General features: G+C 48.7%; 2 protein-coding genes across 3 annotated transcripts; both read right to left on the bottom strand.

The window, feature by feature from the left end:
• Nucleotides 1–63031: 63031 nt before the first annotated feature.
• On the bottom strand, nt 63032–71112 carry WNT16 (Wnt family member 16). The gene is made up of 3 exons (XM_078611612.1): nt 70892–71112; nt 64650–64921; nt 63032–63499 (listed from the first exon to the last, which is right to left on the bottom strand). Exons 1-3 carry the CDS (start codon nt 71109–71111, stop codon nt 63032–63034), a joined length of 960 nt encoding a protein of 319 aa, XP_078467738.1. The 5' UTR covers nt 71112.
• Nucleotides 71113–75275: 4163 nt separating this feature from the next.
• Nucleotides 75276–121551, bottom strand: LOC144730957 (smoothelin-like). 2 transcript variants are annotated; one of them, XM_078611845.1, is made up of 11 exons: nt 120436–121551; nt 104468–104608; nt 101623–101698; nt 98363–98539; nt 96448–96510; nt 96229–96301; nt 90054–90230; nt 88883–89048; nt 85506–85657; nt 82444–82607; nt 75276–81151 (listed from the first exon to the last, which is right to left on the bottom strand). In XM_078611845.1, exons 1-10 carry the CDS (start codon nt 120892–120894, stop codon nt 82448–82450), a joined length of 1644 nt encoding a protein of 547 aa, XP_078467971.1. In that variant the 5' UTR covers nt 120895–121551; the 3' UTR covers nt 75276–81151; nt 82444–82447. The 2 variants fall into 2 exon arrangements, with proteins under 2 accessions (XP_078467971.1, XP_078467970.1); XM_078611844.1 differs by having other exon boundaries at nt 75276–82607.
• Nucleotides 121552–121896: the final 345 nt, after the last annotated feature.

The raw sequence follows: 121896 nt of genomic DNA on the forward strand, positions 1-121896 counted from the left end.
TGAGACCCCCAACTCCGGCTCTACTCGTGACTCCGCAATCATCTGGCTCAACCGCCTAAATGAAACATCACAGATGTTGATCGACACCGACATCAGCTGCCATTCGAAGACGAAGATGTTGGGTTTCTCTGATTATTAGCGAATGCTGTCAGGTCATTCATTGTAAGTGGAATGATCTCGGTGTTCACTCGTGGGCTGTCAAGTACGGGGCGTTTGTTTTTTCAGTGTTAACTTTGAAAAGTAGGTTGTGGTTTATTACAGAGCTGCACTTTTAATTAATGTCTTTTATGTCAAGCCATAAGTGAGTCATGCTCTTGACTAAGACGACTGAAGTCGTTATAAACTATAAATAAACAGCTTCATTTGTACATCTGTCTGCCGGTCACAGCATGTATTTCAATCGTCGCCATCATACATACGACTACCAGTGTGGGTTGATAGTGACTGTCATCAATTGGACGCTTGTGATTATTTTAAGTTCTGTATCGCTATCAAACGCATTTGAAATTATATTCTGGCTTCTTGGATTATGCTGAAGGTGTTCGCTGTCGTTTCAAGTGAAACGTCGCGTTTGTAATTTTACGCAATTTGTTTACAATAATTGGTGTTTGTCTCTGAAGTGTGATCCTTAAATATGTTATTGTTATTTTATTAATGTTAGGTGTTCAGACACACTTAGAACTAGATCCGATCATAAGTTGTATTTATACTGGAGGAATCTGATGAGCTATAAAGCTCCTTCTCACAGATGTCCAGTCGGGGCCGGTAAGAACATTACAACAACAAACAAAACAATAACACGATATTCTAGATTTGAAGTTTTCGTGACTGCAAGGATTCATACTATTTGTTTTTTTCGGTAAAATCACGTTGGTAAAATTTATAATAAATCAAATAAAATAGAATGAAAACAACTAAAATAAAATTAAATCAAATCACGACGTTTCGGGCGCAACACAACCTGAAGAAGGACGCTTGTGTTGCGCCCGAAACGTCGTGATTTGATTTAATTTCATTTTAGTTGTCTTCATTCTATTTTATTTCATTTATTTTACTTTTTTACCTACGTGACTTTACCGAAAAAAAAATTCAATAATACGATAGTAACGCAAAGTACGCAAATTAAACTAAACCATCCCCATCCTACCAGGCAAAGCCCACTGAGGTATTAACTTGTTTTTCAGAAGCGACCTGGACACAAATGATAGCTCAACAAAGTAGCCTTATCACTTGGACATTTATAGCACCAAAATAATTTAGATAATGTCATTGCCTGTTTCTAAATGTGGAGGGGAAAACCCGGAGGACCCGGATAAAAAATAAACATCCACGCGACCACGGGGAGAGAGAGAGAGAGAGACACGCAAACTCCAAAGACACTTTGTCTGTGCTGCTCTCCCCGCTGCCTGGGTGTAAATCGGGCTCGGGGTTTTTTGGGCCCAATCCCGGCCCCAGCTGGCTCAATGAAAATCGTCAACAAACCAACTCGGCTGAACCAACTATGATCGGGGAGTCGTCGTCGTCGTCTTTCGAAGCGCGCGCACCGCGTGGCCGTTGAATTTGTTTGGCTCAGTCGGGTGGTGGAGGGTTTCTTAACGTCACAAACTTAGGCCAGGTCATCGCGTGGCCTAACCGCAAAACAAAATAGACATTTTCTTGGTTCTTTCGGTAAAGTCACGTAGAAGGGAAATAATAAAATAATAAAAATAAAACATAATAAAATAATTCTCACGACGTTTCGGCCACAACGCAAGCAGCCGTCCTCAGGTGAAGAACGTGACTTTACCGAAAGAACCAAGAAGATGAATCCCTGCAGTCACGAAAGCTTTAAATCGAAATTTAAAATAGACATTACGAATCAGGATTAACGATGTCGGGTTGAAATTACGGAAGGGGTGGGGGAGAGTCAGATCAGGAGCAAATCAACAAAGTGGGGAACGGTAAAATAATATAATATTATTTCCCTTCTACCTGATTTTACCGAAAGAACCAAGAAGATGAATTCCTGCAGTCACGAAAGCTTTAAATCGAAATTTGAGGAGCGGTAGTGTAGCGGTTAGGGTGCTGTGCTTCGAACCTGGCGACCCGGGTTCCATTCCTGCTCACGCCCAACACCAGTGACGATTATTTGGACCGGTTATGGGTCTCCCCTGGGTCGACTCAGTCTCAAATGAGTACCTGGTGTGGTGTATGATTATCGCCACTGGAGAGACAAAGGCGACCGGGCGTGGTGCTGGCCACCCACCCCCACGTGTGCCGTGTCGGCCTTCATAGGTGCTTTTCGCTCAGAGCACTTGGCCCCAACAGTTTGTTACAGGATACACGGGGGGGGGGGATATTCATTTTCGGGGGCGGGGGATAGTCAGATTAGGAGCGAATCAACAAAGTGGGACCAAGAGATGGGAGCCGTCTTGACAGGCAAGGTGATTTTTCTGATGGAACGAGGCATCACGTACGGTGTGGCGTTTTATTGGAGCCGAGGGGGTTATTCTTATAATACACACAAGATTCCCTTCATCAATTTGCACATTCCGTTAAACAGTGAGTCACCTTAACAAGCTTGACACTATTGTTGGCGGTTATATTTTAATTAGCAACAGCAGCCACACCAATTATCGGTTGCATACACACACACATCCTTGCAATGGCACGCAAGCTTAGTCCGGCGCGTGCGATCGCAGTCCATCGCATACGAGGAAACATCAGACTGCGGCCTTCTTTTCACGTTGACTTGCGTGGCCATGAGAGAGAGCTCAAGTCATAGTAGTAGGTTTTTAGCCTTTTAAACTGGTACAAAACTGACACCTTTATACAAGGCATCATGTTTGCAATAACCACAACACAAGTAGTCAAAAATGCAAACAAAAAGAAGCAACTCTGATAATGATAATAATATGCACTGTCCTTGAAGTTGATTGGTCCACACCCGAGACGGCTTTCTTTAGAGCCTAGTCCCCATTGGTGTTGGACCAGATGACACCTTCTGGCTCTAAATAAAGCCGTCTCGGGTGTGGACCAATCAACTTCAAGAACAGTGCATATTATTATCATTATCAGAGTTGTTTTCTTTTTGTTTGCATTTTTGACTGCTTGTGTTGTGGTTATTGCAAACATAATTTAGGAGCTTTCGTGACTGCAGGAATTATTCTTTGGTTCTTTTCGGTTAAGTCACGTCTAAAAATAAAATAATAAATTAAAATAACATATTACGACGTTTCGATTGCAACACAAGCAATCATCATCAGGTATAAAAGAAATAGCAACAAAAAATCTAACTAGAAAACTATAGACAGACATACAAGTAGACAGACATCACAACGGCACACAGAGAGAGGACACACATCGGCACAAAGAGAGGGGTTGTCTCTATGACGGTCCCTTAAATATAGAGAGGGGGGGCGAGAACGGAGAGGGAGGGGGCAGAGAGAATTAGCATATCAATGAGTGTACGCCAACGTACTGCTGCTGCTGCAAGTAAGATGACAATGTGGAACGCGCACGCGTTCCACATTGTCAATTTTGCGTGCGCGTTCCACATTGTCATCTTACTTGCAGCAGCAGCAGTACGTTGGCGTACACTCATTGATATGCTAATTCTCTCTGCCCCCTCCCTCTCTCCGTTCTCGCCCCCCCTCTCTATATTTAAGGGACCGTCATAGAGACAACCCCTCTCTTTGTGCCGATGTGTGTCCTCTCTCTGTGTGCCGTTGTGATGTCTGTCTACTTGTATGTCTGTCTATAGTTTTCTAGTTAGATTTTTTGTTGCTATTTCTTTTATACCTGATGATGATTGCTTGTGTTGCAATCGAAACGTCGTAATATGTTATTTTAATTTATTATTTTATTTTTAGACGTGACTTAACCGAAAAGAACCAAAGAATATTGCAAACATGATGCCTTGTATAAAGGTGTCAGTTTTGTACCAGTTTGAAAGGGTAAAAACCTACTACTATATTTTGCCACTGGTAAAAGAGGTCTCATAGAGCTCAAGTCGTGCTCTGTTTTTGGATCGAAGTTTTGCTGTCGCACGGGGCCCCTCCAAGAAAACGTCAAGCGGCCAGCGGCAAAAACGTGGAACAGATAAAATACTGCATTTGCGTTGCTTTCGTTGAGTGAGGTTTGACGAACTTGCGAAACGAGACAATGGGTGGTATTTCGAGAGTGCGATGGGGAACACCTGCGGAAAGAGAGGCGTGGTGAGTGAGTGAGTGAATTAGTGAGTGTGTGGGTAATTGAGTTCGGTGCGTTTCATGTTAGTCAGTTGTCCGGCTATTTTACAAGGGAGATCCGCGGTGTTGCGTAAGAACAGCGGCGGCAGCAGCAAAATGAACATCGCAGAGGACGAGTGCAGCAGGGCCCTGAATTAATATTGCGCGACTAACAAACGAGGCATTTGACGGTCTCAAACAAAGCAGAACGCGAATCGAAAGAATGACCGTGCAAACATAATTTGAGAGCAAGGCGCGTCACGAAAAAGGTTAGGTGCATGTGAAAGTAAGCTGTATATTTTAGTCTAATTGTTGTGACCTGCAGTGCGTTATTGAGTGGGTGCGTGCGTGTGTTGGTATGACCTGCAGTGTGGCGACTGATTTGGTGAGTGAGTGCGTTATTGAGTGGCTGCGTGGGTGTGTTGGTATGACCTGCAGTGTGGCGACTGAATTGGCGAGTGAGTGCGTTATTGAGTGGCTGCGTGGGTGTGTTGGTATGACCTGCAGTGTGGCGACTGAATTGGTGAGTGAGTGCGTTATTGAGTGGGTGCGTGCGTGTGTTGGTATGACCTGCAGTGTGGCGACTGAATTGGGTGAGTGAGTGCGTTATTGAGTGGGTGCGTGTGTGTGTTGGTATGACCTGCAGTGTGGCGACTGATTTGGGTGAGTGAGTGCATTATTGAGTGGGTGCGTGGGTGTGTTGGTATGACCTGCAGTGTGGCGACTGATTTGGTGAGTGAGTGCGTTATTGAGTGGCTACGTGGGTGTGTTGGTATCACCTGCAGTGTGGTGACTGATTTGGTGAGTGAGTGCGTTATTGAGTGGCTACGTGGGTGTGTTGCTATGACCTGCAGTGTGGCGATTAAACACCGTCTGAATGAGACGAATCGGACCTTAGCGTGGCTGGAGGGAATCAATAAGTTCAGTTCCTGGGAACAGTATCTAGTCTCGTGCTCGTCGAGTAAATCGAACTGATAATTATCGGTATAGATTTCGATCAATTGCACTAAGCTGATAACCCAGCTCTAAATGCAAGTTCCGTTTGGGTCAAGAGCCTCTTTTCATCGATGCACCGATGCAGTCCTAATGAGCAGTGAACACACGTTTAACGCGTCATCACCTCTGCATCTGCGCGTGGCACATTGCGAAACATCTCAGAGAGGAGATGTTTTTCGCCTGTGTGTGGGTGTAACGCTAATTAATTTTGGAAGCACAATGAGTGAAACGGCTGCTGTGAATGTCATGGATGTGCGTGTGCCTGTTATAGGCTGTGTGGGGAGCGGTAGTGTAGCGGTTAGTGTGCTGCGCTATGAACCCAGCGGCCCGAGTTCGATTCCCGCTCACGGCCAACACCAGTGGCGATTGTCTGAACCGGTCATGGGCCTCCTCTAAGTCGACTCAGCCTCAAATGAGTACCTGATGCGGTGTGTAAACATCGCCTACTCGGGAGACAAAGGCGGCCGGGCGTGGTGCTGGCCCACACACCCTCTCGTGTGCCATGCCGGCCGTCATAAGTGCTCGCTCACAGCACTTGCCCCAACAGTCTGTTCAAGCTATACGAGGGGGATCTTTGTCTTTGTTATCGTTTGCACAACCATCATCCATTCTCTTTCAAATCGAAACATATTCCTTCGTGCAAATAAAATAAACCATCATCATCATCAGCCACAGTTTATCCCGCTGTAGAACGAAGGCCCTCCCCAAAAGCGGTCGATCCTTCCCTCGTGTTTGCTTCCACCAACCCCCAACGATCCATCCGGACTCTCGCACGTGACTTCCCATCTGCTCCGTGTCCCCTGGACCCGGCGGACGGGGATCCTCGCACCGCGCGCTGAGCTTCCCCTCCATACTCTTTGGTTCTCTCGGTAAAGTCACGTAGGTGGAAAAATAAAACGAAACAAAAATAATATCTTATTGGTTCTTTCGGTTAAGTCACGTAGAAGGAAAATAATAAAATAATAAAAATAAAACATATTGAAATAATAATTCTCACGACGTTTCGGCCACAACGTCGTGAGAATTATTATTTTATTACTTTTTTATTTTTATTATTTTATTATTTCCCTTCTACGTGACTTTATCGAAAGAACCAAGAAGATGAATCCCTGCAGTCACGAAAGCTTTAAATCGAAAAATAATACATCGCGACGTTTCGATCGCAACACAAAGCGGTCGTCCTGAGCCGTGAAACTGCTCGATTATTTTTTTCGCTCGAAGACGACCGCTTGTGTTGCGATCCAAACGTCGCGATACGTTATTTTTATTTTGTTTTATTTTTCTACTTACGCGACTTTACCGATAGAACCAACGAGCACAGATTCCTGCAGTCACGAAAGCTTCAAATCAAAGATGTAACTTCCCCTCCTTTGTGTGCTGCCGTCTTGCTCCGCTCCCATCCGTCGCGGGAGCGCACACCGAGCTGATGGCATCGCTCCATCTCGCTGCCACTCCGTCGCCGCTCTCGACCACCGCACCCTGCACACTCCTGTACCGCACCCTGCACATTCATACCTCAGTGGGCTTTGTCTGATGTGATGGAGATGGTTTAGGGTTGTATTTGTCTGTGTTTGAGTGATTTTATTACCTTGCTTTGCGCTTTGCACCGCTATCGTGTTTGTGCATTCTTTGTCGTGGTAACCTCCTTACCCGCCCCGACTGGACATCCGTGTGAAGCAGAGCTTCACAGCTCATCGGATTCCTCCGTTATAAGCACACACTTGTGAAGCTACGAGCCGCTAGTCCGAGCGCGCGCGAACCGTTTACAAGCAACAGTGGCGAGCAAAGTTCCCCGGCCCGCTGCCTCTAATTGACGCTAAAATTGTCAAGGCGTCAGTCGAATCAAAGCGGCGGCGACGCTTTTTTTGCCGCATTGCCGCCGTGTGATCTGGAGTCTCCCATCCTGCCTAACCCCCCCCCTCCGTGAAGCAATCCGATCACTCACCGTGACGGCGAAGGAGCTCGGCTTAGCTTCACCTGCGCGGACATCACATCGACGTTAATTGGACGAGCCTGCCTGTCTCTGCAGCTGCTCTGGACGGCGCTGTCTCTGGCTGCCGCTCGCAAACGTGACAGTGGTGGCTACGGTGCTGTTGGTTGCTGCTGCTGCCGCTGCTGCTGCCGCTGCTGCTGCTGCTGTTGCGCTCGTGGCGGTCGTTGTTCCGTCGCTTACGGCCCGAGAAAATCATTGTCGGTGGACACTTCTCACGACAGAGGCCCACTCAATTTGGGTCGAGACGAGGCCCTCCGGCAGAAGTCGCAGGTTTGCCGGCATCGTGAACACGTGCGATGCCTCTTCCAAGCCCTCTAGCAGGGGGGGGCGGTGTAGGGGGGACTCAACTCCCCCCCCCCCCCACTCCGCCCCCATGTCTATATTCTTCATAGCGCGATAATGACTGTGTTCCACACGTTGCAATGACTGCCCACACACCGACTGATCTGTCACGATTTTCTTTTAATTTGCAAGCTGCAAGTGATGATGATGGTGACGACGACGATGATGAGGATATACAAAAGTTCCAAAGAAATATTTCGAGCTCAAAATGCGCTGCTCATCTCCAGTTTGCAGCCCTAAAACACTGCTGGAAATTCCACATTCCTATGGCGGAGTGGCGGGGGGCGGGGAGACGAGGCTTTCCATAAGACAATCACCGTTGATTTCAACTAACATTGGCAATTATTTCACGTGCTCTGGACGAATAATTGGCTGATTTAACACCCAAACAGGAGTTTAACTTGTTAGTGGGGGGGTGGACATGAATGCGCGAATCAGTACCATTAAGTGGAGAGTGTGAGCCCCCACACGAGAGACAGAGGGAGCTCTAGACCGCCCCACGAGAGGGCATTTGGCCCACTCGTTCACGCTGGCCAGACGTCTCGCAAGAGACGAGAGTAACCCCCCACACTTCACCCAATCACGCACGACTGTGATCGCGTAACTTTACCGCGCCCGTAATTACTGCTGAGTGGACAGAGGCGGGGAGAGTTGGAGAGGAGGGGGGGGCAATTTAAGAAACTGCCGCGCCAAGAGATCGAATCAAACTGTCGACCTCTTGATTGCAAGTCCAGTGTACTAACCATTGCACCACTGTGGCAGCATACACGTGCTGCAAGCGTGTGTGCGTGTGTGTATGGGTGAGCGGTGGTGCAGCGGTTAGCGCGCTGCGCTACGATCCCGGCGACCCGAGTTCCCTTCCCGCTCACGGCCAACACCGGTGACGATTATTTAAACCGGTCCTGAGCCTCCCATTGGACCACTCAGCCTTAAATGAGTGCCTGGTGCGATATGTAAACATCGCTACTCGGGAGACAAAGGCGGCCGGGCCGCTGTGTCGTCCATCCACCTCTTCCACGCGCTGTGCCGGCCTTCATAGGTGCTCGCTAATAGCACTTGCCCCAACAGCGTGTTAAGGCTATCCGGGGGATCTTTGTCTTTGTGTGTGTGTGTGTGTATATATACACGTACTTATAGTCACTCACATCCAAAAATACTTCGCCGTCAGTAATTCCCCCCCACCCACCCCCTCCCACCCACCCACCCACCCCCTCCCAGCTTTCCGTCTACGCTACAGGAGAGGTGAAAATTAGAATGTGTTTCCTAATGGCGTTGCGTCTCGACGTTCACCGTCGGCGCGCGGAGCCGTGGAGACGGTGCCTGTTGACACGTGGCAGGCGCGCGCGCAGATCCACGCCGCTAAGCTGCCTCGAAGCGCTGGCGGCGCGCGCGCGAACACATTTCGGATGCGCCGCTCGCAGAGTGCGAACTCGATTTTTTTTATTAAGGGGGATGCGGGTTTTTTGGGGGGGGGGGGTGTGTGTGGGTGGCTGGGTGCAAATTTATGCCCGTCAGCTTTAGGGAGACGCGTGCGTGCGCGTGTGTGTGCCTTCTATACCCTTGATGTTGACATGGAACATCTCTCTGTGTGGGTGTTTGGTTTCCCACCCCCCACCCCGTCCCTATTAAACTAAAGCTCGGAGCTTACTTGCGCACCTTGCACCTAATTCTCGTTTTTTGCTGGTGCCACGAGCTCGCACACGTGTGTTAGTGTCGCTTTTAGACTCAAACATCGAGCTGACTTGCACCAGCACCTGACTTTTTTATACTACATTTGCACTGTTTTTGATTAGCGTGCAGTTTCGATCATGGCGGTTAAATACCTCGTTGGTTAGTCGTGCAATATTCCCTGAGTACCCTGTACTCGTCTGCAATGTTGATCTTTGTTTTACACGCTTTCTTTTAACTCACTCTGTCTGTTGTTGTTGTCGTTGTTGTTGTCGTTGTTGTTGTATCCTCAAATCTTGTAATTCAATTTTAACCCACTTCCCAATGTGGTATCGACCGAAAACATGGTATACTTATGTCATACTGATGACAATACTATATTCTATCATTAATTTTTTTTTTACATAATTTTTAGATGTTATGTTTCGGCTTGGGTCTAATTGTCCACGCTCAACTGACGTTGGCTGTAATTGGCCACGGTCCCCTTACGTTATGGCAAGCCTCGGGGCCACTTCATGGAGTCGTGGAGTTCTGCCATTACTAGTACATTTCATAAACGCGTGTTTAAAAAAAAAAGTTCTTTTAAACATTACTTATTGTCTTTGTTTTGTTGCTGCTGCTGCTACTGCTGTTAATGTGCTGACGCAGCACCACGGATTTCCCGTGCAACATATCTGGGTAACTGGCTCAACGGGACCACCATCCGCGTACACCAACTCCAATCAGCTCTCACGCTCGGCTCGATCTCAGCAAGCCACACGGAGCACCAAAGGAAGTGGGCGACCGTCGAAGATAATGCAAAGCATCACCATGCAAGCATTTCTTATCACCATCTAGCCGTAATCAATCCACTGTTGGATGAAGGCCTCCTCTCCCCCCCCCCTCCACCCAGCAGAAGTCCTCAGCATCTCTCGTGCTTTCCGAGATGTTTACGATCCACCTACCCACCGGCACACGCGAGCTGATTTCACCACTCCATCTCTCGTCGGAGGTGCAGGTTTCACTGGTAACTACATCAACAGGCATCATCGGGCGACACGTCGTGCTCGAATTGTAAATGTTGTGGGTTTACTCTCCAACACACCGGTGGGCTGAAGTAGTAACCAACGGGCGCGTTGTTTACGTGACAAGCCTTACCGGCCGTGTCGGGTGGCGGAGGGTTACGACACATTTATACTTACGCGTTCTGACCCAAGAACCTTTATTATGCGCAGTAGAGAGAAGTTCAAATCGCTACTCGGTGCGAGTTGGTCAAGAGGGGCTCGGGTGCGCCCAGGGAGAGAATGATTTGAGATAAGTTGATTCATATTCTTAGGTTTTTTTCGGTAAAGTCACGTAGGTAAAACAATTTAAATTAATAAAAGTAAAATAAAAATAAAAAATAAATCACGACGTTTCGGAGGCAACACAAGCTTCCGTCTTCGGGTGGAACCGTCACAGCACGATAACTGTATCAAGTAAGATGACTCGCCGAAGACGGGAATTGAACTTAGGTCGCTTTTGTGCGGAGTGCAGCGCGCGATCCGACTGTGACCGCCGCTCCGTCCGCGCGTCATAGGAATGGCGACAGTGGTTAAAGGTGCAGCCCCGGCAATTGCCTGCTCGCGCCGTTGCTTAGCGGAAGGGCTTCCGCTGCGGTGAGTGCAAAAGGCGAAGCCATCTTCGGGGTATTTGGCCTACTTTTCCATGCTCACGTTATAGTTCTTTATATATAGAGGGTGATTAAAAAAAAATGTTCACACTTCTGAGAATTTGCAACAATAGCACCTGGGGACTTTTTGAAGCTATCAACATACATTTTTTCTATCATGGTTTAGTGTATTATCCGTTCTTTCTCCATACGATAGCACCTATATAAGTGTTACAACTAAATTTGTAGCACCCTGTATATAATCTGTGCAGCTGTAAATTGAAGAAGATATACAGCGGAAGTATTGTGTGTTCCCATGAAACGTATTGTCTCAATACGTCACCTTGAAATCCAAGGCACAGGGAATCCTACTATATATCGCGGTTTACGTCACATTTTTTTGCATGTGAAATGCGAGCGTAAATGGGGTTGCTGCTGGTATGGGGGGCGTGTGGGAGGGGCCGCCGTTCACCTCGGCTCCAATGGGAAGCGAGCTGAATGGAGGTGGAGCCAGCAGGGCAGTATGGGAAGGCCGGATCGGACGATCCGGAAGGGGAGGAGTCAGGGTCACGTGGGAGAGAGGATATAGAGGGGAGCCCGGAAGAGATCGGGGTCAGTTGATGGAGTGAAGAAGTGGGACCACGTTGGGTGGCCGCCGCGCCATCAGCCACGTGGCTGATGGTGCTTCGGCACACTGTCGGCCAGCGGTGTGCGGAGCGGGGAGGAACGGAGCGACTGACGGGAGAGCGCGTGCGGGGCAGCACGCGAGAGGGGAGCTAAGGGAGGAGTGTGCGGGGCACGCGAGAGGAGCGTGTGGGGCACGCGAGAGGAGCGTGCGGGGCACGCGAGAGGAGCGTGCGGGGCACGCGAGAGGAGACGCTGGTCCCTTGTCAGGACCAGCGGGGTGTGAGGACGAGTGGAGGAGCTGAGGAGGAAGCGCGTGCGGGGCGCGCGCGAGACGACGCTGGTCCGTGGAGGAGACCAGTGGGGTGCGGAGAAAGAACTTGAATAAAACACCAACGGAGACCAGCAGTGCCTGACGGAGTCTTTTATTACACATGCAACACATACGTTATCTAGTGTTTCGCTGCCAGCATGCTTTGCGTATGCAAGATGTCATCATATGCAAATCATGCTGGCAATCCTGAGAAACGTTGCTCTTTAAGACAACTGCTTGCGTGTCAATTGCGTCTGGTTGCTTGTCCGCATGCGATTGTTTCTGGCTGTTACATCGCCCCTTTCAGCTAAAAGAAAGAGCGAGAGTTAAATTGTGCCTTTGGGAGTGCCAAATGTGCTCTCCCCCACCAACACCACCCCCACCTTTGAAATACAGCTGTGAAAACAAAGAGCTTGATAGTTCATCGGATTCCTCCAGTATAAGTAAATATTCTGAATCTGGCAAAATAACCCCCCGCGACATTTCATAGGAAGGAGATGAGTATCTCGCAATAGCGGAAGAGGAGATGCTTGCACCTAAATGTGGTGCTCTATTTAGTTATTATTATTCCGCAACCGACAAAAACAGGAACTTCTAATAACCTGGGAAGATATTCTTGGTTCTTTCGGTAAAGTCACGTAGAAGGGAAATAATATGATCATAAAATAATACAAAATCAAACAATACAATTATCACGACGTTTCGATTGCAACACAAGAAATCATCATTATTTTATTATTTCCCTTCTACGTGACGTTACCGAAAGAACCAAAAATATGAATCCCTGCAGTCACGAAATCTTTAAATCGAAACCTGGGAAGTCTTTGCCGTTTTCCCATGACATCAGCTAAACCTTCTCAATAGGGAGAGGACGATCCTGAGACAAACGGGACGTGTGTCGGTCAACCCCCCACGGCACCCGAGTTCTGCCTCGTGACCTTCATCCAAGCGAGCCTTTGACACTTCACGTAAGGCGTCAAGGTGCACCTAGCCTGGCACACGCACCGTGGTGACGTTACCGCCACTTAGTGGCGAACGGCGGTTGTTGTTGTTGTGTGGGTGAGTGATTGATCACGCCTCTATAAACTCAAATGACACCGTTGGCACAGGATTTGGGGTGAGTCTTAATTTCCGGAATGTTTTTTGTTTCTATTATCCAGAGAATACCGTAACAATTTAGTTTTAAATGTGTGTGCCCTTGACTCAAGCCCTAAACCTCTACTGGCGACATATTGTTACACTGTGTTTTCGTAATTAAGGCACTTATAAAATATATGCTTCTGAGAATTACCAACATACACGGTACATAACAACATTAGCAGCTGGAAGCATCTTTTCTCACGTCAAATCTGTTGGAATTTCCTTTCCTCGATTTGTAAAGTGGGCGTGTGTGTGTGTGTGCGTGTGTGTGCCGGCCTTCATGGGTGCTACACGCTAACAGCACGTGCCCCAAAAGTCTGTCGAGGTCACATGGGGGATCATGTATTTGCAAGTTTTAACTACCACAAGATAACGAATTATGTTCAAGAACGCCCAGGTTTTTTGCCGAAGTCATTTCGTCTGCTTCCATCGTATGCTGCCACGGTGGTATAATTAACCGTGACTCCGGACTTCCGGTTTGATTCGATCTCCCGCATCGGCAGGTCGCGTGCGGTGCGGTAGAGTGTGGGTACGCCCACCGCTCTCCAACACGTCTGAGTCAACGAGGAAGCGTCGGCCCAATGTCCTTAGCGTGGAAGAGCAGACCAAGAGCTGGGGCTCTTTCGAGGTCCGTCTAGTGGGGGTCTTTCCATAAAGCAGTGGCACAAGCGAGCAATTGCAGGGCTGTACCTTTAGCTGCTATGCTGTAGCTGGGGGCAGGGGAGGTGGTGCAGCGGTGGTGCAGTGATTAGCACGCACACTGCAAAACGAACCTGAATTCGATTCCAGGCATAATAACTCAATTAAAGACGATCCACTGTGAATTAAGCTTGAGTTTGAATTGTAAACCGACCAAAATTATTGACAAAAAAGTGGTTCTGCAAAAAAAATACTTTGGAGACGTTTACATTGAGAAACAGGAGGAAAGAATAGCACGTGGATTAAATAACTGAATGCGAGTTAAAAAGATAATTATGAATGTTAAAGGAAATAAAGTGGGATTGTACAGGACGCGTCGTTTGGAGGGACGATGTCCCACGGTCATAGTGAATAACGATGACGACGATGACGATGATGACGATGATGATGATGATGGAGTGAAACGCACCTTAGGTGGCAGCCACCACCAGATGCTAGTTTGATTTTTACATCCATGTGTGGGAGCGGTGGCGCAGTGGTTAGCGCGCTGCACTACGAACCTGGCAACCCGATGAAATTAAGCGATGGATGTAACAAAGACAAATTTCCCCAGATAGTATTGACAGACTGTTGGGGCAAGTTCTGTTAGCGAGCACCTACGAAGGCCAGCACACCACACGAGGGGGTGGTTGGCCAGCACCACGCCAGGCCGCCTTTGTCTCCCCAGTAGCGATGTTTCAACATCGCACCGGGTACTCATTTGAGGCTGAGTCGACCTAGGGCAGGCCCGGGATCGGTTCAGATAATCGTCACTGGTGTTAGCCGTGAGCGGGAATTGAACCCGGGTGGCCAGGTTCATAGCGCAGCGCGCTAACCGCTACACTAGCGCTCCCCCGACAGACGCACAGAGACGCACACACACGCACGCGCGCGCACAGACACGCACGCGCGCTGTGACCGGCAGTCGGGCGATGCTGGTGCGGCTCTCATCTCGCAGCGCGGTGCCACTTCCTCGATTGATAGTGGCGGCCCTCTTTCGGCTCGCTGCGGCATTAATACCGTGGGGGTGAGAGAGAGAAACTAATGACTGGGGTGGGAGAGAGGGGGGGGTGGTGGTACGTTTCCTTCGTCGCCTATTCTTGGCCGGTGGAACTCGTCGCTGCGCGTGGCACAGAACGTACCGCGACGGTCGATGCGCGCGGCGTTCACGCGGGGCGGTGATCGATACGAGAAAGTCAACTTTGCGTCAAGTTGCGGGAATCCACCCCGGGTGGCCGGGTTCGTAGCGCGGCGCGCTAACTGACGCACGCGCGCGCACAGACACAAAGACAAAGATTAAGTTCCCCCGTATAGCCTGAGCAGACTGTAGGGGCAAGTGCTGTTAGCGAGCACACACAACAACGACAACCGCCATTCGCCATGTTTTATTTTTATTATTGTATTACTTCCCTTCTACGTGACTTTACCGAAAGAACCAAGAAGATGAATCCCTGCAGTCACGAAAGCTTTAAATCGAAAAAGTTGCGAAAGGCCTGAGTTTTCGGGCTGAGCGCGGCATTTATCTGTTTGCAGGAATCGCAGCCCGCATGAGCACACCGAGTGCCTTTGAGTCTCGTTCGGAAACTGATGAGAGGTTTATTCATGGAATGTTCATCGCACGGTTTAGTCGAGTGTGTGTGTGTGTGTGGAACTTCTTTCACACCGTTACGTGTCAACCGTACAACAAACTTAACACGCAAGAAAAACTTCTGAAGAAATTAGTTTTCAATTCAGAAAGATTTAAAAGTGCATAGCTCCAAGTGGCTTCCAAGTGTCGTTGCCGACAACCGGGGAAGCGCTTCTGAAAGCGCCGCGCGATGCGAGTGACCGTCTTTGTTTAGTGGCCAGCTAAAAGCCGCTGCGAGGATGACCGCAGTTCGCTTCATGGTTTATGCTCCTCGACGATATTGGCAGTTTCGCGTGTGGTGGCTCCTCTGTGTGTGAAACGTCTGACCAGTGTGGAAGAGCACGATTACCAGTACCCACCGTTATACTGGTAGCAACGAAGTGGACCAGCCTACAATAGATTATATCGTCCGTCCGTGTAGCAACATCGCCCCCTACTGCAAACACTTGGCATGACCCTACAAAAACCTTTAGACTCAGTGACGCTTTCTTGGCTACACAAGTGTAACATTCCCTTATAATTCTCTCAGATAGCTTTTAATTAAAACCTTTAAATTAATGAGGCTTTCCTGGCTAAACAAGTGCAACATTCCCTTATAATTCCCTGAGATAGCTTTTAATTAAAACTTTTAAATTAAAATTTAACTCACAGCGCCCTAAAGCCTACAGCTAGGCCTAAAGCCTCGAACTACGCCTCAAACTCTCCCTTCGTATCGTACCCCCGCGTGTGTGCAAGGGAGTTAATGTTTAACAATGTTACATTCCCTGATGCTTTTAAATAGAAACATTTAAATTTAAAGCTTTTACATAAATAATAAAAACATTTAAATTAAAAATTAACTCACGGCGGCCTAAAGCCTACAGCTAGGCCTAAAGCCTAGAAGTAGACCTCAAACTCTCTCTTCGTATCGTACCTCCGCGTGTGTGAAAGGGAGTTAATGTTTAACAATGTTACATTCCCTGATGTTTTTAAATAGAAACATTTACATTTAAAGCTTTTACATAAATAATTAAAACATTTAAATTAAAAATTTACTCACAGCGGCCTAACGCCTACAGCTAGGCCTAAAGTCTAGAAATAGGCCTCACACTCTCCCTTCGTATCGTCCGATTCGGTGTAGCAACATCGCCCCCTACTGCAAATACTTGGCAGGACCCTACAAAAACCTTTAGACTCAGTGGGGCTTTCCTGGCTAAACAAGTGTAATAATACATTATGTTTATATTCTTTGGTTATTCGCTCCTACCAGCCCACCCCGCAGGGTCCTGTTCGGGGATCTTTAGAGATCTGTCGAGTCAGGGCCCTTCTGCCAGCAGGCGACGAAGAAGGGCCCTCCTCTATTGGGATGTTTGGAATTGGTGCCACGGTGGCGAGATGTTAACTACCTCGCCTGGTATACAGGAGGCCGTGGATTTGATCCCAACCCTGACGCCTGTTGTATATTTGGAGTTTGCGTGTCTCTCTCTCCCCGTGGTCGCGTAGATTTTCTGGCGGTCCTACGGGGTTTCCCCTCCACATTTAGAAACAACGTGCGTTTAGTGCATTTGGCTGCGATACATTTCCACGTGATAAGCCACTTCGTTGAGCGATCATTTGTGGCCAAGTCGCTTCTAGAAAATAGAGCTACATAGCTCGGTAGGCCTTACCTGGCAAAATAAAAATTAATTGTTTAGTTTATAGTTTTATCCCCCCCCCAACCCCCGTCCATTCCCAAGCGGGTTATACGAGTTTATTCAAACACATCGCATAAACAGATTAAAAATATAAAACGTTGGTAATAAACGTTGTAATTCACATTGTGTCTTTCCTGCTGTCAATCCCCATACATGTCCGCTCTGTGTGTGTGCCTGAATTGTTTATTCAATACAATACTTTTGGGGGAGGAAAAAAAGCATCCCAATAGAGGATCGCATAGCTCGGGCAATTGTTAGTAGCGGCGGTTCTGGCAGCCCTCCCGACCGTCTGTCTTTGAATCATTCTCCCTCTTGCTCTCCGATGGTGAATAAATGCTGTTCGTGTTATGAACTCCAAATTGTTACGCACGCCTTAGTTCCCGCGAGCAAGTAAATGTGACACTCACTTGACCTTTGACTTTCACCCATCAGACAGAAACGGTTGTAACATTATAGACGTTGGGTTATTTTTGTTTTCATTTTCTTCAATGCATGTTTAGCTATCCCCGCGGACCCGTTGGTTTATCCACAGAAAGTAACTGCAGGGCTGTACTTTGTACCGTTTTTTTTAATTGTTATGGAAAAAATGTTATATATGTATACACATATGTGCAGTAGATTTCAAATAAAATAAACATTCTCAATTTTGATTTGAGGCTTTCGCGACTGCAGGAATTCATAACTCTTTGATTCTTTCGGTAAAGTCACGTAGGTATCAAATAAAATAAATCACGACGTTTCGGGTGCAACACATGCGTGTCCGTCATCAGGTGGGAGCGCTTGTGACTTTACCGATAGAAACATTCTCGTGACGCCTTTCCTAATTTCGTTGTCGTCTTTGTTTTTTTTAATCCTTTATATTAAGTTCGCTTGCTTGCTTGCGTGCTTGCTTGCGTGCTTGCTTGCGTGCTTGCTTGCTTGCTTACGACCGTGCAAATCTTTCGGTCGTTTTTTAACCCACTTCCCGTGATCCAATCGAGCTGACATTTTCCACACAGACTCGTTGTGCCAGACAATTTATGTTCGTGAAAAAATTCCCAAAATTTTACACTTTTTAGGCAAAAATTTTTTATTTTACATATATTCAAATAGAACTCATTCATCGCTTTGGCTGAACGTCACAGTATAAGAGCCCAGAGCGTAACCCCTCCACGGGCCGTGGCGGAGTAGCGCAGTTGGTAGCGCCCTCGCTTCCCATGCCAAAGGTCGCGGGATAGATCCCCGCGTCCTCCACAAGCGAATATATTTTAAATCCTTTATATTAAGTTCGCTTGCTTGCTTAGGACCGTGCAAATATTTCGCTCGTTTTTTAACCCACTTCCCGTGATCCAATCGAGCTGACATTTTCCACACAGACTCGTTGTGTGTGACAATTAATTTTCGTGAAATTTTTTTTCCAAAATTTTACACTGTTTAGGGAAAACAAATTAAATATTTAATTACCAATTGCTTAATACTGGCAGACAATCATCTGACCCATAGATTGCAGCCATCTCAAGCCAGAGGACGAGAGGACTCTAGCCGCCACGCATATAAAGGATTTAGATTGAAAAACTTTGTTTTTACGGGTTTACTTGTTAAATCCTTTATATTAAGTTCGCTTGCTTGCGTGCTTGCTTGCGTGCTTGCTTGCTTGCTTACGACCGTGCACATCTTTTGGTCGTTTTTTAACCCACTTCCCGTGATCCAATCGAGCTGACATTTTCCACACAGACTCGTTGTGCGAGACAATTAATGTTCGTGAAAAAAAAATTCCCAAAATTTTGCACTGTTTAGGGAAAACAAATAAAATATTTAATTACCAATTGCTTAATACTGGCGGACAATCATCTGACCCATAGGTGGCAGCCATCTCAAGCCAGAGGACGAGAAGACTCTAGCCGCCACGCATATAAAGGATTTATAGTGAAAAACTTTGTTTTTACGGGTTTACTTGTTTATTTTTTCGGGGCACCGTTAGGAATTGGAGGAAACGTCATTCTTGCCATGCTGCTGCAAAATCAGATTACATCATCGCGCATTTTAGAACCGCATTTCATGGGACGCGTGCAGACTGTTTTTGTTTTGTCCCGCGGAGACGCCGACGTTACGCCTGGGCCCGCGTCCTTTTTCGCAATCGCCTCGCCCGGCTTTTGCGCGCACCCGCGACGGCGTGATATCCCCCCTCCGTCTGCTCGGTAGGAGTTAAGCATGGGTTCGATCACCGGTCCCTGACGGTGCCTGTTGTTGTATATTTGGATTCCGCGTGTTCTCTCTCTCTCTGTGTGTCTCTCCGTGGTGATCGCACGGATATTTCTCCGAGTTCGTCCGCTTTCACTCGACATTTAGAGTCAACACGCGTTGACGATTATTTGGCTGCGACTATACATTCCTCCACGTGATGATGATGATGATAATAATATGATCCACTTCAATACGCTATCACGTGTGGCCAGGTCGTATCTGAAACAGAGCTCACAGGTCAGTGGGCTTTATGTGGTGAAGAAAATGTTTTTAGCTTCGCTTCGCTAGTTGCTGTCGGGCAGTTTTCCATCAGCGCGCGCTACGCGGCGAATTAATTTGCAATTATTCATTACCCGTGCCACCGAAAGCCGGATGGTTTAATTAGGAAGTGCGCGGTGAGATGCATCTATTGTATTGTTTGTGTGTCCTTGCCTGCGAGAGATTCCGCGGGATGCGAATTTGTCGGCGAGTGCGAGATGAGCGCACGCGGTGCGCTGATGCCGATAGGCGCAGTCGATTGGATTGAGAGGCACGTGTTGCTCAATCTCTCGCGTGAAGCCCGACAAGTCCGGGCACCGCCAAGCAACCCGTACAAAGTACACCGCTGTAAGCTGCCTTTGTAGACAAGTGAGCGAGGCGAAATGAGGAGGAGGGAGGGCGGGATTTAGGGAGGGAGGGAGGGAGAAAAAAGAACGTCACTTTGAAAATGTTACGGCATTTGTATTGGGAACATTCGTGACATCCGTATGGTTGCGGTTTGATTCGTCTTCTTGCCGGGGATCCGCTTCTGCTCCCACTGGACGCGATACACTTAACAGAGACTTGTGTAGCGAGCCTGCCGCTCGCTGCCTGCTCGCGAGACGAGCTGGGTAGAAACCGTGCACCCAAAGGTTGGCTCCTTGAAGCGAATGCAGCTGAGTGGTATCGGTCTGTAACGCCTCTAGGCCGATGGACAAAGAGCGTGTGCTTTATTACGATGTGGGGGGGGCACAGAAACGTCGGACAAAATGGTAAAAATGACTCAAATTTTTCAACATTTCGCCGGTTTGCTGAAGAAGAAGAATGAGAATAAGAATAAATTGTGGCCACACACACACACTGCACACACACACACACTGCACACACACACACACTGCACACACACTGCACACACACACTGCACACACACACACACTGCACACACACACACACACACTGACACACACACACACACTGCACACACACACACACACTGCACACACACACACACACACTGCACACACACACTGCACACACACACACACTGCACACACACACACACTGCACACACACACTGCACACACACACACTGCACACACACACACACTGCACACACACACACACTGCACACACACACACTGCACACACACACACACTGCACACACACACACACACTGCACACACACACACACTGCACATACACACACTGCACACACACACACACACTGCACACACACACACTGCACACACACACACACTGTACACACACACTGCACACACACACACTGCACACACACACACACTGCACACACACACAGACACACACACACACTGCACACACACACAGACACTGCACACACACACTGCACACACACACACACACTGCACACACACACACTGCACACACACACACTGCACACACACACACACTGCACACACACTGCACACACACACTGCACACACACACAGACACACACACACTGCACACACACACACACTGCACACACACACTGCACACACACACAGACACACACACACTGCACACACACACACACACTGCACACACACACTGCACACACACACAGACACACACACACTGCACACACACACACTGCACACACACACACACTGCACACACACAGACACACACACACACACTGCACACACACACACACTGCACACACACACACACACACTACACACACACACACTGCACACACACACACACACACTGCACACACACACACTGCACACACACACACTGCACACACACACACACACTGCACACACACACACTGCACACACACACACACTGCACACACACACACACACTGCACACACACACACACTGCACACACACACACTGCACACACACACACACTGCACACACACTGCACACACACACACTGCACACACACACACACTGCACACACACACACTGCACACACACACACTGCACACACACACACACTGCACACACACACACTGCACACACACACACACTGCACACACACACACACTGCACACACACACTGCACACACACACACTGCACACACACACACACTGCACACACACACACACACACACTGCACACACACACACTGCACACACACACTGCACACACACACACACTGCACACACACACACACTGCACACACACACACACTGCACACACACACACTGCACACACACACACACTGCACACACACACACACTGCACACACACACACTGCACACACACACACACACTGCACACACACACACACACTGCACACACACACTGCACACACACACAGACACACACACACACTGCACACACACACACACACACTGCACACACACACACACACTGCACACACACACACACACACACTGCACACACACACACACTGCACACACACACACACACACTGCACACACACTGCACACACACACACTGCACACACACAGACACACACACACACTGCACACACACACACACACTGCACACACACACTGCACACACACACAGACACACACACACACTGCACACACACACACTGCACACACACACACTGCACACACACACACTGCACACACACACACTGCACACACACAGACACACACACACACACACTGCACACACACACACACTACACACACACACACTGCACACACACACACTGCACACACACACACACTGCACACACACACACACACTGCACACACACACACACACTGCACACACACACACACTGCACACACACACACACTGCACACACACACTGCACACACACACACACTGCACACACACACACACTGCACACACACACTGCACACACACACACTGCACACACACACTGCACACACACACACACTGCACACACACACACACTGCACACACACACACACTGCACACACACACAGACACACACACATACACACGTGTGTGGGGAGGGAGGGCACACACACACACGTGTGTGGGGAGGGAGGGCACACACACACACACGTGTATGGGGAGGGAGGGCACACACACGTGTGGCAACTTCATTTGTTTGACTTTTGCCGGATAGTGGAGGGTTATAATTTCACCCAAGAGAAACGAATTATGAATCAAATGCGTGTCGGTGTGCCCCCCCCCCATCCCTCCACCCCCACCCCCCTCTCTCACGCCTCCTCCAGCGAACAATTTTTATGTTCAGCGTCTTCGCCCCCACGGCACTTCATCGTTTTGAACCCGATCCGCCTTCAATAATTGAACAACAACAATTCTTTAATGATCCGTCGGCGTCAACGTCCATTGGACCCGGTGCCGAATTAAAGCGCCGTGCAGGCATTCATCACGGACCTGTAACCATTAGGGGACTACCACGATGCCCCACTATTCCAATGATTATTAATGTGATGAGCTCGCGCCGCCAGACCTTATCTGGGTTAAGCTCACAGATGTCACCGGCAGCTTTAATGAAATGCACCCCCATTAGACAAAGCCGCGCCGTACCGCGGTCATGCGCAGGCAAGGAATTGTATTTTTCATCACCGCGTACACAGCTGATCAATAGCGCTCCTCCTTTTGCATTCATTACGCGCAGTAGCCTCGGAATTCGGAGGTGTAAATCTGGAACGCGTGCGTGCCAATGACCGCGCGCGTTCCCATGTGCGTGAGTTCGCATTCGTTTGTGTGTGTGCGCGTCACCGCTAGGGAGACAAAGGCGACCGGGCGCGGTGCTGGTCTCCCACCCTCTCGTGTGCCGTGCCGGCCTTCATAGGTGCTCGCTAACAGCACTTGCCCCAACAGTCTGTTGAGGCTATATAAGGGCTCTTTGTCTTTGTGTGTCTCGGGACTCGACTCGGCCTCAAATGAGGAGCGTTAGTGTAAAGGTTACCTCGCTTCGCTACGAACCTGGACACCCGCTCACGGCCAACACCAGTGACAATTATCTGAACCAGTTTCGGGCCTCCCCTAGGTCGACTCAGCCTCAAATGAGTACCTGGTGCGATGTGTAAACATCGCCACTGGGGAGACGAAGGCGACCTGGCATGGTGCTGGCTACCCACCCCCTCGTGTGCCGTTCCGGCCTTCATAGGTTCTACTCGCTAACAGCACTTGCCCCAACAGTCTGTTAAGGCTATAGGGGGATCTTTGTCTAGGGACTCGACTCAGCCTCGAAATGAGTACCCGGTGCGATGTGGGACTGCCTTCATGGGTACTCGCTAACAGCACTTTCCCCAAACGACTGTCAACGCTATACGGGATGGGGGGGGATCTTTGCTTTGTCTGTGGAATGGCGTTGCAGCCGTGAGCACGCCGCGCTACAACAAACCACCGGCGGTCTCAGTGTGATTCCTGCCCACGGCTATCATCAGTGGCCGGTGATATCGGGACCAGTTCGGTGGCTTCCCACCTTCGCCAACCCGCCGTGACCGGCAGTGCTGAAGCGTGGGGGTTCTCGCGTTATGAACGCGGTGACCTAATTTGATTCTGGGCCACGGCTGACATCAGGGGGCGCGTGCTATCTGAACCGCTCTCGGGTGCCTCCTCTTTGTCGACTCAACCTGAAATGATTAATTACCTGGAGACGTGTGAACATCAGCACTGGGGTGGGGGGGGGACTACGGCATGCACGGGCGTGGTGCTGGCCACTCATCCTCCCGAGTGCGCCGTGTCAAATCGTGAACGGGTGTTCGTTTAACAGCATTTTTCCCAGCATTCCGTACGGCCGGTCAATCTGCATCTCTCTGTTGTGTACTTGGGAAGACAAAGAAATGCCCTAATCTTTGTGATCAAAAACAAAATGTGACGTCTTCGACGCTAATTACACTTTGGCGAACGCGCGGTGTGCATCGGTTTTGTTGGCAGAGAACGTGCGAGCCGGCACACGAATAACGGCACTTCGTTCTTTATCGTTGCCCGCCCGTAATAATTGGGAGACTTTTCTCCCTTCGCGTTTGCGCGTCGATAGAAATACATCCGCGGCGCGCTGTGCCCGCGGAGGGCTGCAAAGCGACGTGTTTGTTTGTTAGTTTGCTTCATCGAGTGCCGCTGGTCGACTATGCGTAACAATCTGCTCCACCTCCCCCCCCTCCTCCTCCTCCCCGGCTCTTCTCCTCTCTACCCGGCTCTCCTCCTCTTTCTCCTAGCCCGTGGGTAGCCGAGTGTGCACGGAGCAGCATCCTCGTTAGGGAGCCTGGGAACGCCCCCAGCTAAGGGGAGTCCGGAATTGATTCACGCGCCCCACAGCTTCCCGTGCGTGACTTATCGGGAGGATATCTTTGTAACAAAAAATAGAAATTTGGAACCGCGAAGCGTTTCGGAGAAAAGCGTGGCTGGCAATGGTGGGGATAACCCTAATTGGGGGGGTTGGGTTATGGGTGTGGGGCTGGCTTAAGCAGAAATTATTATGGGGGGGGGGGCTTTCGATTTCAGTGAGAGGTCACAGGAGACAGATATGGACAAGATGCAGCAGAATATGTCGTGAGGTGAGACGAGGGAGATGCAGGCGACATAGAGATGAGAAGGATACATTAGTTATTGTGTTAAGAAGCCCCTAACTTTCATACCGTACGTGTATATATCAACATGCTACTGTCAGTGGTGGGGCTAGCCCATTAAGGGCAATAAGCAGACTTTTTTGGGGGGAGTGGGAGGGGGCTGGGCGCTTTAATGTCCCAAGTTGCCAAATCTTCGCGAGCGAGATGACACAAGAGCTAGAGACGAGAGATAGATGCGTTGAGATGTAATGTAGGCAACAGAGTAGCGGTGGAACACGCCAGCGTCGTAGAACGAGAGACGGATTTCGTAATGAGATGAGCAGAGAGAGGGCGCACAAGATAGAGATGAGAGAGATTAATTCGGGGGAAAGGGGGCGGGAGGGTCCTTCATGTTCATCGACGTGTTATGTTTATTAAAAATTTTATTTGAGGCGATGTTTGATGCAACCTCTAATGCGCTTTCGCGAATCCGGAGTAACCTCCTGAGCTATTTGGGGCGCCGCGCCCGCGCGCTTTTGCTTTGTTTCTGCCACTGACAGCGAGACCAGAATTGCTTTCGCAGCTGTTCCTATTTATGGCGCCGTCGTAATTCTCGTTGGGTTAATGCGCCTTGAAAACAAATCAAAACAACAACAACAATTTTGCCGGCCGCTATTTTTTGTTTATTCCGCTGTATGTAAAATCGTTTTTTTTTTTGGTGTTTCTCGCTTGCATGGGAGAGACGGAGAGAGAGAGAATTGCATAATTTAGCACTTGAAATTAAAATTTAATAGACCTTTGCCGGTGTCTCATTAGGTTAATGGCAATGAGCATGTGAGAAGTGTCCACAATTGACGCGCGGAGTAAAATGGTGGGCGCGTGTGGCTATGATATTCTCATGTATTAAACATCAACAGCGACTCGTAATTTATAATCTTTTCAGATACCCAATTTTTCCCCCCTCTCTTACGGCGAATTCTTTTTTTTTGCTCCCACATCCACAGAGACCCCCCCCCCCCGCCCGCCACTCCCTGGAATCGTTCGGCATGACCTCATTCCCTGCCAGCCCTCCCTCCTGTTATTGTGTAATTAGCGGTGAAGAATAAATATGCATTTCATTAACGTCGCGAGATATTCTTTCTTTTTTCTCTCGAAGTGACACGAAATGATAGCGCGTTTTCCGTTTTATTTATTTTCTTACTACTATTATCGTCATTATCCTGCCGTGGCCTGCAAAGGGATTGTATCCCTAATTGGCTCCACGTTGGCGAACACACACGACCCTTTCTGCACAAAACACCCCCACCACCTCATCCCGCCCACACCCCGAAACCCTCGCATCCTCTTCCCCACCATCAATACCTCCCCCACCCCCACACACCACCACCACCACCACCAGGGTCCCTCTCCCCACCCGCTGCCCCTTCTCTTCCCAACCCAAAGACACCGACGGTGTCCGCCGTTGCTCCCTCGTCCTATGCCCAGGGGAAGCAGCAGAAGCGGGAAGGGTTTATAAATGAGCCGTAAGCTTTTGACTCTCGCCCGTTCCTTTTGTGTCAGCAGCTTTCTCCCTGCGCCTGGGCAACAGGGTTAGGGGACACTCGCGGTAATTGAAAGTCAGCTGTGTTTCAGCTGTCACGAGTCCCTTTGCGGAGGGCTCAAAGATTGGGCTTCAAAATATTGTGGCTATTTTTCTATTTTCTTTCTACACCCCCCCCTACCCCCCTTTTTCGCTATTAAGTCAATACCAACTCGGTCTTCAACGCGCTGATGTGTGCCGTAGTTTAGGCTGCTCTATATTACAATGATCTCATCGCCTGGTACTGGGTTGTGCAGTACGGCTATGCGCTGCGTGGAGCTGTTAACTACCTCGCCTGGTATGCAGGAGGTCGTGGGTGTTTCGATCCAGACCCTGACGCCTGCTGTATGTTTGGAGTTCCGCGTGTTCTTCCCGTGGTGGCATGGATTGTTCTCTGGGTCCTCCGGGTTTCCCCCCTCCACACTTAGACTCACCGTGCGTGTAGAGTATTTGGCTGCTATCAATGTCCACGTGACGAGGAGCCACTTCGTTGAAGTGCTTTTCGGATTTTGCCACGTGTTTGTTCAACTTACAGCATCACCGTCATATCGTCACCAGAAGCTCTCGGCACGTGCAGTGAAACGTCGGATATCACGCCGAACAACACGCGGTTATACAACCCGAACACACGGTGGGACAGCCACGGTTATTGCCCAGATCGAGATGTGCCCTGGTACGCCCATGGTAATGAGAGCCCTTTGTGTTTTGATAGCGCGCCCTGCCTCTCACGGTGATCTAAAACTTTGAATTACATAATCTCAACACATTTTAAACGCCCCCCTCCTCAACAACCCACAGTGGCAGCTGCCCCTGTGCAGCAAAATAGAATTTCGCCTGCAAGCGGGCATTACGCTACCGCCAGGGTGCGACGCTTTCGACAGAGTGTTACACAAATTGATTTGTTTTTAAAATCTCTCATCTGTCAAATTTCGTGACCACGACGCCGGAATAACAAAATGCCCTCCTCCGTATCTTCCCCGCGTCCACCCGTGCAGCAGACGGCACGTGGCATGCTACGGTTAACAGACACACACACACGCCACCGGTGATAACCAGGGCGGCCTCGACGGCTTCGAACCGCGAGCCTCTGCCACAAGCGGCGAACGCGGCCGCGGCTTTTCGCGCCGCTTCGCGCGTGATGAGAGCAGGAGGAGGAGGGGAGGAGGAAGAGGGAATTCTAATGCGGGATCTGTACGACTGACTGCCGCTGTCATTACGCCCGCTAAGTTGCCTCGCGATGGCCTCTTCACGAGCCTCATTAAGCCGCGGGCCTCGCCCACACTTGGAAAGGGTTGCCCGGATCCTCGCTCTCGATGGCCGTGAAATCTTAATTAAACTTTGAGCAGCGCATAACGAAGCAGGTGGCTGAGCGTAGTAAAAAAAAAATGTTGCTTCTTAACAACCATAAATTGGGGCAATGCAGCTAAACGGTCATTTATGCGTATTGAATAATATTAATTTGTGATAGAGTTCACGCTCGGGGGAGCGAACCTGTGTGCGTAATGATGATTTTTTTTCAGCATTTCTCAGCGAGCGCTTTTTGTCGAGGGCCTCGCTCCGGGGGTTGCGCCTCCGGCTCCGGGTTTCGCCTCCTGTCACCGAGACAACTGCGATGGCCGCCTTTCATCGCTCGCCCCCACATCCCCTTTGTCGTCGTTGTCGTTGTGAGAGCGTGAGGTTTTCGCAACTGCGGCACTCGTCGTGCTGGTATAATAATAATAGTAGCAGTCATCGCTACTGGGAGCGTGCGCGGGATTCATTCGTTCGCTGTCTCGCAGAGAGGGAGAGGAGGCGGGGAGGAGAGGAACCGCAGAGGAGGCGGGATGAGCGCGGAGCTGCAACCTCCGGTTCTTCCCCCCCCCAACCCCTCCACATTTGGAAAGATGCATTGAGATTTTTTGGGGGGATTACGTCTGGTGCTAGGAATGCCAAATGATAAGGCCACTTTGTCGCGCTATCATTTGTGGGCAGGTCGCATCTGAAATATAAGTTAATACCTTAGTGGGCTTTGCCTGGTAGGATGGGGATGGCTTAGTGTTGTATTTGTTTGTGTTTGTGTGATTTGTTTATCTTTCTTGTACTTTGCACTCCTATCGTGTTTATGTATCGTGTTTGTTGTTGTAACGTCCTTACCCGCCCCGACTGGACATCCGTGAAAAAAATTGCTTTGTAGCTCATCGCATTCTTCCAGTATAAATATATAGTCTGCTTCTGTAGAGGACCCCGCGGTCAAATCCCCTAGACCCCCGCCTCCTCTTCCCTCCCCCCCCCCCACGCTCTGACCTCCACCCCGCGCCTCACCTTTAAGATCTCGCAAGAAAGGCGGCGCTCAGCGCTACGACTGTCAAGGGGGAGAAACGTGCTGTGTGCATCGGAGAGAGATGGCAACATGGGCCCTGGCGCACAGAGACGAAATAACGACGCCTCCTCCTCCTGCTGCTGCTGCCCCCCCGTCCACTTCTCTCTCCACCTCTCTCCTTAGCTCGGCGCCTGGGCCTAGTGCGTCCTACAAAGCCCCGGTGCAGTTGCACCACCCGGCGCACTCGATAGATGTGATCACACGCTCGCTCAACTGCTGCTGTTGTTGTTGTTGTTTTGGGCTGATCCCTCTATGCTCACGCACGGTGTCAGAGGTTGATGTCGCGGGGTTCGCCCGCGTGCTTCGTGGTCACCGCATCGCGCGCGCTGTCAGACGCGCCTCTTTCGGCCGTCTGGAACGCTCTTCCTTCCGATATTAGGAAGCCACCGGAGGCGATGCATTTTTAAGTGATCTAGATTGAAAATTAATTTATTTATAACAGATGTTTGCGTTTAGTTTATTGTCTTCCCCCCCCCGCTCGCACCTCCGATTAGCACTATTGGCTACGTACGGTGCGAAAGAAGTTCAACAAACATACAAAGACAAAATATCCCCCGTATAGCCTTAACAGACTGTTGGGGCAGGTGCTGTTAGCGAGCACCTATGAACGCCGGAACGGCACACGAGGGGGTGGTTCGCCAGCACCACGCCCGGCCGCCTTTGTCTCTCCAGTGGCAATGTTTACACATCGCATCAGGTGCTCATTTTAGGCTGAGTCGACCTAGGAGAGACCCAGAATCGGTTCGGATAATCGTCACCGGTGTTGGCCGCGGGCGGGGATCGAACTCGAGACCCTGATATTCGCCGCGCTGCGCGCTAACCGCAGCACAACCGCTCCACCCAAACATTGCCGGAGTCCGGACGGATTTTTTTTGTTCACGATTTGCGCTCCACCAGGCGGTGACAGCGCGCTGGGCACGGACCCCAACACCAGTCGGAGGTCTGCGCAGCGCAACCGCAAAAACCGAGCGCAGCGGTGTGATCTGGAGGCTCGTGGTTTTTTTTTTAAGTCGAATATATCCCTGGGTTTCCACAATAAGCCCCTTCATTGCACATCGCCCTGGCGCGGCTTAATTATTGAAGTCGGGTGAATGGGGTGGGGGAGGGGGGAGGCGTTATTTTGCGTAGCATATTTTGCACGAGGCCACGACGCTATATAAAGACGGAGTGTTAAATGAGAATAAAGTATCTGGGGTGTTAGATTGACGTCCTCGCACTGGTTCTCGCGAGCAGGCGGAGTTAAATGTTGAACCCAAAATTTGCTTTTGAGACCAACTTAGTCCCGAATGCGTCATCACATCTCGGTTGATGAACAACGATCTGGTAATTAGTAGCATATGGATGGGGGGGGGGGGACAAAAGCAGGTCTTGGAGGTTTGGGTAGTTGAGGTGGCCAGAATAGATGGCATGACAGCAATGGATTCTTGAAATCAATATGTGCGGGAGCTTTGAGTGTTAGATCCGCATGTACATCTCCCGTATGCCGAACACCCTCGGATGGATAATCGCGGGAGGTTAATGAACCAATCGCTGTGCTGCATCTCCGCGTAATCATACGGTGTTGTGTTCAAGCCCATTGTCCTTCTGGAAGTATATACAGGGTGCTTCAAAAAAATGTGAACACTTCCGAGAATTTGCAATAACGCCACAAGAAATGTGCCTCAGGACTCCGGAGACCACCTGGAGAAGATTCCAGGCACTCATTGACAACGATGGCGAACGAGTGGAGACTCTTTGACTTTTTGAAGCTATTAACATACATTTGTTATCATGTTACAAGGTATTATCCGTTCTTTTTCCATTAAAAAAACGATAGTCCCATATATGTGTTAACATGATTGTTGAAAGCGCCCTGTATTAACCAGCAGCAATGCGTTTCAAGAAAACAAACTCTCAAACGGTTTCGATCTCCCGAGTCTCATCAGCAGCATCGATCCTGCCCTGCGACGCCACAAATCCGTCTCACCCGCGCCCATCAACCGATCTCATCTCACGTCCAACTCCTTCTCGGAGGGCGTTCCGGTCACCCGTGCTCTCTCCCTCGGTTGCCGTTCCATCACCAGTCTTGTCCATTGGCCATCAGCCCTTCCACCGACGTGCCCGGCCCTAGGCCACTTGCTTCACGTTAACGGTCAATGTATTTGCGTGCGCGTTGCACTTCGTTCACACCGTACGTAGCCAACCGTGTTAATCGGAGCTGCGGGGGGAGGGGGGGGATAACAAACTAAAGACAAAAAGCAGTTATATATATGAATTAGTTTTTAATTTAGTTGCTTTAAAAGTGCAATGCTCCAGTGGCTTCCGAATATCGGAAGGAAGAGCGTTCCAGACGGCCGCAGAAGCGCATCTGAAAGTGCGCGATGCAGTGACTTTCTTTGTTCATTTTGACACGTTCCTTCCGCTAAATTGAACCGATTGTTAACACTCATCAGGACTGATGAGTCCTAATGAAGAGGACCACAATGCAATTCTGTCTTTTTTTTTTACACAACACGCCAAAAGCCGCACGCTCGTCATACAGTGCACGTTTTCTTGAGCGTGTCGATTTAAACTCTCCGTTTTTGCCGTTCATTCCCCGATCCACGTGCTTCTCCCGTCTGCTCGTGTGATTGCAGGAGCGCGCATCTCTCCACGCACTTTTTGTATAAAAAAAATTATTTTATCGAGCGCGGTCCACGCTTGCGATCCCGTAACCTCGTTGCCGAAAGAGCAGAATCAAGTTCCTTTCTATACACGAGCGGCAGCGTGCTGCGTTTGAATCATTATTATTATCATTATTATCAAATTCATTATTTCTCAAAGGCACTCCATCCAAGTGTTGTTTTGTTCGTCTCTTCATCTCCATTAGTTTGGTCACGATTCAGCTGCCCGCACGAAGCCTCCCCCTTTCAGCGGAGGCGCAATAATCCCGCGACATCATTGAGACAGAAAGCGCATGTGCTCCTTTTGCGAATTAGGTTTGGATTTTTATCACACGGTGACGGAAAATGTCAATAAATGTCAATAAATGTGACGCGCCTTCTCGTAGAGATATTTTGTTTTCCCACCACCACCACCCCATCCCTCACCCACCCACCCACCACCCCACCCACTCACCCACCACCACCACCACCCTCCACCCACCCACCACCACCCCACCCCACCCACCCACCACCACCACCACCCCACCCACCCATCCACCACCACCCCACCCACCCACCACCATCCCACCCACCAACCCACCCACCCACCACCGCCACCCCACCCGCCATCCCCACCTCCCACCCACCTAACCACCACCACCCCACCCACCCACCACCACCACCACTCCACTCTTCACCCACCCACCACCACCCCACCCACCCACCAACCACCACCACTACCCCACCCACCACCACCACCCCACCCCCACCCACCACCACAATCCCCCACCCACCAAACCACCACCACCCCCCCACCCACCCACCCACCACCACCCCACCCCTCACCCACCCACCCACCACTACCTCCCCATCCCCAACCCACCCACCACTCCACCCCCCACCCACCATCACCACCCCCACCCCACCCACCCACCCACCATCACCACCCCCACCCCCACCCACCCACCAGCACCCCACCCACCCACCCACCACCCCCCCCACCCCTCACCCACCCACCACTCCACCAATGTTCCACCTCGCTCCGCGTCAGGGCAAAGAAGAGTCCTCGACGCCTCGTGTGCCGGTGTCCTGACCTTATTAACACATCTTCTTGCACCCTGTAAGGTCACCTCATCAATCTCTGTTTAGCTCTTTAATTTATCCGGACAGAAAAGCGCACGTCGTGTCTCACTCGAAAATATAAATATAAAAAACAACGCGCCGATTGCTGTATTGAACCGCGATATCGAACTTATCGTATTGCGACGCTTTCGGCAAGGGATTTGTAAAAACAAATTAATATAGCGCTTCTTTTTTTTATTTGTAGTCACATGATGCTGCCCTGGTTTTCATGGTTAGCGCAGTAGACTTGCAATCCAGAGTGTTCCCTAAATCCCTTTGCGGCAATGTGAATAGGGTTCACTGCAGGGCAGTCGATCAGCACGTCCGTCGCTTTTCGGTGGGGTGAAGTGTGGGTACTCTACACCTTCTTCCAAGACGCTTGACCAGCGTGGAAGGGCAGACCGAGAGGGGGCTCTCCTGATCTCCCTCTAGTGGAGGGCCCTTCTGCCAGCAGTGACGTAAGCAAAGCAATTGCAGGGCCTGCACCTTTGCCCCGCCCCCCTCCCCAATTTATATTAAAAACACCCGCACACGTGCAACGGATACTTGTGCCGTAAATCCAAAGGGATGAATACGAATGGATACAAATATCACTCAGCGTGCATTCCGTTTGATCCAAAAATAGGGCGTTGTGATCAAAATACATATTCAGCAGCGCTATTCAAATGTATGTCACATTTTCTCTATAGCACCCTTTGAAGTGTTGTTTTGTGAAGTGGTTGTTTTTGCAAAGGCAAAAATAAAGCGACTCCAATCACAAAAGACCTTGGCTTACAAGACCCTTGCCGTCCATCGTGGCCACCCCTCCGTCTATTTCCATATTTCTAGGAGTGGATGCAGTCACCGCAGTGGCAGATCTGTCCTCATTTGTACCCACCGTAATTTTTATCCCTTGTCCCATGTCACACGATCGTATAATGCGGACGCTCTTATGAGCCCCTTGTTACCGGCGTTATTGCATGCTGCCTGCTTAATGTACGGCCACTATCTTTCGTCGTTTTGTCCTCTGTCCCATACTAGGTCCTTGAGCGCCAGCTCCATCCACCCCTCTGTGATCTTCAGCTTTCTTCTTCATTTCACTGTGGCCTCCACCCCCGGCCACAGACACCCCCCGCCCCCCTCTCACTGCTTCCTTCAAGTCGTCAAGTAGAATTGTGTTTAATCTGCCTCTTGGCCTGAGTCCAAATTTCTACAATCTTCCCAGCATTTCCTTTATTCAAGCTTTCATATTTAAGAATGTACTCATCTATTGTCTTTACCTGGATCATCATCATCATTATTATCATCATCACGAGCATCCTTCCTTCCAGAACTTCCTCGCTCAATATTTCCCTTCTGAGAACTGCTTGCAGTAAGTTTCCGCATGGCTTTCACGCAAGCAATGTGTCATTGTTTTTTTTTTCCTATTGTCAACTTTCCCACATTTCCACCGCCATCGGTCTTGGGATGGGGTTGTCCTGAGATCCTTTCGACTAGAGAGCTGACGAAACTTCATTGGAGCTGCCTTGCCCGCTTAAATGAGAATAATGTCTGAGTGTGAGAAATATTCCCAATCCACGTCATTCGCCATGTTCCGTATCGTTCTGGACCGACTCTGGAACTTCGACGTAAAGCACGGGTAGCATCGTGGGTTACCTGTACCAATCACTTCGATTCATCGACTAAAATCAGTTCGAGTACTCACGATGCGCGAATCACATCGTCCTCTTGCGAATCAAGTATTTGTATTTGTTAGTTGGTATGCATCGTATCAAATTGGCTCACAACGACCACTGAAACCACTCAATTTGCTCCGGCCACCACAATGGCAATTTTTGGTATATATATTTATATAAAATAGGTATTCGATATCATCGCTAGAACTGAATCACAAACATTTCGTTGATTCATTGGAGGAGTAAACGGTCACGTGATTATTGTTTAGAGGGACCTTAGCGAGGGTGGCTCAAAGGTCAGGGCAATGAGTTGGCCCCGCTTAGACCCTGGGCTAAAATCCAGGTGGTCACGGGTGATTAACCGGGTCCCACTAATGGCAATTGATGGCCTCAACCCGGTCACCAGTTAGTGCACACCACAACCGTGACACAATGTGGACGCTATTGCTAAATATTTCCTCTGAAATTTATTTAAAACTGGAAAAAAATATCGGTTTCAGTGCCACGTGACAGAAGGGAACGCTGGCTAGTGCATCGCCCCCCCCCCCCCCCCGAGTGCGTGCATCTTAAGAGAAAGTCACTCGAATGGATCTCAGAAGTAGCTCCATGATATCTCTTTCCGCGGACCATCTTCTGACACAGGCAGTGAACCAGTGGTCAGCGAACCTTCCCGAATGGACACGTCGCCTCGACACGTGAAGCCGGTGGCTTCAACATTTCGGTGGCGGCACAATTGGGAGACACGTTTGGTGAGAACAGACGACGGGGAAACATTTGTACCCCACGTCTCCCAAGTTTAGGCAGAGGACTTGTATCCCGCAATGGTCCCTTGGCTGGTCGTAAATAAATTATCAAGCCGATGATTTATGTGCGAACAAAACGCAAGAATGGCCCCGTTTCCCCGTGTGCCTCTTTGACGGCCTGCATACACGTGGTGAGCTTCCTAGCGTGGCGGGTTTGAAATGTAATCCAACGTCGCATTGCGTGGGAAAAGCATATTTGTTTTTTTGCATGTACGTATGTATGTGTGTGTGTGTTGAACGTCTTTTACACCGTACGTAGCCAACCTTGCCAATTGGAGGTGCGAGGGAAGGACAGCATATTAAATAAGAAAGCAGTTCATCTTCTTGGTTCTTTCGGTAAAGTCACGTAGAAGGGAAGTAATAAAATAATAAAAATAAAACATAATAAAATGAAATAATTCTCACGACGTTTCGGCTACAACGCACCTGAAGACGGCTGCTTGCGTTGTAGTCGAAACGTCGTGAGAATTATTTCATTTTATTATGTTTTATTTTTATTATTTTATTACTTCCCTTCTACGTGACTTTACCGAAAGAACCAAGAAGATGAATCCCTGCAGTCACGAAAGCTTTAAATCGAAAAAGAAAGCAGTTGTAAAGAAAGTAGTTTTTAATCCAGATGATTAAAAGTGCGTAGCTCCAGTTGCTTCCTAATATCGGAAGAGCATTCCAGACGGCCACAGAAGCGCATCTAAAAGCGCGCGATGCGGTGACCGTTTTCGTTCAGTTTTGGCAGATTGCTCCCGCTAAACTGAACGATGAGACGTGCGTTAGCGTCACGAGAAATTGAGACTGCAACAGAACCATCTGGGCGGGCGTGCAAAACAGTGATCATATTTTGATTTAAAGCTTTCGTGACTGCAGGGATTCATATTCTTGGTTCTTTCGGTAAAGTCACGTAGAAGGGAAATAATAAAATAATAAAAATATAAAACAATAAAAATTCTCACGACGTTTCGACTCCAACACAAGCAATCATCATCAGGTGTGGATTAGTATTTCCCTTCTACGTGACTTTACCGAAAGAACCAAGAAAACAGTTATCATAGTTTTCGTGACTGCAGGGATTCATCTTCTTGGTTCTTTCGGTAAAGTCACGTGACTTTACCGAAAGAACCAAGAAGAAGAGTTATCATAGTTTCGCCCAACTGTCAAAGCACATTGACACGTATATATAGTCATAGACAACAAAGTACGCGCCGTGTATCGATTGACGTGTGTGATACGCAGCTGTGTTGATATGGTTCGAAGCTCAGCCCTGCAAGTGCTTACTCATGCCACTGCTGGTGGAAGGGCTTCTACTGGACGAGGTTCTAGAAGGTTTTATTTTTGGCCAACTATTCCATGCCGGCCCCTTACGAGGTGGGAGTACACCCCCCCGCCCCCTCCCCCCCCCCCCCCCCCCACACTTTTTTTACCACCCCAACACACACGGAATGCCAATTAACTTAAACCGCGGTATGCACATTGACACCGTTGGGTTGAGAGAGGGGGGGGGGTGTATTTGATGCACCATCGTTGCAATTGCCGCACCCAGGGGGGATAAAATCTAACCGAGCGACCTCTGGATTGGAAGTCCGTGGAGATAAACATTGGTCATCGGCTGTGCGTCCCGTTTTTAATCTTCGTTTGTCGCGCGTCCGCATACATGTGTGTGTATATTTGCTCCTGTATACATGTGCCGTGTAACCTATATATTTTATTCATTGTCAGAAAAGGTTACTCATAACGGGAGCAAATGCAAAAGGCAAATGTTGTAAAAGAGTGTAAATTATGTATGGAATTTTAATGAATAATATCTGTCCTCACTTTGATGAATATGGCCAAAGTGAACCCTGCGTTTGTTGAGGCTCCGACCTGTGTTGCCTGTTGTTGGTTTGCTCTACCTAAACACATTTGACGTAACTCTTTTTCAAGTTAATCACAAATGCAATCTCGTAATCAGTGAATTGTTACATCTCAGAACCGTGAGAAATGCCATTGGCTTTGACGAAGCCCTTCTTCCAGCAGTGGATCGCTCATGGTTGATTATTTCAAATGAATGACAAATGATTTCCACGGAAAAAGTCTCACTCCGAGTCTAAAGACTCATATTTTTTTTTAACAGGAGGGTCCTGTTTGTATGTTGAACTTCTTTCGCACCGTACGTAATCGAAGGTGCCACATCATCGTGACGTGTGGCCATTTCATCGTCGTCCTGAGGGAGACAACTCACTCCACGAACACACAAGAAGACAGCGGCGGCGGCGGTGGTGGTAACCCATCCAATCACGGTAAGTCCTCGCTTAACGCGGTTTCTGAGCAGTCGACGACGGACTACTTTTTTGCGCCGCGCGGCTGAGCGGAACGATACGGTACATAGAGTGATACGGTGACGCGTGCCCTCTTCACCGTTTTTTTTAATTTCCCGCCGTGGGATGACCGCAGGATGATTTAAGTGGCGCAGATGTGATGCAGTAACAGTGGATCCTCGCTTAACGCGGCATTTGCTCCCGCGTTAAACGAGGAATCACTGCGCCGAGTAGACTCAAACAAACCCTCCACCAACCCCCCCCCCCCCCGCTCTCCTCACCTGCTTAGCTTGTGGGATAAGGCGAGAAAGGTAACCTTTTCGGCGCGACTTTGTCGCAGAAAAAAAAACAAGGTCACCCCTGAGACTGCTTGTTCCTTGCAGTTTTGAGGGGCATCATCCCGGAGGGGAGGGGGGGGGGTGGAGAAAACCAAAAACTAAAAGCCTTCGGACACTTGCTTCTGATTTGATAAACGTCTTTATAAATTGTTCGCGCTCATTGTCAGCGCTACATTTCCTCGCCAAATTGCTACGGAACATGCCAGCAGTCAAAAGTCTAATATGCCCCTCCCTCCCCCCACTAGCCCCCCAACCCCCCCGTCTTCACCACCCCTTCCCAGTCGAGAGCTGGCGTCGTCGGTCCAATCTCAGCTTGCGTTTATCGACACTGATGTTCATTTTTCATCCCCCTCCGCTGCCAAAAGGACAAGACAGAATGTAATTACAGCTCCCGTTTGCATAACAAACTACACCGGCAGAGCTGGTACCGTCATTCATCACTGTCATGCCCATTGGCCTCTCACGCTCGGTGCCAATATGTCTCCGTCGATGCGAGCTCAATCATACCTCGCCTCGTTCGGGCCTCTCTTCAGCAGTACAAATAAATATATATTATTATTATTATATAATGTGCGGTTTTTTTCTGTCTCCACTTTCTTTCTATCCCACAATCATATCCATGGCTCATTAGCGAGAGACGAGTAATTGAACTCGTTAGGTTTGTTATTTATTTATTCATGTCAAAGCTGTACAATGTGACAATTCGAATTGGGTAAATATCTCTTGAATCTCCTGTGAACGAAGCAAAAACGTCAAGTTTAAAAAAAGGTTAAGGCACAGCCCTGCAATTTCTTGCCAATGCCATTGGTGGTGAAAGCGCCTTCACTCCAGGAAGCTCTAGAGAGAGAGAGAGAGATAGCCCCTCTACAGGAGAGTTTTGATCTGCCAAGCGTCTGGAAACAAAGTGGGAGCACCCACACTTTACCCCACCACAGGTGACCGACCTGACGATCGACTCGCTGCGGTAAAAAACCCCACCAACCAACGCCGCTGGTTGACAGAGGGCGGGAGGCATTTAAGAAACTCGCCCATCAATTCAACCGCCAGACATCTTCGAGACCGTGGCAGTTTTCACGCATTACCCAAAGCAAATGCGACCTGTCCATTGACTTCGTCCATGGACAATCGACCCGGCGACCACGACACCACTGCAAAGGTGGAGGTCAATTATTATTAGCGGAATTGCTCCACTCCGTCTCACGATATTTTCTCAGGAGGCTCCTACCAGATTTTTGTGGGGGGGGGGGGGGGGGCGTGGGGGGAGGACGATCATTGCGATGTAGATTCCAATTGAGTCTTTTTGGGGGAAATGAAAAAAAATGATAGGCAAGTTTGGACGCGGGCACACAATGGTAAACTCCTGGGAACGTCGCCACGTGATCTTTAACGTCCCCCATAATACCACCGAGTGAAGGAGACAGCACAGAGTCGTCTTGTCATGGTTACTACACACGCTCAGTATTAACCAGTGAGGCCGCCCCCCCCCCCCCCCGGATTCGAACCGTGAATCTGGAATAAGCGGCGAGCTCGCCAACGAAGATGCGAAATTGCGTGGCGGCTAATTTTGTGTTCATCCTCCGCTGACAAAAAAAACGGCGTTAAAGAACAAGCGGTGTGCGGCTAATACTGTGTTCATAACACAGGTGTTTTTGGGGGGGTTAGATCGCGTAATTTACATGTGTGCCGTTAAACTCGTCACCGCCCTACATAGCCAATTAGTAAGGGGTACATCGTGGTGTCGAAAAAAAAGGCAGATGTAAAAAAGTGATCGGTTTTGAATTTTTCAAAGTTTATTTGCTGTGCCGAGGGTGGAGGGCGACAGGGAACCCTCTGCTTACGAATGAGTTAAGTTCCAGAGATCTGTTCATAAGTAGACTTGTTCGTAAGTTAAACTTTTCTCCTGTCGATTCCAAACATGTTGTACAGCATGTGTATTAAACACGGAGAATTGCTTCAGAAGTTGTCTAATCTCCTGTAGATGTAGATTTCGCTGGTTCTTCATGTTCTGTAGATGTAGATGCCACTGGCTCTTCATGTTCTGTAGATGTAGATGCCACTGGCTCTTCATGTTCTGTAGATGCAGATGCCACTGGTTCTTCATGTTCTGTAGATGTAGATGCCACTGGCTCTTCATGTTCTGTAGATGCAGATACCACTGGTTCTTCATGTTCTGTAGATGTAGATGCCACTGGCTCTTCATGTTCTGTAGATGCAGATGCCACTGGTTCTTCATGTTCTGTAGATGTAGATTTCGCTGGTTCTTCATGTTCTGTAGATGTAGATGCCACTGGTTCTTCATGTTCTGTAGATGTAGATGCCACTGGCTCTTCATGTTCTGTAGATGCAGATGCCACTGGTTCTTCATGTTCTGTAGATGTAGATGCCACTGGTTCTTCAGGTTCTGCAGATGTAGATGCCACTATTTCTTCATGTTCTGTAGATGTAGATGCCACTGGCTCTTCATGTTCTGCAGATGTAGATGCCACTGGTTCTTCATGTTTTGCAAATGTAGATGCCACTGGTTCTTCACGTTCTGCAGATGTAGATGCCACTGGTTCTTCATGTTCTGCAGATATAGATGCCACTGGTTCTTCATGTTCTGCAGATGTAGATGCCACTGGTTCTTCATGTTCTGCATATGTAAATGCCACTGGTTCTTCATGTTCTGCAGATGTAGATGCCACTGGTTCTTCATGTTCTGCAGATGTAGATGCCACTGGTTCTTCATGTTCTGCAGATGTAGATGCCACTGGTTCTTCATGTTCTGCAGATGTAGATGCCACTGGTTCTCCATGTTCTGCAGATGTAGATGCCACTGGTTCTTCACGTTCTGCAGATGTAGATGCCACTGGTTCTTCATGTTCTGCAGATGTAGATGCCACTGGTTCTTCATGTTCTGCAGATGTAGATGCCACTGGTTCTTTATGTTCTGCAGATGTAGATGCCACTGGTTCTCCATGTTCTGCAGATGTAGATGCCACTGGTTCTCCATGTTCTGCAGATGTAGATGCCACTGGTTCTTCATGTTCTGCAGATGTAGATGCCACTGATTCTTCACGTTCTTCAAATGTAATTGCCACCACCGCCATCTATTGTGCGGCGGTTGAACTCACGACTCTCGGTCCGAACCGGCAACTGGACATACGCACAAGTTTGTTCGTATCTCTAAAAGTCCATAAGTAGAATGTTCGTAAGTAGAGGAGTCTCCGGACGTTGTTCTTCGTTATATGCCCCTTCGATAGTGCCGCACGCGGTGCATTGAAGAGCCGCATGCGACTCGGGAGACGCCGGACGGGCCACCGCCGGCCTCAAGCGGCTCGGTGAGTGTTGGATTAACCACCGTGGCAACTTGACTCATCTGCGTTGAATTCAGTCCGAGTGCAAAACGCTCCACGCCGGATAAGGGCCGCAGGATTCCAAGCACGCGAGTGCGAGCATCGCACACGTTGCGTGCACTTTCTGTCCTCGTTAAATATTTACTCACCGTAAGCATTGCTGTGGGCATGGCGGTCATTATCGTCATTTTGGCAGTGTGAAGTATAACGTGATTCGGCACATTGCGCATGCGATGCGCCGAATCGATTTGCCCACCCACCCAAACACGCCCCCCCCCCACACACACACCCCGCGATTCAATGAATTGTTTCAATTACATTCAAAAGTCGATTATTTGTTCTCTCTCTCTCTCTTCTAACAGATTGCTTGGCGGTGATGCTGCTGCGTTGGCAGTGGCGCGCAAGCACACGAATTAAACAACGGAGAACACAACGCCACGCGCCCGTCGATCGGAAAACACGTGGCCGTGAAAGAAAAAAAATATACATATATAACGGGGGACCTTTAGCGGTGATGGCCCTTTCCTCGTAGCACGAGAAGATGGGACACGTGCTGTGAAGAAGGACCGTGGGCCCCCAAGGTCACCTATCCTGTGTGTTTTCCCTTTCAAGACGAAGTGATATTGAGGAATACTGTATGATGAGTTTGCCTTCTTATCTTCTTTCTGTCAACGTGATTGTGAAAGTCGCGGCCTCCAGTGGCTGCCGTGGTACAAGAGTGCCCATCACACTGGAGATGCAGTACAAGATCGCCAATTAGGATCGGTTCGATCTCCCAGTGCGGCACGTGAAACAAAGGGTTAAGGTTTCTTAAATTTCCTGCGGGCTTCTGTCCGCACTCTGCAGTAAGAATGAGTTACAGCACAGTCAGTCGATCGGCAGGTCCGTCGTTTGTGGTGGGGTAAAGTGTGGGTACACCCACCTCATCCATCTCGCCTGTCCACCGTGGAAGAGTAGACCAAGAACACCCTCTAGATGAACTCTCCACGGCTCCCTCTAGTGGAGGTCCTTCCGCCAGCAGCGGCGTGAGCGAGCAATTGCAGGGGCTGCACTCATCGCTGACTTTTCGCCCCACGTGCTGCTGGGAGCTACTTCGCACGCACGTGGACCGAAACGTCGGACATCGTGCAGAACAACACACGGTACGGCCGGATAATTAGAGCGGAGAGCTTCGTTTGGTGTTTACTTTTTTTATTAACTGCACAATGACTCTCCGGCGCTTTACGATGAGTGGCAGTTTACGTAATAAATGATTAGCACGACTATTTTAATGTAGGACACAGTAGGGCATAATTTGTAATATTAATGCGGCGTAATAAAAACTAAATAATTTTTTTTCTCCCAGTTAATTCTAAACATAAATTTGTCACTTGTCTTTTGGGAGGACCGTTATAAGGAATTCATGCGCTGCTTTGCAAAATCAACATTTGCTGGGAAATTGCGCAACCCCAAATTACGCTTTTAGTCAAAGTCGGCGAATTAAAGTGGCGCATCCAGGGATTAGCTGCAAAGCATTGGACACTCATTGTTCATCAGCTCCCCTGCAGTCTCCGACTCGCGTTTTCCTCCACCATCTCTGTGCATAGTGCTACGAAGAAGGACCATTGCCCAAAACGTCGACCGTTACAATTTCTTTCTTTTTTTATATCCTTTTAAGGCCGCGGTGTTCTTTGATGTAACCCGTTGGGCTGCGTGTCTGTGTGTGTGTGTGTTCATCTTTCGGGGGTCATCCGGTGCACGCGCGGATTGCGTGACGTCGACATCGCGGTGAGACGGCATCGTGTGCGCGTGCGCGTGCGCGCGCGCGCGTGCGTGCGCGTGCGCATATTTGCGGCGGAGACAATCGGAGAGACGACGTGGAGGTTGAGCCTGGATAGCGCTCGGATGAGCGACAGCCGTGCATGACCCAGCTGCTGTCGGCACGCTTGCGATGGGCGGCAGACGCTTCGATTCTCCTGCTGCCGCGTCTATGCTCCCAGCCTTCAGCAACGCGCACACTAACCGTCGCGGTGAAATATGGTTAAATGACCCCCCCCCCACGCGCCACCATGACCCCCATGGCCTGATGGAGAGGCACTCATTCGGCAGGTGATCAATATAACAAGAACAAACAAACGAACCTCGACCTCACATTAATTATATATATTAAAAAACAGAGAGGGTCACAGTGAACGGTTCAATTTCCAGTCAATTTGTCTTTTTTTTTTTGGGGGGGGGGAAGTGGGGTGGTGTGAGAAATTACGCTGCTACAACATATTACGCGTCATTGTGTTTAGCGTTAACAGTGCGTTTCACGGTGCGCAGATGGTGGCTGTCGCATCGCGTCCTCCCCTCCACAAGCCTCGGGGGAACTCATGTCTTGCATCTGGTTCCAATTAACTACAATATAAAGGACATTTACACCTGTTCCTCAAAGCCCACAAGAGCGATGCAGAAGCCGGTATTTAGACACTGTTTAAAAATAGGTGGCCGAGTCGTTGTTGTTGTAAAAAAAACTGAAGGTGACCCTGGGATAGGGGATGGGTTTGGTTGGGTTGCGTGGCTGGTGATGGTGCTGCTGGTGGTGGTGGTGCTAGTGGTGGTGGTGATGGTGGGGGTGGTGCTGATGGTTGTGGTGAGATCGGGGATGGGTTTGGTTGGGTTGCGTGGCTGGTGGTGGTGCTGGTGGTGGTGGTGATGGTGGTGCTGGTGGTGGTGCTGGTGGTGGTGGTGCAGGTGGTGGTGGTGCTGGTGGTGGTGTTGGTGGTGCTGGTGGTGGTGGTGATGGTGGTGCTGGTGGTGGTGCTGGTGGTGGTGGTGCAGGTGGTGGTGGTGCTGCTGGTGGTGCTGGTGGTGCTGCTGCTGGTGGTGCTGATGCTGGTAGTGGTGCTGCTGGTAGTGGTGGTGGTGCTGGTGGTGGTGGTGCTGGTGGTGGTGGTGCTGGTGGTGGTGGTGCTGGTGGTGGTGCTGGTGGTGGTGCTGGTGGTGCTGGTGGTGGTGCTGGTGGTGCTGGTGGTGGTGCTGGTGGTGGTGGTGGTGCTGGTGGTTCTGCTGGTGGTCGTGCTGGTGGTGGTGCTGGTGGTGGTGGTGGTGCTGGTGGTTCTGCTGGTGGTCGTGCTGGTGGTGGTGCTGGTGGTGGTGGTGGTGCTGGTGGTTCTGCTGGTGGTCGTGCTGGTGGTGCTGGTGGTGGTGCTGGTGGTGGTGGTGCTGGTGGTTCTGCTGGTGGTCGTGCTGGTGGTGCTGGTGGTGGTGCTGGTGGTGGTGCTGGTGGTGGTGGTGCTGGTGGTTCTGCTGGTGGTGCTGGTGGTGCTGGTGGTGGTGCTGGTGGTGGTGGTGCTGGTGGTGGTGGTGCTGGTGGTGGTGCTGGTGGTGGTGGTGGTGTTGGTTCTGCTGGTGGTCGTGCTGGTGGTGGTGGTGGTGCTGGTGGTGGTGCTGGTGGTGGTGCTGGTGGTGATGCTGCTGGTAGTGCATGGTGGGGAGGGGTAGTGCAGCTGTTAGCGCTCCGCACTCCGAAGCTCTGGCGAGCCGAGGAACGTGTTTCGCTCACGGCCATCACCAATTAACGATTCACCTGAAGCGGTCTTGAGCCTCCCCTAGGTCGACTCAGCCTCAAACGAGTAATTCTCGCGGTATTAAAACATCGCCATGGGGGACACAAAGGCGGCCGGGCGTGGTGCTGGCCAACCCCCACTCCCCGCGTGTGCCGTGTCCAGCACATGGCCCAACAGTCTGGTAAGACTTTGTGGGGGGGGGGGTGGGGGGGATATTTGTCTTTGGTGCTGGCGGGGATGGGTGGAATGACATCAGTGCACATGTTTAACATGTTAGCATTCGTGTTGCCGTTTCCCTCCTCGTGTTTCTCGAGACAGCAAAGGGCAAGCTGTTCGCCCGTAATTAATGGAAGCCCGTGCCCGCACGATTTATCACGTGGTAATCCATTTTCCGCAACCCTCCGGGTCTCCCACCACCACCGTGGCCGGCGCGGCGTAAATGGTTTGGCGCGCCGGACTGGCCAGCCGGAGGAGGTTTGAGTCCATCTCTTCGAGGCAGCCGATTGAAACAGCGGTGCTGGTTTCTCAAATTCACCAGTTCCCCACACCCCCGCCCCAACACCCCCCCCCCCCTTCCTTCCTATCCACCATTCACTCACTCAGCAGTTTTCGATGTGCACATCACAGTGAATCGATCGGCGTTGTCGCGTGTGGGTGGGGTAAAGCGTGGGTAGCACCCCCCCCCCACTCCCCCACCCCCACCTTGTTTATTCTATGTAGAAGAGCCGGCACAAATGCCCAATCGTGTCTCGCTCGAGTCACTGGGCCTTCCTGCAGCAGTGGCGCGAGGCGGCAATTGCACGGCCTGCGCTTTTACCTTTTCTTCAACTCAATTCCGTGCAACCTTTTGGGGTCACCGTCTGCCCCCCCCCCACCCCATTTGCATGTCCCACGGCGGTGGAAGCTCGCGTCTAATTGATGTCAATTGGCTTCCAAAAGTCTTCCGCTATTGTGCGATGGGCGCACCACCTGCCTGGCCCGCTTAACAGGCGACTTTGCTTGACAGGGCAAACTCAGAGGAATATAAACAAAGACTCTCGGCCAAGACAAGATTCGGCACATCGCTTGTCAAGCGCGGCGCATCTTTTTCATCGTCAACGTCGTCGCCTTCATCAGCTTGACACGTAGTCGAGCTTTCGCGACCAATTATATTCATCATAACGTTTTTTTTTTTTGGGGGGGGGGGAGGGGTAAGATCGCGTAAATGTTGTGGGTTGGCTTTCATTCTAGATTTAGCTCTCCACAACCGGTGGTGCTGAAGTGGTAACTAATTGACGCGTTCTGTTCACGTGACAACCCTTACTGATCGACCAGTTTCGGGTGGAGGTGGGTGTACGACGCATTTATATTGAAGCGATCTCCAACCCACTAACACTTTATCGCGAAGTCGTCATTGTCGTTGTTGTTGTCGTCGAGTGGAGCAGGAGCGCAGCGGTCGGCACATTGTACCATGGATCCGGCAACCTGAGTTCGACTCCCGGTCACGGCTGGCGTCAGTGGCAAGGGAAGACTGCAGCGGCCCCTTCGCGTCGTGCTGACCTGCGTGGTGAGCGCGGGGTGGAGCAATCCGCACGACGGCAATGCCATTGGGATAACTTTATCCAGCGGCGGATTTCCAAAGGGCTGTAAATCGTGAATCAATCAATAATCGTAAAAAGAAAATCACCAGGAGTCAACGGAAACTTCGTGAGCAAAAGTGACCCCCGGGTCAAACCGTTTCCAAGTTTCCCAGAGAGTCAAAATTCATTTCGCTCTCACTTCCTCGTTTGTTGGTGTCGAGTTTGTTGTCGTGCCCCCGCACCTCCGATTGGCACGGTTGGCAATGTACGGTGCGAAAGAAGCTCAACATAGACTCATACAGAGACCCCATAGACCCACACAGAGACCCCATAGACTCATACAGAGACCTCATAGACCCACACAGAGACCCCATAGACTCACACAGAGACCCATAGACTCACACAGAGAACCATAGACTCACACAGAGTCCCATAGACTCACACAGAGAACCATAGACTCACACAGAGACCCATAGTCTCACACAGAGGGCAATAGACTCACACAGAGAACCATAGACCCACACAGAGACCCCATAAACTCACACAGAGACCCATAGGCTCACACAGAGACCCCATAAACTCACACAGAGACCCATAGACTCACACAGAGACCCCATAGACTCACACAGAGAACCATAGACTCACACAGAGACCCATAGACTCACACAGAGACCCCATAGACCCACACAGAGACCCCATAGACTCACACAGAGACCCATAGACTCACACAGAGAACCATAGATCCACACAGAGACCCCATAGACTCACACAAAGACCCCATAGACTCACACAGAGACCCATAGACTCATACAGAGACCCCATAGACCCACACAGAGACCCCATAGACTCACACAGAGACTCATAGACTCACACAGAGAACCATAGACTCACACATAGTCCCATAGACTCACACAGAGAACCATAGACTCACACAGAGACCCATAGACTCACACAGAGAACTATAGACTCACACAGAGAACCATAGACTCACACAGAGACCCATAGACTTACACAGATAACCCATAGACTTACACAGAGACTCATAGACTCACACAGATAGCCATAGACTCACACAGAGACCCATAGGCTCACACAGAGACCCATAGACTCACACAGAGACCCATAGACTCACACAGAGACCCATAGACTCACACAGAGACCCATAGACTCACTCAGACACCCATAGACTCAAAGACCTATAGACTCACACAGAGACCCATAGGCTCACACAGAGACCCCATAGACTCACACAGAGACCCATAGACTTACACAGATACCCATAGACTCACACAAATAGCCATAGACTCACACGGAGACCCATAGGCTCACACAGAAACCCATAGACTCACACAGGGACCCATAGACTCACACAGAGACCCAAAGACTCACACAGAGACCCATAGACTCACACAAAGACCCATTGACTCACACAGAGACCCCATATACTCACACAGAGACCCATAGACTCACACAGAGACCCATAGACTCACTCAGGGACCCATAGACTCAAAGACCTATAGACTCACACAGAGACCCATAGGCTCACACAGAGACCCCATAGACTCACACAGAGACCCATAGACTTACACAGAGACTCATAGACTCACACAGATAACCATAGACTCACACAGAGACCCATAGACTCACACAGAGACCCATAGACTCACACAGAGACCCATAGACGCACAGAGAACCCATAGACTTACAACGAGACCCATAGACTCACACAGAGACCCATAGACTCACTCAGAGACCCATAGACTCACACAGAGACCCAAAGACTCACACAGAGACCCATAGACTCACACAGAGACCCATAGACTCCCACAGAGACCCATAAACTCACACAGAGACCCATAGACTCACACAGAGACCCATAGACTCACTCAGAGACTCATAGACTCAAAGACCCATAGACTCACACAGAGACCCATTGACTTACACAGAGACTCATAGACTCACACAGATAGCCATAGACTCACACGGAGACCCATCGGCTTACACAGAAACCCATAGACTCACACAGAGACCCATAGACTCACACAGAGGCCCATAGACTCACACAGAGACCCATAGACTCACACAGAGACCCATAGACTCACACAGAGACCCATAGACGCACACAGAGACCCATAGACTCACACAGAGACCCATAGACGCACACAGAGACCCATAGACTCACACAGAAACCCATAGACTCACACAGAGACCCATAGACTCACACAGAGACCCATAGACGCACACAGAGACCCTATAGACTCACACAGAGAACCATAGACTCACACAGAGACCCATAGACTCACACAGAGAACCATAGACTCACACAGAGGTACCCATAGACTTACACAGATAACCCATAGACTCACACAGAGACCCATAGACTCACACAGAGACCCATAGACTCACACAGAGACCCATAGACTCACACAGAGACCCATAGACTCACTTAGAGACCCATAGACTCAAAGACCCATAGACTCACACAGAGACCCATAGGCTCACACAGAGACCCCATAGACTCACACAGAGACCCATAGACTTACACAGAGACTCATAGACTCACACAGATAGCCATAGACTCACACGGATACCCATAGGCTCACACAGAAACCCATAGACTCACACAGAGACCCATAGACTTACACAGAGACCCATAGACTCACACAGAGACCCATAGACTCACACAGAGACCCATAGACTCACTTAGAGACCCATAGACTCAAAGACCCATAGACTCACACAGAGACCCATAGGCTCACACAGAGACCCCATAGACTCACACAGAGACCCATAGACTTACACAGAGACTCATAGACTCACACAGATAGCCATAGACTCACACGGATACCCATAGGCTCACACAGAAACCCATAGACTCACACAGAGACCCATAGACTTACACAGAGACCCATAGACTCACACAGAGACCCATAGACTCACACAGAGACCCATAGACTCACTTAGAGACCCATAGACTCAAAGACCCATAGACTCACACAGAGACCCATAGGCTCACACAGAGACCCCATAGACTCACACAGAGACCCATAGACTTACACAGAGACTCATAGACTCACACAGATAGCCATAGACTCACACGGAGACCCATAGACTCACACAGAGACCCATAGACGCACACAGAGACCCATAGACTCAGTCAGAGACCCATAGACTCACACAGAGACCCCATAGACTCACACAGAGACCCATAGACTTACACAGAGACTCATAGACTCACACAGATAGCCACAGACTCACACGGAGACCCATAGACTCACACAGAGACCCATAGACGCACACAGAGACCCATAGACTCACACAGAGACCCATAGGCTCACACAGAGACCCCATAGACTCACACAGAGACCCATAGACTTACACAGAGACTCATAGACTCACACAGATAGCCACAGACTCACACGGAGACCCGTAGACTCACACAGAGACCCAAAGACGCACACAGAGACCCATAGACTCAGTCAGAGACCCATAGACTCACACAGAGACCCCATAGTTTGTTGTCCTTTCCCCTCACCTCCTATTAGCGCGGTTGGCTACGTACAGTGAGAAAGAAGTTGAGCATGCACACATATCAACGACAGTGCCAATTTATTTCCGCCTAATCCTCTCTCTTAATTTGACAGAGTTTGATTCGGTTTGATCCGTGCGTTGGTGTCTGGCGATTATCGAATCCTGATGGCGTATTTATGGCAAATGTGTCGTGCAATTCACAAGCACGATTCAGAATAAATCTAGGTCGAAATTTATTCATTTTATTTATTTTTAAACCCAAACCCAGACAACGCAAAAACGGATACTTCCCTTTCAAAACTCGCAATAGATTGTCGGAACGACGGGACAATTTGTCACGGATTGTTTGAGCTTCGCCGTGACATTTTGACAGCTTTTGTGTGAATTTCGTTCGATCGTGAAGCACGTCAGTCACGGCCATCAGAACGATCACAAATCCCCCTGTCAGGAAGCGCACGCGAGCGAGATTAACACTCGGCGGGGGGGGGGGGGGAGAATGTCACGCACTTTAGGGAGCGATGCTGATGAAGTGGTCACACTGAAGTTGAAAGTCCGAACCCAACTGGCGGTTTGATTTCGACATTTTTTGTTGAAACAAAAAAAAATCCCGCACCCGAGCTGCTTTGTTTTTGGTAATACTGACATCTAGTGGCCAGGAACGTCTTGCACAGTAAGATGCGTTGAAGGTGAAGCCCAAAGACGTATTTGGGGCCGTCAATAAATGACGTCACGCACCTAGGGGGGAGGGGGGGGGTCAGACATTTGTGACGATGTGTAACGAGGGGGGGGAGATTGAGAAATGTGACGTCACGTAAAAATGCGCGACTTTAAATAAATATAGACAATACGTTCTACTTAATTAAATAGACTTTTTAATAAATGTTTTCTCCTACAACATCAGAGTGCAGCGCTACATTAAATCGCACTACAGTGACAATAGTTTAAAGCGATTTTAAGCATGTTTTCTTTTGGGGGGGGGGGGCAGAGCGTTGTGACGTCATATTTGAGGGGGGGTCTGACTTTTTGTGACGCCGTGTCACGAGGGGGGGGGGGTCAACAATCGTCAAAAATCGCGTGACGTCATTTATGGACAGCCCCTTTCTCACTCCACTGCTTCAGTAAGGGCCTGCACCACAGAAAAAAACATTAAAGACTCCCCCCCACCCCACCTCCGTGTAGAAGATGTTTGGCCTACTCTTCCTCATTGGCCAGACGTCTTGGAATCGATGTGAGCACCTACACACCCACGCTTTACCCCACCGCACGCGGCCTGCCTGTTTGAACGACTGACTGTGGTGTCCTCATTCAGACGCGGGCGAGATGCAAGGCACTCACACCCATTGCCTCAACTGCAGCGCCCCGGGAGATGGAATCGAAGCGGCCGCCTCTGGCTTGCAAGTCCAATAACTAATTACATAGCTGTGGCAGCGTCACGCTGAATCATTGGGAAGGTGGCATGGTCTTCTTGGTTCTTTCGGTAAAGTCACGTAGAAGGTAAATAATAAAATAATAAATTAAAACATAATAAATAATTATCAAGACGCTGTCTTTCCGACAGACCTGTTCTTCACCTGACGACGGCTGCTTGCGTTGTGGCCGAAACGTCGTGAGAATTATTTTATTATGTTTTCTTTTATTATTTTATTATTTCCCTTCTACGTGACTTTACCGAAAGAACCAAGAAGATGAATCCCTGCAGTCACGAAAGCTTTCAATCGAAATTTAAGGTGGCATGGTGTTTTAAATTCTCGATTAATCGGGAATCTCAAGGTCACATTACACACATCGATTGATGTGCGTAAGAATCAAGGGTCTGAGTTTGGAAATGTGTTGGATGCAATGTCTTCGCGTAACCCCCTGCAGCCACTAGAGGCGGCTACATTCACCACGGTATGAGAAGAAAAACATCGAATTGCGACCATGGCTGGGAATTGGCCTGAGGGCCTGTTCAGCCATGACCAGTTCAAGTATCACCGCGCCACTGATGTCAACAGTGGCCCGGAATTCAACTCAGGTGGCCGGGTTCACAGCGTCGTTCTCGTCCCGCCGCTTGTGTTGTGTGACGATCGCTTGTGTTGCGATCGAAAGGTCGTGATCTATTATGATAATTTTTTTCTACCCACGTGACTTTACCGAAAGAACCACAGGGAATGGATTCCTGCAGTCACGAAAGCTTCAAATCAAGTGGGTTGTAGATTGTTACTCGTCGAGTAATCAAATACAATTAGACGCCTTGTGAATCGATCCAATTAACGAAGGCACAATCAACATTCTCAGCTATATTGTGCTGAATTGTTACTATGCTGTTACGATTGTGATGCAAACGACTGAATACGAAATGTGAGCATTATGCTAATTATATTAAAATGCCACATTTTCTCATATCGCTCGGGAGTTTTATTTGAGCTGCATGAGGAGTTATTTTTCGAAACGAACTTCATGCTCCCAACGAAATCTGGTGGCATTAAAATCTCTCCTTTTAACGTCAGAATGTTGTGCTGTCGCATTCTTGTCTCCCAACGCTGGCTTTTCAAATAATTAGTTTCAATTCGGGAGAGTCATAATATCTGCGGGAATTGGTGGATGCATGCTTACGTTTCAAAGTCGGTGGTATTTGGTAGGGGAGCGGTGGCGCAGCAGTTAGCGAACTGCGCAATGAGCCCAGCGACCTGAGTTTCATTCCCCGCGTGTGATATCTGAACCGGTGCTGGGAAATCCGCCCCTCTTCACCGACCGCCACTGACCGGCGTGGTGAAGTATGGTCGGGTAATTACCCCGTGACGAACGCGGTATGCACAGTGAAGCCTCTATCCAACAGGCTTCAAAGCCTGGAAATATTTGCACTTGTTCCTTGTAGCATGGAGAGACGGAGCGATGAAATCGGAGCGTATGCAAGGTGCCGTGTGGGCGGATTGTTCGGTCCCAGGATTAAGATCGCAAGAGATTACGACGCCTAGGAGACACATTCTTCCAGCACTGGATTGATCATGGCTGATCCTGAAAACGATGATGATGATGGTGCTGATGGCTTGCTATTGAAACATAAGCCGTTTTATTTATTTATGAAAATACAGTATTTATAGAAATATACCAAGTTCATTTATATAAGTTGCACCACACAAGTCCGTCATTCTTATTATTCTGTACGTATTTTTTTTTCTCCGCGGTAGATGAAAACAAATGTACTTCTCTGCAATCATTCACTTTGCGACTCGTAGTTTTACAATAATTCACCAATTTACAGTTTGGAGCCACGGATCGCCTGTGGGAAGATGTTCTCTCTCTGAAGGGCTCACTTTGATGTCTTGTTTTTTGATAACGCATTGTATTCCCTTTCTCGCTCTTTCTTTTCTCCTCCCTCCATCACTCAAAGGGGTTCACATGAGATCGCCAGTATAAATTGGTTGCACGGTGGTGGTGGTGGTGGTGTTTCCCTTCCTCTAGCCGCCTCGTTATTGATCAAGTGCTTCTTCCACAGAGGCAACTTCACGGTACACATCTTCAGATTATTTCGTAGGAATCTTTTGGGTTTTTGTTTACACTCTGGCTTTCCACGCCAGTAAACACGGAGCAGTGGTGCCAACGTCCGTCCCAGTGGTACCAACCACATGCCAACGTTGTCTCAACGTTAGATGCCAACGTTGTGCCAATGTTAGATGCCAACGTTGTCTCAACGTTGCATGCCAACGTTGTGCCAATGTTAGATGCCAACGTTGTCTCAACGTTGCATGCCAACGTTGTGCCAATGTTAGATGCCAACGTTGTCTCAACGTTAGATGGCAACGTTGTCCCAACATATTTATATTTTAGCATCTGAGTATTTTGCTTTACGATACGTCGACGCGTGTGCTGAATGGAGGGTGGCTTGAATTCATAAATGTTCATCGTGAATGTTTTGATTTGTGCCGCAATGGACCTGAACTCCAGAGGTCGCTGGTCCGATTCGACCTCCCGGCGGGGCAGCTGAAACAATGGTGCGATTTTATTAAAAGCCTGCCCCCCTCCCCCACCACCACCCCTCGTCCATCCAGCAGTCTAAATAGGCGCACCCCAGCCAATCGGCGGTTCGCGCGTGGTGGGGTAAAGTGTGGGTACCCCCACCCTCTACCCCCCCCCCCGCCCCGGAGAGGCTCTCTAGAGCTCTCTCTACCAGCCAGCATATGGCGTGAACAAGCAATTGCAGGGCTGCGCCTGTATCCTTCACTGTGATTGGTAGGCTGCGGTCGCAAACGCCGTGTGTACAGTCGTCATCGCCGTCCACCTCACGTGACGGTTACCGCTCCGTCTTCGTTGAGCGGCGTGTCGGGGCGCTTCCGTTGACCCGGCTGGGCAGCCCAATCCTCCAGGGGCCAGATCCTCCTCGGACAATCGAGCTGCCCACGGGGAGGGAGGCTGGGGGAGGGGGGGGGTTGTGGGGGGTGCTGGGGGTGGAGGTGCTGGGGAGGCCTTCTTATATTATGCTGGACCGTGTATCCCGAGATGTCTCTTGAGATGTCTCTTCGGGGCATTTTTCTGGTTTTTTTCCTCCACGTTTAGAATCAACGTGCGTTTAGTGTGTTTGGCTGCTGTACACATTTCCACACGACGAGCCCACTTTATTGGGCTCTCATCTGTGGCCAGGTCACTCCTGAAATAGAGCTATGCAGATAGCTCAGTGGGCCTTGTCTGGTAAAATTCAGACACATTCTGACTGCCGCCGGCTTCTCCTCCCCCGCGAGTGATCTCCACTCCTACTTCCCACCCCCCCACACCCGCCCAGTTTCGCGTTCCCAGTCCCTGGCGCCCACGAGGTCCCTCGCTCCCAAACCCCCCCCGCCCTCCTCCGTTCCCCCCCCTCTTTGACTTATATAGCCTCCTGACATCTCTCCCACTTTAGAATAAATTGTCTTGCTGTGGTGTGCACACCTGATGATGATTGCTTGCGTTGTAATCGAAACGTCGTGATTTAATTGTATTTATTTTTAGCTTTTATTTAAAAATTTTTCTTTACCTACGTGACTTTACCGAACGAACCAAGAGTTATGGATCCTTACAGTTACAAAAACTTCAAATCTAGAATGAAATCTCCACTCCGTTACGCACTCTGCCTGTCCCAGCGACGGACGGCGCTGACCGCAAACTGCTCCCAGATCGCCGTGGAAATGCCAGGCTTCTTGAGGTCGACACGCAGCACCCGTCCTTGTATGGGAGCTTCTGTTCAAGCCTCTAGAGTTTACAGTAAAGTACACACGCCGTGAAGCAAGGCTGTGTGTTTAGTGCGTTGTCCTTTCCCCGCACATCCGATTAGCGAGGTTGGCGACGTCGTTCAACATGCATACAGTGCATGTCTAATTGAGGTTGCTGAAAATACTAGGGATGGCATTTCTGAATCCATTAGTATCTGCAACACCGATTATGAAGCCCTCTCTTCTCTGTGTTTATTGAATCGCGCGTGTAAAAATCGATGTATTTGGATGCCGATCCGTTTTAGGCAATGGGTTGATGTGACCCCTACAGCCACTGGAGGCGCTACCATTCACCGCCGTGTAAAAACAAAAAGAATCGACCTCGTATTGAATGCAAATTGTGACCCTGATTTGCCACAATTCATCGAATCTCCATGGTAGCGAATCATTCCATCCCGATTATTGTGCAGGCAGTATTTTCCCCCGCCCCCACTCGCCATTTCAATTTTAAAAGCCGTGAGATTAAAGTAGAGATTTCGACAAGAGATGCGGACGTTATGAGATACAAACATAAACGTAGACACAGTGAGATAAGGGAGCTACATACAACACGACGATGACAGAGATCAATTGAATTATTTAAAGACAATTAGCTCATGCTCATTTACGATTGGAATTCGAGTTTATTCTGTAATCCACCGCAATGTTTTTTTTGTGTCACTTCTTTCTAGATTTGAAGCTTTCGTGACTGCAAGGATTCATATTCTTAGTCTTTTTTCGGTAAAGTCACGTAGATAAAAAATTACAAATTAAATTAATAAAAGTAAAATACAAATAAAATACAAATCACGACGTTTCGGAGGCACGAATCCCACGCCTCATTGGGGCTCCTTGTGGCCCCTTTTCTCCAGCTCGGTTTACGATGCCTCGGGCCACCACTGCCTAGCCCACGACGATGGCATTCGAGCACTTTTGTTGTTGTTGTTGTTGTTGTCCCCCACCACCACGAGCGTTTCACAACCGTTTGACCTCTATCCGTCGAAAACTAACCTCGTGCGAGATCCCTCGTGTACAGGGAGACCGGCACCGTTTCTCGAACTTTCGCGCGAATCGCGCTTTGGGCTAAAACGAGTCGAGTTTCCGCGCGGGCTGGAAACGATCTCGGAGGCGAAGGAACCACCCCCTTTGTTTGTTGTTGTTGTTGCGTTTGAACGAGGCACGCAGTGAATTAGGCTGATCATCGGCGCGCCGCGTGTCACTCACGATCTGGGTCCGCCTTGTCGCACAGACAGGGAGAGGGAGGAGCGTGGAGGGGGGGGCCCTCTGAGACGCCGATCTTGCATTGGAGATGCCCCCCCAACACTGACGCATGCGTCAGCAGCTCTCTCACTCCTATTGATTACCAAAGACAAAGATCCCCCATACAGCCTTGACTGACTGTAGGGGCAAGTGCTGTTAGCGAGCACCTATGAAGGCCGGAGCCGTACACGAGGAGGTGGGTGGCCAGCACCACGCCCGACCGCCTTTGTCTCCCCAGTGGCGATATTAACACACCGCACCAGGTACTCATTTGAGGCTTAGTCGACCTAGGGGAGGTCCAGTACCGATTCAAATATTCGTCACTGGTGTTGGCCGTGAGCGGGAATCGAACCCGGGTCGCCGGATTCATAGCGCAGCGCGATAACCGCTACACTACCGCTCCCCCCCCTCTTGATTACCCCCCATACACACACACACCGCCACCCCCAAACACCGTGTCTGTGGTCAGGTGTGTGGACATGCAACACCGATGACGATTTTCTGAACCGGTCCTGGGCCTCCCCTTAGGTCGACTCAGTCTCAAATGAGTACCTGGTGCGGTGTGTAAACATCGACGCTAGGGAGACAAAGGCGGCCAGGAGTAGTGCTGGCCACTCGTTCGCCGTGCCGACCTTCATAGGTGCTTCCGAAAAGCACTTACCCCCAACAGCTTATGTAGGCTATCCGGGAGGATCTTTGTCTTTGTGTGTGACAGAGTGTGTTAATAAAAGAGAGCACGAAAGGAAAGGTAAAATCTCAATCTGGGGATTTTCATTTTAAAACCACGTTCGTTAAACATGCGTAAGTGTTTACACTTGTTTCCAAAACTCTTACATTCGATTACAATTACAGATAAAATTGAGACAAATAGAGGTTGTATCTTTTGTTAAAGGACCTTAAAACCGTAACACTACTGAAGTATATGATTCCTTCCTAAAATCAATTCCCAAGTATTACCTCCTTCCCGAACACGTGCTACAGGCAAGCACACTTTGTCCGGGGCGATGTGACAAACCAGAGCGCTGTGGGTCGCTCCGAATATCCCGCGGAACTTCCACGAAAAATATCCACACGGTCATCTGCCGATGAACGTGGGATCGCTGGGAACAGAGTTCCACGCCACTTTTGGGGGGGGGGGTGGAGAGGCGACGCCTCTCTTAATCTGCTCCAAAACGTTTACGGATATAAGCACTGGCGATCACGGAATACAAACAAACACGGGTAAACGGTGTGTGGTGTGTGTGTGGGGGGGGGTATTTCGCAGCACCAGCACGTCTCATAAAGGCGACACGAGAAGACAAGAACGCGAGATAAAAGTGTAACAACGTCCGACATGCGTGTTCTATATTTTACTAAGAGCCTTTTATGTCGCACGCGAACGCCGCCTTGAGCACGAACTTCCGACTTCTCCCCGAAACGCGCCTTCCCCTTGAGCCATATCCCCCTTTTCAATAACCCTCCGAGCCCCCCTTTCTAGAACTTTTGCGCACCCCCAATTTCCCTCAGCCAATCCCCGTCCTTCCTTTCGAACCCTTCTTAGCCCTTCCCCTCCGAGTGCACCTTGCGTTCCTCACCTTTTTCAAGTTTGAGTTTCTCTCTAAACCCCCCCCCTCCCCCCGAATCTTTTCGGATCCTCTGTCCCGTGCCAATCCTCTTTTAATGCCTCCCTGCACCCAATCAGAGGCATTGGACAACACTTCCTGATTGCGCGTTTTCCACGCACATCGTGTCATGTAAAGCTGGTCTGTTGCGTCGGTCCTTTTACAAAAAAAAAGTTGTTTTTTAAGTTCGCCCGCGACGCTCAGAATTCCTGGTGCGCCTTTTAACCCACGGACAAAATTCCAGACAACTCGGATGCATTTTACCCGTTCGACTCCGGTTAGCCACAGAAGAAATTGTGGATAATGGGAGTTTTTCTGCGGTTTAATTCGCGTCGGGGTTTGGAGGAGGGTGTCACTGATAGCCGGACTTTCACAGATATTGTAGATAAACGTGATTGGTTCTATGATAATTGTTTTTTTACCCTTCTATCTGGCAACAAAACTGACACCTTTTTACAAGGAGTCATGCTTGCATAGACCACAATACCTGCAGTCATAATGCAAACAAAAAACACAACTCAGTGCACATTATCAGAGTTGTGTTTTTTGTTTGCATTATGACTGCAGGTATTGTGGTATATGCAAGCATGACTCCTTGTAAAAAGGTGTCAGTTTTGTTGCCAGATAGAAGGGTAAAAAACCAATTACCATATTTTTACTGGCAAATGAGGTACCAATGGTGATTGGTTCTAGTTTAGAAGTGTTCGTGACTGCAAGGATCCATATTCTTTTTTATTTTCACTTCATTTATTTTTTTTAAAATTTTCACCTACGTGACTTTATTGAAAGAACCAAAGAGTATATAAACGTGATTGGGTTGTTCTCCCCCCTCCTCCCCCACGATTAGTAATTGCAAGCAATGAGTGTTCGATGCGATGAATGTGCCGTGGTGAACATAGCAGCAAGCGTTGCACCGTCGTTTCATTGCACACAGCACGATTTATGGTTGCGGGTTCACCTCCAAAGAATGCCTTCTGCTAATTTTTATGTAGTGGTGGTATTGACGTGCGCCGACTGTGACAGTGATGGATCACGGGGCGGCGCGGGGTGCGGGGTTGGGCACGCGTTGTGGGCGTGGTGTGGACGCGCGCGCCGGGAGTGACAGATGACGGGGCGGCGCGGAGTGAGTGGTGAGGCACGATGAGATGTGGGAAAAGAGGATCGTAGCCAGCGCCCGGCGATTGGTCGAATAAGTGGGTGCTCGCAGCGACGTCCGCAGGTGGGGTATAAAGGGGGACGCGCGAGAGCACTCGGGGAGAGTTACCCAGTTGAAGACCCGAAGACGGAGCTGAAGACCTAGTAGCTCAGTGGCGTTAGTCGCCGAGTAGCTAAGTGGATGTTGGTCATCCGAGTAGCTCAATGGCGTTAGTCGCCGAGTAGCTAAGTGGATGTTGGTCATCCGAGTAGCTCAGTGGGCGTTAGTCGCCAAGTAGCTAAGTGGGTGTTTGTCACCCGAGTACTAAGTGGATGTTGGTCATCCGAGTAGCTCAGTGGCGTTAGTCGCCGAGTAGCTAAGAGGATGTTGGTCATCCGAGTAGCTCAGTGGGCGTCAGTCGCCAAGTAGCTAAGTGGGTGTTTGTCACCGAGTACTAAGTGGATGTTGGTCATCCGAGTAGCTCAGTGGGCGTTAGTCGCCAAGTAGCTAAGTGGGTGGTTGTCACCCGAGATACAAAGTAGGTGTTAGTCACCTGTAACCAAGTTTGATAAAATAAAGAGTGTGTTACCCGTGAAGTCGTCTCCCGCCGAGTTACTACATTACATTTACACCGGGGTGAAAAATAGCGCCTCTAGTGTCTTAAGGTGGGGTGGAGGGCAAGCGAAACCTATTAGAATTGAACATTTTTAATATAACATTCTTACACTCACAATTCGATGCATGCATCACGAGCTTAGTCGTTCGTATTAATCCATGAAATCACATGTCATTCATCTCACGGCAATTTTGTTTTCGCTTTACATATCTGTATAAATTTAAGAGCTCAATCTTGGCATGTCCTTCCTGGCCTGCAAATGAAAGTGTTCGGGGGCGGGAGGGTGGGGGGGCAGTTGAATATAGACGTTTTAAAACAGTGGGGGCTTTTAGTTTTATATTAGCGTCCTTTTGGGAGAGGTTAAATTACAACGATGTACAATAATGGGACCTCATCAATCTCGCCCTCGTTGGCAAGCTCATGCGGACGCTATCGATTTCCGCCGCCCCCCCCCCACCGCATCTTTCCCGCGCGCCCCGTGTTCGATAAAGTTCGCGGCCGTGGAAACGGACTCCCCTCGATTTGTTACACAAGCAGATTACGGCAATTTACTGGGCGTGACCACTGGCGTTCCTCGCGGAGAGAGGGGTGGCTGGGTGGGCTGGGTGGGTGTCTGCCCCCCCCCCCCGGTGCCCCCAACCCCATGCCCCCCCCCCCTCCTGTCCCACGCCCATTTGATTTGCCACCCCCCACCTGGAATGATTGCTGCTTAGGGCACCAAAGTCATCCCCCATGAAATAGCCGCACGGCGAGTTGCAGCACTGCCCGCTGTTAATGTCACTTCTGGATTGAACACTTTGGAAGTTGGCGGTGCCCTGATAGACGAATGCTTCTGGCTGGTGATTGGTTAGAAGATAAACAGTGGCTTGCTATTTTCTCACGCAATCGGATCTCAACTGGAGTGAATGGAGCTCGCTTTAGCTAACACAGACCTCTATAGTAGCGAATGGGGCTCGCTTTAGATTGCATGTCTACGGGAGTGAATGGAGCTCGCTATAAGCTGATAGACTTCCACGGGAGTGAATGGAGCTCGCTCTAGCTAACACAGACCTCTACGGGGGTGAATGGATCTCGCTTTAGCTTACACAGACCTCTACGGGAGTGAACGAAGCTCGCTCCACGCACTGTGGAGCTTCGTGTGGATCCGAGCCGGCGCTCCAAACGTTGGACACGGTCGGTCGCGCTCGACAAAAACCCGCAGACACAACGCGAATTTGAAAAAAAAAACTAAAAGAAGCAACACACATATGGACTGTACCACCGCGAAAACCCGCGAAGCAGGAGGCCTCTTGTTTTCCTCCGTGTGGGGGGCTGGGTCTGTGTGTCTAGCAGCCCCCCATCCCCTATACTTAGCCAGCGCGCTGTGAGAGTATCGAGAGCGTGCGGTTAACACGGACGGAGCCCTTTGGCACGGCGCGGAAAATGCCATCGCGGTAAACATGGGGCGGGAGATATCCACACCAAAACGGATTAAAACTCTCTTCGCCAGGGGGTCTAATTGCGTAACTGATATCCGTTTAGTCACGGCTCGTGGAACGTATTTCGTCCGCACGCATTCGGTGGGCGCACACGGGATTATCATTATTGTTGTTGTTGTGGTGTGTTGCTGCGTGGGTGTCATTTTTGTTTAAAATAGGAGGGCACTAAATAGCACGTGACTGGGCCGCTTCACGGTGTATTAAAAACGCAAATTGTCGACACAACGCATAATCGTATTACATGCGTCGCGGTGGATTTTGGGGTCCGGGGGGTGGGGGCGAGATTCAATCGCCCGCGTGTTAAACTTAAAACAACACCACACAAAACCATTGGAACCTCATTTGCCAGTAAAACATATGATAATTGGTTTCTTACCCTTCTATCTGGCAACAAAACTGACCCCGAGCTCTCATACTCTGATGGTGCATTGTCTTTGAGTTGTGCGCCTTTTGGCGTCATCTGGTCCAACCCATGTGAGACTAGGCTCTGAGGAAAGCTGTCTCGGGTGTGGACCAATCAACTTCAAGGACAGTGCATACATTATCAGAGTTGTGTTTTTTGTTTGCATTATGACTGCAGGTATTGTGGTCTATGCAAACATGACTCTTTGTAAAAAAAGGTGTCAGTTTTGTTGCCAGATAGGAGGGTAAAAAAACAATTAACAACACCACACAAACTTCGCCTTTTAAGTCCCTTCGCGCGTTAAGTAGCAACGCGGCCGCCGCGTTGTGTGGTTGTTCTTTTTTATTGTGTTCCTTGAAATGTATTCAAACGCTTTGCTGCTAATGGGGCACCAATGGGACAGAGATTAATTGGGGTCCGGACCTCGAAGCAAGGAGGCGCAGAGGGGAGGGGAGGAGCGGGCATAGTCCAGAATTGGTGTCATCAAAGGCAGAAGAATCAAGACGAGGGCAGATGGCGATCGGAGGCAGACGCGTGCTAAGAGCCATTTTTCTTCTTCGTGTGATTCGCCGTCAAGGATGCCAAACATCGCCGTCATCGCCAGCCATTATCTATCCGCTGCTGGATGAGGGCCCTCCCCGAACCGTCGCTGCCACCGTTACATCTCACTCCCCGCACGCGAGGCGATCCCAGCGCTCCGTCTCCGCCCCGATGCAAGCCGCCTCCCTCCTTTGGCTGCCGTTAGGTCGCCAGTCTCGCCTCCTTCCCCAAGGCCATTCTACTTTTGTTGTTATCAATCGACGTATTGGTGTCCTTCCCCCCCCCCCGCACCTCCGGTTAGCATGGTTGGCTACGTATGGTGGTAAAGAAGTTCAACATACATACATACATAGGATGTTGCTGAGCCTGTGTTTGTTCCATGACCCACGTGTTACTATCTCTGTCTCTCAGTCTCCTTTCGAAGCGTGCCGCTCTCTCTCTCTCTCTCTGTGCTTCTTTGTGGAAATTATTTTACTAAACTCGCAAAGATAAATATCGGGCTGGGTCCACGAGCAAATAATGGGATCATCATGTATTGCAATTCACGTTCGTCCTATAAAAACAATTCCGATCAATCGTTTATTCATAGAGCAATTAGTCGATCCAAAATCAACAACATCAACAACAAAAGGTGCATGGAAACCACGGTCACTTTTCGTTCTATTCGTTTGATTAGTAGGGGCAAGTGGTGCGCTTGGGAGGCAAGGGGGTGAGGCGTAAGGTTACCAACCGTCCCGGTTTGGAGCGGGACAGCCCCAGTGGTTTCGCGCGATCAACTCGCGATTCTGGCAGGAGTGGGGGGGGGAGAGGCTTAAGTCAAGTAGTTGAACCGGGGTCTAAGTCGCGAGGACGGGGGCCAATGTTGCAGTGGACGTGGGGTGGGGAGGCCAACATAAGAAACAACGACGCCGTTCCCACGTGCCGGTGGTGCTAGCGATCGAGTGGGTGTGGCTTCGTAAAAGTGGGCGAGGCTAACGGAGGGAGGGAGGGCTGGCGGGGCTGCTCACCGTGTATCCCGGTTGAGCCTCCCAGAGATGTATTTGATAGCGCGAGTAGCTTGGGTGGTTAGAGGTGCAGCTTTGTGTGTTTAGTTTGTTGTCCTTCATCCGCATCTACGATTAGCACGGTTGGCTACGTACGGTGCGAAAGAAGTTCAACATACACGCGAGGGGGGGGGGTGTGTGCGGTGTGGGGGGAGGTGTGCGGGGTGGTAAGGTTGTGGCGGCAGGGCGGGGCGGGTTGGGGGGGGAGCCACGCGGACCCTCCTTCACTTGCACGTCTGAACGTCCGCCAGCGTCTCGCACACCCGGCACCTCACGTAGCAGCACCACATGAACTTGCACTCGCATCGCTCGGCGTGTCGCACCACGTGTGTGTTGTAGCCGCGGCCGCAGCACAGCGAGCCGCAGCCCTCGGGCCCGTCCGAGAACTTATCGCACTCGCGCCCCTTGGTGCCCGCCGTGCCCACCGCGCCGTTGCGCACGCAATAGTCGGGCGAGTCGGCCACGTGCACGAGCTCGTCCTTGTGAGCGGCGTGCTTGCCCCCGTGGAGGTTGCCCCGACGACGCAGCTTTCCCTGCGACTTCTCCACCACGTGCGCGCTCTCCTCGTACTTGTCCTTGAGCAGCTTGCCCACCTTGTCGAAGCTCGCCATGCCCCGCCAGCACGTCTTGACGGCGCACGAACCCGAGACGCCGTGGCAGCGGCAGTGCGTCGTCATCAGCATGGAGGCCGCCTTGGCGATACAAAAAAAAACAAGCGCGCCGCTTAGTCGCGTAACGCGCGTCGTCGTCGTAATCGTATTTTAAATATTTGCGCAGCGCCTCGGTTCGATGCGCTTTTCGTCGTTTCAAAGCGGTACGGGAAAAAAGAGTGATTTTGATGGCAAGCGGCGGTGCAAGGGCCGAGGAGTGAATGACAGCAACAGCGGGCACGTGGGCATCACGAAAGGGCTGTAGGGGAGGGACAGGATGGAGTGGAGGGGCGACGGGAGGGAAGAGGATGGGCAATGGAGAAGAGGTGGTGAGGCTTGAAGAGAGAACGAGGTTAAGGAGGGGAGCTGCTGAACGCACAGGGGGAGTCGCTTCCAGTGGTAGGGTGCGAGGAGAAAGAAATACAGAAAACGGGAATGGGCAGAGGGAGGAGGGACAGTGAGAGACATCGAGAAGATTGGGAACGAAGAGGAGGATGAGGCGGGGGACATGAAGAAATGAGAGAGGCGAGACGAGGAGGGGGGGGGGCATGGAGAGATTTACATACGAGCGTCAGGTTTTTTTTTTTAAAAGACGGCGGTGTAGTGAATGGGAAAGCCGGTGGAGCTGACGGAGAAGAGGCATTGTTGCACTCTCGGCTAGGTGAAGACCCCCCACCTCCCCTCGTCCCTCCGGTGCTGCTACCAACCAATCTGACGGAGCGCACGGTGCGCTCGACTCATCATCCACATGTAGAATCGACATCACGCGTTTAGAGTATTTGTCTGTTGCGATAAATGTCCACGCGATAAGCCACTTTGTCGGGCGACCGCTTGTGACCAGGTCGCTTCTGAAAAAGGGCTACGATGTATAGCTGAGTGGGTCTTACCTGGTCAAATAAAAAGAAAATAGTTTAAAGCTGGCAAGAACTGGAGTCATTGACCTGCCCTTGCACAGATAACTCGAGAGAGACAGTATTATGCAAGCCAGTTTGATGGCCTGTTTGGACATCTGAAAAATAGTTATATCGCTCAGTGGGTAGAATAAAATAACAAAAATAGTTTATTTTTAGCTCGGTCCGCAAGCGGGCATTAATGATCCTGCTGGTAGGGGATGGAGGGGGGAGGTGGGGAGTTGGGGCATCGCTGTGATCTCGCGTGCAAAGAGTGCGGACATCCCGACCGAATCCCTCACCTGCCGGCCCGCCTCCACGTTGTGCAAGTTCATCAGCGCGTTGTGTCCGCCGGCGGCGCTCTCGGCAGCGTCCACGAACTTGCGGCCGAAAGTGAGTCCGTAGCGGATGTCGTCCGAACAGCCGCCCCACTGCCATCCCTCGCTCTGCGAGCCGCCCTTCAGGGAGGCGTCGCACGAGCAGCCCGAGACTTCCCCCGCGCTGCAGCCACGCGTGATCGAGTAGACGAGGCCGGCGCTCGCCACCGCGTAGATGAACGCCGTCTCTCGCGAGCCTGGCCGTTGTAAGGTTGGTGGGGGGGGGGGGTGCGGGGGGGGGGGAGGTGGTCAGAATTAGAATATTTGTTTAGACTGGAGGAAGAATCCGATGAGCTATGAAGCTTTTTTTTCTCGGGGCGGGTTAGCAAGTTACGACAACAAACCATGCAACATTCAATAGGAGTGCAACGTAGAGAAAAAGGTCAGCAAGTCACGCAATCGTTTTATCATAAAAAGACAGATCTGTATATAAGTACAAAATCCATAGGTATATGAATTCCTGCCACTTTTTCAACACTAAATGCAGGCTTTGGGCAAGGTAGCAAAACAACAACAACAACAACGAAAACAACAACAGTCCCAGACCACACCAAGACACCAACACACAGCGGGTCCTCAGTACAATTGCACATTAAAATAATGGAACGATCGATACACGGCGTGTACAAGTTACGGATCACATCGCAATCACACTGTGGCTGTATCCGGCACCAAAGTAATCTGCTGCTTCAGGCCCAGAGGGAGACCACGGGGAGGGCCGAAGCGCTTCAAGCTGGTCGCCGTCGTGGCGCCAACCGGAATCGTGGTCCACATTTTGTGCCAGCTTCGAAAGGATCAACCACAGATTGCTCAATGAGGATTGCACCCCCCCCCCCCCCGCTCAACTGCCTGAATTTGGCAGGACCCGCCTGAAAAATAGACGTGAGAATCAGTGACGATTTCCTGGGCAAACAAGCGGGGCCGCCACGGTGACTCGGAGATGTTAACTACCTCGCCTTGTATACAGGAGGTCGTGGGTTCGGTCCCGACCATGACGTCAGGACTGCTGCGTGACGGTTTTTAATTCACGACCGTCTCGTATTTCTGTCACGTGGGTTGCGGCTGTTGAAAATTTTAGTTTGTTAACGGATTCAACAACATCTTAATTTGTTCACGGATTCAACAAAACTGTTTGTTTGTTAACGGATTCAACAAAATGTTAGTTTGTTAACGGATTCAACAAAAATGTTACTTTGTTAATGGATTCAACAAAATGTAAATTTGTTAACGGATTCAACAAAATGTTCGTTTGTTAACGGATTCAACTAAAATGTTACTTTGTTAGTGGATTTAACAAAATGTTTGTTAACGGATTCAACAAAAAATGTTAGTTTGTTAACGGATTTAACAAAACTGTTAGTTTGTTAACGAATTCAACCAAAACTGTTAGTTTGTTAACGAAGTCAACAAATAATGCCTCTTCTTGTTATTTTGCTTTCCCTATTCTTGCACGCTGGCCAGGTGTCTTGGAAGAGGTGAGAGTACCCACACTTTACCTTGTTAACGCCCTCTACCCCATTTAAACCGCTTGTTGTTATCGCTTCAATGGTCACACTGGGCGATCCAACCGGTCGACCTCTCGATTGCAAGTCCGGCGTTTGGCTCTCGCTAAAATCGGCGCTAATCTCTTTGCCGCGAATTAAATCCAAAAGGCCGCTGAGTTGGCACGGCTGTGTTAGAGTTCAACCTCTCGTGTGCCACGAAGACAGTGGCTGGTGCCAGTGATGTGGCCTACAGGGTGTCGTGCTAAAAATGCTGCGTCGCGTGCATTAGATGGCCTCTTGTCATTGGAACGTTGAATTTATAAAACTAAAATCATTAAATATTCATAGTTTACCAGGTTAAGGCCCAACTAAGCTATGTAGCTCTTTTTCAGAAGCGACCTGGCCACAAATGATAGCTCAACGAAGTGGCTTATCACGTGGAAATGTATTGCAACCAAATACTCCAAACGTACGTTGATTCTAAATGTGGAGGGAAAAAAACTGGAGGAACCAGAGACAATTGCGCGCGACCACAGGGAGAGAGACACGCAAACTCCAAATATGCATGCGTAAAGGTTAGGATCCGACCCACGACCTTCTGCAAACCAGGCGAAGTAGTTAACATCTCGCCACCGTGGCGCCCGCATCAGAGCCGTTCCACAATCGTTCGAGCGGCGGAGAGACACTGTGAATCTTGATGCACTCTCATCTAACACAATGACTGACTCACCCGAACTGCACCCAAACTCGTCCGAGATGCAAGCTAAGCAGGGCCGTGCCTGGTTGGCAGTCTGATGGAAGACTGCTTTTGAATGAGAGGCGTTGTCGGCTTGGGCTGTGTGCAAGGTAAACAGGAGAATGCAATACAGCAGTGGATGTAATCTAATTGTGTGGATGTGTGAGTGTTATCTCCTCTTGTCAAATGGTTGTACCCTGGGAACTCAGGTTTCTTCCTAACACTCAATCAAGGATTCTAGATTTGAAGCTTTCGTGACTGCAAGGATTCATACTCTTAGGTTTTTTTCGGTAAAGTCACGTCGGTAAAAAATAAATATATTATTTCTATTATTTTAATTATTTATTTTAGTTTTTACTTACGTGACTTTACTGAAAAAGCCTAAGAGTGCTCAATCAAGGAATTGGTCCGTCACTATGCAGGACCTTCCCGAAAATAAGCTTGAGACCAAATCTATTTTTCTTACCAAGGGCCCACTAAAGCGACCTGGCCATCATAAGTTATAGCTCAACGAAGTGGACGGCTTCTAATGTGGACATTTATAGCAGCCAAATACTCTTAAGATAACCCTGAAGGTGCCCAACATCGTCTGATCTTAGAAGCTAAGCAGCTCTGCAGCCTGGTTAGTACTCGGATGGGAAAGACTGCACGGAGATGTCAGGCGTGAGTTGACCGGGAGACGGCGGTACAGATTCTTGAATCTATCTGTGCAGAGCCTTTGAGCATGATCCCATCGTATGTATGTATGTTGAACTTCTTCTTGGTTCTTTCGGTAAAGTCACGTAGAAGGGAAATAATAAAATAATAAAAATAAAACATAATAAAATAATTCTCACGACGTTTCGGCCACAACGCAAGCAGCCGTCCTCAGGTGAAGAACAGGTCTGTCGGGGAGACAGCGTCTGAAACGTCGTGAGAATTATTTTATTATGTTTTATTTTTATTATTTTATTATTTCCCTTCTACGTGACTTTACCGAAAAAAACAAGAAGATGAATCCCTGCAGTCACGAAAGCTTTAAATCGAAATATGTTTAACTTATTTCGCACCGTGTACGTAGCCAACAGTGTGGATGGAAGGCACCGTTCAAAGCAGTTTGAAGAGAGCTGCCAGTCTACACGGAACAAAACGTGCTCTCCGTGTTGTTTAATGATCGTCCCACATTCGACTGCGTTCGTCTAGGCCGGGGGACTGGAGAGTTATTATCACGGGACCTTTTTTGCCAGTATCAAAGTATGAAAAATAAGATTCCTTGCGAAAGCTATCTATTTGGTGTTTCAACATCCTAAACCCTGTTTGATTGCCAGAAAGTGTAAAACCTATTTTTATTTTTCATATGGAGAGTTATTAATCGCGCTCCTTGGGAAGCGATGACACTGCTCACTAACTTAAACACGGACTTGTAATTTACAAATACATACATGCCATACGCTAGGCTAGCAGAAAACTACACTGAACCGGAGCTACGGATTATATAGACATAAAATACACGTGGCATATCCCCATTGCACACATAGCATATACACACTAAATACACATCGCATACACTCACTGCATACGTGCAGCATATGCACCCGGCATACAAACATGGCGTAAGACACGGTATCACGAATGGAAAAATTAACCTTCAGGGTATGTTTGGAGACATTCATGAAGAAGACTGTACAGCTGGGCTCAGGATAAATATGAGCAGGACAAAAGTGGATGTTCAGCAAGTTCACGAAACAATTATATATATATCATTGTAGGAGTGGCACAACTGGAGATCGCTCGCTTTCGTCCCATTTCATTTTCGCAGCAACAGTGGCGATCAATCTACACCGACTCTCAAGAGTCACTGAATGCCCCCCCCTCCCCATCTCATTCTTAAAGGCCCCACCTCTTTCTTAAAGCTCCACATCTTTCTTAAAGATCCCACCTCTTTCTTAAGGGCCCCACTTATTTCTTAAATGCTCCACATCTTTCTTAAAGGCCCCACCTTTTTCTCTAAGGCCCCACATCTTTCTTAAAGGCCCCCACCTCTTTCCTAAAGTCCGCCACCTCGTTTGCGTGGCTTTATTGAGTGGCATTGAGCTTTACTCGGCGCTTCAGAGCCACGATCATTTATATCTGTGAAATATTGTACGTGGTACGAATTGTATAATTATTATCATTATTGAAGGCGGGCTAGGGTCAAAACATTTTGACATAAAAAGGCTGCCGAGATTAAGTTTGGGTGCCTTTGGAAAACGAAACTTAACAATGAAAATATGATGCACATGGGTCACAAAAAGTTTTAAACGGCACACTGATATAAATTGTACGTATGTATGTTGAACCTCTTTCACACCGTACGTTGCCAACCGTGATAATCGGAGGTGCTAATTTAAAATAACCACAGGAATATTGCGCTATAAAAGCATAACTTAATCATCTACGGTTATCAAATTGGTCACTGTAGGCATCGAGTGATTAGTTCATGGACAGAAGTTATATTAATTGTGGCTTCGCAAGACTATATATATGGTGGATGTTCACCGCATGGGCAGGCTTTTATCCAGCAGTAGATCGACCATGACCTTTGATAATAATAATAATACTAACGATAATAAATCAAATCAAACTATCTTAAATTACGATTGTTCACATTTCGTGACAGTAAATCAGACTTGAAAAAAAGGTTTCTTGGTGAACGCTTTAAAGGTGAACCGTTCGTGAACGTTAGCGGCTCGTTTTGAGAGAGGATTATATAGACGTGCAGGAGAGAGGCCACGATGGCGATGGTCCAGGTTTCACTTTTAAAATAAAGAGCACAGCAGAAATGAAAAACGGGATTTTAGACTGTTTAAGCCTGTGACTCGTGTGGATTTTTTTTTTAGAAGGCAAGTCACCAAAACCAATCATAGGCATGACGGTCAACATTACAAGCTGGTCAGTTTAACTCGCGACCAATATTATTCATAATCAACGTTTTTGGGTTTAGATCGCGTTATTTATAAATGTGTCGTTACCCTCCACCACCCGGCACGGCCAATCAGTAAAAAAGTGTCACGTTGACAAAAAACAAATAGTTCACTGCTTTAGCCCACCGGTGTGTTGAAGCATGAAACCACAATATTTACAATTTGAGTACGACGTTTCGCTGGTAATTGCATCCAGCATCATCGGGCAATTCGCCAGAATGGTGAGGCTCTCCCGTTCTTATATAAAGCTGGTCACCATTGAACAACGATACATATGATTTCTATATAGGAAACATATCAAACGTATCGGTGTATATGAGGCACAGAATAAGCAGTAGATTAAATAATATTCTATACAGCTCGTTCCATGCTGTAATATACTCTTTTTTGTTAGTGTGTGTTTTTGTGTGTGTGTGTGTGTGTGATACTGCGTTGGCAGTGGTGTGGGGAAGCGGTAAGTGAAACTGTTAGGGCCCTGCGCTACGAAACCGGCGACTCAAGTTTGATTCCAGCTCACGGCCAACACCAGTGACGATTATCTGTACCGGTCCTGGGCTTCCCTTAGGTCGGCTCAGTCACACATGGGTACCTGATGCGGTGTGTAAACATCGCCACTGGGGGGACAAAGGCGGCCGGGCGTGGTGCTGGCCACCCACCCCCTCGTGTGCCGTGCCGGCCTTCATAGGTGCTCACAAACAGCAACTTGCCCCAACAGTCTGTTAAGGCTACACGTGGAATCTTTGCTTTTTGGCAATGTTACACAAGTATGAATAACACAAACTCTAACAAAAAATGTAAATATCATTGTTGTACAAGTAAATAAATAAATAGATAGATAAATAGGTATATTAAAGACGCAATTACCCTAATTCCTGGCAGAGCAATGGAGGAAATAAGAGGACTCCTAGCTTCGAAGATGCGTACGTTTAAACGCGTACGCGACTACGAAAAGTTCGCTCGATAATCAAGCCCCCAGCCCCCCTTCCCCTCCGGACGCGCACTCACCGCGAGTTAGTTCTTGTCCAAACACCGAGTAGTCGCTAGTCGTGGAGCAGTTCCACCGTTCGTGCTTAAACTGACTCTGGCACTCCTGGATGGCCGTACGCGCTCCCCGCTGAATGCTGCCCAGGATGTCAGGCTTCTGCTTGCAAACTTCTATTTGCCGGCTCGGCAGTCCGGGAATTTGCGAGCAGCCCAGCTTCTCTGGAAGTCTGGCCGGTAGCATTCCCAGCCACCTTTAGAAATGAACCAAAAAAAAAGGCAATTACGTCCTTAATCGAAATTAAATATTTCGTAACGCCCGTTAGTGCGATTTACCAATTGTTACGTTTTTGAAGGCGTGTTGTTCATTTTCCACTTTCCCCCGCCAACGAACTGAAACACTTAACGTCCAGCACCCACAGCCGCCTTCGGAAATAAAAAGCAATTACAGCCTCAATCGAAGTTACTGCATAACGCGAGAGAGATTTATGAAGCCATCCCCTTTTCAATGTTTACGATATTTATTAGATTTTTTTTCTCCATTCACCCCTCCCGCCCCCCCCCCCCCCAGAATGTTTGTACTTACATTCTGTCTTCCAGCCACTTTTAGATCATAAAAAGCAATTACAGTCTCAATCGAACGTAAATCCATAAGGCACGTGAGATTCATCGAGCTGTGAATTTGTTACATTTTTTGTTACCCGTCATTGTATCCGTTTTTTTTGTTATTCAATCCCCCCCTATTGCCCCGAAGAAGACGCGAACGCCCGTCGTACTCACATCCAGCTACCACTTGAACAGTGAACCAAAAGCATCGCGATCGCGATGATCGGAACATATCTCCGGTCGATCCCGCAACGTCTCGCCATCTTCGTAAAGATCCTCCGACTCGCCCCTCCGTTCGTCGTTTCAACTTCTCGCTCGAAGAAAAAGAAAAAAGAAAAAAGAAAACCGAACGGTTTGCCCGTATTTTGAAAGTCGGTCGCAAACACAAATTATTATTTGTAACTAATTTTCCTTTCCCCCACGCCGCCGCCCCCACGAAAAGATATAAATCGTGGGGCAACGCGCTCGCTCGCACGAGTTCTGGAAAGTACGTTCAGCGTCGCCCTTCCAATCGGCAACTCCTGCGGCGAGCGGTGCTAGTTTGGACAGTTTTGATGCTCACACACATATATATATAACCTCTTCATTAACTCTGCTGCCGTCCCATCAGGATCTGGGGGAGCCAAATGCCCCGTTCCGCTTGGCTACGTTGTATTTCAAAAAGAAAAAGTGGCGTTTTTTGGAGAGGAAAAAAACAGAGACAAATTAGCGGGCATCAAACGCTTTTCATGATCCTGACAAGCTGTTGATGGATGGCGGTGGCTCCCTCTCAAACGTGCGTGCGTGACTGGTATATGGAAATGGGGCAGCGCCTCGATCCACCTTGTGTACTCGCGAGATCGTGTTTATTGTATGGTGCGGATGTCTGTACACAACAGGGGTCAAAACAATGTCTAGTTTCGCACAGGATCTTGTGTTTCCTGCTGTTAGAAAAGATGTTTTGGGTTTTTTTGTGGTTGTTGTTGTTTTCAAAAAATAAAATGCTGATGTCGTTCACATCACGGGCTATTTTAAATTTGTTTGATAGATATTTAGCCGTTGCGTTAAAAAAAGAAGGTTGTTACAGACTTCAGTATGGTGAAATTTATAAATTGTGTGATTCGGATTCTTTGCGCACTTTGATGGGTAATTTATATAAAATCTAAGAGCTTGTTGAACATCTTATTTTGGAGATGAATCTGGTGGCTCAGTGGTGAGCGCAGTGCACAATGAACCCAATGGCCGTAGCTAACTCCCTAGCCATGGCTAACATGAGAACCGAGTGATATCTGAACCGGTCTTGGAGGGGCACCAACTTCAACAACCCTAATTGACCAGAGTGGTGGAGTATAGTCAAACAATCCCTATGACCAACATGGTATTCATCCTAGATTTGAAGCTTTCGTGACTGCAAGGATTCATACTCTTATGTTTTTTTCGGTAAAGTCACTTAGGTAAAAAATAAAATTGAAATTAATAAAAGTAAAATAAAAATCACGACGTTTCGAAGGCAACACAAGCTTCCGTCTTCAGGTGGAACCGTCACAGCACGGTTGCTGTATCTTGATATCTTGATACAGCAATCGTGCTGTGACGGTTACACCTGAAGACGGAAGCTTGTGTTGCCTCCGAAACGTCGTGATTTTTATTTTACTTTTATTAATTTTAATTTTATTTCTTACCTACGTGACTTTACCGAAAAAACCTAAGGGTATGGTATTCATCCAGCAGTGGATTGAGAAAATGGATATTGATAATTATTTTTTAATTCAGGACAGTCAGCTCTAAGTACAGCACAGCCATTAATTATCCATAATATTTCATGCATTTCTTGCATTTCACTTGCAGAATTAAGTTGATGATGATGGAGTTTACATGATTAATATTGCATATCATTGCTCGAGAACACGTTAAAAGTCTTGAAAAATGCAATGACATGCACTTTCAAATAGATATAGAAAATTTATATTGGAAAAACAATATTCCAGAATGTATTTGTATTGATATATTTGTATTCAAATATCCCACGAATGTAATATGAATTTCACCTGTATCTATCGATTTATTTTGAAACTAAGATGCAAGTTTTTTTTTTATGTAAAATCGCCCCCAACCCCTCCTGTATTCAGTAGCCAACCGTACCGTACGTATCCAGCCACGCTAACCTCCGATTAGCGTGGTTGGCTACGTACGGTGCGAAAGAAGTTCAACATACAAACATTTTAATGGGCTATACCAAAGTGGATGGGCAGGTTGCGTGTAGTGGGGTAAAGGGTGCATAAGCCCATCTCTTCAAAGATGATCTGGCTAGCTCAGAAAAGTCGGCCAAACACCCTCTTACAGCACCTCTCACTGGCGGTTGGCTTTGGAAAGCAATTGCAGGGATGCACCTTGACTGCTGTTACCTAATTTATCATGCCCGTTATTTTTAACCAATCCTCTATGGGCGTCTCGTTCCATTAGATGGCACGCGATTTTTACAACTGCCACTTTTATGCACACACCGCTGTTCATTCGCATCGCTCTCAATGCCCCGTCACTTGATCTGCTGTCGCCCTGCGGGTTTTTTTTTTGGTCTCTGTCCCCACATCTCCTTTCAATCTTTCCCTCCCTCTCTCTCATCTCAGTTGTGTCTCCTATTGGGAGAGGCACTTGAGATTGGGCCGAGACAGACACTGAAATTCAGTGGAGCAGACCAGGCGTGTGTGGGTGGTGGCTTGTGTACCGGTTTCTCCCGCCCCCCCCGCTCCGTTTATAACCCTGGCGGCTTCTCAGCCACGCGAGACATTCTGCATGGACACGCAACCTCTCATAAGCAAACAGTTACAGAATAACTGAACAGGAATTTTCTTGTTTCGGGACACCAAAAGACATTTAACAAACCAGATTACTTTCGGCCACATACCTTCTAATCCATACAGAGGCCACATGTAAGAGGCATGTTTAAGAAAGTGATTTTTTTTAATTTTATTTTTGGAAACTTATGCTGCAGTGTGTGTGGCTTCCACACAAAAACCGCGTGTTATTTTCTACGAATCCAGCCGTACAAATTACGTGATATCCGTGCTTGGTATGATAAGTACGAGGCAGTGCAGAAAGTAGGTTTCTGACCAGCTCCCACTCCGAAGATTGGACCGTGTTGTGCGTTCTTCTGGTACGCCAGCTTCCACCCACACACTCGCAAAATATTGTTAGAAAAAGGTAATTGGACTTAAATTCCAAAGCAGAGCTCTCCTGAAAAGATGTGAAAGAATCGTTCTAAGTTTTCTTTACTCGACGTGTTTTCTAGGAAAGAGGTTCCCTTTGCGTTATGAGAATTCAATATGTAAGTGTGTGGCTTTACATTCCTTCTGAAGGGACCCACGGTATATTCAGACGTTCGAACCGCGTTTAAATCACGTTTTGTATCTGTTGAGTATTTGCTCTTTGACGAGCTGATAATTTTTCAATTTAAGCCGGGTTACCAAATCTTATCAGCGTCGTGACCTCATCAACATGAAGGTGCCGAGCATATCGTCAAAGATTTCAATCTGTGTAGGGTGGAGTGCAATTAGTGCTGTTGTTGGGAAACTGTCTGCCAATATCACGTGTTGTTGGTGGTCAAGGGATGGCAGTACAGCAGTGGAATCTTGAATCCAATCCTGTGGATTTTTGTTTGTTTAGTATTTCTCTCCAAATAAGTGGGTTTTTTTTCCAGACACTCTGCTTTCCTCTTCCACGCAACCAAACTCTCATGAATGGAATTGGCCAAACAGGCCAAAGTGGCAGGACCACCCTGAAAAAAAGGATTGCGACTCAGAGAATAAATCAATTAAAAACTGCGTGTTTAAACAATATATTTTATTTGCTCTTATTCAAGTGACCATAATACAGTAATGCAAATAATACAAAGTGGCATTGTACTATACCTGTGTCGTAAACATATTGAAAATGGAACACACAAAACGCTCTACTGATGTCGCTTTTGCAAACAAGTCGCGCACAAAAGGTCAGTGCTTAAACTCTGCGTGTGTACAATGATGCCGGAAATCATTCACAATGACACATTTGCAGCCCTTCGTCAAGCCACTGATGGCTGAGGGCTCCCCCTCCCCTCCACGCCAGCGTCAGTCTTGGGGGTCATTTGACCATACTTCACCACGCTGGTTTGGAGATGGTTGACGAAGGTGGGGGGGGGGGGTGGCCCAGGACCGGGTCAGATTATGATTCACCCCCACCCCCCCCTTTCAGGATTCTACGAATTGCCACAATTCAGGGTCACGATTCAACTCACGAATCAATTCTCCTGTCCCCATGCGGTGCATATCATTATAATTACTACTGCGCTTGTTTACCGGGGTGAGCATAGAATCCGTAAGAAGTTGTACGGTTTCTGTGCACCGATCACATGAATCAATAAATTGGAAATAACCGATTGTAACACACATGATTTGATCATTGCATGGACGTTGATTTCAGAGGTTGCCGGGAAGCTCTGTGGTCAGAAACACCAAGCCAGTTCTGCGGAGATCAATGGGGTTTTTAATCTGGGTTTCAGCCATCATGACTCAAGCGAGTTCTCAAGTTTAGTGAGCTGATTGTCTCAGTGTGACGATGCACACATTTGACAATTCGCTTCATTTAGCAGCGGTTTGAACGTGTAATTTTTTTGTGTTTGGCTGACATGAGAAGTCACTTGGAAGGGATCTAAGAACGAGTTCTGTGATAGTAATAGGTTTTTACCCTTTCAACTGGTACAAAAACTGACACCTTTATACAAGGTATCATGTTTGCAATAACCAGATGACGCCAAAAGTACGCCTTTTGGCGTCATCTGGTCCAACACCAATGGAGACTAGGCTCTAAGAAAAGCTGTCTCGGGTGTGGACCAATCAACTTCAAGGACAGTGCATATCATTATCATCATCAGAGTTGTTTCTTTTTGTTTGCATTTTGACTGCTTGTGTTGTGGTTATTGCAAACATGATGCTTTGTATAAAGGTGTCAGTTTTTGTACCAGTTGAAAGGGTAAAAACCTATTACTATATTTTGCCACTGGTAAAGGAGGTCTCATAGTGTGAGTTCCGTGATATCACGTTCCACAGGTCGTGCTCTAACACGGGCCACGCACTGCTATGCAAGGGCTCTTCGTGGACATTTCTTCTTCCCCTCCCTCCCTGATACCAACAGCTCAAATTCAATAAAACTTGGAGGGAAATCAACAATTAAGAACACATTTTCATCATCTTCTTGGTTCTTTCGGTAAAGTCACGTAGAAGGGAAATAATAAAATAATAATTAAAAAAAATACATTGTATTTTACTGTTTTAAAATAATAAAAATAAAACAATAAAATACATTGTATTTTATTGTGTTTTATTTTTATTATTTTATTATTTCCCTTCTACGTGACTTTAACTAAAGAACCAAGTCACGAAAGCTTTAAATCGAAACATTTTCATCAGTATATCAATCGTGTTTTTTTTACGAGAATCATCATGCGATTTATTAACCATCGATGTTGTTTTCGTGTTCTTCAATGGCAAAGCTAGACTCTGAAAGAGTGGCACTGGGTAATTCTTTGTGTCATCCCAACCAAATGAAAGTGAGCCGTAGGATGGATGACGCTTAACAGAATTTAAGCACTGACAAACGGTTGTGCCGAGACTGCTTCCGATACGAATCCATTCCATAGGCAGTGAAGAAAGATACGAACTGCTGCATTTAAATATAGTGCAATAACAAAACCTATTACATTTCACACCAGATTCATTCTTTATATGATATCAGCCTACCCCGAACTAAGTAAAAGTCAACATTATTGACCCATAGTCTGGGAGGAACAACTTTTTTTTTTAACAATAAATGTAGCACATTTAATGCCAGCGATCATAAAAAATGTGTTTCATATGAAAATTTTAGATTCGTTTTTCGTCAAATAAAATACTCTTTTACGTGATTATCCGTTAACATTTCCTATGCACGCAGTTATGTTTAATAGAGTGTCTGCCGTTAATTCCGCTGTAATTTTTAAGTAAATAATTACACATTGCATGCATTTTCACACCTAAAAAAAAGGATTATAGCTTTTTGTTTGTGCCAGCAATAAGTCAGTGAAATTATTCCCAGCCCATGACACAAACTTTAGTGTGGAGCTGCTTCTATAATTCTACGATTAAATTTACCCACATTCTGTGCCTGCATAGAATATAACACGTAAAAATATGTTTTTGACGATCCCATGTATGCATTAAAAATTAACTAACCGCTTACCGGCGACCGTATATTTATTATCGCGAGAAAAACGTGAAGAAACACGAAATCATACTTAGAAACATTTACAGCCCTTATCAATCCACTGCTGGATGAAGGCTTCCCCATGTAGTATTAGTCATGGAGGAGGGGGAGGGGGGTGGGGGTGCATGACCATACTTCGCCAAGCTGGTAAGTGCGGGCTAGTGAATGAAAGTGGGAGATTGTCACGTGACCGCGGTTACAAATATCACCCGCCACTGATGTTAGCCGTGGCTGGGAAATCCAACTCGTAAGGTCGTCGGGCTCACAGTGCAGCGTGCTAACCACTGCACTGCTGCTCCCCCATACGTGGCATAGGCTAAGACAAGAATGTCACAATATGCAACGCTCAGTGATTAATTTCAGCCGGTCTGGAACGCTGTTCGGGGAATTATTTTGGCTCCGTATCACCTTATTTCGTCCTCATAGGATTATAGGCTTAATAATATGGGATTGTAATGCATTGTAATGTGTACGTTGTACTCTAGTGGTCGTGTCTTACGCCGATAATTTCTTAAACGCCAAGCCAGCCCTAAGCAGCGTTCCAGAATATGTTTGCGATGCTTCGTGCAAGAGAAGGAGAAAAGAAGCACATCACTATGAAGTTCGCCAGAGAATTATAGAACAACACGAAGGCAATATTATACTGTGCAAAAAATATATATACAAATTTCTAACAAAAAAATAAATCTGAAAACACAACACTGTAGTATAAATTCATTATTGTTCATTAAAAAAGAAAGTGAAAGCGTGAGACGTAAAATTATTTTCACTGTCGAGTATTTAAAAACGCAAACAATGCACCATCACTGGGTCTCCACATTCCACGTCGTTTGGAAGAGCACTATGCAATTATCTATTCCTTTAAACAATTGTGTGGGTAAATTGATAGGATGAATAATACAAAACTCTTCACATCCTTCCAACAAACCTATCCTACTCATGAACACAACAATAGACCGTGTGTGTATATATATATAGTCAGATACATGCATTTAGAACACAGTGACATCAGTTTTAAGTTCAAATAAGATCAGCGTGGTGGATTCCAACCAACAACAGTTGGTAGTGATCAAAAACAAAGTGTAAATCAGAGCTTACGCCATGCCACTACACCCAGGAAACATGCAACGTTGGCAAAGTGGTTGGAATCACAGGACCAACGCTGGCCCAATGTTCCGTGTTTCCTTGGGAAGTGGCCGTTAAACCGTTAAGTTACAATTCGGCTTTCGATAACAGAAAGCCACTCAAGTGAATACATGCTTAATTCAAATGAGCAGAGTTATTTCACCAGATGTTTTTTTTTACTTCATGTGAACCCAGGTAAGTATAATTAATTGTGACGGGAAATAGGCAGCGCCAGTGTTTGTTTTTGTGAAGAGGCAAGGCAAGTGTATCCAAGACACTCACTGTATTCTCCGGAATATGACGCAACTTCTCCACCTTGTATTTTAACCGTTGGCGGTGCGTCTTATAATGCGGAGAATATTTTATTTTTAAAAAGCACACGTTTCCAAAAATAATACACAGAAACATACCGATCTTGATTTGAAGCTTTCGTGACTGCAGGTATCCATACTCTTTGGTTCTTTTGGTAAAGTCACGTAGTTTATTTTTTTCTGTGACTTTACCGAAAGAACCAAAGAGTATAGAAACTTACCTGTTAACCCATACGGTTTACCCATATTCCATACGGCGTACAACCATTTCAATACGGGCAAAACAAAATTGTCTATCTGTTGTGATGGGACTTTGTAGGATGAATGTTGAGATTTATAATGGCACGGTGTAACCAACAAGGTCTGGAATTGGTCTGTAATAAGGATAGGGCACTAATAAAGGGGTCGACAGGTATGCAGAAACGTGCAGAGTACACACTGACTGAGTGTTGTTGTTGTTGTTTTTATTGTTGCACGTGTGTCCGCGATTCGTTTTGAAACCAGTAGCGCTTGTCTCAAACCCTGGGGTTGACCCACCCCCACCCCACCCCCCTGGTCTGTGACGTCACGCGACGTCTACCCCGCAAAGCACCGTGGGTATTTCCAAGATGGCCGCGAGCAGCGTGTTGCCACGAGGCGGCGTTTGTGCGGTGCCACCGCAAGGCGGGAGGGAAATGTTTCGCGCAGCCCAGGCATAAAAGGTTTAGCCCCGTACGGTTTAATGACACTCGTCTCGTCACGCAGCAGTGTGTGTGTTGAGTGGCGCAAGATGTTTAAACATGGAGGAGAAATTGTGGTTTGTTGAACGTGCTCGCTTGTAAGATGGTCGATGACAATGGCTGCGTGTATCTTGTCTCTTCCTAAAGAATTCCACGCTTCGAGTAGTTTGAGAGCATCGCGGAATTTGGGTGGGAGCCAGATGTGTACGCGTGGCAGGGAAATGTTTCCACAACGTGCTGAATAGGTTTTCATTCACTTCAGAGTCGAGCTATGAAGCTCTTTACCACAGATGTTCAGTAAAGTCACAGGTGTCCACTTCGTGAGACGTTGCAAATGTAACATTGGGCCATCCTCGTACACCCTCGCCTCGAGGCAGCAATGCACAAACAAGAATGACACCTTTTTTATTTGATCCAAAGCAGTGGCCCATGAATGGCGAAGCATATGACTCCCTGTAAAGTACAGAATCGACTTTTTTTCAAGATTCTTGTCACGTTTAAGGCCTTGAATGAGTTGGCTCCTCAATAATCTCAGCATAAGTTTCAAAATTCCACTGCGAAAACTTAGATCTGCTGATTCTAATCTTCTCATTCCAAAGACCAGACTTTGTTCTGTGGGAGACTTGATATTTTTTTCAGCCAGGCTCTGCAATTGTGGAATTTTCTCCCTCCCTCAGCCCATTAGTGAATGCGGGTCTGTTACACCTTGTTTTTTAAATTGCGTCTTGATACCCGCCTGTTTTTAAACAACACGCTTTCGCCATAACATAAAGCTGGATGTAAATTCGCTTTGAGGCCTTTGTGCGAATTTTGCTGTAATAAAAAAACCCGAGTTAATATTTCACATTAATAAGAGTAATGATCTGAAACATTGGCGTGTTATTCCGCCAGTGTTATTGACGAATGCGTGGAACCTGCGTCCAATTTAGGGTGCTGCAGTTGTGTGTATACTCTGGGTTTAACGATGCATAAATTCATTAATATTGATGCTGGAGCTCATAAATACATTGATTCCTATGAGCAGGAATATGTTGTAGTTGTGTGTGGTAATGGGCGTGTGCATGACCACCGTAGCAACTGGAAACGCTACCACTTATTGAAGAAGAAGAAAAAAAATAACGAATCGTCTTCCAATTACATCGAGGTCATGGATCGCGACAATTCATTGACTTAACTGCGCCGGAGGAGCGGGTGGGGACGGAGGTGTAACCCTTTTCTCCAGACTTTAAGACGATCCGGAAAGTGAGACGCACCCCAAGTTTCGGGATCTTTCGTAAACGAAACAAAACATCCCCGGAAAATACGTCTCGGGATAGCAAAAAACGTGTTCGAATTGTTATAAAACGACAAAGCAGAAAAAGTGCATCGGTTAATACGGTACATGGTGAGAGGTAATACTGGACACACACCGGATTAAAAGACGCACCCCCAACTTTTGCTCTGCAACGCTTACAAACTGCTGCACATGAATCTGGAGAATACGGTAGTTAATACCTCCATCGCATATCCCCATGGTGGTGCCATTGTCTAATTTGGTCTGCAGAAATCCGTGAAAAATACTATTTTCACCTGGGGTTTAATTAAATTTGGCAGGGCTGATTGTAAAGAATATCAGGCAACCCGGTATTGTTTTCTCAGACTTAATCGCCACCACGCATTATTTTGTTTTTGTAAAACGAGGAAGCTATTTAGCGTCACATTTTTTGCAACAGAAATATCGACGCAAATGGAAAAGAAATACACAACAACGTCGCCGCCGTATTATCCGGATTGTAAGACGCTGGAGCGAATTAGACGCGCCCGCGTTAATAAAGTGATACAAATCCGCTCCTGCACACCGGATTGTGAGACGCGTGAAATTCATGGGAGCCCTGTAGCGTGACCTTCTTTAAAATGGGGGGCGGGTGAGGGTGCTGGCCGAGGGGGGGGGGCTATTCAAAGACTCAGGTGAGCTCGGAGGGTTGGGGTCATTACATTTTTTACTTTAAACAAAATGCTCTAGCTCTCGTCCCGCCAATGGTGTTAAATATTGCAACAAACATTTTTTTTACTTGACTCTTAAAACAATTCTAGAAGAGGGCACTGGGCCCTTTAGCAAGGGTGGGAGGAGGTAGGGGTCTCAGCCCTCTACAGCCCCCCAACCCTTGAATTGAATACTTCCATATGAAGGGCAATTAAGATGTCACATCCGTCAAGGTGTTATGATGACTATAAAGGGTACGAGGCTTGACCAAAACCAATATCCGTATCTTTGTGTCTTCAAAGCCAAGGTCGTCAAATGGCATATTTCTATAACAACTGAGGGCAAATTCAAAGTGTTACAGATCAACAGCTTTTCCTGGCTAAATGCAGTCGTTTGTTTTTGAATTCCGCCGTGTGCTCTCCTTCCAAAGACGTCTTGAAGTTGCAGTGGTTTTATTTTTTGTTCTTCCAAAGATTCGATCTCTCCGCGAAAAAATATATAAATTGTTGTTGATCACGGTCGCTTTATAAGATATACTCAAAACGCCAAGCGGGCCAGGAACCAATAATATAATAATCTGATCACATAAAACCGTACCTAGTCACTGCTGCTGCTGCTGCGCCTTCTCCATCATCCTCTCGAGCCGCCTCAGTTTGTTGTACAGAGACTGTACGTACGTGAAGACGCACTTGGAGTCCGGCTTCTTCCCCATCATTATCATGTCGTCGACGTCGAGGAGGGGGTCGCAGTGGGCCAATTGCCTGAAAGTGACACGCTCGCGTGAGATGCCATCGGGCGGTACACGAAGACTACCTTTGATGTCGGCCCAGGGACTCTGTTGACGCCAGTGAAAACAGTTTTAATATGCAGCTTTGCTTCACACGTGTGGGTTTTTTTTTTACTTTGCAAAGATATATATATATTTTTAAAATCAATCTTTGTTTTCATGCATTTGAAAGTCTACTACCATTTTCTCACTCGACTACTATTTTCTCAAGCCATATTTTTTTTTCCAGACAATAATCTTAGTGATTGCACTGCATAGGTAAGAGGTAAAGGTGTAGCCCTGCAATTTCCTGCCCACGCCAATTCCGGCAGAATAGCCTCCAAATAGAGGGGGCTCAAAGACAGCCCCTCTACAGAGAATACTTGGCCTACTCTTCCACACTGGCCAGATGTCTTTGAAAGAGGTGGGATTTGCCCACACTCGACTCCTCCTGGGTTACCGCAACGGAGCCTTTCGGCGGATATCTCGCTGCCGATGGCAATGCGTTATCGGAGCCCTCCCGTGCACTCCAAATTCACGCGACTGCTCGCGAGGAGGTGCGTGACCCTGCAGCGCACCAAACTCTCCGTGTTTAATTTGCGCACATCCCAAGCGGCGGCGGAATTGGACGCGGTGCGCTACCACCACGCCCGGTAGACCCGCAGAGCTCTTCGTGTGCCTACAGGGAATAGTGTACGAATCTCACTCGGGGGGGGGGGGGGGAGCGTGGGCGGGAACGGCATTGCGATAAGTGTCATTCTGTTTTTGTACCACTGCGTAGATTTGCTCGGTTGTGCCATGTACGCCACGGACGTGTTGTTGATTTTGTCGGGTCGTACCACGTGGTGTTCTGCACGATGTCCGACGTTTCGCGCCGCGTGCTGGGAGTTTCTTCAAGGAACTGAATTTAGCAGCGCAACATTCTCCCTGTATGTTTTTTTTTATAGCATTGCCACCAACACCAGCAGCAGGTAACGCCGTGTAATCGAGGGAGAAGGCGAGCGGTAAAATGTGTTGACTAATAGAAGCTTCCAGCACGTGGAGCGGAACGTCGGACATCGTGGCGAAAACCACGGCAGTACGTACAGCCCAGAAAACACACACACACACTGGAGAGTTATCCTCTCCGCTGTGCTTCTCACTCGGAATAAATGCTCTGGTACATTCGATTCCCATCAGGATTTTTATGGTTTCAAATGTTGATACGTTTTCACGGAAATATATATTTTTCAAGGAATGAGACTGCTTTCATGTGTTTGCATAGAGGATGGCAAACTTTCACGGAGGTTCAACAGCGAAGGTTCTATCATATTTAGAAATCACTGCACACTGCGGCGATGAGAATTTGCATTTTTTAAATAGATCGGTGACAATTGCCAATTTTAACGAGTGTCTCCTTTAGAAACACATTATTAGTTTTTGAAATGTCAGTTTTAATTGAATTTTAATTATAAAAAAAATGTATAACGTGAGGCGTCGCCGCCAATGTCAGGCACGGTGCGATGTGCCAGGCCTCGTTCTGTATTTACAAGGTGCGGTTCGATTTAAGATTATAATTAAATGTTGGAATGGGGTTTTAATTTTTAATTTCTTGTTACTGTGTCTTACCGCACCACCAAGTCACTCTTCAACGCAAACTCTGGTCATCCTCGCAGCGGCGGCTTGTGGCTGGCAATCGAACACAGAAGGCGGTCACCGCATCGCGCGGCGCTTTCAGGTGCGCTTCTGCGGCCGTCTGGAACGCTCTTCCTTCCGATATTAGGAAGCCACTGGAGCTATGCGCCTTTAAATCATCTACATTGAAAACGCATTCCTTTAGAACTTCTTTTTGTTTACTTAGTTTCTTGTCCTTCCCCCACACCTCCAATTAGCATAGTTGGCTATGTCCGATGTGAAATAAGTTCAAGTTACATACACAAGTAGCATTGATAAGTCCTCCCCCCAGCTCACGGTTCCCGGCAATGGCGAAGAGCGTAATGACAACGCGTGCGGAGGAAACTCGGAATGATCCACACAGTTCACGATGGCAGTCGCAAACGTTCCTGCCGTCTTCTGGTTTAGCGATTCGCTAATTCGTTTAGCAGATTGTCCTTCGAGCCAAATATCGAACGCAGGGCGCATTGAATGTGCAGGTGAAGGTGCTGCACCGCATTCTTGAAAATCGCCAATCATCAGTGGTGGAACTTTGAACGTGAAATAAATACTTTGTTAAAACAAAGACTGAATCAATGGCTTGACGATAATTGGCTGCGTACACGAACTATTTTAATTGAGCTACGTCTATTGAGGTGACCGCGTGCTCTGAAGGTCTACGCTGCCTTTACATCAGAGCCTCGAGTTCATGCCCCTGACAGTGGGCAGCGGGCCAAAGCAAAGGCGCAGCCCTGCAATTGCCTACACCACTGCTGGCGGAAGGGCCTCCCCACTAGAGGGAGCTCAAGAGAGCTTCTCTAGAGGGCATCTGACCTCCTCCTCCGCGCCGGCCATGCGTCTGGGAATAACCGGGAGTGCCCACACGCTTCATCCCGCCACACGCGACCTGCCCACTGGCTGCCCACACTCGAGCAGAGTGTAACAATCTATTTTAGCTTTTAATGGGTTTAGTTGTCCTTCACCCGCACCTCCGTTGAGCGTGGTTGACTAAGTACGGTGCAAAAGAAATTCAACATAGATACGTACATGGATTGTTGTCCTTCCCCTGCACCACCGATTAGCACGGTTGGCGTTGTACGGTGTGAAAGAAGTTCTACATATATATAACATACATGGTTTGCTGTCCTTCCCCTCCCACCCCCGCTGCCGCACCTCCAATTACGTGATTGCGTGGCCTGAAAAAAATAAACGTGGCACTCTCCGGGAGGGCGGTCGGGACTGCGGGTCAAAGGTCACTCACTCGGCGCAGGTGAAGGCGAGCTGGAAGTTGTGCCGCGGGTTCTGCGGACTCAGCTTGGAGAAGTCGAACGCCTCCGGGAAGAAACTGTGCACGAGGGCGCAGAACGCCATGCCGTCACACCAGCTGGACGAGAAGTTCTTGATAGTCACGTTCTGTCGGCGGTAAGGAAGTGGGTCATGCGTACTTGTTATTTTTTTGGGGGGGCGAGTTGAACATTTCTCGTAGTCACAGTTAGCAATTAGATTTGAAACTGCGTCCAGCATCCTCGGGTCGTGAAACTAGGATGTCAGAATAACCGTGTCAGCTGACTTGGCTTCTTCAACAGGTATGCATTAACCGTAAGTTAGATATTAACCATTCACAACTTCAAGAATAAAATTTTTATTCAGAATTATCTGGACCAATTAATAGCATCAGTCCTTATAGCCACTCGTTTCACATTTGATCCTATAGAAAGATAGCATTATTTTTATGAAGCAGTAAGTTCACTTGCGGTTTTTTCCGCGGTTGTGCTGTTCAGCTCTGTACAGGCAATCCCTAGGTTATGGAAGGTTTAGGTTTCTGAGAATGATCCGTAACCCGAATTTTCCATATGTCAGAAACTGAGGCGTAAGGCAACCCGCGTTATGCCTCACTCCGCGGTATTCATCCACAACCTCACCACACTGCACTATTTGCGCTTACGTAATTAACGCATACTGATTTTTTGTTTAACATGATTCATGAGACCATTTCCGTAAAATTGGATTTCCGTAAGTCGGGTATTCCATAACCTGGGGACTGCCTGTATATAGAATTGAACCTAAATGAAAAAGCCAATTTATTGTGATGTTTTCTCTACATTCATTGGTGTTCGGGCCAAACACATCCCCTCTCTACAATTGAGAACCCTGTTTAATCAAACAATCCATTGGGAAATCTCATGTATCAATGGCTGCAAGATATTTTCACCGAACTTAATAATAAAATCCCTCGAGTGGCTGACACAGTGTGTGTGGAGATTCCTTCTTCCAGCAGTGGATTGACAAAGGGCTTTGAATTACTACATTTTTCTTTTTTTATTTCACGTGCTTGGGGAAATGCAGAACGTCGTTCTAATGAACCCCAGCAGTTCAAAACTAAAACTACGCTCGCAACTCCATCCGTGGATGCAAACCGATCGTGACACGGCAACGTGTTTTTCTTTACATTTGTAATTAAATGAACCGGTAAACATTGCATTATTTTCGAGGCATGTCCGCGCGATGAGCACTACAAAAATAGAAATGATTACATATTCAATGTTGTTTCATAAAACTAAGTTACGTCCATCACTGCTTTGTTGTTTATTTACACAGATGGGATATGGGGTTTTTAACGTAAATATGTGTTTGCTTGTAAAGTCTTGTGCTTGCTTTATAAAGAAAAACCACGCTCGTATAAATTAGGAGGCAAGGTGGCTTGTTGCTAATGGCTGAAAGAGAAGTATTCTGGGTGGTCTGGCAGTAACATTGTCCCATGTTGATGCCCTTGCTTTGCTATGCTGGGAAAAGATGGCTTAGAAAGGAGACCATTCTTGGAAGGCACTTTTGGCCAACTCGCTTGGCCGGATGGATTCAAATGTTTAAAAAAGTCCACAGTTTCGGAAGCTTAAGCAGCCTTGAGCCTGGTTAGTACTTGGATGGGGTGACCGACTGAAAATACCAGCCTGAGCCGTGATTTGGACCCCAGGAGGTGGGAGTTACAGCAATGGACAACTCTTGAATTAATCTGTGGAGTTTGTTGTTGTATTCGGCATAAGTTGACATCGTCAAAGTTGTGGGAGAAGAGTGGTGGGGTGGGGGGTGGCTGTCACTCATGCACACGGCTCAGGCTGTCAACGTCTCACGGAATACTTTCAGGGTAGATGGTGCGGCCTTGAGAGGCGGCGTACGAATAGTCACCGGTGCCCTCGCGAGACGCGCATCGGACGCGGCGTGCTGTGCCCGGTGTGGAAATATTCGCCGAGTCGCCGGCCCGGGCAGACGGATAGACCGCGCTGAAAACGGAGCCCCCGTCACCGTGGACGATTCCTACTCGAGACTGATTTATACCGAATGCCAAACGAATCTCGGATCCGCGACCACCATGCATCACTGGCGTTATAAGCTGCGGGGGTTGCGTTAAATGCGCTGCGGAAGGACGGTGCGGCGATATTAAATTGTTATCCTGAACTTTTATGCACCCGGGGTCTATTTGCCCCGCCCTGACCGGCATGGTGAAGTATGGTCAAATAACCATCATGACCTATTCAGCATGCAAATGCCACCGTGCAAAGGGCTGTGAATGCTGTAGGTGCCGCATACTGTATGGACGGGAGCGGTGGTGCATTGGTTAGCATACCGCGCACGATGAACCCAGCAATCTGACTTCAAACTCCGGTGATGGCTAATGTCAGTAGCGAGTGATATCCAAAGCGATCTTGTGCCCCCCCTTCAACAAGCCTTGGTGAAGTATGCCCCAAAACAACCCCCATGGCCCACATGGCTTCAGTTGAGGGAGGGGAGCGTTGGGGGGGGGGGGGTGAGGGAGTGGCATGGGGGGGTGAGTTTTCATCCAGCATATGCGTTTGGAGCGGTGGTTCTTAACCTGGAGTGCACGCACCCCCATGGAGTGCGAGACGTGGCTAGACTTTTTTTAGAAGGTAAATAATCGAAAGATAAACTAAGCACGGGCACGTACGTACAACTACTTTGTTTAATCAAACCTGTGTATGTATTAACGTAATGTGTTTTGTTACGATTGGGAACCAAAGGGGTGCAAGGCTGCGGTTAAGGTTAAGAACCACTGGTATAGAGTATTCGGCTGCTGCTGTACATTTCCTACATGATAAGCCACTTCGTTCAGCTATCAGTTGTGACCGTGTCGCTTCTGAAAAGCGCTTTCGAGCTCAGTGGGATTTGGTTTAAAAAAATTGTTTAGTTAATTGATAAAGGACTGTGATTTCGTTCTGCAACAACAACTTTGCTGCTGGCCCTTCAGCCACGGCGACCTTTCGTCAGCAGCTCAAGCAGCACTCCACTTTTTCCGAAAATCTCTCAAAAAAGCATTAGAACATTTCCCGCAACGACTGATTTCAAGAAGAAGAAAGGGGGGGAAAAAAGGGCGCAGACGGTGGGGGGCCGTCAAGTTCAATTCAGAGGGAGGAAAGGAGCTGGAAGGTGGGGTTAGCCGATATATCCTTTCAGCCCCGGGGGAGGTGGGAAGGTGATGGGTGGAGGAGGGTGGGGGGGGGCTTCTCCTAAATCGGCCGCCACAGATCACTGCGGCCGGCTTAACCTCTGGCACTAGGCAAACACACGTCCGCGGTTAGCGCGCAGCGGTTTGGCGTCCGCCGAATGTCGCGGCCGTGTCCTCGCCTCGTATCTGTCGGTCTTTGACCTGACCCAGTCGAGGATGGTCTGTTTGATGGTGGTGGCGTCGGGCAGGGAGGCGCTCGCCGATCGTTGCAGTGGCGCCTTGCCACCGGCCGGGACCCCGCCGCCGCTGTTGACTGCGGCATTCTTCTCCTTTAAGGCCGATTGCCTGGGGACCGAAGAAAAAACACACACGCGCACAGACACGCGCAGACACGCGCACACACAGGCACGAGCGCGCGCGCATGCAGAGACAGGCAGGGAGGGGACGGGGGTGGTGGTAGGGACGGGGTGGTGGGGGGTGAGAAAGAAAAGGTCAAACGAATGGAATAATGCCTTGAAGCGGGCCTTCTCTGGCTTCACGCGCGAAAGCCAAGTCGTGCTTTACGGCTGTATACACAGGCGCCGTTCAGGAGACGCGGCATTCATTTGGAGGGGGGTTTTTTTTGCGCCCATTTAAGGAGCAGAACCAGCTCTGGATTCCGACGCTGTGCCCCCCGCCCCCCCCCCCTGTGTATGCCAGGTTCGGGTACACGTGTAACGTTCCTCGGTTTTTTTTTTCATGCCCCATAATTATTATTTTTCTCTCTCTCTCTCTCTCTCCGTTAACTCAACCAATTAAGGCTATGGTTTCAGGGACGTGGAATCAGGTTAGCTTACGTATATTGGCAGGCTCTCGTTTTGAAAATTAAATACATGCCGGACCTCTTTACAAAGCGTCTGGCCAGCGTGAAAGAGTAGGCATAACATCCTCGAGAAGGGGCTCTCTGAAGTGAAGGCCATTTCGCAAGCAGGGGAGTGAGAAAGCCAACTCAGTGCTCTATTCGATTGTATTTCGCATTTATAAAGCGCCATTTCCAGGGCACTTTAAGATGCAATCCGACGGCGTTCAGTGAGGGAGGTGATGGAATGGACGGAGGGACAGGGGCGCAGGGGATGGAGCTGATGTTGCAGAGGTAGGTAAGGCAGAATACGGTGAGTGAGGGTGTCACCATCACATGCCCCACCTTGCCAGTGCAGCTCCTAAGCTGTGCAACGCTCTGCCTCTCCTAATGAGACGGAATCGTTCGGGCTTCATACCACTCTTTAGTTGATGGGGGGGGGGGAGGGTCCTTACAGGGGAGGTCTTTTAGCCGGCAAATATTCAGAACGATGCTCTCTCTCTCTCTCTCACCAGCTGGCGTCTTGCTCCAGTTTCTGGAAGAGCCCTTTTCGAGACTGGGTGGTGGGCGTGCGGGGCAGCGACTGGGACCTCGTGAGCTCCAAGCGGCCCCCCATCTGCCTCTCCTGGCTCCCGGGGGGGGTCTTGAAGGAGGTAGGCGGCGTCGTGTGGGAGCCGCCGCCCTCCCCGCTGGTGCCAAGGCAGAGGGGATGGAACGCGACGGCCGAATGAGCAACTCCCGCAAAAACGCACGCGCAGGTGCGAAACAGAAACTGAGATCCCCCGTATAGCCCGAACAAACTGTTGGGACGAGTGATGTTAGCGAGTAGCACCTATGAAGGCCAGAACGGCACACGAGGGGCTGGGTGGCCAACATCACACCCGGCCGCCTTCGTCTCCCGAGTGGCGATGTTTACACACCGCGCCGGGTGCTCATTTGAGGCCGAGTCGACCTAAGGGAGGCCCAGGACCGGTTCAGATAATCGTCACTGGTGTCAGTGCCGAATTAAGCTAGTGCGGGGCCTGTAGCATATGTTTCAAGGGGCCCTACATTAAAAAAAATTAAAACACAAATGTTTAACTTACAGAGTAAAGTAATTGTATTCTATCATTTGCTATACAGCCAGATAATACGACAAATCGTTAACCTTAAACACCCAGTCGTTCATAGAAGTTAAAGGCAGTATAGTACTATAGTAATAGAGCAAGTGCAAAATCACTTAACCGGAATTGATAGCTTGAAAGCATTTAGCGCGGGGCCCTTGAAAGTGCGGGGCCCGTAGCTACTACACATGTAGCTACTTTTGCCACGCGGATTATCCAGCACTGGCTGGTGTTGGTGGCCGTGAGCGGCAATCGAACTCGGGTCGCCGGGTTTCGTAGCGCAGTGCGCTAACCGTTACACTACCGCTCTGCGCACGCACGCACGCGCGCGCGCAAAAGGACGGACAATGAACGAAAAAGGCGTGAAACTGCTTTTGATGGCATTCTCTCCGTTTCTCGGCTCAAGGTGCAAAGTCTTACGCAGGCGGCATTTATTTTTGGGTAAGGCCGCTTGCACGTTTCTGCTTGCCTTCTAAAAATGTTTGCATTTTTTTCGGTCAAATTAAGCAAACATTGCTTGCATGCTTCCTATTGGCCTCCGTGAAGTTTGTATGCTGCGTGCTAATTGCACCGCTTTTTTTTTCCTTACGAATTAATATAAGAGGAAACGTCTTTGCGAAGACAATTTAATGTCACTTGAATATACGGTATACATATTGGTTTAGTACCTCCCCGTGGGAGTAAGGCCACATGCGCTTTAACATCAGAAGAGTTCACGTGCATAAGTAATCGACAACTGCCTTTACCCCACACCCGTGTATCGAAAGCATGCATTGCTCATATCATAACTGTGCTTAATATATACAGGGTGCTTCAAAAAAAAGTTAACACCTATATGCGACTATCCTTTTTAATGGAAAAAGAGCGGATAATACATTGTAACATGGCAACAAATGTAACGTTAATTGTTTCAAAAAGTCAAAGAGTCTTCACTTGTTCGCCATCATTGTCAACGCACACCTTGAATCTTCTCCAGAACCCGGAGGCACATTGCTTGTGGCATTGTTGCAAATTCTCAGAAGTGTGAACATCGTTTTCAAGCACCCTGTATCTACTGTATTTCAGGTGTGAACACATTCATCGGTAACGCCGCACCGAAGCGGTCAAAGAATATTCTCACGGGCGTTCGTTTCGTTGCAATGACCCATTCTCGTCGTGGTCCACAATTGCCAAATTTGAAAACGTGCCCCGAAGGTTACTCGATTGGGCCTCCACGTGGCAACATCGCCTCCTACCGCACCTCCGGTTAGCACGCTTGGCTACGTGCTTGTGCAAAAGCAGTTCAACGTCCATACGTAGGTTCATAAGAATGGCGCGGATCCCAAAAGTTCTCGTGATGATTCATAGCAGTGGGCCTTCTTCATAGCGTAGCGTCACTCTCTCTGCTGTGAACGGTGGCAATTGCCCCGAAACGTCGCCTGTTGTCTAGCTACCGTTTCCTGTTATAGGGCGGGGTGCTACAGGCGAACGCGTTGACTCTTCACGTGTTTGTTTCATGACACACACATAAAGTGCTCGCCACAAATGAATCGCAATACCTCGCTGATTTCGTCAAGAGGCATAAACCATCATCACGCGAACTCCGGTAGTCATCCTTGCAGCAGCGGTGGCTTTCGAAACAAAGACGGTCACCGCAATCGCGCGGTGTCACTTGTGCTTCTGCGGCCGTCTGGAACGCTCTTCCGTCCAATATTAGGAGGCCACTGGAGCTATGCACTTTTAAATCCCGATTGAAGAACTCATTTCTCGAGAGCTGCACTTTGTGTTGCGTTTGCTGTCGTTCCGCCGCACCTCCGATGAGCACGGTTGGCTACGTGCGGTGCGAAAGAAGTTCAACACATACGTACGTACAAGAACGCCGGTTCATCGCGGCAGTTGGCGTTGCGCGCCCTGCGCTCGCGGCATCGGCTGCAGCAAGAGTTAAAAGCGGGCTTCCCGCAGAGGCTTTTAATGTCACGGTAGCCTCTGGCGACCCCTCCAGTCGATACCGGCTCCTCACTTTTCGTGCAAGATTTACACAACCGGCAGTTAGCCACGTCCAGCGCCGCCTTATTGAGTCCGTTCTGTAATTGGCGCTGTCCACCCCCACCCTCACCGCCCCCCGCCTTAATTAGCGCCCTGAAGAGAAGACACTTTGTCTCGGCGGTCTCAGGCACGTGGTAATGAGTTTGAAGTTTGGAGGGCAATTAGCCGCAGGGGCTCACCTCGAGTGGATAAGGAGGCCCACAAGAGCTACGGATAAAAAAGCTCCTCGGATCGTGGAAGCTAAGGAGGATTTTTTAAGCCCGGTTAATACTTGGATGGAGGGACTGCCTGGGAATGCCATAGGCCTCGTCACAATGCGTGCCCCATCGCGATGAAATTCTGGGTCGCGATCGATGCAATCGACGATTTCCTTTTCGCCATTTGTAGTACACTGCAGCACCTCCAGTGGCTGCAGGGATCGTGTGAACTAATCACGTACAGCATGTGTGAATTACCCTTTGGTTCTTTCGGTAAAGTCACGTAGGTAGAAACAATAATCGATCACGACGTTACGATCGCCACGCAAGCAATCGTCTCTCCCACCTGAAGACGATTGCTTGTGTGTGGCGATCGAAGCGTCGTGATCAATTATTTTTTCTACCTACGTTAATTTACCGAAGGAACCAAAGAGTATGGATTCCTGCAGTCACGAAAGCTTCAAATCAGGATTCACATGTGAATTGTAAATTAATGGGTTCTCAACATGTACGATTTGATGCACGTATCGATAATGTGAGAAGCACTGGTACAGTCCCCATTAATCTTTGCATCTTTACACCCCGGGGTGTCACGGCGTCTTTGCCTGCAAGGTTGTCATGAGATGGCAGTACAGCAACACATTCTTAAATCCATCTGTGCTGTGATTCAAGTGTTACCCCCTGCTACGTGTAATGGGTATTCCCCAAGTCCTCCGCTTTTTCTCCATCTGAGGCCAAACTCTGGTTTATGGCGTTGGTTCAAAATCCCAATGTGGCAGGGCCGACCTTCCCGAAAACGTCACTTGAGACTCGGCGAGTCCTTTCGCGGGGAAGGAAGTCTTTCTGCAATTGAATTCATCTCCGCACCGCATGCCCCCTGCAGGTGAATACAAAGGCGGTAGACGCGGCGTAAACATTCGTACGCCGAGACGAGAAACTACGCGGCGCTAATGCCGTATGAAAGCCGGGCGAAAAGTCCAGATAGAACTTTCCAAGACGAATAGTTTCATGAACGTGAGATAATCCCCTATATTGCTGCCTTAACGTGTTCCACAATTCAGCATGGTGCTTGCCACCTGCCCCCCCCCCCGCGCCACCCCCTCCCCTCTCCCCCCCCCCCCCCCCTGTGCCTACCCCCCCACCCTCCCCATCCAGCAATGTTAAAGAATAATTGAAGGAAAAGACAACTGATCTGCAGGAGAATTTATTGATTGACTCCCCAACACTCAGTGACCCCCCCCCCGTCCTTGCTTTGTTAATGCAAAGAGAGAGGGACAAGACATTGCCGCCACGGCTGAGTGATGAGCAGCGTGGGGACCAACCGTGCCGTCAAATCGAGTGGATGCATATTCTTAGGTTTTTTCGGTAAAGTCACGTAGATAAAAAATAAAAATTCATAAAAATAAAATAAAAAATCAAATAAAAATCACGACGTTTCGGAGGCAACACAAGCTTCCGTCTTCAGGTGGAACCGTCACAGCACGATTGCTGTATCAAAATTGCTGTATCAAGATACAGCAATCGTGCTGTGACGGTTCCACCTGAAGATGGAAGCTTGTGTTGCCTCCGAAACGTCGTGATTTTTATTTTATTTTTATTTTACTATTATTAATTTAAATTTACATTTTTTACCTACGTGACTTTACCGAAAAAACCTAAGAATATGAATCCTTGCAGTCACAAAAGCTTCAAATCTAGAGTGGATGCATGTTGAACTATGTATGTTGGACTTCTTTTGCGCCGTACGTAGCCCAGCCGTGCCGATCGTCTGCCGTGGATGTGTTACGGAAGAGTCCGTCGGTTCGGCCGTGCCATGTGCGCAGATGAATATTAGATTTCAGGGAGGAAAACAAATCTGGCTGTCGTCTGATGAAGCTGGTTGTAATTACTGGCGAAACGTCGTACTCAGATTGTAAATGTCGTGGCTTGGCTCTCCAACACACCGGTGTGCTGTACCGTATACTACACTATACACTATACTACACACTACACTATACACTACACTACACACTACACTATACACTACATTATACACTATACTATACACTACACTATACACTACACTATACACTACACTACTATACACTACACACTACACTACACTACACACTAATGCTGTACTAGTGACGAATTGGGCACGTTCTGTTTACGTGACAACCCTTACTAGTTGGCTGTGTCGGATGGTGGAGAATTTATCGACACATTTATACATTTTCGCGACCTAACCCCAAAAACCTCTATTACGGATGATATTGGTCGCGAAAGCTTACTACGTGTTAAACAGGAACACAAAAAATATGATTTTATAGCTGCATTAGAACCCTGTAGCTTTAACTTAACGACACATTCCCTCCCCCGGCCACGAATCTCCCGTTCGACAGTGGTGAGATGTTGACTACCTCGCCTGGTATGCAGGAGGACGTAGGTTCGATCCCGACCGTGACGCCTGAATATTTGGAGTTTCGATGCTCTCTCTCCCCGTGGTCGTGTGGATTTTTCTCCGGGTCCTCCGGTTTTTCCCTCCACATTTATAAACACGCTTTTAGAGTATTCAGCCGCGATACATTTCCGCATGCTAAGCCACTTCGTTGAGCTATCATTTGTGGCCAGGCCGCTTCTGAAAAAGAGCTACATAGCTCAGTGGGCCTTCCCTGGTTAAAATAAAACAAATAGTTGTATAGGTTACTAGCAGAAGTACCCGGCGTTGCCCGGGTGAAAAATATATTTCTTAATAACCTTACATATTTACACAGATGGGCTGCTACCCCTGCCCCCCCCCCCCCCCCAGCCACGATCTCCTCGGCCGCTGTGCAGTAATATGTACGGCCTATAGTGTGGTGGGGTGTCGAGGCCTAGTACCGTGCAGAGCCTCCGGCCTCGCCTAAATTGCCCACCCGGCTGAGGCTGGGTACTGGGGCCGTTACCCCCCCCCCCCCCCCGCGCTACAATAATACTGTCTAATCGCTATAATTTTATTATCTACCGACCCTATAATAGTAATTGCACACATTGGGGTGGGGGGGGAGTGAAGAGGACGTGAAACTTTGATGAATTTACCTCAGAGTCGCGTGTTAATGCGTGCGCATATTTTTAACGGGAATTAAAAATGGCGTCCACCCCGCAGCGAATGCGTCGCTACCCGTTGCCAGGGGCAACCGCCGTGGAAAACCAAACGGACCAATCGTGTCTCGCAAATCCCTCACATTTCGTCCAATGAAACTGCGTGTGGTCCGGCGACACACAGACAGACAGACACACACACAGACAGACAGACAGATTTGCGATTTTATATATATAGATAGTTAACGGGCTGTTGCTTCGCAACGGAGAGCACTGGGGGGGGGGGGGGCTGCTACGCTCACCTCGTCGCTGGAATGTTCAAGATGCTCGCGGTGCTGAAGGTCACCGATTTGTTGGAGGTCCTCGCAATTGTGTCTGGGGTAAGGAGAACAAAAGCACGCGTGCGCTCAAAAAGCAATGCGTCTCTAAAAAAGAATGAGCTCACTTTGGTGACGGTTCGTTTGCGTGCGTTTGCGTGCGTTAAATGCTGTACAAGCCACGGTTCGTCTATTTTCACTTACTTTCATTGATTCCCGAATAGTTGGACTCCACCGTCGAGAGTATAGACTTTTTCATCGTGTTGCCTGAACAGCAGCAACAACACGGCACAATCGTGAGCATTCAGCAACAACGTGCAGAGTCGCCGTCTCCTCCGTCACGGCCATTAGCCCGCGCCGCATGTGCGGCCATTGCAGGATGCGCAAACGGGTTGCCGTTGATCGTATTCTTCTTGGTGGGGAAAAAGTGACGCTGGAAACGGCTTCCCCGTATTCGATTTGCGGTGGTGGCCGTGCAAGGTCGCGAGAAAACCAAGCGACGGTTTGGCGGGCCCCCAAGTAGCTCAAGGGGTCTCCCTCGCCCTGCGCCCAGTTACGCTTTCCTTCCTTTTCCCTTCTTGCTCCCCGTCACTGGAACAAACTCTCACTGCACGGGAAACAATCACCTTCTCTATAATCTGCAGCTTCCATTCCTCCCTTAAAACAACCCCAATCTCTTCTCCCCTAGCGCGTCCTACTGCTACTCCCTGGCCCTGCCCCCCAGCTACGACCAGGCCTGCCCCAACCGCTAACATTACCCCTATCACTACTCCTATAACTACCCCAACACCTATCACCACCCCTATGACTACCCCAACCCCTATCACTACCCCAACCCCTATCACCACCCCTATCACGACCCCTATCACGACCCCTATCACTACCCCAACCGCTATCACTACCCCTATCACTACCCCAACCCCTATCACTACCCCAACCCCTATCACAACCCCTATCACTACCCCAACCCGTATCACTACCCCTATCACTACCCCAACCCCTATCACTACCCCAACCTCTCCTTCACCACTCCCGTGTGTTCTCATGTCACCATAACTACACCACTTATTTTAATAGCCCCTACTCTTTATCTCAACCACGTTCATCTTGTGTATAATTTTATAATTGTTGTAAAGCGTCTCAGAAATAAAGCGCTCTAAACATCTATATAAGTTGTAAGGTTTAAGAAAAATAGAGCACCAAATAAAACTCGCATCTTCACGAAACATTTAAAAAAATGCGCTCATCGTTCACTATTCAAAATATTACCATGGTAATTGGTTTATAGCCTTAATTATTTCACACCCCGGGTGATATCATTATTTAGGTAGCATCGTCATCATGTGATGTTCATAGCCACGTGACGGTACCAAAATGGTTTCAGCTTTGGCGCTAGAAATGTTTCAACGCGCACAAATGTGCAGCGTGCGGCGTACGTGCGTCGAAAAAAATCTCGCCCTGTGCGAAAACCACCATTGCTCGAAGCAATGCATTGTGGTTATGTTGTCTAAGGTCAACGTCCATTGCATTGAACAAGTGTGAGGTAGCATTGAGACACGGGCGGCTCTATCGACATGTCGCATCCGCTACCAAGTCTGCCTCCGCTAAACTTATCCTGGCATCGGCTTTTGGCCAGCCGTCGAACAAAGAAGGTCATTGCATCGCGCGCGCGCTTTCAGGTGCGCTTCTGTGGCTGTCTGGAACGCTCTTCCTTCCGATATTAGGAAGCCACTGGAGCTATGCACTTTTAAATCTAGATTGAAGAACTCATTTCTCGAGAGCTGCACAAATAATGTCTTTAGAACTGCGTTTTGTGTTTAGTTTGCTGTCCTTCCTCCAGCACCTCCAATTAGCACGGTTGCATGCGTACAGTGCGGCAGAACGTACATATGCAGAGACACTGCATCCCCACAATGGGGCCACCCATCAGCATTTGCCCGATGGCAACAATAATTATCATCAGTAAATGGCGAAAACAGCCAAAGCAATCGAAACAAAAACTTGTGCCCGCCGTCAATCGAAAAGTTTTCATCAACTCACAGGCACGGACGCTTCCAATATTGTCCGTCGGGCAACTGAAAACGCCGTGATTTTGTCTCTTTTTTGTTTTCAACGTCACCTGTGGAAATGGTTTTCTGAACGACCTTGACCGATCTTGTGGAATCGCCGAAGATCACTTTTTCCGTTTTGCTGAAGCCCTTGTCCCCAGCGGCCGCGAGCTGCTCCACAATGATGCCCTTCTGCTGGCCGCGGCTGCTGTCTGTGGATTTGCTCTCATGGACGCTCTCCCTCTGTTCTGTTCGTTTCAGTACGGCCGACACAATGGCACGGTGTTATTTTCTTCATAACGACGGGTAATATATGGCACTTTTTAATATATATATCGCAATTACCGAGCACGGGACCAGAGGTCAAAAAACTGCAAAATGGCCATCACCAAATAGCACTTTTGAAGTTCCAATTGATAACAGATCGTACGTTTCTTGAATTGACAAAGGTTAATCGGCTATTGTATGAAGTCATACCTCCAATGCTCTGTCAGTCATGGGGATCGTTTGACTCTATTTCACCACGCAAGGTCAGCGCGGGTTGGTGAAGTGTGGAGTGGGTTTGGGGGCGGCTGGCCAAAGACCGGTTCACAAATTACTCGCCGGGGTTGATAGCGCAGTGCGCTGACCACTGCACCACCACCCCCCTCCTCCCCCACTATCGTGATAATGGGAGCTCACTACAGTACAACATCATGGTAAGTAATGATGATGGTGGGTTTATTGACCTCTGATGCCGTGTCCACGCATCATGTTTAGTTGACGCTCCTTGCATTGAACACTGCTTTGTTCGAGGAATATACACGTGTATGTAATAGGCCAACGTTCCAAGCAACGGTCCTTGTACACAATAAATTCGCTCGCGTTGGCGATTCAAGCAAAATTGTCACTCCGGGACCCTGTTATCGTCTTGGCGGTGCGCTCTTGCCAATAACATCTGATAACCCAGCAGCATTTGTTAAACAAAGCCTGACTGTTGACGAGACACAGAAGGTTCAAACCGGTCCAGAATTCGCATGTTTGAAACAAAAAATGCTGCTGGGTGATGTTGGCCTGGTAATCGAGTCGGAACGACGGAGCAAACTTTTGTTTTCATTTGAAGGGACGCAGAACGCAGCTGCGTATGCCATGATTCAACAATTCACCGCAGCAGCAACAACAACAACAGCAGCAACGCGGTTGTGTACTGTTTATATAAATAAAGGAAGCTCATCAACAGTGAGGCCGCGGTGTTTGCCTCCTGTGGATCCCGACGCCAAAGCCAAGGCGAGGCGGCAGGGGCAAACACCCGCAAAACTGATTACAAACATATTGCAGGCTTACACAGAGGCAGCGTGTATATTCCCTTTTGCAAGGCAGTGTCAGTGAGAGACGTGGTGTAAAACAACTTCCTAACACGATCCACTAAGCGTTGAACCCACACTCGTGTCGTTTAGTCAAACCCATTGGGCGTCCAGTTGCACCCTGGTTAGTAACGATCGTTGTGTCACGGCATCTGCGTTAGGGATGTTACACGACACAAACGCGTGTTAATAAGCTAACAATTTGTTCACAGTCGTGTAAAAAAACAATACTTGTTATTCTGTAGTAAGTGAGATTTAATCATTTTTTGCTGTCGTTGTTTCTTGTAGTAGCTGTTGTCGTCGTCGTTGTTGTTACGTTCGACACAACTCTATGTTAGCGCACGACTAATCCCGGTGATATTAATTGACGGAAACATCTGCAGTGACCGTCTGTTAATGCTTCAGGCACGCCAACTTCACACACTCGTGGTACCTTCGGCGACACTTTCCTCATACAGAGTGTCATCCGTCGAGACACTTCCCTGCACACCTGCATTTTAAAATGTAAATCATTACCCATCTGCAGCGGCATCTCGTTACCTTCATTCAAATTCAAGAATTGCATTTCTTTTTTTGTCGTGCGGTTAAAGGTCACGGATTCAGGGACGTGTATTTTAAAGGGCGTCCTCCTAAACGCCTCGGCAAACTTGACAGCACCCCAAACTCGCATCTCATCCTCGATCATTCCGAGGCCCCACTGCTGCAATTCCAGCCAAGGGCACCAACCCACCCCCCCCCACCCAGTGACATCTGTCCCTATTCAGCACAAGGTGTCAGCAGCAGTATCGGCGCGACAATGGACATTGAATCTGCCGTTAGGGGAGGGGGGGGGGGCGAAGGGCTGCGAGCGATGGGGGAAGGTCGTTGTTGTCGCTATGTAGCGGGGAGGGGGGTTTCCCCCAATTAAGCGATTTGTGAGTAATTGATTAAATGTGCCAACTTGGGACGGTGACGCCGGCACACAATGGGCTGCTGTTTGTGTTGTTGTTGTTGTTTGTTCCAATAACGTCACGGGGATCCGTCGCGTCCACGGTGAAGCGGGGACGGGGCGCGCGTGGGTTCGCTGGGTGAATAAGTCGACGCCACAGCTGGTGCCGCGTCTAAACCACCTCGCCCGGTATGCAGGAGGTCCTGGGTTTGAGCCCGGCCCACGACGCCTGCTGTGTATTTGGGAGTTTGCGTGTCTCTCTCTCTCTGTCTCTCTCTCCCGTGGTCGCGTGGGTTTGTCTCCGGGTTCTGCGGAGTTTCCGTGCACATTTAGAATCAACGTCGCGCGTTTCGAGTGTTTGGTTACTGCTATTAATTTGAACTTGATAAGCCACTTCGTTAAGCTATCGTTTGTAGCTAGGTCGCTTCTGCAAAAGAGCTATGCAGCTCAGTGATCAAATTTTAAAAATAATAGTTTTTAGTGATACAGTAGAAACTCGTCTTATCCGCTGTGATGTGTGGGATAAACATGACGGATCCTATTATCCGCGCGCGGCTATCTGCAAATTTACTCGATGTCATCGTCAGCCGTGATCAATCCACCGCTGGATGAAGCCCTCCCCCCCCCCCAAGCCGTCGGCATCTCTCACGGTCCCGCGGTACGTAATAATCCAGACAGCGCCTGCTGCACAAGAGCCGATTCCATCGCTCCATCTCCCCGGTGGAGGTGGCCCCTCTCTCGGGTGCGTTCCATTCCTTGGCAGCCACTCCGTAATTTCCCTTGACCGTCGGCCGCCATCCCTTCTCGCGACGCGTTACTCCACCCATCCCGCGGGGGGGGGGGGAAATAATTACGGATGACCGTGGATGATAGGAAAAGGTCCGCGGATAATCAGGACTTTTCTCGTACCCTGTGTAGCTGCCGCGGATAAGAATAATAATAATGAGAGCTGCGTGTTATAGGGGTCGTGGACAAGGGGAGATCTCCTAGAATTTTCCCGTACGTAGAAATGCAAATCCTCTTAAATATCCACCGCAACATTTTTTTTTAACTACCTTACCTCTGGCCTTTTTTCGAAGGTTTCTAATCGCCGTGCGAATTCCTCTCCTCTCCTCAAAGTCTGTGGCCTGTGCAAGCTTTGGCAGAACACGGGGTGTGGGGTAAGGGGGGGGGAGTAAGTGGTTAAAAGGCTGCTCGCAAACCACCACGTCGGTGTCACGCGGTGGACGAGCTCTGCTGCCGTACCACCGCAGATTTTTTTTTTTCAAATCTTAAGAACATATCAATCTGCGCGAAAGAAGTATTTTTTTTTAAATGTTCCCTCCGTTCCGATGTACAGTGGATAAGTTGGGTATTGGGTTTTTTTTTACTCTCGCTTTGAAGTTGTGTTTTTTTTTAGTGTGTGTGTGTGGATGCTATTATGGCCATCGCATGGCAATCAAAGTTTGCGGTCGTTTCGGAGGCATTTTATCAGACGAGCGAAGTATGCCGAATACGTGCATTACACAGAGGCTCTCTTTTTTTAAATAATGGGCCGCCAGTTGAAATGAAGAGTGATTGGTCGTATCGTTTAGCCACGAAAGGTAAAAGTGCAGACCTGCAATTATTTGCCCGTGCCACCACCGACGGAAGGGAGCTCTGTGTAGAGGCCACACTCGAGGGTCATTTGGCCTGCTCTTCCAAGCTGGCCTAGATGTCTTGGAAGCGGTGGTGAGAACCCACACTTGAACCCACCTCACGCGACCTACCAATCGACTTACTGTCGGTGCCTGTTTACAATGCTGGCTGGGTAGAAGCAGAGGCAGATGACATAAACTTTCTACATTGTTTCATCTGCCGCGCCAGCAGATCGAATCGAACCGGCGACGTTTGAATTTCATGTCCAAGCATTTATTTACGTGCCATGCGTTCTATTATTTGAAACAGAAATGTACAAAGGGATATTTGTTTTCAGCGTACGGATTGACAACACTGGACAAATGAGTCGTTCGCATGTCATCGGTCATCACCAACGACCAATCCTCTGCTGGATGAAGGCCTCAACCAAGCAGTCGTCGTCTCTCGCGGTCCCGCGGAGAAACGGGGAGAGTGCTCGTACACTTTTGTACAAATGCAGTGAGTCAAGGCAGACGCCGGACGTTTACATTTTAAACCGAAAGGGTTCCGAGTCTTGCGCTTAGCCCGAGGCCTTGCGTGACCGAGCAATGACACGGACTGCATTTCAATAAATATTTACAGAATGGCAGTGTTGTTCTTTCCAAACTTTTATTTTGATTTGGGAGCCTTGTTTTTATACGATTATTTTTAAGCTTCTGTCAACCTTATGGCGTATCGTTCTTTCTCTCTCTCTCTGTTACGTTTCATAACAGAGAGCGAGAGAGAGAGACGGATTTATCGAATGCGTTGTTTGGTATGAACATTGCGACATTGAAAAATATGTGCTCCTGACGAAGGTTTTCAGCGGCCGTGCCGTAGTGGTCCGATGTGCTTTCGGGTTGCGCCCACGAATACGTTTCATGTCCGACGTTTCGCCCCACGTGACTGTGGCAGCTCCCGGCTATTTGGAGTGTCTCAAACGTGGGACTTCACGCAAAACAATAACGGCGATAACAACCCTAAAACACATCGGAGAGCTATACCAGAAAATGTTTGACGTTTTTATCTATGTATATAAGCAAAAACAGAGATTTCCACGTGTAGTCTTCACAGACTTTTGGGGAAAGCGCTGTTAGCGAGCACCTATGAAGGCCGGCACGGCACACGAGGGGGTGGGTGGCCAGCACCACGCCCGACCGCCTTTGTCTCCCGAGTGGTCATCTTTACGCACAAACACGAGGTACTCATTTAAGACCGACCTCGGAGAGGCCCATGACCGGTTCAGATAATAAATGGTGCTGGTCGTGAGCAGGAATCCAACTTGGGTCGCCAGGTTCGTAGCGCAGCGCACTTACCACTACGTACATATACACAAAGACACAAAGACAAAGATCCCCCGTATAGCCTGTAACAGACTGTTGGGGCAAGTGCAGTTAGCGAGCACCTATGAAGGCCAGAACGGCACACGAGGGGGAGGGGATGGGTGGCCAGCACCACGCCCGGCCGCCTTTGTCTCCCCAGTGGCGATGTTTACACGCCGCACCAGGTACTCATTTGAGGCTGAGTCGACCTAGGGGAGGCCCAGGACCGTTTCAGATAATCGCCACTGATTTTGGCCATGAGCGGGAATTGAAACCGGGTCGCCAGGTTCGTAGCGCAATGCGCTAACCGCTCCACCACCGCTCCCCACATATGTGCATATCAACAAAGACAAAAACAAACAAACAAAAACGAATAAGCAAACAACCAAGAAGCTGTCCAGTACAGCAGTATGTTGGAAACGTGTTCTCACGGCGTAGCTAAGACAATAAGCTCAGTGGTATTTACCTGCTAAGATTAAAACAATTGTTTAGTTGATTCTTGACTTAAAGCTTTCGTGACTGCAGGAATTCATACGCTTTGGGTATTTCGGTAAAGTCACGTAGATAGAACAAATATATAAAAAATCACGACGTTTCGATCGCAACACAAGCAATCGTCCTCCAGCAGTCCGCCTGCTGTACTTTTTTCGCCTGACGACGATTGCTTGTGTTGCGATCGAAACGTCGTGATAATTTTTCTTCTTTTTTTCCTATCTTCGTGACTTTGCCGAAAGACCCAAAGAGTATGTTTAGTTGTATTTGTATTTGTTTACGTGATTTGTTTACCTTTCCTATACTTTGCACTGCTATCGTGTTTTTTTTGTATTGTTTATTGTTGTAACCTTCTGACCCGCCCCTACTGAACATGTGTGAAAAAGAGCTTCATAGCTCATCGGATTCCTCCAGTCAAAAATAAACAGTCTGACTATTCTGTGCAATTTTCCTTACCATCCTCTCAAGGACCTCTTCATCCACGTCGTTTGTATCGAACGGCTCGGCTTTTGGCGCGCCCGCCACCGCCGCCTCTCTGCGGGCGGTGTCCACGCTGTCTTCTTGGGGCTGATTACTGCTCTTGGTAGGCTCCGTCTCCTGACACATGAAGGAGGAGGAGGAAATTGAGCACGTGCGTGTACATTCACTTTACTTACCCGGTACATCCTCACAACGCGGTTATGCTATAGCGTGGCTATGCCATTCGGGGAAACCGTTCACGCAACGCGGAAACGCGCCCCTCCGTTATAACGCGGATTGCGCCGTCCGTTATAATGGAGATCGCTCCCTCTGTTATAATGCGGATTGCGCCGTCCGTTATAATGGAGATCGCTCCCTCCGTTATAACGCGGATTGCGCCGTCCGTTATAATGGAGATCACTCCCTCTGTTATAACGCGGATTGCGCCGTCCGTTATAATGGAGATCGCTCCCTCCGTTATAACGTGGATTGCGCCGTCTGTTATAATGGAGATCGCTCCCTCCGTTATAACGTGGATTGCGCCGTCTGTTATAATGGAGATCGCTCCCTCCTTTATAACGCGGATTGCGCCGTCCGTTATAATGGAGATCGCTCCCTCCGTTATAACGCGGATTGCGCCGTCCGTTATAATGGAGATCGCTCCCTCCGTTATAACGCGGATTGCGCCGTCCGTTATAATGGAGATCGCTCCCTCCGTTATAACGCGGATTGCGCCGTCCGTTACAATGGAGATCGCTCCCTCCGTTATAACGCGGATTGCGCCGTCTGTTATAATGGAGATCGCTCCCTCCGTTATAACGTGGATTGCGCCGTCCGTTATAATGGAGATCGCTCCCTCCGTTATAACGCGGATTGCGCCGTCCGTTGTAATGGAGATCGCTGCCTCCGTTATAACGCGGATTGCGCCGTCCGTTGTAATGGAGATCGCTGCCTCCGTTATAACGCGGATTGCGCCGTCCGTTGTAATGGAGATCGCTCCCTCCGTTATAACGCGGATTGCGCCGTCCGTTGTAATGGAGATCGCTGCCTCCGTTATAACGCGGATTGCGCCGTCCGTTGTAATGGAGATCGCTGCCTCCGTTATAACGCGGATTGCGCCGTCCGTTATAATGGAGATCGCTCCCTTCGTTATAACGCGAAACGTCGCTCTCTGTTATAACGCGGAAAGCGCCCCTCCGTTATAACGTGGAATGTCCCCCTCCATTATAACGAGGAACACACCCTCCGTTATAACGCGCTTTGTGAGAAGTCGAAAACGAACTACTTTCTTGATCTGCGCGGCTGAGCGGTGCAGTGACACAATACGCGGAATGATACTGCAACGCAGCCGCTTACCCTCAGTTCTTTGTCCCGCCATCTCACTGCGTGGTGTGCACAGTGGTCCGTCGCACCTCGCCAAACTTTGTCGTTTGCTACATTATTTGTGGGGAAATTGTTTTCGCCTAACGCGTTTTTTCACTTCACGTAGTACTTTTCAGGAACACATCTATTGCGTTAAACGATGACTCACTGGAGTACATTCACTCGGCTCGGAGCAAATTAACACCAAACCTCGAAATGCGAAGAATTGTTACGATTTGGGGGGTCGCAATTAGATCACATATTTAAAAATTATGATATATATTTTTTTATCATTTTGGTTTCTCGTCTGTCTAATTTGTACGGGTTACTTCACGCCGTTACCACAAATGTAACGTGAGCGTATCATTTATATAAATGATACATCGTCAGTTTTCAATGTGCGCATTTCAATGCGTGTGCAGTATCGTGAGCGTGGCAATCAATTTGAATCCACGTTTGCTAACATCCCCGTAATACAAGCAGTATCCATCACTTTGCATGCCCCGAAACTATCGGACGCATATTTCGAGCCGTGTTGCAGCTCAAATATGTAATCCACTCCTGCAGGTGCAAGCAAATTGATCGCAATTAAATTTCACACCCAAAGGTTGCTCCTTCATTTCGCATCTAATGTAATTGCACACCAATGTTGTTGCTTTAGTCCTGGGTATGATGTTAAATCTTCATTATGGCAATGGTTCCCTGGGAGAGAGCGAGAGAGGTGGGGACTGTGTGCGTCTCTCTCGCCACTTTCACTCCCAATAGTTGCGGTAGGGGCTGACGGAGAGAGACGCCGCTTGCTAGAGCCGCCTATGCACGGGCTCCCTCGCCACATCGCTACCATCACCGTCACCTCCACTATCGCCAAAACTATCACCACCACCACCGTCATCACCACACCGTGCACCTCCGATCATCACGGTCGGCTGCGTGCGGTGCGAAAGAAGTTCAACGCACGTGGGTATGCACGTCACCTAAATAGCAGTTGCTGGGGAAAAAAGCAAATGGGGAGGCCACCTCAACCGCCCTGCCCAAGTCACCGTCTAAGGAGCCCCTCGCGCGGAGGGTGCCGCTGAGCGGTGGAGAGAGGGGAGTAGGGTAGCGATGGACGGAGGAAACTTGAGCCACGAAGTTGCCCTCGGGAATAAGAAGTCGACAAAGATCGAGAGCCAGAACCCTTATATAGAGCTGAGACCCCATAGATTTACGCCATGTAGACCAGTGGTTCTTCACCGTTACTGCAGTCTGCACAACTTTGGTTGTCAATCGTTAAACATTTTGTGTTAATAAATACATGGGGGCCGTCCATAAATGACGTCACGCGATTTTGGACGATTTTTGACCCCCCCGCCCTCCCCCATCGTCACACGGCGTCACAAAAAGTCAGACCCCCCTCAAATATGACGTCACAAAGCTTTGCCCCCCCCCCCCAAAAAAATATAAAACATGCTTCAAATCGCTTTAAACTAGTGTCATTGCAGTGCGTATTTAATGTGGCGCTGCACTCTGATGTTGTAGGAGAAAACATTTATTAAAAGGTCTGTTTAATGAAGTAGAACGTGTTGTCTATTTTATTTAAAGTTGCGCATTTTGATGTGACGTCACATTTCTCACCCTCCCCCCCCCTTGTCACACATCGTCACACATTTCTGACCCCCCCCCCCTAGGTGCGTGACGTCATTTATGGACGGCCCCATAGGGTTCGATGAAACAAAATAGTAGGAACTCACGTGCCCTTGCTTAATCAGTGTTTTCGATTATTTACCTTCTAAAAAAATCCGTCAACGTCCCGCACCCCCCAGAAAGGGCATCTCACACTCCCAGGGGGTGCGTATAGCCCAGGTTAAGAACCACTGATATAGATAGACCCATAGACGTATGCAGGCTAGATACCCTTGGCCTTCCGTAACAGATCCATAGGCATGCACAAGATTACACAGGGGCCGTCATCGTGCGTGTGGCATTACATTCGCCTACGGCAGGGGTGTCCAAACTTTTAGCAAAGAGGGCCACATTTGATAAAGCGAAGATGCCCGGGGGCCAATAGTTCCTTTTGACATTGTTTTAACCACAAAAGTTACGTGGAAATACACACCGTTGTAAAACAATTTTCATTGTCACAATTACCTTTATTTTTCAAATGACAATGTAACCAAATATAAGCCACTCAGGCAGACGGAAACAACTCTAAAAACGCAATTCTGCCTTTCATTCGGTCAGATAACATTGAATAAACTGTATAGAATACCTTACATTTCCATGAGTTTTATGATGTATTTATTCTGACAGAGCTAGCGAGCCATAAAAATAACACGTTATAAGACCGAAGCTGCGGGCCGTATGAAATCTGCCCGCGGGCCGTGATTGGCCCACGGGCCGGACTATGGACATGCCTGGCCTACGGCTATGACGTCGCATAAACAACACCGCCGAGGACGCCAGGACAAGGTGGAAGCCTCCTAAACCCTCTTGCCCTAGGCCTGGCTCAAGAACCCTCGTGCGGGCTGCAGTGTTGAGGTGTGAAGAGAAGGGTGGGTGGGGGGGTGGTGCGCGCGGGTCAGAATGGATGGAGGGAGCTTGATCCCTCGACCTGTCCTTGGCCCAGGGAACTTGAGAGAACTGTTACTTGAGCCCTAGGCAGGTCTTGTGGGAAATTAGGATGCTTAATTTGGTGGGTACCGCATCTTGACGGTGCGAGTTGAACCGCGCTTATGTAAGTGCACGATGGGGGGCAGCGAGGCGCGCGCGGAAACCTCGGCGATGCCGAAGTGATGTTTTCGTCATCGGTCGGCAACGCGGTTAGTCCATCCACTGCTGGATAAAGTGCCGCTTTCATCCAGATCGCTCTTTCGCATACGCCGATTACCATGTCCGCGGCAGTCGTACGTGAGCGTCGTCAAAGATTGTCAATAATAATAATAATACGATCTTGATTTCAAGCTTTCAGTGACTGCAGGGATTCATATTGTTGGTTCTTTCGGTAAAGTCACGTAGAAGAGAAATAATAAAATAATATTGATTTAAAACAATATTATATTAAAAAAATGTATATTAATATTCTTTTATTATTTCCCTTCTACGTGATTTTACCGACAGAACTAATAATACGATCGTTTAGTTTATACTGCGTCATTGTTCATGCAAACTGCATCTCACAATCACTGAAGAACCACAGATACGAGCTTGGAAGGCAACAGCCAGGCGGTGAGATGGTGCCTACAGTTGCCCAAGCTCTGCGGTCCTCTAAACATTCAGATATTTTCGGCCAATTAATTAGCGTTTGCACGCGGGAGGCAGCCGGAGCACCTGGAGAAAACCCACGCGTGCGAGGGTGCAACGCTCTATCCCCTTACAGAAGGGGACTGCTGATGTCAGCCTGCGCTTTGCTGCGCGGCATCTGTGCGGTGATCCACCGACCCTCGCCGCTGCTTCCACGCTGCTGGATTACAGGCGGCCACGTGCAGCAGTGTATAGCCACCACGGCCAAGTGACATTTTTTCAGATGCACTTCTGCGGCCGTCTGGAACGCCCCTTTCCTTCCGATATCACGAAGCCATCGGAGCTGTGTACTTTCCAAACCAGATGGAAAAGGAATTTCTTTCGAACCGCTTGTTTGTGTTTTAGTGTGTTGTCCTTTCCCTCCGCACCTCCGATTAGAACGGTTGGCTACGTACGGCGCGAAAGACGTTCTTATCTCGTCTTAATACAGCGCTTTTATCCAAGGCGCTTTACAAGGTAGAATTAGGGTAACTGAAAGTGACACGGTGACTAGGGATAGGGTGTGGGGAGGGCAGTACGTGGGAACCGGAATGACGGGGGTGCCTAGGGATGGAGGGATGGTTAGGGCCAGGAAGAATGGGTGGGGGTCTTGAGGGAGGAGCGGAAACGAGACAGGGAGGGTGCTTGCTTGATGCTCAACACACGTGCATATACGTACAACCATTTCACAACGCCGCTCTGAAGCTTTTGTTGACTCTTTACGCCCGTCAGGAGAAGTGAAATTGCCCGTCACGTCTTGAAGACAAATGGATGTGCAATGCTCCTTCACGCGTCGAAGGGACGTAACCCCCCCCCGCCCCCCCCCCCCAGCGAAGAATTCCTAGACATCAAATTGCTTTATGTGACGTGGGGGGGGGTGTTTTACGAATATTATTTTAACAACCAAAAAAATGTACCTCCGTCCTCTCTGACGGAAACCCGTTTTCATTGCACAAGTTGTAGTAATATCTTCACGTGTAAAACACGGCTGCTACCTTTGACCCCCCCCCACCACACACACATCGAGAAACGAAAGCGTGTGTGCCCCCCCCCCAGGGCACCAGCGATGGCTCGCGACTTTTTCGCCCTCTGCCAATTTTGGCACCGCTGACAAACGACAACAACAACGACAGCAACAACGACAACAACAACGACAACGATGGCAAAACATTAAAGCGCGGAATCGTTACGCCGACAAAAATGTACGGCGATGGACCTTTGAACACGTGTCTTCGTTTAAATCTCAGCTACGCAATGCGCTGGGGGAAAAGGAGACGTTTCTGAAGCTATGTACAGTGCGTTCCTTTTGCATAGGTCAGTGCTGCTGAGGTTGCTTTATGAACTTGCTTTTAATTAGGATTTTCTTAACGTGTTATTTGCATTACACCGTGATTTAATTTTGCCTGCGATTTCACTTTTATTGTTCGTGCCTGTAAATCCACTATGTATTGCATTTTTTTTTTGAACGAATGGTGTTATAGAAATTAAGTTTGATTGAGTTTGATATCCACGCTGACTTTCGTCTCTCTGAATTAAAATGCTCTTGTTGTAACTACAATGTGTGAACTGTGACGTAAGAGTAATAATAATCGATCTACGTCACTTCGTCAATCCGCTGCTGGATGGCGACGGGCGGGCGGGTTTAAGGCCTCCCCACGCGCCGTGTCGGGCGTGGGAGTTTGGATGGCCATACTTCACCGCGCTGGTCGGCGATGGGGTGGGAAAGTGACCCAGGAGCTGGTTCAGCACAGGGCAGTAGCCACCACTGACCACACGAACCACCACGCCGCCATTCCAACCGCGAAGGCTTGATGCAATAGTCGTAGTGGTAAGGTAAAGGTGCATCCCTGCAAGTGCCACTGCTGGTTGCAAGGGTCTTCCATTGGATCTAGCTGGAGAGAGCCACCGTGTAAGATGTTGTTACCCTACTCCTCGACCCAAGGCCGTAGCCATGGAGTCAACATTGGGGGGGACCAAATCTTCCAGGGGGTCTGGGGGTCCCCCCCCCCAAAAAAAAATCTAAATTTAAAAACGAATTTCCTGCCTCAAATATTAAAAACAATCACTAACACATGGGATGGACTTTTTATTATTTTTTTACAATAATGCCTAATAGTGTTTTGTATTACATTGCTCTGTTTTTTTCCTTTTTGACCTTTTCTTGTTTCATTGTACGTAATGGCAGAGATTAGGGATTAATAAAGTACAACCATAACCACAATAATATGAACAGAAATCTATGCATTGTAATATGAAGACAAGTCCAGATATTGTGGTCAAGGTTTAGCAAATTGTTGTTTTTATTCACATGACATAGCAATTATGATTATTATTTTTTCATATTTTTATTGCAATATATTGGGGGGGGGGCATTTTAAGTTTAGTTGAATATTGGGCGGGATGTGTCCCCCCCAATAAATATTGTAATTACGGCCTTGCCTCGACCACACACGACCGCCGATAGACTAACTGTGGCGTTCTAGATCTGAAGTTTTCGTGACTGCAATGATCCATACCCTTTGGTTCTTTCCGTAAAGTCACGTAGGTATAAAATACATTTTAATTTATTTTCTATTTTATTTTTTATTTTATTTTATACCTACGTGACTTTACCGAAAGAACTAACTGTGGCGTTACCCGTTCGCACTGCTGCGCGGATCGGAGCTGCCGTGGTCATTCGAGCAACTTGCAGCGTCCCGTTATTGTTAATGATAATAATAACAATAATACTTAAAACACGGAGTTCCATTGGCTGAGAACAAAAACGTGCCAGCGAGTATTTCAATTTTTCAGCTGCTCTTAACCCCGAAGCGTATAGCCAGCTGGGGAGTTGTACGGCTTAATTTAAATCAACGTTTGCTATTACTCTACCGTTTACATACGGCGGAGGGGAAAAAAAATATTTAAGAAGTTTTTTAATTGTTTTTAAAGGTCGGATGCCGAACCGATAACGATGACAAACAACGGTACGAGATGTTCTGGACATTCGGTTCCCACTCTCGATGTCTCTTTATTTACGGCTGAAGTAAGGCGATCACTTCCAATCTCGGTCTCGCACTGATTGCAATGCTGGAGCGGCGCCAATTATGCCGTAGCGTAAGTGCTTCCAGCGCTCCCCCTTTAGCCATGTTATAACGAAAACATTTTTTATTCTGAGAAAATGTAAACATCGCTGTGATCCCTTCCGTGTCCCAACCCCCGAAGCACCTACAAGCGACGACGAAATCTTGCCGACCGGCACGCTGACGCCTGTCCAGTTGCGAACGTACGCAAGCAACGGGCAAGTAAAACGTGCATTGGATGTTCTTAAACGTTTGGATTACTTGGCATATTGATATGAGCAGATCTGCACCCGATCGAGCCTGGAACGCCATCCCCTGTGCTGTAGCCTCCCTGCCCCATTCCCTGTTTAAATCCAGGTTTAAGACGTTACCACTTCACCTCCCCTGCTTTTTGCCGGATTACCGACTTCATCATTCTCGCTGCAGTGTATTTCAAATAAAAATGCCCGGTGTTTCCATACAGTGGCCTGAGAGATGCGGTCACATTTGTGACGCTCGCATAAATCTCGCGGTCGCCGTGTGTAGCGGGAGGCCCGTTACCGCGTCGCTCGGCATGCGCCTGGTCTCGTCAACGTCTCGCAAGTTAAAAGCGGGACCCTTTTTGTGGCCGGAGTGGCGCCTGTAAGCGTTGCGCATCAGTACGTTGAACTTCTTTCGCGCCGTACGTTGCCAACCGTGTTCATCGGAGGCGGTGGTGGGGGGGGAAAGGGCAACAAACAAAATGGGTTACCGGGGTTGTAGTGGGCTCCTGGGGAGCCTCACAGTGGGGCGGCCGTAAATGACGTAACGCGATTTTGGATGATATTTGACCCCCCCCCCCCATCGTCACACGGCGTCACAAAAAGTCAGACCACCCCTCAAATATGACGTCACAAAGCTCTGCCCCCCCCCCCCCCACAAAAAAATAAAACATGCTTCAAATCGCTTTCAACTATTGTCATTGTAGTGCGTATTTAATGTGCCGCTGCGCTCTGATGTTGTAAGAGAAAACATTGATTAAAAAGTCTATTTAATTAAGTAGAACGTGTTGCCTATATTTATTTAACATCTTGATGTGACGTCACATTTCTCAACCCCCCGCCCCCTCGTCACACATCGTCACAAATGTCTACACCCCCCCCCCCCTTAGGTGCGTGACGTCATTTATGGACGGCCCCCAAGGGGGCAGTGCGGCAAAACACACCCGCCCGTGGCACTGCAATTCCATGCTCCCCGTGTTCACCGAGTCTCACTCAGCGTGGCGTGCAGGGGGCCCTCATCCAGCAGTGGATTGGCACACGAGCCGCTGCGTCTTAGAGACACGAAACGTCGCCGCTTCCACACGTTGCCGCGCGCGTGCATTCGCGCCGCAGGTGAAGAAAAGAAAGCGTTTCACGGGGGGGGGGAGGGGGGGGCTCGTGTAGGGAATGTCCGTTTGGACCAGGGCTTAATGCTAATAGACTTGAATTGAGAGGTGACCTCATGTCTTGGCCATGCGGGCCGTATGTAAAATTGTAAACAGAGTTCTGGTGGGGGGGGGAAGGGGGTAGGAGTTGGTGCACTTGGCTGGATGGTAAGGAGTGGGGCGAGTGGGTGGATGTGTGTGGAGGGGGGTGTTGCATGCGTGTGCTGCAGGATGAGGGGAGGCAGGCAGGGAGGGGAAGGAGGAGCCTACGCTCGTGAAGTGAATCCAGCTGTCTCGCCTCGCGTGCCCGTACTAAGCCAGCGAGAGGGGCAGTCGTGGGGGAGAGAGGCAGTCGCGATCGGACCGAGGTGTCGGCGCAGCCTTACAGAAGCAACCCGCAACTGCCTTGCGAGCGGCTGTGCAATGAGGATGCGTCAAAGGGCGGTCGTGCTCGCTCCCTGCGTTGTTGCCACGAGTTGGCAGCCCGCGACATCCCACTGCGGAGCAACAGCCTCTCACGTTTTCTTCCTGTCCCTATCCTTGTCGAGTGGCCTCCGACCCCTTTGATTTCGTCTCCCCGTCGACATTCGTCTGCTGCGGTGTTTCTCTGCATCGTTTGCCTTCTCTCGGTATCCACTCCCCAGGTCATTTGTCCAGATCGCTAACCCATTTGAACTGATATCCACGGAGGCTAGGATATTGAAACTTCGTCGCCTGGTGTACTGGAGTTCATGGGTTCGATCCTGACCCTGATGCCTGCTGCTGTATATTTGGAGTTTGCATGTTCTCCCCGTGGTCGCGTGGATTTTTCGTCCAGTTTTTTTCTCCACGTTTAAAATCAACATGCGTTTATAGTATTTGGTTGCTTTGAATGTCCACACGATAAGCCGCTTCGTTGAGCTATCATTCGTGGCCTCGTTGCTTCTGAAAAAGAGCTATAGAGCTCAGTGGGCCTTACCTGGTAAAAATTTGTAATATTTTAGTTTGAGTTAGTTTTGAATTTAGAGCTGTCTTGGTTGTCTGCTCTGTGCTCCGAGCGAGCACCAGTAAGAACCTGGGCTAGACTCTGGGTTTCAGCCGCTCATGATTGAACCAGGTTTTTCAGGTGTAGAGAGTTGATGGTCACCAAAAAAATTGCCTGCATTAAAATCCACGGTATTTCGTTTCGTTTCGCATTTAATGTGGCCATATTCCTGCTCTGGGAACTAAAACTATCAGTGTGCCCGTCATTTTTAACAAGCATTCTCAACGTAGAGAGTGTGGGAAAGTGTAACCCCGACTGTGTAAAGGCCAAAAACGCCACCGCGTTTATTTGGTTTGTGTACACGGAAGTTGATATAGTTCGTGTTTAGTTTATTGTCCTTCCCTCCGCACCTCCCATTAGCACGGTTGGCTACGCACGGGTGCGAAAGAAGTTCAACATACATGTGCATGACACATTGATCCCGTTTAAACCAGTTGCCCGGCAAGTCTACACGGGAGATACGTGGTGCCGTGTGAACCCAGCAGCAGCAGCATCAACAACAACAACAAAAACATCAACAGCGCAGAGAACGAGTACAGTCAGGATCCTCGGGGGAATATCGCAACGGCTGACAGACGAGCTATTTAACGGTCGTAAACAAACACGCGAACATGTTGGGCGATGGTGCGATCGGAATACATCGGTGGGTGGGAAAGTAAAAAAAAAGAAAAAGACCAGAGAAATGACGGCATGATTCCGTCTCCTTTCATGGTCACCAACCGTCGCGGAGCTCTGCGTGAACTCTCCCTTTGCGGTTTTTTTTTACTAAATTTTTTTTAGTTTTTTTTTTCACTAAAAAAAATCGGCACGACCGTGTTGGGAACGCGAGCCGATTACTTTGCTCGCACACAGACGATGTAAACAGAGGGGCAAATCTCCCCCCCCCCCCGCCAGCAATTACGATCGTCAAATTGAGTTGCGCAGGGGAAGGAGGACAGGGGGGAGGGAAGATTAAGGTGGACCAACAAACTCATTGCCAGTTGCTGTCCTCCGCAGTGCCCCGATACGACGTGCGCTTGGGCACGCCGCCCGCGTCACGTGGGTCAAGTAGCGGCTTGAGGCCTTTTGCCGTCGTAAACCACCTGCTACGCATTTCACAAGTAGTACTAATCGCATATCTGCATTTCCAATAAATATGCTAAATTCCTCTTGATATGCAAATTATTTTGTCAAGGCGCTCTCCTTCCCCCTCCAACCCAGCTTAAATAGACGCTCCAAGCCTGGGGTGTGTCATTCAGACTCTGTCTTCTCGACAGACCTGTTCTTCGCCTGAGGACGGCTGCTTGCGTTGTGGCCGAAACGTCGTGAGAAATATTTTATAATGTTTTATTTTTATTATTTTATTATTTCCATTCTACGTGATGACTTTACCGAAAGAACCAAGAAGATGGATCCCTGCAGTCACGAAAGAAGCTTTACATCGAAATTTAAGAGCTCCGAAGCTCATCGGATTTCTCCAGGATAAAATAAAGATCCCCCCCCCCAATTATAACAAACGGTAACGTAATTCACACAACGAGGAGGAACGAGACGCGATAAAGGTACTAGCGGTGACTCGTACGGCCAGGAAAGCGATGGACTGAATTGACGTTGTGTAATAGCCAAGGCAGTCTTAAAAACCACGAAAATAGTTTTACAATGATCTTGTGGCTGCTGCAGCAACGCACCGACTTCTCTTCAAAGTTACAATTCACGGCCAACTTTTGTCAATCCACTGCTGGATGAAGGCCTTCGCCCACACGCTGTGTTGGTCATTGAGGTTTGTCGGATTGTTCTTTAGCACGGTAGTCAGGGCGGGTTGGTCGAAGGTGAGAATCTAACTGGGGACCGGTTCAGGTACCACACGCGGCAGTCATGTGAGCCATGGGCCGCGATTCGGGTCAGGTCACCACCGAGTTCAGAGCGTAGTGCACTAACCAACGTCCCACCGCTCTATCTCTAAAATTCAAGATGTTTAACTAGATGTATAACTACAATCAATACATATCCAGCGTGTAAATAGGCTGATTCGCGTTGTTTATTTATTTTACCCAACTATATTTTGAAACAGCATTTTACGTCACGGAAAAATATTTGCGCATGTTCAACTTTTTTCGCACCGTACGAAGTTAACCGTGCTAATCGGAGGTGCGGAAATATCTATAAAGCTAAAACAAAAATGTGATGCCTGTGATGTAAACCACATAATCCCGATGTTGGCCAATGGCCAGAAATCGAACTTGGGTTACGGAGCAAAATGGGTACAAATTTCAATAAATGACACTTTAATCATTCCACATACGACTAATTTATATGAGACTACAGTACATAATTGTCAGGTTCATAGCACAACGTGCTAAGCACTCTTCTACCACTCCCCCCTCGGTATCAGCCGTAGACTTTATTCTCTCCAGTCGAGAACCTGCAAATACTTTAAGAGTATCTGTGGCAGCGGTGACTTGTGTTCAAACAACTGGCAGTGGTACGGTGCAATAGAGAATCAGTGTCCACAGCAGCGAAGGCGTTCTGTTACAAAAACACAATCTTTTTTAGGGCATCTTAAAAAAAGATATCAAAAACAACCGAAAGCATATCGCGACGAGGTGCTGAAAAATGCCCACAATATGCTATCATCATGAGACGGGGATGCAGATGCAATCAGACGAGGCCAAAACATGAATGAATTGCACTCAGAATTTCAAAAGACCCACGTTCGAGAGAACGGATAGTAACTACAAGAAGGGAGAGTCCAGGTTGTTCCGGGTTGAAAGAGGAGCGTTACCAGATTTAGAAGTTAACTCGAGGTGACTTGATAGAGAAATCTAGCGGGTTGCCTTAGATTCGTTATCATCATCGTCGTCGTCGTCGTCATCGGCTATGATCCATACACTGCTGGGTGGAGGCCACCCCAAGCCGTCTCCATCTCCCGCAGCCTTGCGATGTAACGAGCCATCTACCACGTGCACGTGGGCCAATTGCATTCCTTGATCTCCTTGGTGGACGTCCTGTCACCTTGTTGAAGCGAGAAAAGCGCAGACTCAAAAATACCAAGATTTTTTGGTCCGGGATTTTGTAGATGTCTCCTTCTTGGTCGAATCTAAACACCATCATGGTCGCCGGACACCCAAGGCACCCACCGTGGCTGCGCCGCTGCTGCACACGACTGCCTAACATTTTTGACTAGTTTTCTTTTTTTAAGGGATACTCAATTGGCAGTGGTGCACAATCACACAAAAATATAACAAAAACCCCCCCCCCAACACATCCACCAATAACACCAACCCAAGAAATAAAAACGACTGGTCACGTTTTGGGGAAATGCTCCTCCACAGCTGAGAGACAGAGGGGGGCCAGAGAGACTGGGGGGTTTATAGTTGGAGACTGCAGCTCCACGGGGCCCTGATAGAAACAAAATTGTGAGATGGATCGTGGAGTCGGATGCTCGGTTGGCGGTTCTCGTTTTCGAAGGGGCGATCGCTTCATGCGCTTCAGCTCTCACACTCCGTGAACGGCGCTCTGTGCAAAGTCTTCAGTCCACACCTTCGCGTAAACCGTTCCTCGCCACCGCCACCCCCATTGCCAATGGGGACATTGTGAGTGCGGATAGGCGCACAGACAAGCCGGCATGAACGCCTGTTTCACATTGGCCTTCTTAGAGAAGTTGCGCACGAGCAAAGAGTCACCTGGGTGAGTAAATTATCTTAAGCTCGGGGTGTCGTCACGATCTGGTTGGGCGATGCGGTGGTTAGAGTGCGTGGCTCGCCATCACAATCTTGTGAGTTCAATCCTGCTTAAGTGCCAACTCGGACCTTTACATATCCGGGGGTCAATCGATTCAGTTATACATTGCAGAGAGGGATTGTGATTTGGATGTCATCGTCCCTGTCACGAGAATGTGGAGTTTCAGTCGCTTGGCTAAGTGCCGTAAACACTAAACGATCAATGCCCCCCTGATTTATTTTGAGTAGGAAACCACGTGTAATTGTTGACATCATTCCATTACAAATGAAGACAACAACCCAAGTTCAGTTCCTGGCCACGGTTAACACCAGCGATGAGCGAAACCTGAACCGGCCCTGGGCCAATCTTCTCTGTGCGTATGATAATCTCTGGGTCTCTATGTAAGTGTATGCAAGTCTCTGTTGGTCTTTGGGTCTTAATGTAAGTCTGTGTGTATATGTAAATCTTAGTTAGTCTATGGGTCTCTATGCAAGTCTATGTGAGTGTGGGTCTCTATGTAAGTTCATGTCTCTCTGTGTAAGTCGGTTTAAGTCTATGGGTCTCTATGCAAGTCTATGTGAATGTGGGTATCTATGTAAGTTAATGTCTCTCTGTGTAAGTCAGTGTAAGTCTATGGGTCTCTATGCAAGTCTATGTGAGTGTGAGTCTCTATGTAAGTTCATGTCTCTCTGTGTAAGTCGGTTTAAATCTATGGGTCTCTATGCAAGTCTATGTGAGTGTGAGTCTCTATGTAAGTTCATGTCTCTCTGTGTAAGTCGTGTAAGTCTATGGGTCTCTATGCAAGTCTATGTGAGTGTGGGACTCTATGTAACGCATGTCTCTCTGTGTAAGTCAGTGTAAGTCTATGGGTCTCTATGCAAGTCTATGTGAGTGTGAATCTCTATGTAAGTTCATGTCTCTCTGTGTAAGTCGGTTTAAGTCTATGGGTCTCTATGCAAGTCTATGTGAATGTGGGTCTCTATGTAAGTTAATGTCTCTCTGTGTAAGTCGGTGTAAGTCTATGGGTCTCTATGCAAGTCTATGTGAGTGTGAGTCTCTATGTAAGTTCATGTCTCTCTGTGTAAGTCGGTTTAAGTCTATGGGTCTCTATGCAAGTCTATGTGAATGTGGGTCTCTATGTAAGTTAATGTCTCTCTGTGTAAGTCGGTGTCAGTCTATGGGTCTCTATGCAAGTCTATGTGAGTGTGGGACTCTATGTAACGCATGTCTCTCTGTGTAAGTCAGTGTAAGTCTATGGGTCTCTATGCAAGTCTATGTGAGTGTGAATCTCTATGTAAGTTCATGTCTCTCTGTGTAAGTCGGTTTAAGTCTATGGGTCTCTATGCAAGTCTAAGTGAGTGTGGGTCTCTATGTAAGTGTATGTCTCTCTGTGTAAGTCTATGGGTCTCTATGCAAGTCTATGTGAGTGTGGGTCTCTATGTAAGTGCATGTCTCTCTGTGTAAGTCTATGGGTCTCTATGCAAGTCACCTATTTCTGGAATTGTCCCCACTCAGGTGAGCTCTGCGTTCCTGGTCCCCTTTCTGTCCAGGGTCATTATCACCACACCAAAGTCTGACTCACCACTTCCAACCACCTCCTATTTCTTAATCTCGCCCTATCTCTCTCTGCCCCCATATCAAAACATATCCTGTCGCTACAAGCGAACGTGACAGCACACGCACACACACCCAACGTCGCCGTGGCAACCTGAGGCCGCATAAATGCAGGGCCCTTCGGGGCTGCAGCCCAGACCGTCGAATTTTGCAGGGCCTCCAGAAATGTTGCGTACAACTTTACGGCGGTTGAAACGCAACTGCTGGGGCACTGTGATAGACCGTGTAGGTAATTTGATCGTTGCAACCGTAGCATCGCCGTGTGTATTGCTACCACTTGAGTGCCAGACTTCAATGAGTTTCACTCGTCTCGACTCTGATTTAGCGTCACAGTTGCGTAACACCGCATTGCAAAAAAAACACAGAACTGAAATAACCATGGGAAGCATTAAGCATCGTGCAATGGGTGACGGTCGTGGTGGTGGTGGTGGTTGTGGGAACGCAACAGCGTGAAGGAAGTGAATATCCAAGAGATAAGCCCCCTCCCCCAACAAACTTCTAACAGTCTCGGAGCCCCCATCAACCTTAACGTGACCCCTGCACAGCCCCGGGCGCTACTCACGAGCTTGATCTTCAGCGTGGTGTTGAACGCCGACTTCTGCGAACCGGCGCCGTCGAGGGCTACGGCCGCCGACGTCGGGCGCTCGTAGGCGGTGGCCGTGACCCCGGAGGGAGCCGCCGGGGCAACCGTGGCGAGCGGTGCGACGGAGCGATCCTCGACCCCGAGCAGCTTGGTGAGCACCTCGACGCGTCCGGCGAGCCGAGTCTGCTCGGCCCTCAGCCTCATGTTCTCGTCCCGGAGGTCGTTGATCATCTTGATGAGCGGGCCCATCTGACGGGCCATCTCCTCCACCTTCTTGTCCACCGCCTTCTTGAAGCCGTGCAGGTCGATGCTGATCTCCTGCACGGCGCTGTGCAGCGGCCCCTCGCTGTAGGCCCCCAGCACGTGGGTCTGGATGCGAGGGTTGTTGTTCCCAAGCGCGGCGATGTCCGCAGCCGGCATCTTGAAGCTCACTTCCATGGTGGGAATATTCCGCTTTCTCAAATCTTCTCTCTCTATCTCTCTGTCTGTGTCTGCCTCTGCCCGAGCTCGGCGCGCGAGCGTCTGAGGTCCTCGCTGCGTCACGGTCGCGCTCAAGTAATGGAGCCTCTCGCCCCCCCGGGGCCGAGCGAATTTCCAGAAGTGGCCCTCCCCCCCCCCCTGTTTATTTACGAAGCTGTCATGATGATTTAAGAAGTTACGCGCGCACGTTCTGAACGGTATCCATGTCGCACGCGCGTCTCTCCACCAACATCTCTGGCCAGTGGCTCGCTCGAACCTCCTCCACGTCCTCCTTCCTCCTCCTCCGATGACGCCTGGTCTTGCGTTACGTCAATGAATTGACTTCTTCTACTTCGCCGTCGTTGTCAAACGCTCTGGAGCCCGTGTCCCCCAACCCCCCACTCTCTCTCCTCTGGCTCGTGCCGTGCCAACACGCAGCCCCCTTCGGCCGCAGCCACGCGCGGCCGGCGTCCTGCACCACCACGACCACCAGCTTTGCCGGCAAGGAATTTGCTGCTGATGCTGCTGCTGCTCTTGCTGCTGCATGAGAAACAGCTCCGGCTAATGGGAAGCATTGATTTTGAGTGCCAAGCGCGTGGGTCGCTGGTGGAGACTGGAGGTTGGAGGGAGAAAGTTGGGGGGAGAGGAGGGAGGGGTGGGGGGAGGTTTGCTGTTTTGGGATTTCATTTGGAGGTATGGGATTGGAGACGAGGGGGTGGTTGGTGCTGGTGGGGGGGGGGCGAGTGTTGGTGGGGGGGGAGGCGGGACCGGTGTAGGATGGGGGGGGGTAAGGTGAGGGGGGGGCTATCGAAACTAACTTGGAAGTCACTGGGGATGGCAGTGCAGATTACGCAGTTTGGGAAAGAAACCAGATACAGCTGGAGCCAATCCAAATCAATGCATCTCCCATTGGGCTGTGGGCAGGACAGCTGGGGAAAACATAAAACTAATAGGCGAGGCTGTACGGGGCGGGCGGGCGGG

The sequence above is a fragment of the Lampetra planeri genome, chromosome 37 (assembly GCF_965212315.1).
Source record: "Lampetra planeri chromosome 37, kcLamPlan1.2.h2, whole genome shotgun sequence".
NCBI classification, from domain to species: domain Eukaryota; kingdom Metazoa; phylum Chordata; class Hyperoartia; order Petromyzontiformes; family Petromyzontidae; genus Lampetra; species Lampetra planeri.

Coding starts and splice junctions, on each gene's coding strand:
- WNT16 (XM_078611612.1), bottom strand. CDS start 71,111: ATGCTACCGGCCAGACTTCCAGAGAAGCTGGGCTGCTCGCAAATTCCC. Junction 64,922..70,891: donor TGGACAAGAACTAACTCGCG/GTGAGTGCGCGT, acceptor TACAACGGCCAG/GCTCGCGAGAGACGGCGTTC. Junction 63,500..64,649: donor ACGTGGAGGCGGGCCGGCAG/GTGAGGGATTCG, acceptor TGTATCGCCAAG/GCGGCCTCCATGCTGATGAC.
- LOC144730957 (XM_078611845.1), bottom strand. CDS start 120,894: ATGGAAGTGAGCTTCAAGATGCCGGCTGCGGACATCGCCGCGCTTGGG. Junction 101,699..104,467: donor AAGAGGTCCTTGAGAGGATG/GTAAGGAAAATT, acceptor GTTCTGCCAAAG/CTTGCACAGGCCACAGACTT. Junction 82,608..85,505: donor CTCGCCTTCACCTGCGCCGA/GTGAGTGACCTT, acceptor TGTCACTTTCAG/GCAATTGGCCCACTGCGACC.